The sequence below is a fragment of the Carettochelys insculpta genome, chromosome 11 (assembly GCF_033958435.1).
Source record: "Carettochelys insculpta isolate YL-2023 chromosome 11, ASM3395843v1, whole genome shotgun sequence".
In the NCBI taxonomy this organism is placed as follows: Eukaryota; Metazoa; Chordata; order Testudines; family Carettochelyidae; genus Carettochelys; species Carettochelys insculpta.
In genome coordinates, this window is record NC_134147.1 from 49,475,164 (window position 1) to 49,598,773 (window position 123,610).

The 123,610-nt window shown below is 53.9% G+C and overlaps 3 protein-coding genes across 6 annotated transcripts; 2 read left to right on the forward strand and 1 right to left on the reverse strand.

Annotated features, from left to right (window-relative positions):
- The first annotated feature begins 2,312 nt into the window (after nucleotides 1-2,312).
- On the forward strand, nucleotides 2,313-86,344 carry IHO1 (interactor of HORMAD1 1). The gene is made up of 8 exons (XM_075005949.1): nucleotides 2,313-2,369; nucleotides 27,180-27,247; nucleotides 40,281-40,455; nucleotides 45,909-46,066; nucleotides 61,012-61,060; nucleotides 73,402-73,489; nucleotides 80,742-80,845; nucleotides 83,686-86,344. Exons 2-8 carry the CDS (start codon nucleotides 27,192-27,194, stop codon nucleotides 84,973-84,975), a joined length of 1,920 nt encoding a protein of 639 aa, XP_074862050.1. The 5' UTR covers nucleotides 2,313-2,369; nucleotides 27,180-27,191; the 3' UTR covers nucleotides 84,976-86,344.
- A 2,592-nt stretch (nucleotides 86,345-88,936) lies between these two features.
- On the forward strand, nucleotides 88,937-95,046 carry PRRT3 (proline rich transmembrane protein 3). Its single transcript, XM_075005277.1, has 4 exons — nucleotides 88,937-88,981; nucleotides 90,323-91,726; nucleotides 91,877-91,993; nucleotides 93,066-95,046. The coding sequence occupies exons 2-4, from the start codon at nucleotides 90,337-90,339 to the stop codon at nucleotides 94,676-94,678; spliced, it is 3,120 nt and encodes a 1,039-aa protein (XP_074861378.1). The 5' UTR covers nucleotides 88,937-88,981; nucleotides 90,323-90,336; the 3' UTR covers nucleotides 94,679-95,046.
- A 1,774-nt stretch (nucleotides 95,047-96,820) lies between these two features.
- Nucleotides 96,821-111,664, reverse strand: CRELD1 (CRELD disulfide isomerase 1). Of its 4 annotated transcripts, none has more exons than XM_075005281.1 (10): nucleotides 111,463-111,664; nucleotides 105,218-105,300; nucleotides 104,151-104,261; nucleotides 103,012-103,103; nucleotides 102,547-102,713; nucleotides 101,845-101,932; nucleotides 101,149-101,232; nucleotides 100,554-100,649; nucleotides 100,331-100,474; nucleotides 96,821-97,041 (listed from the first exon to the last, which is right to left on the reverse strand). In XM_075005281.1, exons 1-10 carry the CDS (start codon nucleotides 111,586-111,588, stop codon nucleotides 96,821-96,823), a joined length of 1,212 nt encoding a protein of 403 aa, XP_074861382.1. In that variant the 5' UTR covers nucleotides 111,589-111,664. The 4 variants fall into 4 exon arrangements, with proteins under 4 accessions (XP_074861382.1, XP_074861379.1, XP_074861380.1 ...); XM_075005278.1 differs by having other exon boundaries at nucleotides 101,837-101,954; XM_075005279.1 differs by having other exon boundaries at nucleotides 101,837-101,932; nucleotides 102,537-102,713; nucleotides 111,463-111,662.
- Nucleotides 111,665-123,610: the final 11,946 nt, after the last annotated feature.

The window sequence follows — 123,610 nt, forward strand, 5'->3', positions numbered from 1 at the left end:
GGCTCAAGGCGTGAGCATGCTCATTTAAACTCCTGCCCTTAGCCAATTCCTAGGGCTCAGGGCGTGATTCCCTGGGAGTCTGCAGGGTCTGTGCCACTGACAGAGCCTTACACGGGCACATTGTTTCTCCCTGTTTATTGACAATTCCCAAGACGCAGACCACACACTAGGCACTCAGCATCGTGCTCACCAGTGCTGGTAAGGCCGGCAGCTTCCCCTGTGGGGACAGACAGTCACTCTGGATGCTGGTTGCTGCAGCTCAGGGCCTCGGGAGTTTTGGGGGTGAGTCTCCTTAAGGCATTCCTTCTTCCCTCTTTCGTGCTTGAGGTTCTTTTTCCTTCTTGGACCCCAGGTTAAGCAGTGAAACTTGAGTCCCGCTTAGCTCTACCTGGAATTTTAGTATAATTTTACTAACCAATCATAACCCATTGTAACAGAATTACCTAACCAATCATAACCCACCACCTTAACTGATTTACACAAAACAACAGTAGACAGCAGCTGGGAGCAATTACAAACCAGACAGAGATTATACAGAAAACAGCAGAGAAGTGAAGACAGTCATGGAATGGTAGTTCCACAGCCTCAGCTGTTGAGAAGTCATTGCTTGCCAGATGAAATGCTGGTAACTAAGTTTTCTTTAGCTATCATGAGATCCGTTTAAGAGCAGGTGGCACTAGGATGTGGTCGTCTTCGAGCAGCCTGGTGTGACACTGTTGTACTGAAACGTAGATGGAATGTGGGTGTGTGACCTGTAGCTTCACAGTCACTGGCTGCTGCTCTTTAGCGTGGCTGCAGACAAGCTCTAGGCCTCTCAATATGGCTAGAGAAACCGTACTGGTTATACTGTTACAGGGGCAGGATGTCTGGGCCGTTTCCTGGTCTCACCCCGGAGGTGATTCCCTCTGTTGCACAGCTGGGGACTGGTCTCTCCAGGATTCCCTTTCACACCTGGCCCGGCTGTCCGTGAACTCATCAGCCAGCTTCCCTGCGATATGTGGGTCCTCTGGCTTCCGGTCCTCGAGCTACATGTTCAGGTCGGGCAGGCACACTCCATAGAAGCGTTCCAGGACCATCAGCTTAAGCAGGTCCTCTGTGGTCTGGGCCCCGTCCGGAACACTCACTTGTGGAAGTATTGCATCAGGTGGGAGGCCAGGTGTAATCCATCTCCCCGCTGCTCCCCAGGGTGCAGACTCACTGGCCGAAGCTGCAGTACCCCGGGGCTCCCAAAAATCACTTTGTTCTGCCTCCAGCACCTCTGGCTCTTGTATGTCTCCTGCCTTCTTCTGTGCCCAGTCAGTCACTGTGGAAGCCCAGCCATGGCTGCAGCATATCCCACTGCTATCGCCAGCTGTCATGGGGTTCAGGGGTCCCCAAGCACTGCAACCTGTCCGCAGTCAGAAGTAACTCTCACTCGGCAGGTGCAACAGGGAGTTTGTTAGCCGACAGAGAGACAGCGCAGTGCAGAGCTGTCAGTACAGCCGGCAGAGACAGTCATTCCAACCTGTCCTGGGGAGAGGAGCCCGAGGGGTGTCCCATCTAGGGACCAGCCCCCTGCTCTCTCCCCCCTCACCCAGGCTCGCTGCCTTCCAACTCCTCACCACAACCTTCTAGTTGCCGCCTCTGCTTCAAACCCCGCCGGGCTCCTCCTCAGTCTTTGCTTGGCGTTACCTCCCAGGTTCGGTTACAGGCAGCAGGGAGCCGTCCGCAGCCTGCGAGAGCCGCTCACACGTACCCACCCCTCCACTACATCACATCCCAGCATGTTGACGTGCTGCGCGTCCCGCTCTCCACACCGAGGGAGGCGCATGTTGCTGAATTTGTGCTGTGCAAGGCAGGGTCGTTTTGGGGTTGCCCCCCGAAAGGGTGCGCACGGGAGCGCTGCAGGACTTTTCCCACCCCGGCCCAGCTTCGGTCTGCTTGCGAGTGCAGGCGCACGACCTGTAGGAGGCCAGGGAGCCGTAGCACACGGTGGGGAGGACTGCAGGCTGGTGGAGCGGGAGAGGCTGAGTGGAAGGCCAGGCCAGCACCCTTGGATGCTGCGGGGAGCAGCGGTCACACTGTGCGGGAGGAAAAAGTCCCGCAGCGGCGTGAGGGCCACAGTCCCCCGCGCCCCCCGCAGCGAGTGGGGGCTCCCGGCGGGCGCACCTGCTGCAGCAGCAGCTCCCGGGGCGCCTGCGAGGTGAGTGCCGGGCCGGGCCGGGCCGGGCCGCGGGAGCGGGAGCGGAACACACACGCCCCTGCCCGCGGCCCAGCAGCTCCTGTGGGGCTGCCGCTGGGGGCGGGGCGGGGCGGCGCGCGGCGGGGCCGTTGGCCGTTGGCCGTTGGCGCTGAGGGAGCCGCGCGCCGCCGAGCCGAGCCGAGCTGAGGTGACGGGAGGGGAGGGCGGCGGGCGCGGGGCGGAACTGGGGCTGCTGCGGCGCCCGCCCCCTGGGGAGCCCTTGTCTGCGGGGCCGCGCCCCTCCCCCCAGCAAGGCTGCTGCGCCCCCCAGGGTGCCGCGCCCCTCCCCCCAGCAAGGCTGCTGCGCCCCCCAGGGTGCCGCGCCCCTCCCCCCAGCAAGGCTGCTGCGCCCCCCAGGGTGCCGCGCCCCTCCCCCCAGCATGGGGGCTGCCAGCACACTACGGGGGGAAGTCCCGGGCAGGGCCGTGGCCCAGCCAGCGGCTGGTCACCTGGGGGGCGGGGGTTCCTCTGCACGCTCCCCACTCCTGCGCGGGGGCTGGTCACAGGGCTGTAGTGGGGCCTGCCAGCGACACTGGCGCTGCACCCAGAGGGCCGGCACTGCCTTCCTGTCGCAGCCGCAGGGGCTCAGGCACGCCCGGCACTGGGGGATTTGTGCACCATGGGCCAGGTCCCCAGGGTCACTTCTGTTCGCATTGTGCCAGCGTCTGAGCGTCGTGGATCAGGGCTGGATGCTGTGCACCCTCTGACCACAACATGGCCCCTAGCTTGTGTACTCCGCCCTCTGCACTCCTGGCAGCGACAAACCACACCTCAAGCCGCGGTCTGCCCGCAGGGCTCCCCATTGGGAGCACCCGGGGGCTGGAGCCTGGTGGTGGTGGGAGTGGTTTTTGGTTTGGGTTTGCACTTAATTCGCATTAATGCGAGTTACGCGGAAATCGAAACTGTGCTCCTTGAGGGTTTACTGCGTTGCCAGATGTCCCCTGAAAGGGAGTGTCCCATGCTTTCCCGTCTGAAATGCTTGACATCCAGACACCTGAAAGCACCAGCTTCAGTACTGTAGGTGTCAGAAGGACGGACACTGAAATAGCTCAGCTAGAAATTCGGAAATGGAAGTGCGCAAATGATGATGAATTACAGTTTTTTAATATTGCAAAGAAGCAATCGCTGTATTTATCGAAAATGACTGGGACCCACTCAGAACACTTCCTCTGCTCAGGAGAAATGCTTGTGTTTATGACAGTTTTGGGCTAACAACATTCCACTATTGCTTTGATTTATCAAATCGTAAACAAGGATGAAAGGGCTGCTTGATGTGATGGAGTGAGGGGAGTGCATGTGTGACTCAGGCTGGATGTCTGAGGCTAGCAGCAGCTCCCAGTGGCTAAGGATGACCCTGGGGCTACAACTGGCAGGTAACACCTCTGCCCTGAACAAAGAGGAGGGAGGAGCCGAGCTGGTTTTTGAATTGGGGGCGGCAGTTAGGAAGGTGGAGAAAGAGGAGCTGGAAGGCAGCCAGCCGGAGGAGGGAGAAAGCTACACCCCAGAGGGGCACCCCTCGGGGTCTTCTCCCCAGGACGGGTTGGAAGGACTGTCTCTGGCTGCTGTGCTGTCGCTTCTGTGAGAAACTGGGCATCTGTTGCCTAATAAACCTTCTGTTGTACCTGCTGAGTGAGAGTCAATCCTGCCAGCAGATGGGGTGCAGTGCAGGGGGACCCCCGAACCCCATCACACTGGTGTCAGCAGTGGGATGCACTGCACCCACGGATGAGCTCCCAGCAGTGGCTGTCTGAGCACAAGAGAAAGAAGGAGCCTCACAAGAGCCAGAGGGGGAGCAGAGCAATTCCTGCAGCTGCTGCTGGTGAGTGGATAACCCGGGAGACAGCAGGGAGATGGATTATACCCGACTCCTGAAGGCAGAGCTAGCGGGGCTGTGCAGAGAGAGGGGCCTGACCGTGGGGAAGGCGACCAAGGCCCAGCTGATTGCCCAGCTGGAAGAGAGTGACCGATCCGGGGGGGCAGAGCCTGTCCCGGCAGAAAGTGGCCGGTCAGCCTCGGGAAGCGTTTCGGATTCTCCGACAGGAGCAGGGGCTCGACGCCGTCAGACAGACGCGGTGCCCGCCAGGTCGCACTCAGCTAGCGGTGGTCCATCGCGGGCAGAGTCCCCCGCCGCAGAGCTGCGACGGCTGGAGCTCGAGGTGAAATTAAAGGAACTGGAGCACCAGGAACGGGAAAGAGAGCGTGAGCACGAGCGCCAGGAACGAGAAAGAGAGTGTGAGCACGAGTGCCAGCTACAAGACAGACAGCGGGAGGAAAGAGAGCGAGAGCGGGAGGAGAAAGAACGAGAACGGAAGGAGAGAGAGCGAGAGCGGGAGCATGCGCGGGCCATGGCAGAGGCGAGACGCCAAGAGGCCCCAGCTGCGGTAAGCGGGGAGAGGGCCAGATGGCTTGGGGTGGCCAGTCACTTGGAGACGCGTGTGCTGGCCCAGTGTCAGGACCCAGGGGACATGGACGAGTTCCTTACCGCCTTTGAGCGAGCCTGTGAGTTGCACGAGGTTCCCCCAGCTGAGTGGCTCCGGCACCTCACCCCCTTGCTGGGCCAGAAGGCCGCAGTGGTGCTCAGCCAGCTGGAGGGGCTGCAGCCTGGGGACTATGAACGGTTCAAACAGGCCCTGCTGCATAAGTTCGGGCTGACTCCGGAGATGTACAAGAAGAAGTTCCAGGAGGCGCAGAAGAGGCCAGAGGAAACCCATGTAGATACAACCGCCCGCCTGAAGCAATACTACCAGAAGTGGGCGTTCAGAATGGGAGTCCAGTCCGTAGAGGACCTGATCGAGCTGGCGGTCGTGGAGCGATTCTACGAGATGTGCTCACCTGACCTGAGGGTGTGGCTCGTGGACCGGAAGCCAGAGGATTCACACAATGCAGGGAAACTGGCAGATGACTTCACAAACAGCCGGGCCAGGTTTGAAAGTGAGCCCCACAAAGAAAGTGAGCCTCGGGGAGAGAGGGAGTCCTGGAGGGAGAGGGAGTCCCGGAGAGACCGAGAATCTCAGAAAGACCGGTCCCTGACTGTACGACAGAGGGGACCACCTCTTGGGCGAGCCCAGGAAAGAGGGGCCAGCCACCTACCCCCCAGAGAGCCAAACAGAGCCTGGGCAGAGCAGCCGGCCCGAGGGACACAACAAGACCCAGGCTGTTATCGCTGTGGGCGAAAGGGGCATAGAGCAGCCCAGTGCCCCAAGCTCCCAGACAGGTTGAGCAGGCTGGGGGGTCATGGAGTCAACTGGGTGGAGTCCCAGAAGCCGGAGAGGCTGGCGGCCAAGGCGGGTGGTGCTGACAATAGGCACTCGGATTGAGCTGAGTCCGCCCCACAGACCAGCTCCCCAGGGGGACCAAATGCTCAGAGGTCAGTTTACAGAGTGGGGGCGGCACTACCTCTGTGGAGCAAACGGCTCAAACACCTCGAGGTAGACGGGAAAAAGGTCACGGGGTTCTGGGACACAGGTGCTGATGTGACGCTGGCCCGACCCGGGGTGGTGGCACCGGGCTGCATGATACCCAATTCCCACCTGACGATAACAGGAATTGATGGGACCCCTTTTAAGGTGCCCATGGCGAGGGTGCACCTGAAATGGGGGAAGAAGGAAGGCCCCAAGGAGGTGGGCGTGCACAGACATTTGCCGGCGGATGTACTGATGGGGGCTGACCTGGAGAACTGGCAAGGTGAACGCCCTCGTGCCCTGGTCCTGACCCGTAGCCAAAGAAAACAAGGGGTGCGTTCCCCAGATTCAGGGGTACAAGCCCAGCCAAAGTCACAGGAGACACGGGCCAACCCTGAGAGAAAGGGGGCCCCCAAAAACCAGATCTCACAGGCCAGGGGTGCTGGAGCCAGACAGGGATGGGGAAGTAGCATCCGCCCCTGCCCCAGCCGAAGAATTTCAGGCAGAGCAGCAGAGAGACCCCTCCTTGCAGAAGCTGAGGGAACTGGCCAGTCTCAGCTCAGCTCCCCAGCTGTGGGAGGGCTGCAGGGAGAGATTCCTGTGGGAAAAGGGATTCCTGTACCGGGAATGGGCTCCCAGACGCAAAGCGGAGCCATGGAAGGTCCAGAGGCAACTGGTGGTTCCCCAAAAGTACCGGCGCAGGTTGCTGTACCTAGCCCATGATGTCCCGCTCGCAGGACACCAGGGGATCCACCGCACCAGGAGAAGGTTGTTACAAAACTTTTTTTGGCCAGGGATCTTTGCAGCTGTCCGTCTGTATTGCCTGTCCTGCGATCCCTGCCAGAGGGTGGGGAAGACCCGGGACAAGGGGAAAGCTGCCCTGAGGCCACTGCCCATCATAGAGGAGCCTTTCCAGAAAGTGGCTATGGACATAGTGGGCCCCTTCAGCAAGGCAACGCGTTCGGGGAAGAAATATATTTTGGTAGTGGTAGATTTTGCCACGCGATACCCAGAAGCAGTGGCCTTGACCTCTATCGACGCTGACACCGTGGCAGATGCACTGCTGTCCATTTTCAGCAGAGTGGGGTTCCCCAAGGAGGTCCTCACAGATCAGGGGTCCAACTTCATGTCAGCCCTATTGCAAAGCTTGTGGGTCAAGTGTGGGGTCCGGCACACCTGGGCCACAGCCTACCACCCGCAGACTAACGGGCTGGTGGAGAGGTTCAATGGGACTCTGAAGCAGATGCTGAGAACCTTCATGAATCAATACCCCCATGACTGGGACAAGTACTTACCCCACCTTCTGTTTGCATACAGGGAAGTGCCCCAGGAATCCACGGGGTTCTCCCCGCTTGAGCTGCTGTATGGAAGGAGGGTACGGGGACCCTTGGACTTGCTCAGAGAAGAGTGGGAGGGGACGGCCTCTCCTGAAGGGGTGTCAGTGGTACAGTATGTACTGTCCTTCCGGGAAAAACTCACCGAGCTCATGGGCCTGGCCAGGGAGAAGCTCTCCATGGCCCAAAGGAAGCAAAAGGTCTGGTATGACCGTAACGCCAGGGCCCGAGCCTATGCCACCGGGGACCAAGTGATGGTCCTTGTACCTGTGCGACGGAACAAGCTGCAAGCGGCCTGGGATGGGCCCTTCAAGGTCGTCAAACAGCTAAATGACGTGAATTATGTGGTGGAACTGTCAAACCGGGCCCACAGCCACCGGGTCTATCATGTGAACATGATGAAACCTTACTGGGACAGACAGAACTTGGTGCTGGCCGTGTGCAGGCACTGGGAGGGGCAGGGAGATGATCCCTTGGTGGATTTACTCACAAGGGCTGGAGCCAGCTCCTTGCTGGAGTCTATTCTCCTCTCAGACCAGCTGACCCCTGCCCAGCAGACGGAGATCAAGGAGGTGCTGCATTCGCATCAACAGCGGTTCTCTGACAGAGCTGGACGCACTGACCTGGCTGTCCACTGAATAGAGACAGGCACCCATGCCCCTATCAAGTGTGTGCCATTCAGAGCCACAGGGAAGATGGCTCAGGACATAGAGCAGGAGGTTGAAGACATGCTGGCTCTGGGGGTGATCCAACCCTCGTCCAGCCCCTGGGCCTCTCCCGTGGTGTTAGTCCCTAAAAAAGATGGGTCTGTTCGGTTTTGTGTGGACTATCGCAAGCTTAACGCCATCACTGTCTCGGACGCCTACCCCATGCCCAGGCCTGATGACCTTTTAGACAAGCTGGGGGGAGCCCGTTACCTCACCACCATAGACCTCACCAAGGGGTACTGGCAAGTGCCATTAGACCAAGATGCCCGGCTCAAGTCGGCTTTCATCACCCTTGTGGGGCTCTACGAGTTCCTGGTCCTGCCCTTTGGCCTCAAGGGGGCACCCGCTACCTTCCAGCGTCTGGTGGACCAGCTGCTGAAAGGGATGGAGAGCTTTGCCCTGGCTTACATGGACGACGTTTGCATCTTCAGCCAGACGTGGGAGGACCATGTGTCCCAGGTCAAGCGGGTGCTGGACCGACTCCAGAAGGCCGGGCTGACTATCAAGGCAGGGAAGTGCAAGGTGGGAATGGCTGAGGTGACCTACCTGGGCCACAAGGTGGGCAGCGGCTGCTTAAAGCCAGAGCCAGCTAAAGTGGAGGCTGTCAGAGATTGGCCCACACCCCAGACTAAGAAGCAGGTCCAGGCCTTCATTGGGATGGCGGGGTACTACCGGAGGTTTGTGCCCCACTTTAGCTCCATCGCAGTCCCCCTCATGGAGCTGTGTAAGAAGGGAAAGCCTGACAAGGTGGTCTGGACCGAGCAGTGCCAAGAGGCCCTCGGCGCACTGAAGGAGGCTCTGGTCAGGGCCCCAGTGCTGGCAAATCCAGACTTCAACAAACCCTTCCTGGTGTTCACCGATGCCTCAGACGTGGGGCTGGGGGCGGTGCTAATGCAGGTGAATGACAAAGGGGAGAAACACCCCATCATGTACCTGAGTAAGAAGCTGCTGCCCCGGGAGCAGAACTACGCGGCCATAGAGAAGGAATGTCTGGCCACGGTGTGGGCGCTGGGGAAGCTGCAGCCGTACCTGTTTGGACGGAGTTTCACCGTGTACACCGATCACTCACCCCTGACCTGGCTGCATCACATGAGAGGGGCCAACACCAAGCTCCTGCGGTGGAGTCTGCTCCTGCAGGACTACGACATGGAGGTGGTCCACGTCAAGGGGAACAACAACACCATAGCCGATGCCCTGTCACGCAGGGAGGGCCCCGAACTTCCCCAGGTCACTGGCTAAGTGACCCCGCTCAGTTCGGTCTGGAAGTGGGGAGAGATGTGATGGAGTGGGGGGAGTGCATGTGTGAGTCAGGCTGTATGTCTGAGGCTAGCAGCAGCTCCCAGTGGCTAAGGATGACCCTGGGGCTACAACTGGCAGGTAACACCTCTGCCCTGAACAAAGGGGAGGGAGGAGCTGAGCTGAGTTTTGAATCGGGGGCGGCAGTTAGGAAGGTGGGGAAAGAGGAGCTGGAAGGCAGCCAACCGGAGGAGGGGGAAAGCTACACCCCAGAGGGGCACCCCTTGGGGTCTTCTCCCCAGGACGGGTTGGAAGGACTGTCTCTGGCTGCTGTGCTGTCGCTTCTGGGAGAAACTGGACATCTGTTGCCTAATAAACCTTCTGTTGTACCTGCTGAGTGAGAGTCACTCCTGCCAGCGGACGGGGTGCAGTGCAGGGGGACCCCTGAACCCCATCACACTTGCCTTTCAGAATCTCTTTAGGAAGTTTGGGCAAAGGCTTTACCAACCTAGGTGTTTTTGGAATGTTTTCAAACACCTCATTATTTTGAAGTAAATAACTGTTTGATTATACTGACAGTGCTACCTTAAGGCTCTTAACTGAAGCATGACAAAGACAACGTGTCACACTGGTTTTGTACAGCGCAGGATATAAGAGGTTGTTAGGCACAGTAAAAATTAACAATATGAATGTAATTCATATTTTTTCATAGTTTTCAATGTAATTCATATTCATAGTTTTTTTTAACTACACAATACTTTCTGCTAGTGCAGTGGTTCTCAAACTGTGCGTTGGGACCCCAAAATTGGTCGTGCAGCATTACCAGGACTGACTGGCTGGCTGACTTTGGCTCGGACTCAAAGCTGAAGTCAAAGCCCAAACCCCATCTCCTGGGGTTGAAGTTAAAGCCCAAGGGCTTCAGCACTGGGCACCATGTTCCCTGCCTGACTTTGACTTTGACTGCCCAGCCAGGGATGGTGGGGCTCAGGGAGGTTTAGGCTTCAGGCTTCTCTTCTGGGGTCTTGCAATTTTTGTTGTTAGAGAGTATCACAGGCCAATGAAATTTGAGAATCCTGGTGTTTGTGTTTCTCTTTGTTAACTTTATTATACACATCTACAGTGTTTGTTTATTTATTTGTCTGTCTACCCATCCCTGATTCCTTGGATTCTCAGTCTGGCACTCGGTCCCATTATTATTCATGGTCCTAAGAGTGACATTTTAGACCCTTTCTATATGAAGGGGCTAAATTAATTCCTGTTGTAAGTATACTCTGGTTACAGTAATTGGATACAGCAGAGAGGCATTCAGCACTGTAAGCAGTTTTAGAGAACATACACAAGGTAAAGTGTCTTGTGGGCCCTCACTTGTACACAGACACACTGAACTGAAAGCTGTATGTTTGAATCCATTTGTTTGGTGAGGGAGGATTGATTTTTTAGCTTAAGATGGATCCAGGCATTGCAGATCTGGAGTGGATCCTGGTGAAGGGCCTTGGAGGTAAAAATCCAATGCGGAAGGATTTATGTGATGAAAAGTGTGCACATGTGAGTGAGAGAAAGAGAATGTATGAGTTCAGCTGACCCTGAAAGAGACCGTACAACACCAATATGGTCTGCGCTATGCACAAGAGCAAGTCACCTAGATTATTGTAAGTCATTACTTTAAAATCTATGAAGTGGTTTCCAGAATGCAATATTGACATCCAAAACAATTCAGAAAACATGAGTTTTTTAAACATATCTCTGAATGTGCTTTCTGATTTTGAATCTTGCAGGGTACGCATAGGTCACATTTCATAAGGTCCATCTAGCTCAGTATCCTGTCTGCCGACAGTAGCCAATGCCAGGTGCCCCAGAGGAGGTGAACCGAAGACAATGATCAAGTGATTTGTCTCCTGCCATCCATCTCCCACCTTCGACAAAAGGCTATTCACCATACCTTACCACTTGGCAGTAGCCATCTATGGACCTAACCCCCAAACATTTATCGAGCTCTTTTTTAAACTCTGTCAGAGTGCTGGCCTTCACAGCCTCCTCTGGCAAGGCGTTCCACAGGTTGACTGCGCGCTGTGTGAAGAAAAACTTTCTTTTATTAGTTTTGAACCTGCTACCCATTGATCTCATTTGGTGTCCTCTAGTTCTTATATTATGGGAACAAGTAAATAACTTTTCTGTATTTACTTTCTCCACACCATTCATGATTTTATATCCCTCTATCATATCACCCCTCAGTCTCCTCTTTTCTAGACTGAAAAGTCCCTGTCTCTCTAGCCTTTCCCCATATGGGACCCGTTCCAAACCCTTAGTCATTTTAGTTGCCGTTTTCTGAACCTTTTCTAACGCCAATATATCTTTTTTGAGGTGAGGAGACCACATCTGCAGTACTCAAGATGTGGGCGTACCATAGTTTTATATAGGGGAAGTAGATATTCTTCATCTTATTTTCTATCCCTTTTTTAATTATTCCTAACATCCTACTTGCTTTTACTGACTGCCGCTGCACACTGTGTGGATGTTTTCAGAGAACAATCCACTATAATTCCAAGATCCCTTTCCTGATCTGTTGTAGCTAAATTTGCCCCCATCATATTGTATGTATAATTGGGGTTATTTTTCCCAATGTGCGTTACCTTACACTTACACACATTAAATTTCATTTGCCATTTTGCTGCCCAATCACTCAGTTTGCTGAGATCTTTTTGAAGTTCTTCACAGTCTGCTTTGGTTTTGACTATCCTGAACAGTTTGGTGTCATCTGCAAACTTTGCCACCTCACTGCTTACCACTTTCTCTAGATCATTGATGAACAAGATTGGTCCCAGGACTGACCCTTGGGGAACGCCACTAGTTACCCCCTTCCATTGTGAAAATTTGCCATTTATTCCTACCCTTTGTTTCCTGTCTTTTAACCAGTTCCCAATCCCTGAAAGGATCTTTCCTCCTATCCCATGACCACCTAATTTACATAAGAGCCTTTGGTTAGGGACCTTGTCAAAGGCTTTCTGGAAATCTAAGTATACTATGTCTACTGGATTTCCCCTGTCCGCATGCTTGTTAACCCCCTCAAAGAACTCTAATAGATTAGTAAGACACAACTTCCCTTTACAGAAACCATGTTGACTTTTGCTCAACAAATCATGTTCTTCTACGTGTCTGACAATTTTGTTCTTTACTATTGTTTCTACTAATTTGCCCGGTACTGACGTTAGACTTACCGGTCTATAATTGCTAGGGTCTCCTTTAGAGCCCTTTTTAAATATTGGTGTTATATTAGCTGTCTTCCAATCATTGGGTACCGAAGCTGATTTAAAGGATAGGTTACAAACCACCGTTAATAGTTCCGCGATTTCACATTTGAGTTCTTTCAGAACCCTTGGGTGAATACCATCTGGTCCCGGAGAGTAGTGACTGTTTAGCTTATCAATTAGTTCCAAAGCCTCCTCTAATGACACTTCAATCTGGGACTGTTCCTCAGATTTGTCACCTATAAAGGACAGCTCAGATTTGGGAATCTCTCTAACATCCTCAGCCGTGAAGACTGAAGCAAAGAAATCACTTAGTTTTTCTGCAATGGCATTATCTTCCTTGATTGCTCCTTTTATGTCTCTATTGTCCAGGGGCCCCACTGCTTTTTTAGCAGGCTTCCTGCTTCTAATGTACTTAAAAAAACATTTTACTATTTTTTTTTTAATTTATGGCTAACTGTTCCTCAAAATCTTTTTTGGCTTTTCTTACTACATTTTTACATTTAATTTGGCAGTGGTTATGTTCCTTTCTATTTTCCTCACTAGGATTTGACTTCCACTTTTTAAAAGATGCCTTTTTATCTCTCACTGCCTCTTTTACGTGGTTGTTAAGCCATAGTGGCTCTTTTTTAGGTCTCTTACTGTGTTTTTTAATGTGGGGTATACATTTAAGTTGGGCCTCGAATATGGTGTCTTTGAAAAGTTTCCACGCAGCATGTTTGCTTTACAACCAGGAGACTAGGAATTTGGGATGTTGTTTGTGGGTTGTTTGGTATTTTCTTTTTAAGTTAGATCTCATACATTTAAACGACTCCAGGAGCTGGGCTTTAAAAAACCTCCAAAATATTGTGAAACTCACAATAGACTCATGAGATTTGACAACAATCAGAGATCTATAAACAAACAAGTAACCAAAGGCTTGGTATTTGGTCATATTTTAATAAACACACTTTTTCTTGAAAATGTGACACTTTAGATATAAGAACACATCTGTGCAGCCATTCAGTTGAAATGAATAACCTAAATCTGAGGTAATACAGCTATTTGTAGCTGTGTTTAACTCATGTGACTGTGCAGCTATTTGTTGATATGTGTAAGTATACAATTCCCATAGAATCTCCAATGAGTCTCATTTCTTGGTGAGTTTGCCCCTGGGCTCTTTATTGTAGTTTCTCTGCCTTACTAGTTTGTTCAATTTATTCCCCTAGGACAGCATATTCAGTGTTTTCATAAAGCCTATTGTGATGGGGGTGTGTACTTCTACCTGAGGCATGAATGGGTTCCTATAGATCTGAGGGGCCAATTAGTGAATTGTTATGCTGTATGGCTGCACCTGGTGGGTGGACCAGACTTAACTAAACATGACTCCCAGCTGGAGAAGGAGGTGGGTGGATACTATAAACAGAGATGCATGAGTGGCGTTAGCTGAATTACAGGGGAAGAGAAGATGGCTGATATAACGGAGAGTACTGAAACAGCTCTAGCAAATGGTAAAGGAGAGAGCCACACAATAAGAGGATGGATATGCCAGAGCTAGAAGAAACAGAACAGAAAGGTGGACAGGGTAAATGGGAGCTGTTATAAATTCGGTACTCAGAGATGTGAAGAGTGGGGAGATCAATCATCTGAAAGTGGCAGAGTGGGTTTTTAAAAGTGCTGGAGCTATAGAAAGAGCTAGAATGCTGTGAGGAGGAGTCCTGATAATTGAATGTAAAAGCAGGAACAAGTGTGGAAACAAGGGTTGAAATGCCAGGGGAAGCGAAAGAAAGCTGTCAACTGCTTAAGAAGCTGAGGGAGATAAGAGAAAGTATATGTGATGTGCCAATCAAAATGACTGAAGAGGAGATGAAGCAAAGTATAAGGGATAAGATACTATGTATTAAGCAGCTAATTAGCAAGACTAGTGGAGAGAGAGACATGAACTGGTGTGCTAGTTGCATTTAAAGGAGAACTGCTTCTAGGCTGTCCAGTTTGTCAACAACTCCTATCTCACCCTGAAAAAACAAGAAGTCCTGTGGCACCTAATAGACTAACATAATTTGGAGCATTCCTGGTGAGATACTACAAATATATGTAAAGGAAAAATTAAGATAATGATCAAAGTTGGTTCATCGGGGAAGAACTAGAACTGATCATATAATAAGAGTAAAGGGAGAAGCACAAAAACATGAAAAATAAAGTCCGATAGTAGCCTTCCTAAGTACCTAAGAGGAGGTTAGGAAAATATCTAACAGGGATGATATAGATGGTGCTTGGTCCTGTCTTGAGGGCAAAGGATTGGACTTGATGACCTCTCGAGTTCCCTTCTATTTCCAGTATTTTATGATTCTATTCTATGGTATTGTAAAATCTTATATGTTACGGAAAGAGAACCTATTATGTAAAGTAGAAATAAGTATAAAATGGAGAACATGTAGCTGGATTTCCTAAGTCAGGGGTGAGCAAACTTTTTACATTGGACCCCATTTTTCATCCCTGCAATTAACAGGGCCCCCCAACCTGCCTAGTGCAATCCAAGCTGATGGAAATTTTGGTATTGTTCATATGAAAAATCCCCCCTTTTGGCACATGTTAGCAAATAACTATGTAGAATGTAAAAATGTTATTAGTATATAAATGTGAATACACAGATATTAAAAAAGTCAGAGATTCAGCATTTTATGAGCTGTATGAGCCTGACACATAGCAGCTGATCATGCTGTGCCCCCCCCCCCATTGAAATTTCATGCCCACTCCAGGGGATCTGCCCCCCACATTGCTCACCCCATCATAAGTAAAAAAATTAAGCAAGTCAGAGTAGGAAAAGTCTACTTTAGCATACATACATTCAGCAATGGAATGCCACAGGGAAATGTCATCAGGTCTACATCATTCAGCCTAATGATAAACTATCTCACGAGAAGGATGAGTGCATGAATAGCCATTTCGTTGTTTACAGATGACTGCCCTGTGAGCCAAAACCAGAAAGCAGAAATTATCTCAGAAGCCAGTTAATGAAGCATAAGGGGAAAGTGCAGAATGGGGCAATGTGGATCTTTACATGTTTAGTATTTAAGGAATGAGGCTAGGTCTACACTGCCCCGGAAGATCAACCCACTCAGGGTTGATCTTCCATGGTTTTGTTTCGTGCATGCGTGAAACAGCGCTTTCTTGCAAGCAGTGAAGATTAAGGAAGGTCGATGGGATAAATGCTCACATCGGTCTTCTTCTGTGTAGACAGCCATTATAGTCAACCCCTGATAAGTTAGTTTTAGCTACACAATTGGCATAGCTAAAATTGCATATCAGCGGTTGACAGCTATGTCTAGTATAGACATAGCCTCATATTCACTAAACGAAAATATAAAAATGATTGTAAACAGTCAGTGTAGACAGCAAGTAGGCATAGTTAAGATACAAATTCCTGACTTTTGATAGCAAGGTAACAGGAAGGAATCATGCTTTCATCTTTGTAAATATTGAAGATAAGTGTAATCTACTTAAAATTATGGAACCTCTGACATTATTACCATCACTTTTTACAGAGCATTAATAAGGCTAGTCATAGAGTATAGATGCCAAGCATTTAATTCAGTATTTAATTCAGTACTTTTGTTAGGAAGAGGCAGGTGTTAATAATGGGTGATTCAATTATTAGAAACATAGATAGCTAGGTTTGCGATGACCGGGAGAACCGTATGGTGACTTGCCTGCCTGGTGTGAAGGTTGTGGATCTCTTGAAACATCTAGATAGACTAATGTGTAGTGCTGGGGAGAAGCCGGTGGTCGTGGTCCATGTTGGTACCAAGGACATAGGAAAGGGTAGGAGGGACATCCTGGAGGCCAAATTTAGGTTGCTAGTAAAGAGACTGAAGTCCAGGACTTCTAAGGTGGCATTCTCAGAAATGCTTCCTGTTCCACACGCAGGGCCAAGTAGGCAAGCAGAACTTCAGAGTCTGAATGCATGGATGAGATGATGGTGTAGGGAGGAGGGGCTTAGATTTATTAGGAACTGGGGACACTTTTGGGAGAGGGGGAGCCTATAGAGAAAGGATGGGTTCCACCCAAATCATAGGGGATCCAGACTGCTGGCACTAAACTTTAAAAAGGTCATAGAGCAGTTTTTAAACTAAGAGATGGGGGAAAGCCAATTGGTACAGAGGAGCACATGGATCGGACAGAAACTCCTCTTAGAAGAGAATTCATCGACATAGATACTCCAGGCTTTAGTAAAGAAAAGAGGAGGGGAGATATCAAACAACAGGCTAGATCAGCAAACAATCACATATAAAAGAATCTAATACACCTGAGATGGGAAGACAGATAAGCAGAGGCAAATCTTTAAAATGCTTCTATACAAATGCTAGAAGTCTGACTACTAAGATGGGTGAACTAGAGTACCTTGTACTAAAGGAGGAAATTGACATAATAGGCATCACAGAAACCTGGTGGAATGAAGACAATGTATGGGACACAATCATACCAGGATATAAAATATATTGGAAGGATAGAATGGGCCCTGTGGGTGGCAGAGTGGCACTGTATGTAAAAGATAATGCAGAATCAAATGAAATTAGAATTTTAAATGAATCAGAATGTTCCCTAGAATCACTATGGATAGTAATTCCAAGCTCTACTAACAATGCAGCAGTAGGGATATATTATCGACCGCCTGATCAGGACAGTGCCAGTGATGTTGGAATGCTAAGAGAGATCTGTGATGGGGTTCTGGGGTCCCCCAAGCTCTGCACCCCGGCCGCAGGCAGGAGAGTCTCTTACTTAGCAGGAGAACAGCGGGTTTATTAGCCGACAGGACACAGCATCGTACAGAGGAGTCAGTGCAGCAGGCAGAGACAGCCAGTCCAATCCATGTTGGGGAGAGGAGGGCCCGAGGGGCCCCCAGAGCCGGGGCCTTGCCCCCTCCTTTGTCTCTCTCTCCCAGCCCAGACTAACTGCTTCCCAACTCCCAGTTTTAATTCAAACCCCTCAGGCTCCACCTCCTCCTTTGTCTGCAGTACAAAGGTGTTACCTGGTCATCAAGGGTACCCTCAGCAGGAGCCCCACACCCTCTGTGAGCCACTTACATACACACAGGTATCCCCTACTCCATCACATTTCTCCCCCCTTCCAGACCGAACTGAGCGGGGTCACTCAACTGGTGACCTGGGGAAGTTCGGGGCTCTCCCCTTGTGACAGGGCATCGGCTGTACCCTTTGTTCTCCCCTTGATGTGCACCACCTCCACATCATAGTCCTGCTGGGGGAGGCTTTAAGTTAGGAGCTTGGTTTTGGCCCTTTTTATGTGACGCAGCCGGGCAAGTCCCTTTAGTTCCCCTGGGTTGGTTGGTCTCGCTGCTTCGGCCCCGGTTCGTTAGCCACGTTCTCAAGTTGGGCGGGCAGAGCCCATACAGATGCTGCAGCACCAACAGATTAAACAGGTCTTTTGTGGTCTGGGTCCTGCCTCATCTGACCACCAGCCCATACAGCTGCTCCAGCCAATGTTTGGAATTCAGTTACAGTTCAGTAACGAAAGGTACAAATGCTTCCACCCTTGGCATTTAGCCAGACCACCACAATGGCTGTGTGCCTTAGTTTCCCCTTCCATGCCACACAATAGGTTTGGAATGTTTCTTTTTATGTTAGAAGTTGCAAGACTAGTTACAGGGAACAATGGTGACATTTTAGAGTTACAGACTCCTTTAACATACAATTTGTGCTTTTACATTAATGTTATTATGTTACATGGCTTTTTCCAAACATTTAGTGCATGGTACAATTTTACAGCTTTTGGGAGCAGCACCCCTTGGTTACAGCAGTTAGCGTGAGTAACAGAACAAACCCATTGCAACTGTACATTTACGTTGCTCTTTGGTAGACCACAACCTTTGTGTAACCTTCTTGAGAATTTGGTATTTTGGGGATAAATGGCTGAGGCCTTTTTTAGCACCATTAAGTTTTAATTTTTTTTCTTGCCCCCTGGGGTGGAAATTTGATTTCTCTGGCTGTGCCTTCCCTTTTAACAAGAGCTGGGCCATTGATGATTTCAGGGAGATGGCCCCCTTCCTGCCAGTCTGGAAATTTGCAAACCAAACTGCTTTTTGAGAGTTGTTTTGTGAGTTCCAGACGCAGAATCCACATGAAGGAATTCCTGTTTATCCCTTACTGGCCCACCAGGCCCACAGCTCCTTCGTCCTTCCACCTCCAACTACTGCCTCCCCATGGAATCAGAAGTGGAGTCCAGTATGAGAATATAAGTGTTTTCACCATCTGGAGATGGGGAATTGCTGGCCCTTTCCTGCATCCTACAGAGACTGACTGTGCAGCTGTTTTACTTGGTTCTCACAGGGCTGCTCACATTCCCTGATAGCTTTGGACCCTTGCAGAGCACAGCCAGTGGTTTTACACTCAGGCAGGTCCTGGCCATCAGGAGCTGAAACAAACTTCTCCCCAGGCAAAGGGCTGCTCCGGCTTTCACAGACAAGCACCTTTCCTGTTCACTCTCCTTCACCTCACTCCCATTTTCTGCAGTCCCCACAGACGGGTCAGGAAAAGTTTCAGGGAAATTCTTTTCCTCAAGAGCTCCCCCAAACAATAACTCACCCCTGTCTGCCTCCACGGGGGCACTGCTCCCTTGAGCCACAACCAGCTCCTGGGGTTCACCTACACCCAGGATCACTTCTGGCCCATTAGGCAGATTCCCATGTAATCCCCCTCCAGGCAGACAGCCAGTACCACCGGACAGAAGGTTAGGGTTCCTTTTCTCCCTTCTGCTACCAGCTTCTTTATTTTCATCAGTCAGCGTAACTCCATTGCCCATCTGTTCTTGTGTCCTGGTGAGAGGATGACTTTGGTAGGACAGAGTCCTCTCACCCCCTCCCAGTAACACCTCAGCATCAGGCAAAGAACAAGTACCAGAATCGTCTGGTCTCTGGGATTCCCTGATGATACTAACTGGATTAGACCAACTTAAAGCATCATCCCCCCTGAGAGACACAGAGGTAGGCCCACTTCCCATCTGGGCTTCAGCTGCCCTCAGATCCAGCTTTGGGATCTTGACTCCATCTTGAGCCCCCACAGGCTCAGGCAAAGGATTCACTTCCCCAGAAGCAGAAGCTCTTTTCTTGCACCAAGGACCAGTGTCCTTAGCAGGGATACCACTGCCCCATCCCGGAGCCATTCCCTCTGCTCCAGCCCCCATGGCTGGATTCAGAGACACACCTGGAATGCTCTTTTTTGGTGGATCCTTCTCCAGCCACCCTAGGCTGGGGAATTTTCCTCAGACAATGGGCTAGTTTCCTCATTGGCACCTTTTCCAAATGCAGGCTTTGCTCTCTCCCCAGGCTGCTGCTGCTGTTCAACACAGACAGACAATGGGAGACACTCTCTGCTTTGTCCCAGCCCCCCGGCTGGTCTCCACACACACACAGAAGGTGGAGCAGCTTCTCTCACAGACAACTTGCCATTCCCAGTGGATCAGCTGCTTTCCTGCACAGACACACAGGCACCTTCCTCGGCCCAGGCCTGGAAAACTTTTCGCAGGTCTGTCTTGGCCACTAGTAGATGATGGGTTGGAATCGCTCCTTCCCTCCTTGAGCAGTGGCAGACCACTTGGTTCAGAGCTCCAGGCAGTCCAGGGTTCCCTGCCCCGATCCGGGCTCACCTCTGCAGGATTCTTCTTAACCCTCAGCTCTGCCACAGCACATCCACGCTGCCTTGTTCAGCTTCTTTAATCTCGATTTGGTCTCCAGGTGCTGCCACTTCACAGCGGAGTTGCTCAGTGTGGTCGCAGGCTCTCAGGCTGATGCCCTCTGCACCCCACGATTCCTCGAAGAATCCCTTCAGTGTGCCAGGCTTCTTGCGGGTCACAAGCTGCCCAGGGTTAGGCCGTAGGCCCCTCCGCCCTCTGGGACCGACTCCAACAGACTCCCAGCGGAACCCCTTCTTCAGTGTGACACCCGCTCTCAGGGACCATGAGCACACTGTCTTGGGAAGAACTTATTCAGCGTCAGCCTCCTCAGGGGTCACTTGTTCCTGGGGGTTGGGCTCTCGGCCCTTCCACCTTCTGGGACTGACTCCAACAGATTCCCAGGAGTAACCCCTCCTCGGGTGTGACACCCCCTCTCGAGGACCACGACCGCAGTTGCTTGGGTTCGGCCGCAGGCCCCTCCGCCTTGGGGAACTGCACCTTACTGCCCTTTAGCACACCTGGGTCTCGCAGGCCCCTCTTCTTCCAGGGCCCCGGTCACTTACTGCTGGATGCTTCATCCTCGGGGTGCAGAACATCCCACTCCTGACACCAGTGTGATGGGGTTCTGGGGTCCCCCAAGCTCTGCACCCTGTCCGCAGGCAGGAGAGTCTCTTACTTAGCAGGAGAACAGCGGGTTTATTAGCCGACAGGACACAGCATCGTACAGAGGAGTCAGTGCAGCAGGCAGAGACAGCCAGTCCAATCCATGTTGGGAAGAGGAGGCCCCGAGGGGCCCCCAGAGCCGGGGCCTTGCCCCCTCCTTTGTCTCTCTCTCCCAGCCCAGACTAACTGCTTCCCAACTCCCAGTTTTAATTCAAACCCCTCAGGCTCCACCTCCTCCTTTGTCTGCAGTACAAAGGTGTTACCTGGTCATCAAGGGTACCCTCAGCAGGAGCCCCACACCCTCTGTGAGCCACTTACATACACACAGGTATCCCCTACTCCATCACAAGATCAAAGAGGCTACCAAAATAAAACACTCAATAGTAATGGGGGATTCCAGTTATGCCCATATTGACTGGGTACAAGTCACATCAGGACGAGATGCAGAAATAAGATTTCTCGATGCCGTTAATGACTGCTTCGTGGAGCAGCTGGTATGGGAACCCACAAGGGGAGGGCCAGTTCTCGATTTAGTGCTGAGTGGAGCACAGGGTCTGGTTCATGAGGTCACTGTTACAGGACCACTTGGGAATAGTTATCATAATGTAATAACATTTAATATTCCTGTGGGGGGAAGAACATCTCAGCAGTCCAACACTCTGGCATTTAATTTCAAAAGCGGGAGTTAGGCAAAAATGAGGAGGTTAGTTAAACAGAAATTAAAAGCCAGAGTGACGAGAACAAAAACCCTGCAAGCTGCATGGAAGCTTCTCAAAGACACTATAATAGAGGTCCAATTTAAATGTATCTACCAAATTAGAAAACATACTAAGAGACCGAAAAAAGAGCCACCAGGGGTTAACACCCATGTAAAACAAGCAGTGAGGGATAAAAAGGCATCTTTCAAAAAGTGCAAGGCATCCTAGTGAGGTAAATAGAAAGGAACATAAACATTATCAAATTAAGTATAAAACTGTAATAAGGAAAGCCAAAAAAGATTTTTAGGAAATGCTAGCCAAAAGCTCAAAAAGTAATAACAAAATGTTTTTTAAATACATTAGAAGCAGGAAGCCTGCTAAAAAACCAGTGGGTCCCCTAGACGATACAAATGCAAAAGGAGCAATCAAGGATGATAACGCCATTGCAGAGACACTAAATGATTTCTTTGCTTCAGTCTTCACGGCTGAGGATGTTGGCGAGATTCCTAAACCTGCACTATTTTTTGTGGGAAATGAAACTGAGGAACTGTCCTGGACTGAAGTGTCATTAGAGGAGATTTTGGAACCAATAGATAATGTTATCAAATCACCAGGACCGGATGGCATTCATCCAAAGGTTCTGAAAGAGCTCAGATGGCAAATTGCAGAACTATTAACCCTAGTTTGTAACCTGTCCTTTGGATCAGCTTCTGTACCTAATGACTGGAAGATAGCTAATGTGACACCAATATTTAAAAAAGGCTCTAGAGGAGACCCTGGCAATTACAGACTGGTAAATTTAACGTCAGTTCTGGGCAAATTAGTTGAAACAATAGTAAAGAATAAAATTGTCAGGCACATAGAAGAACATAATTTGATGGGCAAAAGTCAACATGGTTTCTGCAGAGGGAAATCATGTCTCACTAATCTGTTAGAGTTCTTTGGAGGGGTTAACAAACATGCAGACCAGAGAGATCCAGTGGATATAGTATACTTAGATTTCCAGAAAGCCTTTGACAATGTACCTCATCAAAGGCTCTTATGTAAATTAAGTTGTCATGGGATAAGAGGGAAAGTCCTTTCATGGATTGAGAACTGGTTAAAAGACAGGAAACAAAGGGTAGGCATAAATGGTAAATTTTCCAAATGGAGAGGGTTAACTAGTGGTGTCCCCCAAGGGTCAGTCCTAGGACCAATCCTGTTCAAATTATTCATCAATGATCTGGAGAAGGGTGTGAGCAGTGAGGTGGCAAAGTTTGCAGATGACACTAAACTGGTCAAGATGGTCAAGACAAAGGCAGACTGTGAGGAACTTCAAAAAGATCTCAGCAAACTGAGTGATTGGGCAACAAAATGGCAAATGAAATTTCATGTGGGTAAGTGTAAGGTAACGCACATTGGAAAAAATAACCCCAGCTATACTTACAATATGATGGGGGCTAATTTAGCTATAACTAATCAGGGAAGAGATCTTGGAGTTATCGTGGATAGTTCCTTGAAAACATCCAGGCAGTGTGCAGAGGCAGTCAAAAAAGCAAATAGGATGTTAGGTATTATTAAAAAAGGGATAGAAAATAAGACAAGGAGTATCTTACTGCCCCTATGTAAATCTGTGGTACGCCCACATCTTGAGTACGGTGTACAGATGTGGTCTCCTCACCTAAAGAAATATATCCTGGCACTGGAGAAGGTTCAGAAAAGGGCAACTAAAATGATTAGGGGCTTGGAACAGTTCCCATATGAGGAGAGGCTAAAAAGATTGGGATTTTTCAGTTTAGAAGAGAGGAGACTGATGGGGGACATGATAGAGGTATATAAAATTATGACAGGTGTGGAGAGGGTGAATAAGGAGAAGTTATTTACTTGTGCCCATAATACAAGAACTAGAGAACACTAAATGAAATTAATGGGTAGCAGGTTTAAAACTAATAAAAGAAAGTTCTTCTTCACTCAGTGCATAGTCAACCTGTGGAACTCCTTGCCAGAGGAGACTGTGAAGGCCAGGACTATAACAGAATTTAAGAAAGAGCTAAATAGGTTCATGGAGGTTAGGTCCATAAAAGGCTATTAACTAAGTGTAGGAATGGTGTCCCTGGCCTCTGATTGTCAGAGGCTGGAGACGGATGGCAGGAGACAAATCACTTGATCATTGTCTTCGGTTCACCTCCTCTGGGGCACCTGGCACTGGCCACTGTCGGCAGACAGGATACTGGGCTGGATGGACCTTTGGTCTGACCCCATATGGCCGTTCTTATCAAATATCTGGTAGTAATGGGAGACTTTTATTACCCAGACAGGGATTGAAAACTCAATATGGCAAACACAAAATATCCCGTATGTTCTTGGAATGTACTGAAGACAGTACTTTGGTCCAGCAAGTGGGTGACCTGACCAGGAAGCAGGCATTTTTGACATCTCAGCCTTGTCTATTCCACACAAGAAATACATTTCCTGGATACCACAGTACAAATCACTGATGGCCACATTAACACTACTTTCTACTGGAAACCCACTAACTTCTACACTTACCTACATGCCTCCAGCTTCCATCCAGCACACACCACACGATCCACCGCTTACAGTTTAGTCCTTAAATACAGTGGCATCTGCTCTGATCCTACTGACGGAGACTGAAAGCTACAAGACCACTACCAAGCCTTCATAAAACTTAATTACCCACCAGGAGAAGTGAAAAAAAACCAACAAATTGATAGGGCAAGACATCTACCCAAAAACAGCTACTTCAAGATAGGCCCCAGAAGATCACTAAGGCTGTGTCCACACTTGCATTCCTCTTTCGAAAGAGGTATGCAAATGAGGTGCAGGTTTGCATATCTGGCGCCTCATTTGCATGCTCTTATTTCAAAATAGCTTCATTCGAAAGAAGAAAGCCAGTGTAGAGACTGCTCTTTCGAAAGTAAACCCCATCTTCAAAAGAATCCTTTTTCCCCTTTTTTTATTGGAAGATGGATTCTTTTGAAAATGGGGTTTACTTTTGAAAGAGCAGTGTGTACACTGGTGTTCTTCTTTTGAAACAAGCTATTTTGAAATAAGAATTTGCAAATATCCCTCAAAGGGATGTATTTTCAGAGACTATCAAGAAAGTAGCATATACCATCAGCTGTATCCTGCATCAATAGCTTTAACAGATGCATGTAACATACCCCTTTAACAATTTCTCTCTCACTCTAATATGGAGATGTGCATATCTCATAGAACTGGAAGGGACCTTCAGAGGTCATAGAGTCCAATTCTCTGCCCTCAGAGCAATACCTTTCACCATCCCTGACAGATTTTTTTTTTTAATCTACTTGCCCTGTATCCCTAAGTGGGCTCCCTCAAGGACTGAACTGATAACCCTGGCTTTAGCAGGCCAATTCTTTCTTTCTCTATTCATAAACCTTTGTATTTGAGATTCTAAACGATTGGGGCTGCTGGAGATTCAAAAAAAAAAAAAAAAAAGGAGGTGCTCTGAAAAGCAGAGCAAAGTGAGAATGTGTTCGCTAAATGGGTGAAATCACCACGTAGCATAATTGTGGCTAGTTTTGTGGCAACTCAAGAGCTCATGAAAGAAGAAAAGCCATTCATGAATGGCAAATATGTAAAAGAGTGCTCTGGCAAAGTATTAAAGCAGCTGTGTAGTGATTTCGAAAACAAAAGCGAAATTGTTCTGACTCTAGCATCCTTCAGAGAGAGAGAGAGAGACAGTTCAGGAGTGAAAGTCAGGAAGGCAGTGGTACAAACACACACATGTGAGGAAACAGAATTCGTAAAAAAGTGTGTGAATGTCCTTCGGTAAACATGTATCACGTGACAAATAAGTGTGTATTTGCTGTTCTTAAAATAGGGATTACAAACAGTAGGGTTTGACGTCCTTTATTGAGGACCATCTCATATTCACATGCATTGAGGCTCTTGAATTATTGAGTTTTTACCAAATTCCAAAAAAAAAAAAAATAAGGCTCTTCTTGCTATTTTGGTTGGTGACCCCGGTCTGAATGGAAGGAGGGAGGTTATTTTATCTGTGGTGTTCTAAATATGCTGAAGGGGGCAGAGAGAGCAGGCAGACGACAAGAGGAGGAGATGAATAAGCAACAAGACTGACGAGCATTTTATCCATGGGGATTGAAATAAATATGTTTGTAATGATGTCGCAGAGAGAGAGTTGACAGTATTTGGTGATATCATAGATGTGAGAGCTGGGAGTTCATGGGTAAGCAAGCCTGGACAGTCAGGAGGCTGGTGGTGGTTACCTACAGTGACAGATTTTAAAAAGGGGAGTTAAATAAATTAATGTAAGATAAATATCAACAAAATGATGGTTCATATTGGGTTTGGGATGGATTGGAAAATACAGTCACTTCAGCTTCTTTGTCTGGTGACAAACTTGAATGCTTAGCACAATGTGCTTGGTGTCTGCACAGAGCTCAGTACTGTATGGGAATAGCGTGATTCTTTTTGACATACAGTAAACCCTTGAGAAGCACTATTTTGATTTGTGCTTAACTCGCATTAACGCAGGTTAAGTGCAAATCGAAACCGCCCCACCTCCAGCCCCCAGCTCTCCCAGCTGGGGAAGTGTGGAGGCACACAGCTGCCACCAGGCTGCAAGCAGCTGTGTGCCCTCCCAGCTGGGAGAAGTCGGGAGACACATTGCAGCCCTCCCACACTTCCCCAAGCCAACTCCCCCCTCCACCAATTTACACAAAATTCAGTTTGCGCAACGGTTGCCCAGGATGCAGCCTCTGTGTAAATCGAGGGATTGCTGTACAGGAGTCACCTGCAGAGAGGCATGCTTTGAAATACTCTTACAGCTTAAGCTTCCAGGAACACCTAAGGGCTCCTTCGTTTGCATAGTGCTCCACATGTAACAAAACACACACAAGCAGAGTTTTCCAAAACCCCAGCTGAAGCTGCAGCTCTACCATCAGGATTCTGCTTTGAGCACATCTTTAACATATCCAGCAATCTGGCTGAGTTTGAAAGTTTTACAGCAAATGACTCTGCATTTTACTTCAGGGAATACGTATGTCTCCCCACAACTGCTAGCCCTGGCACTGACTTGCTTCAGCCCTGGAACTTCTTTCATTACAAATTAAGCACTATTCAATACATCTATTGCACGCAAGCAGAGTAAAGCCTAAACAAATAAAATAGGTACTTGGTACCCTTGGAGCACTGTTCCCTGTAAGCGTTCACTTGTGTGGCTGCTCAGGAGAAATTCAAATGCCACCCAGCTGATTAGCAGACTGCCTACCGCTAGATTTTGTGTTTCTATTGATGGTACACACGTGCGCATAAACATTTATTACACAGCTATGGAAAAGGATAGAGGGAACATTGCCATGGAGAGCCTGTTTTTACAAAGGTGAAAACAATTACGAGCCAGATCAGCTGGGAGAGAGAAAAATGTGAATGATAATCGAGTCTCTTTTAAGAATATTTTGCCAGATGCCCAACACACAGCCAAGGACGCATCTGATGGTTTAAAATGACTTAGAATGAAAGTCCAGCTATAATACTTTAATGCCTGGGTGTGCAAACTTTTTGTGTTGGGCCCCACTTTTCATCCCTGCAATTAGCAGGCCCCCCCAAACTGTCAAAAGTAATCCAAACCAATGGAAGTGTCAGTTATGTTCATATGAAAAAAAGTCAAACCTTGCGGCGTGGGTAAGAAAATAAATATGTAGTAGGTAGAATGTAAAATCATTTTTAAATGGTATATAAATGTGAATACACAGACATACAAACAGTCACATATTTCAACACTCTAAATGAGCTGGATGAGCCTGTGACCCAGCAGCCCCTCATGCTGTGCCTCCCTTATGAAATGTCACGCCCCTCCCCCCCTAGAAGGCCCACCCCCCACTATGCCAGCTTTAATGTCAGCTTCACAGAGATATAGTGCTTAAAATTTGTGTGCTCTAGACGCAGCAGATACTTGCATGTTAGGGGAACAAAGCTAATTCATGACAATCCTAATGTGTTCTCTTCCTTCATTTTTAACAGCTAAGAATAACAATGAATTTTAATGTCTGGAATATCAAAGAGATGTTTAATACTCCCACAGCCACAAGGTAAATGTTGTTGTTGTCATGTTTGTAAATGTTCAAGTAATCAGGGTAGCTTACTGGCAGTTTTTAGCTAATACATTGAGTAGCTACTCCCATTAACTTGCAGTAAAAGTCGTTTAAATTGCCCTGTGCGGAACTAAGTGAAATTGGAAACATTGCCTGTTGACATCTTAATTTTCCTAGCATTTTTATTCCAGAGGGGATTAGCAGGTCTCCAGTTGAGGAGCTGATATGATTGCTATTTGGTGTGGTGCCTCTGTATAATTTATCAGTGATTAAATTTGAGGATCTCTATGAAAAACCGTCTAAAATAGCTGCATCTACAATAGCACTGATCTCATGCTGTTTTAGTTTTACTTGAGAAAAATAAAAACACATAAAAAGATATTTTAGTGCCAGATAAAATTCTGGGAGGCTTTGTGTGTGTTAATCTCAGCGGAAACCAGAGATACGTCTGCACTGGGAGATTGGGTTGAATTTGTTAAAGTTGACTTTTTTTTAAGAACCCAATTTTGTAAAGTCAAGGGCGCATGCCCACACTGGCATGTGGAATCCGTGGGGTGCTCCCGATTAGGGTTGGCATCCTCGTCTTTGTTGGCAATGCCTATCACACAGTGTCTGCTGCCTCTTTGCATTGTGGGTTAAGCTCCCAGGATTTGACGGGACAAAGAAGTGCCAAAGGTGGTTCTGGGTGTGTGTCATAGGCCTCCCATAGTGGAGGAATGTGGTGATTCTGGCTGCACTTGATGCTTTGAACACAGTGGAATGTGTGTTCTGGTGCTATGAAACGAGCTCAGACTGGTGGGACTGCTTTTTTCTGCAGGTCTGGGGTGATGAGCAATGGCTATAAAACTACTGCATGTGTAAAGCCACTTTCATAGACCTTTGCGAGTTGCATTCCCCCACCCTGAAGTGCAGCAATACCAGAATGAGACCTGCTCTGACAGTTCAGAAGCAAGTGGCAATAGCTCTGTGGATGCTTGTGGAAGATAGCCATGGTGAATGGCTGCTCAGAACTAATGGGCAGGTGCTTTTCCTCAGCCCTCTAGCCTGGCATGAAATGGTTCCCCTTTCTCTCAAGTAAGTTATGGAGCACAGACCAGGCTACGACTAAGAGGGGAATGTTGTTTTGGACGATGTCTAGTCCAGTACCTTTCTGGTACTTGGTGAGTATCCACAGCACACTGCTGACAAAGTCAAAGCTGTCCGCCCTAATGGGGACCCATTCCGTCGACTTCATGAGGCAGTATTGACATGCACCCGTAACGTTACAAAATAGAATGCTAAAAAAAGGACCTGAACAAATTGAACCTAACCTCCTCATGTAGATTTACCCTCCATTTCTCATACGTTAAAAATAAGTGATCAGCAAAGTTACAGACAATAAAAGTGTTTAAATATATTAGAAACAAAAGGAAACCTAATAATGGTATTAATCCATTACTAGATGGAATTGGTAGAATTGTCAGTAAGGCATAAGTGTTCAATAAATCTGCTTTGTATTGGAGAAGGAGCCAGAGGATGATGATGTATCTTATGATGATAACTGTTCATTCCACTAGTATTTCAGGAGGATGTCACACAGCATCTACTAGAATTGGACATTTTAAAATCAGAAAGTCCAGATAACTTGAATCTGAAAGAGCTGGCTGAGGAGCTCTCGGTTCTGCTAATTCTAGTCCTGTCATTTTGCACAGGAATGGTGTCAAGCTGACAAAATGACTACTCTTCTTTCCTCACCTAGTCCTTCCCACTACTGTCTGTCCTGAGGCAACTGAGCCACAAAAACTGAACTAATCAGGTCCTTTTATATGCCATCCATCCATCCAGTTTGGGGTTTTCCAAACCTTCTCTTAACCTCCAATTCTAGTTGTAGGTGCCGAATTAGTGGGTGCTTCAGGAGCACTCACAGGGAAAAAAATTAGCACCTACCTGCAGCCAAGCTCCTCTCTCTCTCCCCCAGTACCTGCTGCCCACCTGAGGCTCTGACAGTTAACTCTTCCCCCTCCCTCCCAGCTCCCCTTCCTGCTTGCAGCAGATCATCTGTTCCATGGGGTGCTGGAAGTGCTGGAAGGGACGAAGAGGAGCGGGGATGGAGTATGCTTCATGGAGGGGGTGAAACTGGGTGTGAAGAGATGAGGGATCTGGGAAGGGTACTTGGGGATTGAGTGGGGACTGAGCACCCCTGGGGAAAGCGGTAAGCCAGTGCTTGTGACTGCAACACGCAAGTTTCTATATATTCTGCTAATCTCCTTTCCACATGGCCAAACCACCCAAGCCTGGATTCCCTCACCTTTTCTATAATTGATACTACTTTAACACTTCCCCTAATTCATTTGTTCCCAGCTTGTTCAGGGTTGTATCTCTAAGCATCAGTCTTAACGTGTTCGTTTCCCTTGGGCTCAAGATTGGCTCCTGTCTCTTCCTTGGTGCCCAGCATTCAAAGTCACCCAAAAGTGCAGGCCTAATTATCTGGTAGGTTTCACTCTTGAAGTTGATAGAATACCTGTTGCAAACCACACCACTCATTTCTCTCTGCTTTCCTGTTCTGCTTCTATTTTAGTCAGGTAATTCACCATTATCCTGCCCTATCCAACCCCGGTACTGAATGTTTGTACACTTGGTAGTGCCTGGCCCTTCAAACTTAGTGTCTTTGCCTTCCTGCAAGGTATGATTTGAATATACGGTTTTGTTTCTGATTATTTTCATGCCACTTCTTCCATTTATCTGTCTTCTTTCACCTCCTCTTTGCTGTATCCCATGAGCATTATGTCAGCTGCAAAAAGCATGTACCATGATGCATGCCACTCTCTGGATGTTTTCTGTAAGTGCATTGAACATATGAACCAAAAGGAGCTTAGTGCTGACCCTTGCCATATTCTGACTCTTACTAGAAACTGTTCTGTTTCTCTGCCTGGGCTTCTAACCCTGGTAACAACACTCTTAAATGTGTCTCAGGCAAATCTGATGTAGTCTTCAGTGATCCTTTTCATTCCTACATGTCTCCATCCGACCTTTCTCACAACAGGGCCATAAGCTTTCTCAACTTCAAATAGTGTGTTCAGGGTTTTCCTCTTCTTATGTACAAGCTATCTGAATGCAAAGATAGCATCCATTATTAGTTTGTCTGGCTCAAAAGCAAATTGCTACTGATTCTTTTTGTAGTCTCTTATAATAACTTTTTCATTGTGTGATTCATGAATTTAATGCCACTATAGTTACCACTGGGTTTTTTTTCCTGTGCCTCCTTTTTCCTTAAATATCGCTACTAATGTATTCTTTTTCCAGGTATACGGCATCTTCTCAGTCCTTATGAGGAAATTAAACAGTTGTGTCAATATATTCATGCCTACTTGCCTGGGGCACTTCTGTGCTTCCGCTAGTATGCCATCAAAGCCAAGACAAAAAAGCAGTCATATAGCACTTTAAAGACTGACAAAATCATTTATTTGGAGCTGAGCTTTTGTGGGACAGACCCACTTCTTCAGCTAAAATAAGAACTAGAATATGCAAAAAAATCTAGCCTGCACTGTGCGTATGCTTTGTATGGGAGATAAATTAAACAACAATTTAAAAAGTTCCTCCTATCACAAGAAAATACCAAGGAAACCCATCATTCCTCTTCTTAGTAAGTTCAGATCTGAAGAAGTGGGTCTGTCCCATGAAAGCTCACCACCTAATGAATTATTTTGTTAGTCTTTAAAGTGCTACTTGACTCCTTTTTTGTTTTGATAGACTACAGACTAACACAGCTATCTCTCTGTCACTAATCAAAGCTTTGTTATTTTTCACAATGTCCAATGCTTCTGCAACTTTTACAGCTGGTGCCACTAGATCCTGGTTTTGTTATGTTATACTGCATGGATCTCTTGGACTGCCTTCATTCATGAATCTTTCAAAGTAATTACCTTGTCTTTCCTTAATCTGGATCACATCGATTAACATATTTCCATTTTGGTCTTCCCAAAGGCATTAAGGATTAATGTCATTAGTTCTCTTATCAAGGGTCTTTGCCAGCCTATTTCTTTATTGTCCTTCATTTCAAGACAGGCATAAAAGCCTCCCATAGCTGTAGCCTAGGCATAAGTGGCCACTACCTCTAATTTTTTGGCTTTATTTGTAGTCCTGACTCCTGAAATTCTGCTGTTTGAGTGTTGCCTGCCAAAGTTTGAAACACTTTATTTTCCTTCAGAGCCTCTCCTACTTTCTTATTCCACCATTTTTTGATTGTTTACCAAGCAGGCTCCTTGCACGTTCTTGTATTTTGCTTGCAGTATGATTCTGTCATTGACTTGTAACGACTCTTAACCCTTCTAAAGAGTTTTCCTCCACCTTCTCTTGCGAACACGTAACTTCATAAAGCTTTTATCACTTGGTGTTTTGTATTGCTTTGGACTGTTTTCTTCCTCTGTACAATATGTATCCATAGTCAAGAACCAGCATTCTGTGTTGAACTGCATAGCTTTCTGTGGGGATGACCCTTCTGGTTTTTGTTGTTCTTCAGCTCAGCTTAGATTACTTCCTGATAAATCATCTGCACCCTTATGTTCCCCTCTTCTAGTTAGTTTTCTTTGTAGTGAAGAAGGTATGAACAGCTACCAGTCGTATTGGAGGTGCTGTAAGAGAGTCTCCCTTCCATGCTTCTGCAGCCATATGCACCCATGGCTGCCTGGGTGCCCTTTGAGCCATTTACCATCTCTCTTCATGTCCCCACCGAGACTGGCTCTGGCTGTAGGGGTGACTCTTTCTTATGTTCTGTACAACCAGTGGGGGGTTGGTTTTTTGTTAGAAAGGAGGAGTCCAGTACGCAGCCAGCTGTCTGTCTCCCCACACAGGGGTTCCCATGGCTGGGGCTGCTGGCAGGACTCTGCATCCTGGCCGGCTCTGCACTCCACAGCTGGTGAGATTCCCCTGGTCCTGTCCAGGTCCCTAGGGCTGGGGCTGGAATTGCTAGTGGGGTTCCCAGACAGGTCCTGGGGCTGGAGCTGCCAGTGGTGCACCCAGCCCTGGGCCGGATGGGTCCCCAGGAATGAGGATGCCCAGGTGCCCTCGGCCAGATCCCTGGGGCTGGAGCTTCTGGAGTTCCCATGCCCTGGCTGGGGTTCTCGTCGCTGGGGCTGCTGGCAGGGCTCCACACCCCTGCTGGCTCCCAGCTGCAGAGCTGGCGTGGTCCCCTGCCACCCAGCCGGGGCTGTAGAGGTATCAGTAAACCGTACCAGCATGTACCAGCACAAAAAAAGCCCTGTGTACAACAGTGCCCATTTCTCCCCTGTAATATGACAGGGTTTCTGGGCACAGCTAAGGAAACCAGTTCAGGGGAAAATTGCTTAAATCCAGGCCATTTACAGCCCCGCTGGGGATTTCATCCTCACTCAGGCAAATCAAATCAGCCACAAAAGCACCTCTGCCAACCAGAAGCCACACAAGCAAACCCACAGTTTTCCCAGCTGCTGTATCAGCCCAGACCAACACCCTCCTACTCAGGTGAGTGGTTCTTAAAACCCCTTTCACAAACACCACACAGATTCTTCTGGGCCCCAGAAGGTCCAGCCATGGTCCTAGGTCTATATATACTTGGATCTTACCCAAATCACCGTGTGTTCCACTCCTTCAGATCTATACATCTAAAGGTTTATTAACGACGAAAGAACAGGGTTAGAGAGAAGAATGGTTAAAGTGATACTTTACATACATCAAATACAGTTATTGATACAGGCCAGCGATGTTTTATGCTGCTTCTTGAAAGTCTCTGAAAGCCCATCCCGTAAGGGGTATGACTTCAAGTTACATAGTCTTGGTCACTGGAGAATTGGAGATCTGGAACATGGATCCTTGGAGCAGGAACCCAGAGCCGTGTCTACACGTGCACGCTACTTCGAAGTAGCGGCACTAACTTCAAAATAGCGCCCGTCACGGCTACACGTGTTGGGCGCTAGTTCGAAGTTAACTTCGACATTAGGCGGCGAGACATCGAAGTCGCTATCCTCATCAGGAGATGGGGATAGCGCCCTACTTCGACGTTCAGCGTCGAAGTAGGGACCGTGTAGTCATTGCGCGTCCCGCAACTTCGAAATTGCGGGGTCCTCCATGGCGGCCATCAGCTGAGGGGTTGAGAGACGCTCTCTCCAGCCCCTCAGCTCAATGGTGGCCGTGTGGAGCGGCCCCTTAAAGGTCCCCTCCCCCTCCCTTCCTGTGCAGGAAGCTGAAGGAACATGCAGGCAGCAGCTCAGACACGCGGCCAGCCTGCACGTCCCTCAGCAGCCACAGGACCCTCAATGGCCGCCTGGCAGCCCCCCCAGTGCCCCCAGGGGACCCCCCCCCAAGGGGAGCCAGGGCAGCCAGCCCAGCCAGGCGGGCAGCCAGGCTGGCAAGCGGCAGCGGGGCCCCTCCTGGATGGAGGCCAAGCTGCGGGACCTGCTGGGGCTCTGGAGCGAGGAGGAGGTGCTCCAGGTAATGGGGAGCAAGAGGCGGAACGCGGATGCGTTAGCTCAGCTGGCTGACGGCCTGGCTGCCCGGGGTCACCCTGCCCGCACTCCTGATCACGTCAGGAGTAAGGTGAAGGAGCTGCGGCAGGGTTACGCCCGGGCCCGGGATGCGGCCGGCCAATCTGGGGCCGCCCCCGTCACTTGCCCCTTTTACAGGGAGCTCAGGGACATCCTGGGCCCCCGGCACACCTCCTCCCCTCTGGCCACCCTTGATACTTCGGCCGACGAGCCCCAGCAGGCCCTTCAGCCGGAGTCCGTCCCGGAGGTAAGCCCCGCACCCCGGGGCCCCCCCCTCTGGAGCCCACCCCCGGGCCATCGCGGCAGGAGGAGGAGGGGGGCTCCTCCTCCGCAGAATCCGGGCTGCAGATCCTCCTCCTGCCATCCTGGAGCAGCAGCTGGGCCTCCGCCCCCCGGGGATCTCCGGACCGTGGGAGTGGACCAACAGGTATGTACCCCCCTCTGGTGTACACCCCTGGGCTTGAGGGGCGGGGGTAATAGATATGTGTCCAGGGCCCCCCACATGCTCACATGGCCATGGCCCCAAGGACAGCATGGCCATGTCCCTCACAGCAGTGCATCAGCCCCTGCCCCCCGCACCCACCCTGCACGACAGTGCCATGCCCCATCCCCGGGGCAGGGGGGAGCGGAATCTCGAGGGGCCCCCAGGAGGAGGGGGTGGGAGACCCCGCAGCAGCAGCAGCAACAGCAGCAGCAGCAGCAGCAGCATGTGATGGAGTTGCGGGAGTGCAAAAGGGAGACTCAGGCTAGATATGAGCAACAAGAGCCGAATAGCTCCCAGGGGCAAAGGATGATCCTGGGGCTACAGCTGGCAGGTGACGCCTCTGCCCTGAACAAAGAGGAGGGAGGAGCCGAGCTGGCTTTGAAATGGTGGGGGAGGGCGGGGGCTGCAGGTAGAGGCTAGGGGAAGGGAGAGCTGGAAGGCAGCCAGCCTGAGGAGGGGGAAAGCTGCATCCCAGAGGGGCACCCCTTGGGGTCTTCTCCCCAGGACGGGTTGGAAGGACTGTCTCTTCTGACAGCTGGTGCTGTCACTCCTGGGAGAAACTGGGCATCTGTGGCCTAAGAAACCTCTCCTGTCAGACCCTGCGGAGTGAAGTGAGAGTCGCTCCCACCAGGGGATGGGGTGCAGTGCAGGGGGAGCCCTGAACCCCATCCATCACAGCAGCATCTCCCGGGGACGGGGATGGGGAACCTGCAGCACAGGGCTGGGGGGACAAAGGCCACGGCTCAGGGCCCACACTAACGCCTGTCTCCATTCTTCTTCCCCCCCTCCTCTCCTGTGTCCCGCAGCTGCACCATCGGAAGGGCCGGAAGAGAGCGCCGGCGAGGCATCAGTGGTCCTGGAGACCCCTCCGGGGCCATCGGTCCAGGCAAGCCCCTCGGCCGAGGACCGACCGGCCCCACGGTGGGCTAGACGGCGGACCCTGCGCCACCACCAGCCGACGGCGACGGATCCCCAGCTGCTGGCCATCCACCGTCGGCAGCTGGAGGTGGCGGAGCAGCGCCTGCGGGTGGAGCAACGCCGCGTTGAACTGGAGGAGCGGGCGCTGGCCTGGCGCCAAGAGGCATGGGGGGCCTACATGGACACTTTCAACCGCCTGGTGGACTACCTGGCCCCCCATGTCGCGCCGGCCGCCGCAGTGCCCGCCCTGCCTGCTCCACCCGCCACACCACCAGCTGCTCCGCACGTTGCTGTCCTGTCCGCCGTCGCCCCGCCACCCACCACCGAGGGCTGGAGCGCCGAGGGACCCCTGAAGCCATCTGAGACTTGCCGGGCATATCATCCGGTCCGCCCCGCCCCCAGCCAGCCCTGGACAGGGCTGCGGCCGCGGCGGGCTCCTGGCCGCCCACGCCCAGTGCCGGACTTTAGGGGCAAGGGGCCCGGGACGTGGCCCCCCCCTTGTATACAGTTGTGACTTATTAATTTGTGCCCCCCGTTTGCCCTGTCCCCCCCATGTAAATAGTTCTCCCCTTTATCATCCCTGGTTTTCTTTTTATTAGTGAACAAACTTTTTTATTACTATTGTTTTATTTGTACACATTACTTTTGTTCCACACATGTTGTATATAGTTTGTTCTTGTTTTATTTATAGTTAAAAAAAAAAAAATTCTAAAAGAAAAAGCAGTTTAAGTTCAGCCACAAGTGCGTGCTGTCATTTGTCCAGGAAAAGTGTGTGGGGTGGTGGTGGTTGGGTGCTCCATGGTGTGGGCGTTGGGGCAGGGAGTGTTGTGGAGGAAGGGGTGGGCAGTGGGGGGCCTGGCAGAGTTCACCCCGCGGCCTCATCATCGAAGTGGGCCCACAGGGCCTCCCGGACCCGGGTCCCTTCGGGGTCCACCTGCCAACTGGGGGCAGCGGGTGGCTGCATGTCAGCCCTGCCGGCCTCCACAGCCCAGCCCTGGAAAAAGGCCTCCCCCTTGCTCTCCACCAAATTGTGCAGGGCGCAGCAGGCACCCACAATCTGGGGGATGTTGGTGGGGCCCGCATCCAGGCAGGTCAGGAGACATCTCCAGTGTCCTTTCAGGCGGCCAAATGAGCGCTCCACCACCTGGCGCACGTGGTTCAGGCGCTCGTCGAAGCGCTCCTGGCTAGCGGAGAGATGGCCCGTGTACGGGTGCATGAGCCAGGGCCGGAGGGGGTATGCTGCATCTGCGATGACGCAGAGGGGCATGGTGGTGTCCCCCACAGGGATCTCCCGCTGGGGGATGTAGGTCCCCGCCTCCAGCCGGCGGCACAGGCCCGAGTTCCGGAAAACCCGGGTGTCGTGGGTGCTGCCAGACCAGCCCACATAAATGTCCTGGAAATGGCCCCGGCTGTCTACCAAGGCCTGGAGGACCACAGAATGGTAGCCCTTGCGATTGATGTAGCGTCCTCCACTGTGATGCGGGGCGCGGATGGGGATGTGAGTCCCATCCAGAGCCCCGAAGCAATTGGGGAAGCCCAGGGTGGCAAAGGCCGCGATGGTGGCATCTGGGTCCCCCAGCCTCACGAGCCTCTGTAGGAGCACGGCGTTGATTGCACGCACAACCTGCAGAGAAAGCACATGGGAGAGCACCAATGAGGGGTGAGCAGGGTGTGCGTGGCCCTGCCCTCCCCTGCCCTCCCCCGCCCTTCTCTGCCCTGCCCTGCCCTCCTCTGCCCTGCCCTCCCCCGCCCTCCCTTCCCCTGCCCTCCTCTGCCCGGGCCCCCCTCCCCTGCCCTGCCCTCCCCCCGTGGGTTCTCTTACTTCCATGAGGACAGCCCCGACGGTGGCCTTGCCGACACCAAACTGCTGTCCCACGGATCGGTAGCTGTCTGAAGTGGCCAGCTTCCAGACAGCGATGCCAACCCGTTTCTCCAGGCTGTGGGCACGCCGCGTGTCAGTGTCCTGGTGCCTCAGTGCAGGGGTGAGCCACTGGCATAGCTCCATAAATGTCTGCCGGCTCATCCTGAAGTTCCTGAGCCAGCGGTCGTCGTCCCACTCCTCAAGCACCAGCCGCTCCCACCAGTCGGTGCTGGTGGGGTAGCTCCACAGGCGGCGGCGTGTGAGGCGGGGGGGGGCGGGGTGCTGCAGGGTTGGGGGTTGAGCCCTGCTGCCCTGGGGGCAGCTCCTCCTCCGGTGTAGCAAGGAGGTGCTCAGCTGCCTCCCACATGGCATGGATCAGGGCGAGCCCTGCTCCTGCCGGGAGGGCTGGGTGGACCTCTGGCTGCTGCTGCTGCTGCTGCTGGGGGTCCATGCCTGCGTCGCCCAGGGTCTGTGTGCCTATGGCTCCTCAGACCGCATGCCGTGCAGGCTGAGTGTGTCTGGGAGGGGCCCTTTAAGGGAGCGGCTAGCTGTTGCCCCAGAAGCGCTAGTCCGCCCTGTGACCCTGTCTGCAGCTGTGCCGGCATCCCTATTTTGATGTGTGCTACTTTGGCGTGTAGACGTTCCCTCGCAGCGCCTATTTCAATGTTGTGTTGCGCAATGTCGAAGTTGAACATCGACGTTGCCAGCCCTGGAGGACATGTAGACGTTATTCATCGAAATAGCCTATTTCGATGTTGCTACATCGAAATAAGCTATTTCGATGTAGGCTTCACGTGTAGACGTAGCCCAGGTGAATGCTGCTAGGCCCATTTTTTCATTTTCTCCTGTGGAGGGAAAAAGTCCTTTCTCCTTCCCACCAGGCACTGGAGAGTCAGGCTCACCGACTCGAGTAGCCTGCTGTGGCACTCTGCCATTGGTTGTTGAGCTTGGCAGCCCACCCCAGACCATATAGATAATATGTGAAACGGATATCTGGCCACCCCATTCCTTAGCCCAAAGTCACCTGACCCAGGGGGGCTATTGTAGCCTGTTGCCATTGGATCCATTCCAGGGGAGAAAGCCCACGTGCCTGAGATGTGTATTGGCTGCCTTTGTTTAGTGTCTCATCCTGGCTGGGGGTGGAGATCTCATCTCCTATTGTGAATCTTAGCACTAAAACATTTCTAATAGCGCTACAGGGCTCAGATCTAGAACTCTACCTGCAGACATGGCACAGACATACGAGTAGCATGCCCAGAATCAGGGCATCCACAGCTTTCAGTACACACCTCACACGCCCCCTGCCTCCTGCCCCCGGCGCAATCTTTGGTACCAATAGATCTAATGAGCACATAAAATGGCTTCCATAGCCAAGGTAAAATCCAGTCATGTCACATCTGCACTTCTCTCTTGTTCATGCCGTCCCACTTAAGAGCCTTAGACACAGATAACATTTGAAGGACCATTGTCATCAGAGTTCGTCTCTCACTTGTTTGTCTAATCCACAAACACTACTCCTTCCCACTTCACTTTGGGTAAAGCTAAACCATCTTCACTTCTCTTGTTCCAAGTGCCGTAGTATACTAGCGTGCAGCTTTTTCTTGCCTCTGCTCCCGGCCATTTGGATTCTTGAATGCACGCAGTCAGGATTTCCTCTTTATCGACGTCAAAACCAGTTCTGCACTGTCTGCAGTAACCATCCCCAGACAGTGGTCCCTGTGTTATGCATTCCTGCGCACCCTTGCATAACTCAAATTTTGCATCAGTTGGGGGGGTGGAGCTGGGAACCAGGCGCAGCTTCTCCCCAGCTCCCCTCAGTTGGGGGAGCCGGGTGGGCAGACAGATGCGGTGGTGTGTCTTCTCCCCAGCTGGGAATAAAATGCAGTGACATTCACATCTGTACAGAAAAATGCAGTGACACTCACAGGAGGATGCTCTACTTTGTTTCTGAAGAATGCCCTCGTTTTCATATAGGGTCATAAAGAACTCATGGGTTTCTTGGGAAAGTTTAAGTGTCAGCTTCTAACGCACTGTCTCTTTCGAGGAGGCTTGGGACCAGGTAGAGTGGTGTTTTGGTTGTATCTTCTGTACCTCTGCAATATATCATGCTATCTGCAGTAGTCTACTTGTCCCCGGCCTCCTCAGCTAACCCTGAGAGGTACAACAGGAGAAGGAAATGTCGATATGCTACTCATGGTGATTTTTCTTAGTGTTTCCACCAGAAATGTGACCAGTGTCAGTCACTCTCCTAGAAGCAGTCTGCAGGACAAACCTTCAAACCCTGTAAATCCCATAGTAGAACAAGAGACCTGTTCCATCTGTGTACAGGCCCTGTTCATTCATGCCAGTCTTGTGTTCTTAGCAGCTCCCTCCCACTCCCTGGCAAGGTGCTTCTGTTAAAGGCCATTGATAGTGTTTCCCTAACCAGGGGTTGCCTCAGGATTTCCCTTAAAGTAGAGACCTCCCACCCCACCCCATTGCAAGACCAAGAGAAAGAATGTGTGGAAAGGTCTATGTGTGTTGATACTAGATTGGCACCTTTATGGTATCAGTGGCCACAATTTGAGGCTGACTGAGGTTTTTTGGACGCCGTGTGGGACTATGGATTAGTGCTTTTGTTATGAGGGGAGTTGGGTAAAATCTCTGTAAAACTGGTAGGCACAACAGCCGTCTTCATTCAGGGCAAATGTAAACCATTACTATGTGTCAGCCTTGAGCAGAAAATAAGTGAGCTACTCAGACTGTGGTTTGTAAGCCCCTGACTGCCAGTAGCCATTGGTCTGTGTTTAATAACCAACAATGCAGGATTATGTGGTGGGTAGAGCAGGTGTCATCATGAGGCTATTTTCCGAAGTGGTCTGCAGAGTTAAAATGTTGGAAAGCTATGCAGTACAGTGCTATGCAGGGCAATCTCCATTTACCATAGGCTCTGCCTCCAGTTGTGTAATGCATTTATTCTTGTAACACCTCTTATGCAGCAGAGAATTACTGTTATTTCCATTTTACAGGTGATGCACAACCAAGGCACAGAAAGGCTAAATAACTTGCCCAGGGTTACAAAGGGAGCCTGTGGCAGGGCAGGAAATTGAACTTGGGTCTCCCAAGTCTCATGCTTGTGCCCTAAGCACGGGACATTCTGTTCTTCCTTTCTGTAACACAAAGTTTGAAGGTTAAGTGACTTACAGTATTATCTAAAATGGTTTGCTATTTCATTATTTAGTCATGATTTTTCCTTGAACTTCATTCCCTTTCTGCTCTGAATTATTCCAGGACTACTAAATCATGCAGTTGGGGCAGTGCTCCTAGTGATTACTCCAGCCTCAGTGACTCTCAGTTGCTCTTTGGTTCCCAGTTCTGTCCAGAGAACTCACAGTCAGCACCAGTGCCCCTGGAATTCAGTGCACAGTCAAGACAACCAAAAAGCTCCCAGCAGAACTCTCAGGATGTGAGTTTGACTCTTGGGGTTTCTTAGCTCGCATTGTACTGCCTGGGGGGAAGTATTAACAATTCACAATGAATCAAAAGACTATACGCTCTTTAGGGTATGGCTCAGATCATCCTAAATATTTGCAGAGTTTCTTCTTCCAGTGATGCACGTGTGCATTCCACTCTTGGTGTGAACATGTTGTCCTGCAGTGGTACCTCTTCAGGCAACTTGAGCACCCTTTACTGCCTTACACCAGTGGGACCAGCATAAAGGACTCTGCTGACCCCAAGCCTCCTTAGTTCTACCTTAGCATACCTGGAACTGCTCATGTTGTTTTGCAAGTGCTTTCAGTAGGCTGTCTACTCACATATCTTAGATAAATCATTTAGCATAGTAAGAACATAAAAATAGCCATATGGGTCAGAACAGGGTTTGTTTAGCCCAGTACCCTTTCTTCCTGGTCCCAGGTTATTCAAAGAGAATGAAGTGAACAGGGCAGTTATCAGATGATCCATTCTCTGTCACCCAGTCCAGCATGTGGCATCTGGAAGATGCTGAGACTCATTATTACAGCTTTCAGTGTTTCCATTTAACTACTCAGGTATTACCACCCCTGAGGGTTTCAGTTGAGTCCTACCACCAAGTGATGTTTTGGGCACTGGGCTTCAGGCCCTGATTTCCTGCAAAGCAGGAGGATGATGTGCATGAGTGACCCCCACTCAAGCCGCTTTAAAGTGCATTGGAGAAGCTCAAATGGGAAGCATTGCCAGTTAGCAGAGACTTTAAGCCTCACACAGAGAAAGATCATGAAACCAAGCTAACGTTTCTACTCATGACAAACATAAGAATGAATGGCCAGACTTGGTCCCATCATCTAGCCCAGTGTCCTGCCTTCCAGCAGGGACTAATCCCAGGTGCCAGGAGAGAAAGAAGAACAGGTCATCCTGTCACCTGTCCCCAGATTTTGGTAAAAGCAAGGCTTGAACCCCCAGCCTGTAATGTCATAGGGTAAGCAACAGCCACCCACTGCCCATAGCCACATCTGAGGCAGCTGTGCCTGACCCTGCATCAAACACCATGGGAACAGTAGGGAGTGTGTGTCCTACAGTGGCTGAGTCCCAACATGCTCACCGTGCAGAAAGCCTACGAAGAGGCAAAAGAGGCAGACTATCGAGAGGGGAAGGTCCCCAGTACCCAAGTCTGCTAAGCGTGGGTTCAGAGTAGAGTCTGAGCTAAGTCAAAACACTCCTCTGCTTTGGCAAGGCAGAAGCTAGCACCATTGCCAGTGGAACCTAGACAGGCACCAGTGAGGGTGGAGCACGAAGGAGCACCTTCCAGATCTGTGCACTGCTCCATGCTGACACTATCTTAGTACCCCCCGTGCTGGAGGCAGGCAGGTACCTGAGCTCTCCAACCTCTGAGGGTGCTGGAGTCTCTGGCAGTGAAGTCAGCCCTGTAAGTGCTGCCAGACAAACAGGAATTAGATGTGCCAGCTGCATGTACCTCTGCTGGCTGTCAAAGGGGAAACCTGCAATGCTCACCACTCTGTGTGCTTCTCTACCTTAGCACTGGCCATGGGCACTATTTGGAACTGCACCTCTATCGTGTTCCTTTGTCTCCAATCATCAGAGGCACTGCTACACTACAAAAGACCACTGCCCAGGAGTACCAATGAGTGTGTGGCCAGGAAGCCGCCATGAGCTTACACCTGTCCACTAGCGTTTTTGGTATCTCTAGGGCTTTCCCCTAGTTTCCATATCCTATTCCAGGCATTTCTATTTGAAGGGCCATCCCTCGGGGGGCACAGGGCCTGGGATGCTCCTCTATTGCCTCAGGCCTCATCCCTTCCCTACCTCTTCCTGCCCCTTCTCTGCAGGGTTAGCCCAACCCCTGCTGCTGGTGTGACACCAACAGGTGGAAGTGAATCTGGGACCTTGGCAATAAGGGAATTTCAAAGTCTGGGGTTTATTTTGAAGTGCCCACGTCTACGTGGCCAGTTTGCATTTCAAAAGCAGCACTTCCGAAGCACGACTGGCTGCCATTATGCTAATAAGGTGCTGAATATTCATATCAGTGCCTTATTAACCAGTTCTGATCTGTGTCATTAAATGCCCCTCCAAAAGGGAGGGACGTGTGTAGACACGGCCTTGGAGTTGTTAAAGATGGTTGCCTAAGCCTGGACAAACAGATAGAGGAAGTAAAACAATCCTCCTACTGCCTGATTGACATTTTGACACAACAGATCCTTTCACATTGACTACACCTCTCAATGAGGCCATTATGGCTCCATTAAGGCACTGTGGCAGATCCCTGGCCGCCACTTTCTAAAGAGCTGATTCCAAATCTTGTATGCTCTCTGAGGGTATGAATTCCTATCCTCACCAGACCCAGGCATCTGGTAGCATCTGCCACCAATTAGAGTGAAGGACAGGGGCATCAGCTGTAACCCCAAAATGAAAATACTCTAAACAAAACAAAAATCCCTGGGCCTGTTTGGTAAAATGTTTATTCCATTGGGGGTTGCAACTCAACATCGCTAACAGCTTGCCCTTTTGGGCAGATGTGACTTTAAGGTGTAGGACTCCATGCTAAAATTTAAAGACCTGCTGCCCGAAGATGCAGACAGCAGTTTTCCCCACTTGTGGATGAGTGAAAATTGGTGGTGAGGACATTGCAAGCTGCTCTCGGTACAGCTGTCTAAGCTGCCAGGTCAATGGTTTTGGCAGTGACCTTGTGTAGGAGCTCCTGAATGCACTTCTCTCAATTCTTGCAGAAGGTCCAACAGGACCTGCTCTATGGGAGATCAAATGCTCTTGGGAGCAAACTGATGCTAAGCTCCATGGTTTATGAGACTCAAGGGAAACCCTAATATCCCTCAGGCTGTACACCCCAGCCTCTTCCAGGAAGCACTTCAGACCTCAACAATCCCCCTGCTCTTCTGGTCCAGTTATCTGAGAGTACCATTTATAGGCAGAGGGCTCCTCTGCCTCTCCATCAATGACTTACAGGGCCATCCGGAGGTGGGACCTGGCACAACCGCCCACCAGTGCCACAGGTGTGGGACCTGGGGTAAATCCCCGCAGTGCCTCAGGCCCAGCACCTTGTTTTTGGGCACAGCTAGAGAAATTAATCCAAGGTATCTTTGCTTAAAACCAGGCTACTTATAGCACCAGGCTGGGATTTCCTTCTCACCAAGGCAAATCCAGTCAGCCACAAAAGTACCTCTGCCAACCCCACTGGCCAGCCAGAAGCCACACAAGCAAACCCACCAACTTCCCAGCTGCTGTACCAGCCCAGACTAACAACCCTCAAATTCAGGTGAGCAGTTCTTAAACCTACTTCACCAGCACCATGCAGATTCTTCCAAGCCCCAAAGGGTCCAGCCACAGTCCCTGGTCAATATACATTTGGATCTTACCCAAATCACCATGCTCACCAATCCTTCAGAGCTAAATAACTAAGGGTTTATTAACAGAGCAGAAAGAACAGGGTTAGAGAGAAAAATTGTTAAAGCAATACTTTGCATACATCAATTACAGCTATTGATGCAGACCAGTGATGTTATTTGCTGATTTTTGGCAGTCTCTTTCCGTGTCTACACAAGCCCCAAACTTCGAAATGGCCATGCAAATGGCCATTTCGAAGTTTACTAATGAAGTGCTGAAATACATATTCAGTCCCTTGTTAGCATGCGGGCAGCCGCGGCACTTCGAAATTGACGCGGCTCGCCGCCGCGCGGCTCGTCCCAACGGGGCTTCTGATCGAAAGGACCCCGGCTACTTCAAAGTCCCCTTATTCCTATGAGCAGATGGGAATAAGGGGACTTCGAAGTAGGTGGGGTCCTTTCAAAAAGGAGCCCCGTCGGGACGAGCTGTACGGCGGCGAGCCGTGTCAATTTTGAAGTGCCGCGGCCGCCTGCATGCTAATGAGGCGCTGAATATGTATTTCAATGCTTCATTAGTAAACTTCGAAATGGCCATTTGCATGGTCTTTTTGAAGTTTTTAGCTAGTGTAGACATAGCCTCTGAAAGTCTGTTACAGGTTAAATAGTCTTGTTTACTAAAGAACTGTAGATCTGGCCAGCTGTAGTCAGCATGCAGGAACATGAATTCTTGATACAGTAGAATCCCGAGATACGCACACTCAAGTTACACATATCTCAGTTTAATGTGGCTCAGGATGGTGGGGAGCTGGTGTCCAGCTCTGGGCTGCCCGCCACTCACGGGAGTTGGAAAGCTGACCAGCTCTGAAGCACTGATCAGTTTCCTGTCTCCTCTGAGCAGCTGGGAGCCAGGCTCTAGCTCCCCACCACTCACAGGAGCAGGGAAACTAACCAGCACTTCAATGCTGGTCAATTTCCTGTCTCCAGTGAGCAGTGGGGAGATGGGAGCCAGGCTCCAGCTGCCACAGGAATGGGGAAACTGACCAGTGCAGCAGTGCTGGTCAGTCTCCTGGCTCCTGTGAGTGATGGGCAGCCCAGAGCCTGGCTCATGGCTGCCCAACAATCACAGGAGTGCTGGTCAGTTTCCTGGCTCCCCTGAGTAACACGAAATTTGACTGACTCAGGATTGCAACCTCCATGTAAGTCCGGGGTCTACTGTACAGGGACAAAAGACTTCTCTCCCCAAGATGGACGCTGTCAGGTCCACCTCATGGCTGTCTCTTGTGTCCAGAGACAAAGCCCTTTCTCCTTCCCATGGGCCCTTGAGTGTCAAAGTCACCTGACCCAGGTGAGTGGCTGTGGCAAACTGCCATTGGTCGCTGTTTTGCCAGCACGCCCTGGTCATTGACATGGAGTGGATGTCTGGGCATCTGATTTCAGTTCCTTTGCTCAGCATAGGTCACCTGACCCGTGGGCTTCATTCCTTTGACAAGTCCCACATTTCTGGGATGTGGATTTGACTGGCTAAGCCTCTGGCTTCCATCCCATTGTTTAGCCCAGGATTCTGGTTGGGGGCTGCGTTCACACCTCCTGTGTGAAGGTTAGCACTAAGACATTTTCTAGTACAGCTACAGAGCTAAAATCTATAACTTTATCTACCAACATAATACAGACATATAAGTCGTATACGTAGATTCAGGGCATCCTCAGCTTTTATTAGACACCTCACATGGCCCCCCCAGCACAGTATTTGGGGCCAATAGATACACTGCGCACATAAAATGCATTCCATATCCAATATAAATATCCAGTCACGTGACACTGCTGCTTTAGCCTGATAGGAATATAGCCGACCTTCTTTCCCTTCTGCATGAAGTTGAAGTAGCTACTTCATGTGAACCAATAATCTCATGAAATTCTTAATCTGTCTGTCCAGTTCAACTTGTCGCACCCAGCTGTTATGATCTACAGGTTCTAAGATTGCCCCATGGTCTTCAGAGAACTTGGTGCATGAATGTTTGTCATAATTAACATTCTGAATATTTTTATAACTTAAATTTTGTCATATTTTTCCTTTTTCACACAACAGAGTGAGCCCAGTATTTTTACCAAGTACCAGACAAAACCACAGTTGTTTGGTGGTGATGAAAAGGAAAAAGGTCCATTTAATTTTGGTGTTGGACAGCTCAAGAATGTCTTGGAGCAGTTTGAAGTGAATAAGAAAAACGTAAAGGACAAACATGACAGGTATGCAAGAATCCATTGCAAACTGTGACTAGGAAGGCAACTGGCATTCTCATAGTACAAACAACAAGTAACATGACCAAGCTCCATACTCCTGCAGGAAAGTTGTCATTTCTGTTTGTAGATGTTCTCTCATTGGAGAAGTCACAGTATGAGAGAGTGTTATACTTACATAAGGAGGGTCTGAATTAATTCGTCCCTGATAGCTAGCTGGGGGGAGAGAGAGAGATCTCAGGAGCAAACTTATTTACATGAACAGCCCTACTCTGCCCACATGTCTAGCAGACAGGAGTTGTGTAACTCCAAATGATCAGCTTTAGCTGGTGTTGAGTTACAAGTCACTTTAGAATCACATTAGGGAGGGCGGGAGGGAGACTTTGCTTCACTCTGGACATGTGCCCACAATGCTACATGACATCTGGAGAAGCATCTCAGCTGGTGCTGGATGTGGTGCAAGGAATGCCAGAGCTGGAAGTCCCAGCGCCACAGGGGAAAACCACAGAGGCAGAATCATCACTCAGAGCCAGAACCACGTTGGAGAGGGCGCTGAAGGATGCCATTGGCTGCCAGTGCGTAGAAAAACTGACACAGAAGAGGGATCTCGGCAGGGCTTTCCAGGTCATGTGCAAATGGCACCCAGCAACCACTTCCTCCCTGGGGCAGTTTCACCTCAATTGCTGGTTGGAGGCTCATCCACTGGACCCAACTCAACTGCATGGAGCCATTTGCCACAGGAGTCAAGACAAGTGATGCGGGATATGCAGCTATGCCAGCAAGATGCTGCCCTACATCTTGTGTCACTGCAAGCCCCTCTCCGGGGCCTAGTAGCTGTCACACATCACCATCCAAGCTCACCTGATCATATCTCATAGAGCTGGAAGGGACCTTGAGAGGTCATCAACTCTAGTCCCCTGCCCTCGTGGCAGGATCAAGCACCATCCCTGACAGATTTTTTTTTCAAATCTATTTGCCCCCAACCTCTAAATGGCCTTCTCAAGGACTGAGGTCAGAGCCCTGGGTTTACAAGGCTAGGACTCAAACCACTGAGCTGTCCCTCCCTGCAACAGAGCCATCCCACCACCCTGGGAAGGTTGTTGTGAACTCCGCCATTCTTTGGATGGACGGCTAACTGCAACTGGATACCAGCATCACCAACAAGGACTGAAAGAAGGTCACCATTCATGGTGGACATTGCGGTACCCTCTGAGAAGAGGGCTCCAGACTTCAACGATGCCTGAGCTTGAAAGTTGGGAAAATACGAGCCCCTGGCTGGGCAATGAGTGAGTGCTGAGAGAATGTGGAATTGGTTGATGCTATTCTCAGATGGTGCAGCAACTCATAGTGTTCGATGAACATCAACAAATGGTCGAGGGACATCTACTTTGAACTCATCACTAGGTATCAGCAGTAGCAGGAGGGACAAGCTAGAATGCTGATGAGAAACATGGTCAGGAAAGTAACTCAATAGGCCAGTACCTACAAGAAGTTCAAGAGTGGGATGGAGTGGGGTGGAGGCCTCAGGGTGTGGGGCAGGAGTCACGGGAAGGGGTTGGCAGATGAGGGGGTGCAGGTGTCAGGGCAGGGGGATGTAGGATGGGGGTGGGCTCAGGACAGTGGGTTAGAGGATGTGGGGAAAGCATGGGTCTGGGAGTGCAGCCACCACAATTGCTCAGCTGCCCAAACACTGGGGTGACTGGGACTGCCCTTCTCGGCCACTTGAGGACAAGAGCTGTAGCCTGGATGTTCTGCGGCTCTGCTGCCCAGGGTGCTGGCAGCACCCAGAGTCCTAACCCTCCTACTGGTATGCCCAGCTTATTCTACCATTTGGTCATTGTTTATGTGCTATATTTATCCTTTTAAAACAAACTTTGTATTTGTGGATAATCTAAGCACTGTACCCAGATATGCAGACACTCTTCTCTTAACCTGCACACTATGTGCATTTTAAACATTAGCTTTAATTAATACTTTACATGTGGAGTGAAATATTTTCTTCGTTGTATGACTAAAGAGGAGCAGAACTATGCTGAGCTTGTCCTGATTGAGGGGTCACTGTCAGCTGAAATGAGCCTGTGACATAGGAGAGGTGGGGACAGGTGTCACAGTTAGGACTTGTGGACTCTCCCTAAAGTGTCCCTGGTCTGGCTTAACCTGTTTGAAGAAGTGGGTCTTTCCCACAAATGCTCATTCCTTAATAAATAAAAATGTTAGTCTTTAAGGTTCTACAGGACTGGTTGCTGTGTTTTGGGAAGATACAGACTAACAGGCTATCCCCTGAGAGCTAAATAGCCTTTATTAAGAGCTTTTTGTTACGTTGAAGTACTCATATGTGAGCTGGAATCATGTGTGGTGGAGGCAGTGTTTGTGCCCACCCTGCGAAGAGCTGAAAATCACTGAGACTGAAGTGCAGTGGTCACAGCAGAGAGACAGGTGGCAGCAGAAGATGACTGACAGTTGGCTAGAGAACCAGCAGCTGGCGAGGCAGTGAGCAGAACATAGAACCACAGAATCCTAGGGCTGGAAGGGACCTCAGGAGGTCATCTAGTTCAGCACCCTGCTTCAAGCAGGATCAGCCCCCACTAAGTCATCCCAGCCAGGACCTTGTCAAGCCAGGACTTAAAAACCTCTAGGGATGGAGAATCCACCACCTCTCTGGGCAACACATTCCAGTGCTTCACCAACCTCCTGGGGAAATAGTTTTTCCTAATATCCAACTTACTCCCCCTTCTGAAACTTCAGACCATTGCTCCTTGTTTTGCTGTCTGTCACCACTGAGAACAGTTTTTGTCCACCTTCTTTAGAGCTTCCCTTCAGGAAGTTGAAGGCTGCTATTAAATGACCCCTCAGTCTTCTCTTCTGTAAACTAAACAAGCCCAGATCCCTCAGCCTGTCCTCATATGTCTTGTGCTCCAGCCCCTTAATCATTTTTGTTGCCCTCTACTGAACCTGCTCCAGCAAATCCACATCCTTTTTATACTGGGAGGCCCAAAACTGAACACAATATTCCAGATGTGGCCTCACCAGTACCGAATAGAGGGGAACAGCCACTTCTCTAGATCTGCTCGAAATGCTCCTCCTAATGCACCCCAATAAGCCATTAGCCTTCTTGGCCACAAGGGTACACTGTTTACTCATATCCAACCTTTCATCCACCATAACCCCTAGGTCCCTTCCCGCTGTACTGCAGCTTAGCCAGTTGGTCCTCAGCCTGTAACAATGCTTGGGATTCTTATGCCCCAGGTGCAGCACTCTACGCTTCTCCTTGTTGAACCGCATCAGATTTCTTTTGGCCCAATCCTCCAATTTATCCAGGTCACTCTGGATCCTGTCCCTACCCTCCAATGTATCTACCTCTCCCCCTAGCTTCGTGCTGTTCGCAAACCTACTGAGGGTGCAATCCAGTCCCTCATCCAGGTCATTAATAAAGGTGATGAACAACATGGGCCCCGGAACTGGGCCTTGGGGCACTCTGCTTGAAACCAGCCACCATCCAGATATTGAGCCATGTCTCTGGTGAGGCAACACATGGCTGGTGGGTTGACCAGGCAGTGAAGAATCATGACCGGCTGGGCAGCCAGGCAGCAAGGCACTGCGGTTGCTGGGGCAGCCAGCCAAAGCAAGTGTTCAGGTAGCAGAGCAAGCAAGGTACCTTCTTCTCCAGGTGATAGAGAAACTCACCTGGATGCCCCACTGAACCCGGAGTCCTCACTGACCAGAGACAACCCCTGTGAGTGAGGGATGGTGAGGGAGCAGAGAGGGGCACAGAAAAGGAACTTTGGGTATAAAACTCAAGAACATGAGGCAGAAGACCCTGCCCCACACACTCAGGTGAGTGTCCTGCTCGGTTTAAGAGTTTATAAATCCTGCTTGCGACATTCTCACTAATCACTTTTGGGTGTCTTCTCTTCTTTCATTCAAAGTTTTTTTTCTGCACTCAGACTCTGAGCTGGTGAGTGGGGAAGTATGGCCTCTCCAAGGCGCCCAGGGTGATATGTACTTTTTCCAGGTTTTTGTTGGGGATTTCTTGAGAAGGAACCCCTGGATATAGAACACAGCCCTGGCTGCTGTCAACTCCAGCTGAGAGAAGGGCTACACTTACAATGTGGGTTCATGTAGCACTTCTGTCCATGAACCTGAAGAAACTGTACAGGTTTTATTGAATTTACCTTCATCTTTATGTTATCAGCAGATTCTGTTCTTTGCAGATTCCCCATGAGAACCGATATTTCGCCACATTCAAAGGGTAGTGTTGGGAGTGATCAAAGGGCTAACTACATCAGCATGTACAGAGATTGCCAGGGACATTTGCGTGGAACTGACCAGGAATGGAATTGCATATTTAAAAACATACATCTATATTGTTTTCACTTTGTTAGCATGATTATTAGATCTGTGCTCTCTGCTGAGGCCAAGTTTGTTTCCTCATAAGCTCTGTGATGTTACTGTATTTTTATAATAATTATAAAACCGTTTTGGTGATCACTGTACCAGATTTGCATCAAATCTTGCACCACGTGAGGTGCCTTCTGAAAGCTGGGCATGCCCTGAATCTGTTTATGCTACTTGTATATCTGTGCCATGCTTGTATTTACAGTTATAGGTATTGCCTTTATTCCTGCATTAGAAATGTTTTAAAGTGCTGCAATTGACAATGGGGAGTGAGATCATCTCTCTAGTAAGGTGACATCAGCTGAACAGAAGAACAGAAACCAGATACCCAGATGTGGGCTCCACATCTTATGGAAATTGACTGAGACATGCTGGCTAACCCAGCCACCAATGGCAGAATGCCCCAGCAGGCCACCTGATCGGGTGGTCCTCCATTGCCTCCGAGAAGAAGAAAGGGTTTTTCCACCCACATGGCAAGTCTATAAGAGGTCCCTGGTAGTGATCATGTTGTTCTTCATTCTTCATGACCTAAGCCTGTGTGGACTAGGGGCCCATCCCTCACAGGATGTATTGCAGAGGCTCTCAAGAATAGTAGTTTGTACCATCACTGGCCTGCATCAATAGCTTTAACTGACGTATGTAATGTATCACTTCAAAAGTTTTCTCTCTCACCCTGTTCTGTCTTTCTTTGTTAATAAGCCTTTAGGCTTTAGATTGTAAAGGGTTGTCCCAGTGTGCTGGTTTGGGTAAGAGCTGAGTGTATATTGACCAGGGAACGTAGCTGTGCCCTTTGGGGTCTGGAAGAATCTGTCTGGATTTGGAGAAATAGGTTCTCCTAACCTCTCGCCTGAGTGAGGAGTATTGCTGCTTTGGGCACTAGGAGCAGCTGGGCAGTCGGTGGGTTTGCTCACCCTGGCTCAGAACCCCTAGTAATATTACAAGCTCTTTGTCATATTCTAAAGATCCCCAGGCTCATACTAATCCTACCATGTTTTGTTGGGAAAAGTAATTACTCCAGTCTCCAGTATGAAGGATTCTCTCCTGGCTGAGAAATAATTTCTAGCTCTGTGTATTTCATTAAAAAATGTGAAAAATATGACAAATGAATCCAAAGTGAACTACATTTTGTGGAGAATCTTTGATAAAATCCAATTGTGTATGCCACTGCCTTTCTTCTGAGATATTTTTAGAGGTATCTGATAATACAGAGTTTGAAATTCTAGTTCCTATTTAGTGAGAATAAGAATAATATATAATAGAAAGGGATATACAAATATTTAATTTTACATATTTAGGCAAAGTCGTGAATTCTGTTCTGTTTATTCTGTGAATCAGTTTTGTGTTTTCATGATCACCAAAGAAAGCATTTTTTAAAAGATCCCATCTACGCAGAAGGATTACTCTTGGGTCTCACCACTCAGCTCAAGACATCCTTGGCTCAAAGTTTTGGGTCCTCTGAAACAGTAATAGTGGTGGCTAACGCATGGGCCTTCCCTTCATTAGCCGTTTGTACACTCCTAGCTGCCATTATCTCAGCCCCAGAACTTTCAAGTCACTCCCTTCTTGGCTAGTGTCAGCCACTGGATTTGAATGAGAGGATCTGTTCACATGTTCTTAAAGAATGGGTATAATTTGCAAAGTGTGAGTGGTCCCACAGTAGACCTGCAGTGAAGCTGTCCTTTTGAGGGGTAGGGGAGGGCCTGGGACAAATCAGCCTCCCCACAACTCTCCACCTCATCCACCCCATGTGCCCTTCCGCCTAGCTGTCCCTCGCCTCCTCACCTCCCTGCGTGCCCACCTGCCACACTTCTCCTTCCGTCAGTCCTCCTCACACTTGTCTCCTCATCCTGCTGCCTGCCTCTCCACTCCCTGCTAGTCTTCTCACTGTCCAGCTGCCCCTTGCACCTGTTTCCTCACCACCCTCCCACCTGGCACTTGCCTCCACACCCTGCTCACACGCTTGCCTGCCTCCTCACCTGAACACCAGGGTGAACACACATAAGTCAGGATGCAAGATAAGGACTAAATATCAGGAGACTCCCAAGTTTACTGATGTGTGAGGCCTCCCAAGTGCAGGACCTGGGGCAGTTGCCCCAATTCATAGTACCCAAAGGATGGCTCTGTCTGCAGCTTTGTTTAAACTTGGCAAACTTAGAGCCATGGTAACATTGTCATCTCATGGTTCTCAAGCCATGCTAGAACAGCAGTTCCCAGCCTTTTCGAGACAGCAACCCATTTTGACAATTCAGTAAGACTTTGTGGCCCAAGACCAATTAAATCTGTTGTGGGTGGAGAAAAAATTATTTTATAAATCTCAGTTCATGCCCTGCCCCCCACCTTCCCCAGGTTTAAACCCCTCAGAGCCCCAAAATGTCCCCCCCACCTCACATGAGTGCTGCTGCCTGCCGCTGCCCCTTTGCTGGGTCGTCACCACATCCTCAATGTGGCTCCCCTCAAGCCCTTCTACTTCCTTCTGCCACCAAATGGGACTCAATTTAATTGATTTAATTGCTGGATCCCTCGTGCCACCCATTAAACCAATTAAATTGAGTTCAATTTCAGCATGGCCAGGCAGAGAGTGGGAGCCAGAGGAGTGAGCTCAGCAATGGCAGGAGCGGCAAATGGCTCCTTAAAAAGCCACATGTGGCTCAGAGCCACCTAGCTGGGGACCCTTAGAAAATCTAATGGTGACCCATGTTTGAGTCCCGACCCATAGGCTGGGAATCCCTGCTCTAGAATATCCAGGGTAGTAAGAAGTGTACTGAAGCCCAGTCTTCCCTCAAGCAGTGAACTATCTCCCTGGACTGTACTGCATGCAATCAGATCTTCAGCCTCTCTCGGAAGTAGGAGAAGTTTGCTGTCAAAAGGAACCAATTCTGGAAACAATGCTTCTTCGAGTAGTCCCTGTGGGTGCTCCACATCAGGTGCTGGGCTTGTCCGGGCTCCACAGATGGAGAACTTTCTAGAGCTGTGATCAGCTGGACCACACACGTGCAGCTGCTGTCCCTCGCTGTTCGTGCCCTTTTGGTAACATGCACTGTCTGGTTCCCACCAATTTCTCTTCAACCGCCTCAATCTGCAGACATAATGTTTTCTTCTTCTCTCCTCATGGGGATCCTTTAGCATGAGACTATCTCAAGAGCCTTTGTACATAGTTATTTACTTATTTTAATCGTTCCTCCTTTCTCCTGTTAAAAAAAAGAAGAAAATTCAAGTGATCAGTTAAAATTTAGTATTTGCAGTAACATCATCTACCTTCTATAGCAAAGAGTGTTCATGCAATTATTCCTTGAAAGAAAAAAAGAAGCAGTTTACTATTAGCTTTCATTGTTGTTCCTACGTAAAGCACCAACATGTCTGGCTTTCCGGGGTTCAAGAAATGTGACGCATGCCGCAAGGCGATGCAGGTGTCAGGCGGGCATGCCTCTTGTATCAAATGCCTCAGTGAAGCCCACGTGCCCCAAAAATGTGTGCATTTTTCTAAGCTTACAACAAGAGCCTGCTGTGACCAAGAGATCTGGCTCCGAGTGCTGCTATTTGATAAAGCCCTCCAGCCTTTGTCATCAGAAGCTGCAGCTTCCACCATGGCTCACTCACATAAAAGGCAAGCATTGTCAACCTTAGAGACCTTGCCAAAGAAAGTCTGGGATCCAGAAGCTCAGATAAGCCCCCACAAGAAAGGCTCTGAGTCAGCTGCACTGAAACCAGCCTTACCCATGAAACCAGCAAAGAAACCTGCTGCGGTGCGGTCCCCAGAGATGTCAGTACCTAAGTCAGCATTGGCACCAGTGGTCTCAAAACACAAAGCACTGGTAAAGTTGCCTGTGCCGAGATGTTTGCTGGCGCCACAGGCTATGGCACTGGCTCAAGATTCCATATCAAGACCTGCACCCAGAGACATAATGCTCAGGAATAGGCCACCAAAAGTTACGACACTGAAATGCTGGGCACTGAGAGACTCAACACCAACAGACCCAGTACCATATGACTCAGTGCTGAGGACAGCATCAAGAGACATGGCACCAAAGACAATACCAAGGGAGCTAGTACTGAGGACGGCACCAAGGAAACTGGCACCAAGACAGTCTATACCAAATGAACTGATGCCGAGAGCTACTGCATCTCGTCACAGGGAACCATGTGAGGCTCCTGCAAAAGCTGAGCACCATAGCCCTTCCCCGTGTCCACAGTCCTTAACCTTTTCTCCAGCACCCTCACTATCCACACAACGGCACTCATTCACACTGCCTCAGGACTTGCCACATCTTTCTTCTCCTGGGAGGCTACTCGCGCCATTTCTAAGCCCAGTGAGATCTCGTATTGCATATTACCAACATCGCTTCTCAGCTTCTCCTTCACCAAGACCTTATTATGTGCGTTCTGAATCTCCTCACTCATCATACTTATCTTCAAGGGACTGGTATCAAGCACACCCATCCCCACCCAGATCATATTATTATCGATGACCTCATTGCTCCTATTCACCATATTATTCATCTTATCGACACAGATCACCTTTTAAGGGAGACACGCTGTGCCTCTATTTCTTCCAGGTATTCACCTATTCCTCTGCCATCATCTTCCATTCATCGCCATACCCTGCCCCAGCAGAACTCTGAGCTGGAGGAGGGAAAGGTATTGGGCAATGATGACCACCAAGTGGCTGTTTCTCCAACCGACCAGTTGTCCTTGCTGAATGAGGCTGTCATACCGGGAGATATGTCCTCCCCCCATGACACTAAGCAATCTGATGAATTATTCAAGCATGTCACCCTCAGTCAAAAGGTTAAAATAGCAGAGGTGGAGGAAAAGAGGCATCGTCTCCTCAAAAATATGCGACCGGTCCAAAGCTCCAAAATTGCTATCGCTATAGATGAGACTATATTGGAGGCTGCTGAGGACGTTTGGCAAACTCCAGCATCTGTGCCACCTTCCAGCAAGCGCATGGACGAGTGGCATTTTGTTCCTGCTAGAGGGATGGAGTTTTTATTCACTCATCCCCAGCCTAGCTTGCTTGTGGTTGACTCTGCTCACCACAGATCCAAAGCACCTCACTTTAAGACACCTTTACTGGACAAGGACTCAAAGAGGCTGGACCTTTTTGGCAGGAAAGTCTACTCTTCTGCCACTCTTTTATTACATGCTGCCAACTACTTAGCCCATTTACCTCGTCACGGCTTCGGCAATTGCTCTGAATTGGTGCCCTTAATGAATTATTTGCCAGAATCGAAATGACCTTTTTTAAGTACAGGAGGGATATGCGTCCGCTACAGCAGCTGTTCAGATTGTATTGGATGTAGCTATTACAGCCGCATGCGCCACCACTTCGGCTATAGTTATGAGCTGTGCCTCCTATTTGTAGTTGGCAGGAGTGCCAAAAGAGCTCCAGGCTAAGATGGAAGATCTTCCTTCTGATAGGTCCAAACTGTTTGCCAGAAGGACTGATTCTGTCCTACATTCAAGGGAAGACTCGTGCAAAACATTCATACTGTAGGAATGGACACACCTCCCTACTGACAACGCTGATTCTCTCCATACCATAGGCACTTGGATTATTCGTACCACAAACATTCTTTCCATCAGCAGCAGCATGTGTTCGACCAACCTCGCTCATGACGTCTGCCCAAGCACCAAAATAACAACAATTGGACTCAACCTCACCAGTCTGCCAGGTAGCAGGTTTGACAGTTTTGTCCAGGACACTGAACCAGCTCACCTCGCCCTCTTGGACTGTCATACCACCCACCGGTTTCACCATTGTCTGAGGCCCTTTTTCTATCAATGGGCCTCCATCACCACCAACAAGTGGGTTCTAGAAATCATTTGGCCAAGCTATCCTATTCCCTTCCTCTCCATCCCATCAACCTCCCTACCTACCCTGTCCTTCTTCAGGGGCCCCTCTTACAAGAGGTTGCTGTGCAAAGACGTCAACCACCTCCTTCTCACTGGAGCCATGAAAAGGTTTCCAGAAGAATTCAAGGGAAAGGAGTTTTACTCCCACTACTTTCTCATGCAGAAAAGAAAGGGCAGGTAGAAACCAATACTAGACCTTCAGGGCCTGAATCGATATTTACAGAAACGATGGTTCAAGATGATGATGCTAGCTTCCATCATACCAGCACTGGAGCACAACAACTGGTTTGCTGCCCTCGACCTTCAGGGCACTTCCATCTGACAGTCCATCCAGTGCACAGACAGTTTGTCCACTTCACAGTGGGCACGGGCACAGAACATTTTCAATATCGGGTGCTACCCTTTGGGCTGTCCACCGTGCTGAGCATATTTTCCAAAAATCTGGCGGAAGTCGCGGCCCATTTAAGTTGAGAAGGAGTCATCATTTTTCCCTACCTTGACAACTACCTTATCAAGAGCAAATCGCTAACAGAGACTTCCAAAATAGTTGCTGTCACAAAGAGTACATTCAGTCATCTCAGACTGTTAGTCAACCACCAGAAATCTACTTTCATCCCTACACAGAACCTGGAGTTCATAGGGGCCAGGCTCAACACAATCTCTGCCAGAGAGTACCTGCCCCTGCAAAGGTTTTAGGCAATCTGGGACTTAATACAAGTCATTACCACAAGCTGAACGGTTCAGATAGCCATGTGCTTAAAGCTAATGGGCCCTGTGATGGCTACCACGTATGTAGTGCAACATGCCAGACTTCACTTTTGCACTTTACAGCATTGGCTAAGCTCCATCTAACAATTAGACAAAGAGCATTTTACACAGGTCAGTTTCTCTTCCTCTAAAGGTCCATCAGTCCCTCACATGGTGGATGAAACAGCACAACCTGCTGGAGGAGGTACCTTTTCAACATCAACAAGCTACAGTGCATATCACTACGGACACTTCCCTTCTAGGCTGGGGCACCCATATGGGTACCAGATTGGTTCAAAGGCGCTGATCACCAACCGAGATGCTATTGCACATCAACCTATTAGAGCTCAGACCAGGCCTCAATGCCTGTTATTTCTGCGAGCACATTTCCAACACCACAGTCAAAACACTTAGCAACAACATCACAATGATGTATTATATCAATTGGCAGGGCAGAGCACACTCACAATCCCAATGTGGGGAAGCCATCTGACTGTGGAACTGGTGCATACAGAACAACACCATACATGTGGCATCTTATGTACTTGGACCAGCCACTGTTATAGCAGATTCCCTCTGCAGGCACTTTGCCCCAGACCACGAGTGGGAGCTTCATAATGGGAGTCTCTCTCTCCTCTTTCACCGATGGGGCACTCCCCAGGTAGACCTTTTCTCCCTCTAACTAAACAAGAAATGCCATTATTATTGCTCAAGGGGTGGAGTAGGGACCAAGGCACTGGGTGATGCTTTTCTCATCAAATGGAAGGGAGCCCTGTTCCATGCCTTCCCTCCCACAGTGCTCATATCCAAGGTCTTGCACAAGATTTGGACAGATGGGGCCACAGTCATATAAGTAGCACCTGCATGGGCTCACCAGCATTGTTTTCCATTGCTGCATTGTATGTGGCCACACCCTCCCTACACACTCCTAGAACTTTCTGACCTTCTATATCAGAACCAAGGATCCGAACTTCAACCTCAGATACAGACCCTCCACCTCACAGCATGGCTCCTAGTTGGCTCAATGCATCCAAACACTTTTGCTCCACACAAGTTAAAGAGGTCCTGATAAAAGGCTGTCAGCAAACTACCTGAGTCACTTACCTCTCCAAATGGTGCAGGTTTGCTTCATGGTGCTCCTCATGTGACCTAGAACCACAGTCTGCTCCTTTGCACTTAATTCTAGATTACATTTTACACCTAAAAGACTCAGGATTGGCTCTGGCGTTACTGAGGATGTACCTTGCTGCCATTACTGCCTTCACTCAGCCCATAGAAACAGTCTCATTATATGCACATCCTACCACTAAAAGATTCCTCAAAGGACTTGCTAATTTGCACCTCCATCATCATCCAGTGCCCCCCTTGGGATTTGGACCTAGTTCTTAACACTCTTATGGCACCACCATTTGAACTGTTAGCATCTGCACCTCTACCAGTCATGACAATGAAGCTGGCTTTTCTTCTTGCCATTACCTCAGCCCACAGAGTTAGTGATCTCTTGGCTCTTATTGTGGTACCCACTTACATGATCTTCTGTAAAGAAGGGGTGATTCTCAAACACCACCCTGCCTTCATCCCTGAAGTATGCTTGGACTTTTATCCAAATGAGCCCATGATTTTGTTGTCGTATTACCCTAAACCACACACCTCTGTTCCAGAGGCATCACTGCACACCCTGGATGTCCAGAGGGCATTGGCCTTTTATATTGACAGAACTAAATCATCCCTAAAAACTGATAGGCTTCTTGTAGCTCTCACTCATAGATCCAAGGATGAGCCCTTATCAGCCCAGCGAGTAGCAAAATTAATAACTTAATGTATAGTGCAATGCTACTCTTCCAAGGGAATACCGCTCCCAGTGCCACTGAGAGTACACTCCACAGGAGTCATAGCAGCATCAACAGCTTTTCTTCACAATGTCCCTTTACATGACATTTGCAGAGTGACCACCTGGTCATCTCACGACACATCCGTGAAACATTATGTGATACAGCATCAATGGACTGGGGCATCCTCTCTTGCACCCATGGTGCTGTCATCCTGTGACAGACCACGACTCTTGCCCTCTTTCCATCATTAGAAGGTTCTGCTACATAGTCACCTGATGTGGAGTACCCACGGGGACCACTCGAAGAAGAAAGTGAAGTTACTCCCCTTGGTGCAGTACCTGTCATTCTTCGAGATGTGTGTCCCCATGGATACTCCACAACCCACCCTCCTTCCTGCTCCGGAGTCTGTCTCTCTCACAGCTTTCAGACTCCAGGGTGATTTTGAGAAACTGGCAGGGGCTGGACCACGCATGTCACCAAACGCGTGCAAATGGCAAGGGGTGGCACACATGGCTGGGCTGACCACAGGTCTAGAAAGTGCTCCATCTGCAGTGCTGGGCACCTGATGTGGAGCACCCGTGATGACACACATCTTGAAGAAAGACAGTTACTGCACCAAGGGGAGTAACTTCACTTTTTGTCTTGTTTCTCTACGACATTTGTTAGGCAGAGAAATAAATAGGCAAACAAAAGGAAGGTCTGCAAAGATTCTGTCTTGTCTGTTTTGGGTTTAACATGACACTGTCAAGGCTGATCCTGTCTCTGAGATGTCACATGCAGAAAGTGGGGGCCTGCAAGAACTTTAATGTACCCTGCTACTAAAAGCATCTGTTTAAAAAAAACAACAAACCCCCCAAGGTCACAGATTCCCTGACCTTGGGTGATGTACTGCCACTAAGTATAAACCCCCTTGTGAGAAGCTAGGAAGACACACTTTGCATGTCTCCCTGTGAGATAACCCCAAGTGCTGAATCCTCTCTCAGGAGAGAGCTTGAAAACAAATGGCAGTTTCTTAATAGCGGTCCTTTTCTGTCACAGGCATGTGCCTTGGAACCTCCTGCCCTCTAGGACACAGGAATAAGATCATAGTCTGGAAAAGGGGGTATTATTAACAAAATCAAAAGATATATTTGTTTAGTGTACTTGGTTGCTAGGTGTTACGTAGCCACTCAAAAAGGTAGATTAAAGCACAGAGAATTGCTTTCCGGAGATTCAGTTCAAAAGTTACAGAGTGTATGGGGTACATCAGCCTGAGAAGCCCCACAAATCAAACCCAAAATTTAAAAAAAAAAACCCACCCAATTGCATCTGACTTAACACCCCTTTCTAAATTTCATACCTGGTTCTTGGCTCATTTCATCTTTGTATCTCTTCTCTGGCTACACAAAGGCCTGCCACAGGCACATCACTGCTTCAGTTCAAAAATCCCACTCTCTCTTCCCATTGGCTCACCTGGCTGTTTGCCAACACTTCCTGGAGATTTTCAGGTACCCCCTGTATCTGGGTTTAACCCTTTCCAGGCAATGTAGTTAACTGAATACCGAGATGTTGAGAAAAGGGGTAACAACCCTTCCCACCCATCACAGGCACCTATCAAGCTGTGATGGATAGGAGGGCTTGAGGGGTTACATGTGAAAAGAATACAGATTCCGAGTGGCTCGCACGTATCGCAAAGGTCATTCAGGTGAAAGGCCTTTGTTATCCTCTGCTACAGCTCTTCCTGACACTGGCCTTGTCTGCAGTGAAGTTTTTCTCAGATTTTCCTGCAATTACATTAGCACTGTTGCTTCTCTACATAGACCATATGCAGGCATTTAACCCTCCTCTTGTCCTGTTCTGAGCAGACAACAAATTGATAAAAGTGCTAATGGTCATCCTGGTTCCCATCATTGCTGGCACCTATAGCATTGTACCAAAGCCAAAGCAAGCGAGGGAGGTTTTTTAAAAATCTTTGTCATAGAGAAGGCCCCTGAGGTTTGTCTAATGAAAGTAAGCTGATTTTAAGGGTGAAGTACTGTATTATGCCTTGCAAATGTTTCATGCCTCGTGATTCCCCCTTACCTTTCTCATTTCTAATTGCTACAGTAATTCACATACTTTTTTATACTTTTTGTGTTTCCACTTTAGTGAAGTTTTAAGCACCTTTGTTTCCAGTATCAAAGAAAGCATTCAGGGGGTAAGTACATCTGAATTCCAAGTGCTACCTTTTCTCTAAAACTCAACTGAATTAAATTACAGTGTCCCTCAGGCATAAGCATAGCCCTGTGTCACTACAGGTTTCCAGTCAGTAAGGTGGAATTACCTCTTAGGTGTCTCTTAGATTTGGAACCTGAAGAGCACAAAAAGAATGAATACAGTGACCACAAACACAGTGACAAGTAAAAAAACCTTGGTTGTCTTGTAATTTCCACACACACACCTACCTGTGCAAGCTGAGAGCCCAACCAATAGGTAGTGCTGTTACTCAAAGCTATTATGAAGTCTAGTGGATGTTCCAATACATGGTCATGATAAAGGAATGATTCCTGCTGAGCTCTTCCCACCCCTCTCCCTCCCAGGGAATTGTGTGTTGCTCTGACCCTGCCTAACAGCTTCTACATATGCATTGAGATTCCAAGCTCCTTTTATCTATCTGTTTCCATACCCCATACATTTCAGGGAGCCGTACTTTGCAGAGGTTGCTCGCAGTTCCTCCTTTCCTATTTAAGTCTTATTATCATTTACCTAAATAGGTGCCAGCTTGCACCAGAGCACCAAGCCAATTCACTTATGTATTAGTATATATTTAAATGGTTGTTAATTGCATAAGAATGTATTTTCTGTTTAAACTTCATATTGGCTATTACATGCATTGTGTTAATGTATATGTATCCTGTTATAATGTAATAGCCAACATTTAGATCGTGTATACCCATGTAATGAAATGACCCATCAAATAAAGAAGCTTTATGTAATGCAAATGAAATACTTAGCACTAATTTATGCACATTTGATGGCAAATGGTCATTGTATATGAGTATCAGCGATCAAAGAGTAACTGCACGCCTCTCACACCACCAACCAAAGAAAGAAGCCATGCGGGTGGTCACCCTGTTAACTTGTTTTCTGTGAGAAGAAGCTATGATTGATTCAGGGACAGATCCTGCACCTCTGGGCTGTTTGGAGTCTTATAGGGAAGGGTACTTAATGCAAAGCAGAGATATGAAGAGACAATCTGGGAATTCCATAAGAACATAAGAATGGCCATACTGGGTCAGACCAAAGGTCCATCCAGCCCAGCATCCCATCTGCTGACAGTGGCCAATGCCAGGTGCCCCAGAGAAGGAGAACAGAAGACAACGATCAAGTGATTTATCTCCTGCCATCCATCTCCTGCCCTTGTTCAGAAGGCTAGGGCACCATACTTTATCCCTGGCTAATAGCCATTTATGGACCTAACCTGCAAAAATTTATCTTTTCCAAACTGAAAAGTCCCAGTCTCTCTAGCCTCTCCCCATATGGGACCCGTTCCAAGCCCCTAATCATCTTAGTCGCCCTTTTCTGAACCTTTTCTAATGCCAATATATCTTTTTTGAGGTGAGGAGACCACATCTGCACGCAGTACTCAAGATGTGGGCGTACCATAGTTTTATATAGGGGAAGTATGATATCTTTTCTCTTATTATCGATCCCTTTTTTAATAATTCCTAACATCCTATTTGCCTTACTAACTGCCGCTGCACACTGCGTGGATGTCTTCAGAGAACTATCCACTATAACTCCAAGATCCCTTTCCTGATCTGTCGTAGCTAAATTTGACCCCATCATGTAGTACGTGTAATTTGGGTTATTTTTTTCCAACATGCATTACCTTACACTTACCCACATTAAATTTCATTTGCCATTTTGCTGCCCAATCACTCAGTTTGCTGAGATCTTTTTGTAGTTCTTCACAATCTGTTTTGGTTTTGACTGTCCTGAACAACTTGGTGTCATCTGCAAACTTTGCCACCTCACTGCTTACCTCATTTTCTAGGTGATTGATGAACAAGTTGAACAGGATCGGTCCGAGGACTGACCCCTGGGGAACACCACTAGTTACCCTCCTCCATTGTGAAAATTTACCATTTATTCCCACCCTTTGTTTTCTGTCTTTTAACCAATTCCCGATCCATGAAAGGATCTTTCCTCCTATCCCATGACCACCTAATTTACATAAAAGCCTTTGGTGTGGGACCGTGTCAAAGGCTTTCTGGAAATCTAGGTATATTATGTCCACTGGGTGCCCCTTGTCCGCATGTTTATTAACCCCTTCAAAGAATTCTAATAGATTAGTTAGACACGACTTCCCTCTGCAGAAACCATGCTGACTTTTGCCCAACAATTCGTGCTCTTCTACGTGCCTTGCAATTTTATTCTTTACTAGTGTTTCTACTAATTTGCCTGGTACTGATGTTAAACTTATCGGTCTATAATTGCCAGGGTCTCCTCTAGAGCCTTTTTTAAATATTGGCATTATATTGGCCGTCTTCCAGTCATTTGGTACCAAAGTGGATTTAAAGGATAGGTTACAAACCACTGTTAATAACTCCGCAATTTCACATTTGAGTTCTTTCAGAACCCTTGGGTGAATGCCGTCTGGTCCTGGAGACTTGTTACTATTCAGCTTATCAATTAACTCCAAGACCTCCTCTAATGTTACTTCAATCTGAGTGAGTTCCTCAGATTTGTCACCTAAAAAGGCTGGCTCAGATTTAGGAACCTCTGTAACATCCTCAGCCGTGAAGACTGAAGCAAAGAAATCATTTAATCGCTCCGCAGTGGCACTGTCTTCCTTGATCGCTCCTTTTATATCTTTATCGTCCAAGGGCCCCACTGCTTTTTTAGCGGGCTTCCTGCTTCTAATGTATTTAAAAAACATTTTACTATCATTTTTTGAATTTTTGGCTAGCTGTTCCTCAAAATCTTTTTTGGCTTTTCTTACTACATTATGACATTTAATTTGGGAGTGTTTATGTTCCTTTCTATTTTCCTCACTAGGATTTGACTTCCACTTTTTAAAAGCTGCCCTTTTCTCTCTCACTGCCTTTTTAACATGGCTGTTTAGCCATGGTGGTTCTTTGTTAGGTCTCTTACTGTGCTTTTTTATTTGGGGTATACATTTAAGTTGGGCCTCTAGTATGGTGTCTTTAAACAGTTTCCATGCAGCTTCCAGGGATTTTAGTTTAATTACTCTACCTTTTAGTTTCTGTTTAACTAGCTTCCTCATTTTAGTGTAATTCCCCTTTTTGAAATTAAATGCCAGAGTGTTTGACCGCTGCGGTGTTCTTCCCAACACAGGAATATTAAAAGTTATTATATTGTGGTCACTATTTCCAAGCGGTCCAGTAACAGTTACCTCTTGGACCAGATCCTGCGTTCCAGTCAAGACTAGATCAAGAATTGACTCTCCCCTTGTGGGTTCCTGTACTAGCTGCTCCAAGAAGCAGTCATTTAAGGCATCAAGAAATTTAATCTCTGAATCCTGTCCTGCGGTGACATGCACCCAATCAATATGGGGATAATTGAAATCTCCTATTATTACTGTGTTTTTTATTTTGATAGCCTCTCTAATCTCCCTTAACATTTCAGCATCACTATCACTGTCCTGCTTAGGTGGTCGGTAATATATTCCTAATGCCATATTCATATTAGAGGAATGAATTGTTATCCATAATGATTCTATGGAACATTTTGATTCCTTTAGGATTTTTGCTTCATTTGATTCTATATTATCCTTCACATATAGTACCACTCCGCCACCCGCACGACCTGTTCTGTCTTTCCGATATAATTTATATCCCGGTATGATAGTGTCCCACTGATTGTCCTCATTCCACCATGTTTCTGAGATGCCTATTATGTCAACTTCCTCCTTTGATGTGAGGTACTCCAGTTCACCCATCTTATTAGACAGACTCCTAGCATTGGTGTAAAAGCACGTTAAAAAACTACCACTATTTATATGTCCGCCTTTCACAGACGCGTTGGATTTTTTTATATGCGATTGTTTCACATCTGATCTTGCCCATATATTATTTCCCACGTTCCCTATCTGACTAACTTCTAGGGAATCCCTATCTATGGAGCCTCGTGTAAGAGAAGTCTCCGTCCGATCCAGGTGCTCCCCCGCACCAATCGGCTTTCCCCCACCTCTTAGTTTAAAAACTGCTCTATGACCTTTTTAATGTTTAATGCCAGCAGTCTGGATCCACCTTGATTTAGGTGGAGCCCATCATTCCTGTATAAGCTCCCCCTACCCCAAAAGTGTCCCCAGTTCCTAATAAATCTAAACCCCTCTTGCCTACACCATCGTCTCATCCACGCATTGAGACTCTGAAGTTCTGCCTGCCTATCTGGCCCTGCGCGTGGAACTGGAAGCATTTCAGAGAATGCCACCATAGATGTTCTGGATTTCAGTCTCTTTCCTAGTAACCTAAATTTGGCCTCCAGAACATCTCTTCTGCCCTTCCCTATGTCATTGGTACCAACATGTACCACGACGACCGGCTCCTCCCCAGCACTGCCCATAAGTCTGTCTAGATGCCTCGAGAGATCCGCAACCTTCGCACCAGGCAGGCAAGTCACCATACGGTTCTCCCGGTCATCACAAATCCAACTATCTATATTTCTAATGATCGAATCCCCCACTACTAAAACCTGCTTCTTCCTAACAGCTGGTGCTCCCTCCCCCGGAGAAGTATCCTCGGCACGAGAGGATACAATAGCACCCTCTGGAAGGAGGGTCCCAGCTATGGGATGGTTTCCCTCTGCTCCCGTTGACTGCTCTCCTTCCCTGAGCCTTTCATCCTCTGTAACAGCATCAGGACTGTCAGATTGGAGGTGGGACAGCCCTATTATGTCCCGGAAAGTCTCATCAACAAACACCTCTGCCTTCCTTAGCTCCTCCAGTTCAGCCACCCTGGCCTCCAATGCACGCACTCGGTCTCTGAGGGCCAGGAGCTCCTTGCATCGAGCGCACACATACGCCACCCACCCACAGGGTAGGTAGTCATACATACTGCACTCGACACAATAAACAGGATAGCCCCCACTCTGCTGCTGGGCTTCTGCCTCCATTTCCTACTCTAATTATATATGAGGGGTTAATTAAATGTTTCAGATAGAGGTTGTTATAAAGGATTTAAGTTTAAGGGCAATAGAAGTCACTGGCTCCCTCCAAGCTCCCCCTCTAAACTGCCCTCTCAAAACTCCCTCCTGTTAGCACGCACCCTGTTCGCGAGCACCCGGTCGCAAAGCTCCCTGGTCGCTTACTAGCGGGCTTTAAGTGCTCGGCCTCCCTGATAGCTCCTCCCTCTGCCTACAGCTCAGCCAATCAGCACACGGTGTTTCAATTCAAACCTAATCAAGACTCACAGCTTCCAACTGCCTGCCTGAGCACACGGCCTTTCAAACAAACACTCAGCTCAGCGCTCCAAACTCCGAACATAAAAGATTTTTGGAAAGATTTTTGGAAAATGAAGTTTTATATCTGCTGGCATTTGGAATTACACTCTGTGATTCACCTGTACACGTTACCTACTTTAACTTCTTAATAGAACTCATTTCCTTTTCTTAGCTAACAAGCCTATAGTTAATTTACTATAGAATTGGCTACCAGCATGCTGGTGTGGGATCTAGAATGCAAGTTGGCCTGAGTGAGTGACTGGTCTTTGGGACTGGGAGTAAGCTGGAATATTTCTGATTTTTGGCATGAGAGACCATTGATCTCTAAGTCCAATGTGAGTTGCAAGGCAGACTGGAGAGTATAAGGACACTGTCTGTGGGTACAAAAATTAGGGCAAATTTATTGAGGTTGACATTTACCATCTGATTTTATACAGTCGAAGGTGCATGTCCTCACTAAGCACATTCGGGTGGCAGTGCGTCCCCACTACCATGCCTACCATTGACTTACAGTGATGCACGTGTGGTTAGACATCCCACAGTTCCTGCTACCCATCTGAATTCTGGGATAGGCTCCCAGTGCCTGATGGGAAAAAAACATTGTTGCAGGTTGTTCTTGGTACCTGTCATCAGACTCCCAGCATTCAATTACCTCATTCCTCCATCCCTCCTAGAAAGCAGCTACAGACAACCCTTTGCACCCTTTTTTCCCCTGATTATCTATGCAGATGCCATAGCATAACAAGCATGGAGCCTGCTCTCTTGCACGCTGGTATGGCAAGCATTGCAAAACCCTTGTGCTGTATCCTGTGGGTTGTCCAGAGCCTCGCCAGGAGCTGCCTGCGTGAGGAAGAAAGTGAAGAAGCCACGCACACAGATGCACAGGAACTCACAGAAGGGAGTGCTTGGCATGTGCTGACAGCAGTTGGGAGTGTTGACACAGTGACATGCTGATTCTGGTCCTGGGAAACAACCACAGACCGCTGGGACCACATAGTTATGTGGCTATGGACAATGACCAGTGGGCTGCAAAACTTTTGCAAGCATAAGAGCACTTTCTTGGAACTTTGAGAATTCCTTTCCCCAACTCTGAAGGGAAAAATACCAACATGAGACCCACTCTGACAGCTGAGAAGTGAGTGGCGATAGTTCGTTGGAAGTTTGCCAGACTACTACTGGTCATTCGGAAATCAGCTTAGAGTGAGTAGATCTACAGTGGGAGCTGCTGTGATCTAAGTAGCCATGGCAATCGATACTCTTCTGCTAGGAAGGATAGTGATTCTGGGAAATGTGCAGTCATAGCGGATGGCTTTGCTACGATGGAGTTCCCTGTTTGTAATGGGGCAATATACAGAATGCGTATCCCCATCTTGGGCACCAGAACACCTTGCCAAAGAGTAAAAAGAACTGGATAAATTCATGAAGGTTAGGTCCATGGATGGCTGTTGGCCAGGACAGGTAGGAATGGTGTCCCTAGACTCTGTTTGTCAGAGGCTGGAAATGGATGACAGGAGAAGGATCACTCGATGATTCCCTGTTCTGTCCACTCCCTCTGGGGCATCTGGCCTTGGCCACTGTCAGAAGACAGGTTTCTGAGCTAGAAGGACCGTTGACCTAACCCAGTTTGGCCAGTCTTATGTTCTTACAAAGGCTGCTTCATTGGCATCAACTTGGAGTGGTCGAGGAAGATGCATGACATGGCATCTTTAGGGATTCCAGTCTCTTCAGAAAGCTGCGAGACAGAAAATTATCTTTGCTTACATTGAAATGCCAATAGTTGTCATTGGAGACCCAGCTTACCTCTTGCTCCCTTGGCTCATTAAGCTGTACACATGTGACGTGACTAAATTTTTATATTGGATATGGAAGCCATAATATCTCTTGGCACCATTTATTGTGCCTGGGGAGGTGTGTGAGGTGTCTAATGAAAGCTGAGGATGCCCTGAATCTATGTACATTACTTGTATGTCTGTGCCATGTTTGTAGGTAGAGTTGTAGCTGTATTAGAAAGGTTTTAGTGCTAAGATTCACAAGGATGAATGGACTGTAAACAAATGTTCAGACAGCCAGTACGCATTTCAGGAATGTGGGACTTGTCTCCTGGAATGCATCCAATGGCAATGGGCCACAATAGCCCAAATGGGTCAAGTAATTTTGGGCTAAGCACTGGGATGGAAATCAGATGCCCAGATAGCCATTCCACATCTTATGTATATGGTCTGGAGCATGCTGGCAAGATCAACAGCCAATGGGAGAGTGCCACAGTGCACTACCTGGGTCAGGAGATCCGGACTCTCCAGGCCTGATGTGAAAGAGAAAGGGCTTTTCCCTGCTCAGGAGAACACTATGAAATGGACCTGGCAGCATCCATCTTGGCTCCAGATCTTGGTGCCTGTTCCTGTTCCAAGGTTCCATGTTCAGCATGCAGGCTCCAGCTTGCCAGATCTTCAGTTCTCCAGTAACTAAGACCTTGTAACCTGGAATCTTACCTCTTATGGGATGGACTTTCAGAGACTTTCAACCATCAGCATAGAATATCGCTGGCCTGCATCCATAGCTGTAATTGATATATGTAAAGTATCCCTTTAACAGTTTTAATCTCTAACCTTGTTCTTTCTTTCTTTGTTAATAAACCTTTGGATTTTTAAGTCTGAAGGATTGGCACTCATGGTGATTTAGGTAAGATCCAAGTATATATTGACCTGGGACTATGACTAGACTCTTTAGGGCCTGTAAGAATCTGTGTGGTACTGGTGAAATAGGTTTTAAGAATCTCTCACCTTAGCTGGGGATTGTTGATCTGGGCTGTTTAGGAGCAGCTGGGAAATCTGTGGATTTGCTTGTGTGGCATCTGACTGGCCAGTGGGGCTGGCAGAGTTACTTTTGTGGTTGGTTTGATTTGCCTTAGTGAGAAGGAAATCCCTGCCTGGAGCTGTAAGTGGCCAGATTTTAAGCAAAGACACCCTGGATTAATTTCCTTAGCTGTGCCCAGAAACCCCGTCATATTGCAACACAGGCAGCCTGGACCGCAGTAAGGAGCAGTTCAGCTACAGACTGAGCAAGTGCAGAATGGTGGTAGAATGTGCCTTTGGCCATTTAAAAGGCCCATGGTTCAGTTTACTGACTAGTTTAGGCCTCAGTGGAAGCAGTGTTCCTATTGTTATTGCTGCTTGCTGTGTGCTACATGATATCTGTGAAGGCAGGGGGTGAAGTTTCCAGCAGGGAGTAGGGTTGAGGCAGGTTGCCTGGCTGTCAGTGGTGAGCAGCCAGACACAAGGGCAATAAGAAGAGCACATTGAGGCACACTGCATATCAGAGAGGCTTTGAAAACCTGTTTCATGAACGACTAGATAGTTATATGTGTTGCTCATTTCCAGGCTGCTCCCAGTGTACGTGCACTGCATGTGATACAACTCCCCTCCTGCTGCAACTGCAGTTGGCACAGTGGATAAAGATTATCCTGAAAACATGCATCTTTATGTAGGCTATTTAGTGAACACATGAGCCATCCCTTGGAGTTGAGTGAAAGGCTTCCCAGGCCTTCACATCCCCCTCCTCCCCAACATTCTAAGATGTCTGGGAGAGGAGGATATGGAAAATGGTGAAGCGACCAGTTGCTGTGTCAATGGGTGCAGAGGAGCTCTGTGTTCCAACTGCTTTTCCTGCTTATCTTCCAGCTCTGCTTCTTCATGAACCTCAACATCCCACCTGTGGGTATGCTCTCATTCCCTGTATACTATCCTGTCCTCCTGTTTGGTGTGGTGACCTCTCGCAGTGATTTGTGCCCTATCAATACAAGTGGATTTTTTCACCTTCTAACCTGCAAAAATGTAACTGCTGGAGTGGAGGAAGGTACCTCCATGACTTCAGTCGTGGATCTCCAATACGTGGATGACAACTTGGCTTTTTCCTCTTTCTCCTGGAGCCCATCAGACCATCTTAAGTGCCCTCACCAAAGCATATGAGAATCTCAGCCTCTTATTGAATATCAAAAAGACTAATGTGCTCCACCAGCCCTTGCTGACAGGACAATCTCATGTATCTTCTGTAGAAGTCAACAGAGAATTGGTGGAAAAAGTGGAGCATCTCCCATACCTTGGAAGTCAACTTTCCACTAAAGTCAACATTGACACAGAAATCCAATATCATCTGAGCTGTGCATGCTCTCCTTTTGCCTGCCTGAGCCAAAGGGTCTTCAAAAACTAGGACATCTATGCCAGGACAAAGCTCCTTGTGTACCATTCAGTGGTTGTTCCAGCGCTACTCTATGCATGAGAAACTTGGACAACATACAAGCATCATTTGAAGGCTCTTGAATAATATCATCAATGCTGCCTCAGGAAAATCCTAAATATCTCTGAGGAGGATGGGCACATGAACACTAGCGTCCTGGAAGAGTCGAACATGACCAGAATTGAAGTCATTACCATTCATCAACAACTTCATTGGACTAGTCACATGGTTTGGATGCCTGATCAGCACCTCCCAAAACATATTCTGTTTTCCAAGTTGAAGGAAGGACAGCAGAGAGTTGGGGGCCAGTGGAAGCAATATCAAGACATGCTGAAGGCACACATGAAAAAGTGCAGCATCAGTGCTGACATTTGGGAGGACCTTGCCCAAGACCATCCCCAGTGGAGAATGGTAATCCATGAAGGGATGGTACAATTTGAGAGGTCTCGCTGCAGTGCAAATGAGGAGAGGCAGAGAAGAAGAAACGAGCATCAAAAATTGCCCCATGCCCCTCCAACAGCTACCAACACCTGCCCCTTCTGTGATAAGACCTGCAGCTTCAGAATTAGGCTGGACAGCCATCAACAGACTCACAAAATTGAGGGTGACATGAAGATGTCCTGCTCGTTATCGAGTGATTGCCAAAAGAAGAGACCACAGATAGGCCTCCAGCTGCAGTGCAGGAAAACCAAGGGTAGACTTTACAGAAGATAGACTGTAAAAATCTTTTACAGTGAATGAAGCACTTTATAGCACAATGCACATGTATTGGGGCAAGGCCAAATTTTCCATTTTAAAATCAGCACCTACCAGCAAAGTATAACACTTGGCAGGGTGCTGGGTAGCAGAACTTGGTTTGCAGGAAGGAATGGTAAGCAACTCATTAGGAGGGGTCTTTTGTTTCTGCTTTGAAAACATGAGAAAGGTTGCTTGCAAATTATAGCCCTTGTTGTTCACATGAATAGTTAACAGAGAGGGAGCCATGTTAGTCTATATACTAGCAAAACAAAAAAGCAGTCCAGTAGCACTTTAAAGACTAACCAAATAATTTCATGGGTGGTGAGCTTTTGTGGGACAGACCCACTTCTTCAGACACCTCCTAATGAGTTGCTTACCATTCTGGTCTGAAGAAGTGGGTCTGTCCCACAAAAGCTCACCACCCATGAAATTATTTGGTTAGTCTTTAAAGTGCTACTGGCCTGCTTTTTTGTTCTGTTGCTCACGTTTGCCTTTGGAAGAGGTGGCAGTAGCTTAGGGTGGAGAGGCATAGATGTGCACAAGTAGTGTGGAGTCACTCCCGTTCCCACATAGCATCAACCCTTAGGAGTGGTGGCTGCGGGTTTGAGGTGGAGGGACTTGTATGTGCACAGTCAGCACAGGATTGCCCTCCTCCAGCACAGCATGGCTGTTTTCCAGCGTGATCCCTCCAAGCCCATCACAAACATCTGAAGCTGAATCAGGTGACTTTGCGGGTAACAAATGGGATGGAAATCAGATGCCCAGACATCCATTCTACATATTATGTATATGGACTGGGGTGTGCTATAAAATGGGCCTAGCAGCGTCCAGTTTGGTCTTTTGTCCTCGTTCTTGTTCCTGTTCCGAGGATCCATGTTCCAGCACGCTGGCCCCAGCTCGCCAGATCTCCAATTCTCCAGTAACTAAGACCCTGTAACCTGAAATCTTGCCCCTTATGGGATGGGCTTTCAGAGACTTCCAAGAATCAACAAAGAACATTGCTGGCCTGTGTCAGTAGCTATAATCTATGCATATAAAGTATCACTTTAACAATTTTTCTCTCTAACCCTGCTGTTTCTCTCTTTGTTAATAACCCTTTTAGTATTTAGGTCTGAAGGATTTGGCAAACGTTGTTTTGGGAAAGATCCAAGTATATATTGACCAGCATAGTGGCTGGACCCTTTGTGGTCTGGAAGAGGGGAATTGTTGGTCTGGGCTGGTATAGCAGCTGGGAAGTCTGTGGGTTTGCTTGTGTGGCTTCTGGCTGGCCAGTGGGGCTGGCAGAGGTGCTTTCGAGGCTGGTTGGTTTGCCTTAGTGAGAAGGAAATCACTGCCAGGGGCTGTAAGCAGCCCAGTTTTAAGCAAAGATACCCTCATTAGATTTCCTTAGCTCTGCCCAGAAACCCCATCATATTACAGCCAGACAGTATTCTGGCAAATTTTCCAGCCTTGTGCTCACACAGTATGAGCATATTTTCTTTTTCACTGTCTGTTATTCTTAGAAGGCTGTGAATGCAGCCCTGGCCAGGACATTGGGCTAAACAATGAGGTGGAAACCAGGTGCTCAGGTGTCAAATCCGCATCCCAGAGGCTTGGAACTTGTCAATGAAATGCAGCCCACTGGTCAGGTGACCTGGGCTGAGCAAAGGAATGGAAATGAGATGCCCAGGCACCATCCCACAGGCCATGTGAATGACTGGGGTGTGCTAGCAAAACCGGTGACCAATGGCAGTCTGCCACAACAGCTCACCTAGGTCAGGTGGGGCAGATCCTCAGGGGCCTGATTGAAAGAAGAAAGGGCTTTGTCCTTGGACACAAGAGAGAACCATGAGGTGCTCCATGCACCAGCGTGCTGACTCCAGCTGGTCAGGTCTACATTTCTCCAGCAAATGAAACTACATAACCTGGAACGAACTTTTATTTATAAAAAATATTGCAGTGCATTCATTCTGTTTTCAATTGAGAACAGTGTTTGCCTTGCTGAATTGCAATATTTTAAACTACAAGTGAATACTCTTTTTGATGCCATTCCATTCAGTTTTCACAGGTTATAGCAAATGTAATGATGCAATTGAATAGATGACTGACCATGAATTTTATTATTTGTCTTGGTTTTTGCAGTTGCAGACGTGCTTGAACAAGTTTGAAGAAACTTTGGATTCAAGAAACAACTCCATTTTAGATGCCTTGGAAGCCATGTCCAAGACCTGTAAGTGCTTCTTAGAGTTCTGTTAATAGCAGAGGAGATTGTCAAACTACTAAATGTTAACGTGTTTTCTCTAAGCTGAGAAATGAGACTCGTAATGTTCCCTCACACCCTGTAGGCTCACAGGTTTGTCAGTCTACACCAGCGGTTCCCAGTCTTTTCCGGACGGGGACCCATTTTGATGACTGAAGAAGACTCGGTGACCCACAGCAATTCAAAAATGGGGGTGGGGTGGGGGTGGGGTGGCAGAGCTGTAACTAGCTAACTTTGCACCTGAGGCAAGAATACAAAATTGTGCCCCCTCCTGTTTATGTATTCACAATAGTTATTCCATAGAAAAGGGGAAGTACATTGATAAAATAATAACATTACAGTTACTGTAGTCAGTCAACTGCTCCCATTGGCTTAAACCCCACACTCAGGGGCTGGAGGAGGCTAGGGGACTCACATTGAGGGGCTAGGAGTCACTCGGGCTGAAGGGGACTAGGGAAATTACACTCGGGCTAGGAGTCACTCATGGGCTATAGGGGGCTAGGGGAGGCACAGGGACCCCCACAGCTGGAAGCCATATGGGGCGCAGAGCTACAGCTGACAGCACCAGCCACAGGAACCCCAGCCGGTAAGAGGGGAAGCCCCATCCCCATGGCTGGGAGCCTGCTGGGGCAGAGTCCTGACCCTCAGAGCCAGCTGTGGGAACCCTGGCTGGGGCCAGGGGGAAGACCCAGACCCCCCTGTGGCTAGTAGATGGCTGCAGCCAGCAGGGGACCCCCTGATATCCATGGCTGGAAGCTGGCTGGAGCACAGCCCCAGCTGGCAGTGCTGTCTGGAGGGGCCCCACGTCCTGCAGATGCTGGAAGCCAAGGAGCTGATCAGCTCTGCCCTCCCACCCTGGGACTCAGGCTCCCGCTCCCGCTCCCCTCTTACCTGGGCCGGGCCGGGCACTGCTCCTCAGATATGCAGTTCTCTGCCCTGCAGCTGAAATGGTTCTCGGTGTAACTGATTGGCTGAACTGCCTGACAGCTGCTGTTCCAATTCAGAACTTGAGACCCACTTCAGCAGCGTGAATGGCTTCTTAGTAGCCACCTGTGGAGCCACCCAGCCCAGCCAACGACCCTTTTGAAACGTATTTGCTACCCATGTTTGGGTCTCAACCCATAGGAAACCCTGGTCTACAGTCATCTTTCACTGTTGGAACCTTCATTCCCATACCAATGTATGCCATCCCTGCTCACTATTTATTGCTGTATCAAGCAGAGTTCTGAAATGTGGGTTTTTAAAGGGACAGCCACTATGTGACCTTGATTACTGTTATTAGAATATGTGGAGTACAATGACTTTTGTGGTTGGGTTTCAAGTCTTCACAATTTTCTCAAACTTCATCTGCCAGAGTTAAAATTTTCAGGTCCAGTCTGTGCTTCAGATTGTTTTTTAGGTTTGAGGGGGAAATTGTAGTCATTTTTGAAAATGAAAATGTACTTTCACCATTATAAGAAAAATGTTTCTAAGCTCATTTGTCTCTATCTAGCCCTGCAGCACTTGGGAATAGAAAGTCTTTAAAAGGAAGAGTGGTTTTTAAATGTTCAAGAGAAAATTCAGTCCAATTTGACTGAGTTATGAGCCTTTGAAAAATCATACTTTGTGATCACACGGTAGTTTATATTTTTAACATATAACCCACCAGTTTCCAAAGAGGTCTAGGTTCCACAGTGTGTGCTCAGATGGCTAGTTTTGTTACATACTAAATAGTTAAAGTGCAGTTAAGATTTTGTCTTGAGTGTAGCATGGCTTTGTAGGAGCTTTGCTTTGCTTCGCTTCATTTACTATGCACCAAAAAGTGTGTGACACCCTGCCTTATTTTTATGAATGTCTAAGGGGAATGAGAAGGAGTCTAACTCATTCCTGACACAGGTTTTACATTGCTTTGGTGACATAAAGGAGCCTTGAAGGAGTCTAATGTAATAAGAATCAGCTCAGGAAGCTTGCCACTCTTGCAAACCTCTCTTGCCCAGCGCTCAGGGTTTCTTTTGGCTCCTGCCAATGCACTGCACCTGTTAAAGGTGTGCTCTGGAGGAGCCTTTGCATCACACACAGTACCTCTTGCACAGAAATCATTTTCATGGTCTCTGGTTTTTGTTTTGTTTTGGTTTTGGTTTTTGGTAGTCCCAGAGTAATGCAAAGCAGCAGAATACACTACCCCTATTTTACCCGGGTTCTAGAAAGAGTTGGTTTATAGTTATAGTTATAGTTATATTATGAAGGTGTATGTAACATGGTATGCTCATTCCATACAGAACGGAGAAACACAGCCCCCATCCCAGAGGCAAAGATGGAGTAAGAGAAAGGGACATGTTATGCAAAAAACTAATCAGGGTGAAGACTGGCACAGTCATCTCAGTTCCTTCTTGTTTAACATACGAATTCACAATTTTCTCGAACTTCACCTGCCCCAGCTCTCGTTGATTTGTAATTCTTAACTGGCACCTTCCACAAATGCAAAATTTCTTTAACATGTTGTCATGAAATGGGTTGAGCCCTGGTATGGGTTGAGTTAAAACATTGTTCAAACTGATGTGTGTATGAGCTCTTAATTTAAGATAGCTCTGAGAGACAGTTAAGGGGCCACATGTTAAGTCAGTGGTTCTCAACCTATTAACCATGTTGGACATACTCAATACTATCTGTGTAGCCCTGAGGATGTCACATGGGCTGCAGCTGTGCGCTGAATGGGCCACAAAAGGCCGACAGGCTGCAGGTTGAGAGTCACTGCCTTAATGTGGTGCCCTCACAGCCTACACTAGGAGGAGAGGCAGGGGTAGGATCCAGAGTGACCTAGACAAACTGGAAGATTGGGTCGAAAGAAATCTGACAAGGTTCAACAAGGCCAAGTGCAGAGTTCTACATTTAGAGCAAAAGAATTCCAAGGACTGCTGCAGGCTGGGGACTGACTGGCTAAGTGGGAGTTCTGCACTTGGGGATTGTAGTGGATGAGAAATTGGAGGTGAGTCAACAGTGTGCCCTGGTTGCCAAGAGGGCTACCACCATAGTGAAGTGCATTAGTAGGAGCACTGCCAGCAGATCCAGGGATTATTCCCCTTTATTCAGCACATCTGGAGTGTCGTGTCCAGTTTGGGGGCCCCACTGCAGAAAGGATGTGAATGAATTGGAAGAAGTCCAGCAGAAGGCAATGAAAATGATTAGCAGGCTGGAGCCCATGACTGCTGAGGAAAGGCAGAGGCAGAGGGACCTGGGCTTATTTAGTCTGCAGAAGAGAAGAATGAAGGTGGATTTGATAGCAGCCTTCAATGACCCGAAGGGGGATTCCAAAGAGGATGGAGTCAGGCTATTTCTATGGTGCCCCCAGAAAGGGGAGGGATTTATCCAGAGACGAGGCAAATGCTTGAGGCGTGGTTTAGAGCTAGCTGTCAGTCTGGTCAGGATGCAATTAAGAATGGGATAAAGAGGGAAAGAAGAAATTGGCAGAGGACGAGACTTATGTGCCTGGAATGTCCATTGTGACAGAGCCAGGCCAGTGGGACTGCAGAGTAGTAGAGGACAGTTATACTGGCCATGGAGCAGTTGTCCATAACACAGGCTAGTCCAGACTAACGTGGTCACCTGACTCCATTTAACCTGCAGAGGGCCAGTTGAGGCCATTGTGCTAATGTAGTCACTGGATTGCAATTAACCTTTAGAGATTCAGTTGGGGCCGTTAGGTTAATGTGACATTTGGCTCCAATTAAGGCCCCATCTGTACTGTGTAAAAGTTACAAGAAGTCCTGTGGCACCTTAGAGACTAACAGCTATTTTGGAGCATGAGCTTTCATGGGCAAAGCCCCGCTTCGTTAAATGCAAAACATCTGTTAGTGTATAAGGTGCCCCAGGACTTCTGGTTGTGTTTGAAGATACAGACTGACTCGGCTGCCCCTGATACCTGTTCGGAAGTTCTGTCTCGAGTCAGAAGAAGTGCTGCTGAAGGACTGCAAAGTAAAATACCAACTAGCCAAAGAAGGGAGCCCAAGGTAAGGATGAAGGAAGCAGTGAGGGAGACAGAGGGGAGCCTTGGGGAAATGTACCAGCTCCAGCAGTGAAGGGAAAGCTGCCAAGAGCTGCTGCCATCAGGGCCGCTGTGCTGCAACTTGGCGTAAGAGGGTGTGCCTGAGTTCTCGCCCAATCCTCCTCATCCACTAAGGCGATGAGAGGTGAGACAGGCCTCTGTTGAGGCAGGAGGCTAAACTGCCCTTATGAAAGCCAAAGGGCAACAGAGACTGTGGGAGTCCTCCCGCCAAGCCCCTTGCTAGCCTATGATGGAAGCAGCTCAGTAGGCTGTAGCCCTGGCCCAGAGAGAGGCTATGCTCTGCTGATACAGAGCTAGTGTGTGCCTAGCTGTGTTTGGGGTGGCTGGGCACAAGTGCTAGAAGCTCTCTAGAAGTGCGGGGGGGGAATCAATGCCCAGACTGTGGCCCCGATCTGGCCCAAGGCTCCACCCCGCACTCTGCCCCGAAGCACTGCTCCTGCTCAGCCTTGTCCGCCAGGGCACTGTCCCCACTCTGCCCTTTCCTGCCGTCCACCATGTCCCCAAAACCCTGCAGGCCTGTCACTTGCTCATCTCCACCCACCCCCACCTCCCCCTGCCCCCTACTCACACGGCGGGATGGGCAGAGGGAAGGAGAGGCTTTGGGGGAAGAAGCGGAGCAGCCGCTGGGAAGAGGTAGAAAGAGGGCAGAGACTGGGGGGGGCAGAGACAGGGCAGGAAGGAGCTGCAGCACAGAAGACGAGACCACGAGGGAGCAGGGTCTCGGGGTGGCATGCGGGCAGAGCCATGGGCCGAGCACCACTGCCCCCTCTCTTCTCGGGAGCGCTGCTGCAGTGCATCTGGCACTCCTAACCCCCTTGGCAGGCTGAGTCTCCCCAAGAGCCTTACGGCCACACCCACACGTGTTTCACCAGAGGTGTTTGGCGTCAAACCCTCCTGAGTATGGACCCAGACGAGCTGCTGTGTCTGCTTCTGTGGCAAAGCCCCTGTGGGGCTGCTTTGAGAACAAGAGTCACTTCTGCAGCCTCTTGCAGTGCTTACTAGCCCCCCTCTGCTCCTGAGCACACGGTGCTTGGTGCAGCTCCCTGTCCCTGGGGAAACTGCTCCTGAAAGGAGGGGGGAGATGGGGAGTTCCCAGGGGTGTGATTCTCCTCCCAGACCTTCCTGTAGTTCAGTCTTGAACTGCTTAATCCGCTCCCTGCTCTGGGCAGCTGTCCGCTGAATCCCCACTGCTGCCAGCTTCTTTGCTCTCTGCTGGTGCACACCATCATTCCCGGGACTCTTGCTAATGTCAGATTGCTTGCTCATGTTGCACCAGTGACCAGCCACAGTCTGGCCAAGAGAAAGGGTTTCTTCGTGGCGCTGGCCATTACAAAGTCAGGAGAAGGTTTGCTCTGCTGGCAGCTTCTGCCTCTAGTACTTACTGAGCCGTGCTGGGACAGGCAGGACAAAAGGGGCTGTTCCAAGGAACTGTAAGATAATGCTGGTGGGCTCTCAGGACCTGGGCCTGAGCTGTGTCCTGGCTGAACAAGAGTGGCATTTGAACCTGAGCTCCAGTGGGACTTAGGCTCAGCCCTCTATACCTGCAGGGCTCAGGTCTAGTTAGTTAGAACTGTGTGTACATGGAGGGGAGCTTGGACTTGAACCTGTGGGTGAGCCTGGAGCAGTGAAGGCAAATTACACACACTGGAAACGTAGCCAGCAGAGAGGAAGGCAGGAGTGTGCTTTTGTAGTGGGGGTGTCAGTCCTTTTCAGTGGCAGGACAAGCAGAAGAAGAAGGACAGTGGTTCAAAATGGGTAGTAGGTTCAAAACTAATAAAAGAAAATTTTTCTTCACACAGCGCACAGTCAACCTATGGAACTCCTTGCCGGAGGAGGCTGTGAAGGCCAGCACTCTATCAAAAAAGAGCTTGATAAATTTTTGGAGGTTAGGTCCATAAATGGCTATTAGCCAAGGGTAAAGTATGGTGCCCCTAGCCTTCAGTCAAAGGCTGGAGACAGATGGCAGGAGACAAATCGCTTGATCATTGTCTTCGGTTCACCTCCTCTGGGGCACCTGGCACTGGCCACTGTCGGCAGACAGGATACTGGGCTGGATGGACCTTTGGTCTGATGCAGTATAGCTGTTCTTATGTTCACTGTGCTCATTTGATACTTGTCTGGTCTATAGAAAACCTGTAGGATTTGTGTTGTGATTAGCTATGTCTGAGTGGATTTAACTGGTGCGATGCCAGAAAGAAGGGACAGTGGGCCCCCCTGCTTTATACAGCGTAATCAAGGTATCTCTGCGAGCACCCCTGGATGCTCTAGGAACAGGCATTTGGAAGGCATGGCCCTGGGATGGGCTGCTGGCCCCAGACTGCAGAACTAAAGGTCTAGAAACAGCACCCCTGGCAGGAAGAGCGCGGTTCTGACTCAGCGCTGGAGGGCAGCAATGCATTCCTGGGGTTTGTGGGGAGGCTTGCAACAGTATTCCCGGGAGAGCAGAAAAGAGAAGGTGGCCAGGGAAAGAAGGGGAGCGGCAGAGAGAACGAGGCTCTCTTTGGAGCCCTGCTAGAGATAGACGGGAAGTGACCTGAAGGAAGTCTCCCTCTCTTCTCCTCAGCACTTCTCCTTCACATCGGGGCCCTGGGGGAAGGGCTGCTTTGTCGCTGGGAGATGGCATGAGCTCCTCTTTCACTCTTGGACCAGCAGCCCTTCTGGTTGCCAGGCTTTTCCCACTCGGGCACTGGGTCAGAATTCCAGCGCCCTTTGAGTGGCATTCCCAGGCCATGGGCTCAGCATGCCTGGTAAGACTTCAGCAGGCTTTGAGGCCTGGCATGCGATAATACAGCTCTTCAGGCGCTGCTACACCGTGCATGCTCAGAGCGCATGTGCATCGGCATCAGGGCTCACACCTGTAAGTGCGGGGTGCTTGCACTGCCTAGTACTGGAGTGCGCTTACTTCAGTGGGGCAGAATGGAGTTTGCTGTAAGGTCGATAGGGTTTTCCAGCCACACGTTGACGTTGCTTTGGCATGTTGTAGGCATTAGCAGCAGTGGGGATTATGTTAAGACTAATTATTGTCATGTAGGGGAGGCTGCTTTATTCCCTAGTTTGGTGACCTGGCTTTCAGCTGGCCAGTCCTCTGATTGCCAAAACCCCAGGAGAAGAATCCAGCACTGTTTTATGCATATTTACAAATTACAGAGTAAATGGGTTTTTATTGATTTCCCTCTTCAGTGCAAGAGATGGCCCAGTCCCAGCACAGCTCAGTGCTGGCTGCTCTGACAGACAGAAGCCAAATGGAGCAGGTGTTACTGGAGATGGAGAGGAGGCTTGTAGCTGTAAGTTCAGAAAGTCATCTCTTGTGCTGGATTTCTCCTGTTTTTTCAAAGCCATTGACTGAGCATTGGCTTGTGGCTCCCTGTGACCAGTTATAAAGGGAAAGTTACTATTCCACCACAGGGAAACATTAAAACACTGCGTCTAAGCTAACTCTGCCAGCTAGTAAGGGTGCCTTGGGCTGCCACTCAGAGTTCCCAGCCTAAAGGCTGATGTGATAGGATGGGATTTCTGGGCACAGCCACAGAAATCAATCCACGGTATCTCTGATTAAAATCTGGGCTACTCACAGCCCCAGGCTGGGATTTCCTTCTCACTAAGGCAAATCCAACCAGCCGCCACAGCACTTCTGCCAGCCCCATGGCCAGCCGGAAGCCACATAAGCAAACCCACAGACTGCCCAGCTGCTGCCCCAGCCCAGATCAACAACCTCAAACTTAAGGTGAGAGGCTCTTAAGCCTGTTTCACCCAACACTGCACAGATCCTTCCAGACCCCAAAGGACCCAGCCCCAGACGCTGGTCAATATAGACTTGGCTCTTACCCCAAGAACACGCCCACCGATTCGTTAGCTCTAATCCCTAAAGGGTTATTAATCCAAAAGGAAGACCAGGGTGAGAGAGAAGGATGGTTCCAACAGCACTTTACACGCATCAGTCACAACTACTGACGCAGCCAGTGGTGTTATTTGCTGGTTCCTGAGAGTCTCTGAACGTTCATTTCTGGTCACATAGATTCAGCCATTGGCGTGTTTGTAGACCCGGCTGCGGGGCCCACGTGCTGGACATGGACCCATGGAGACCAAAAGACAAAAGAGCCAAGATGGCCACTGCCAAGTCCACAGCATTGTTTACTCTTGTGTTGCCTCTTCGGCTCTAGTCAGGGACAAAGCCCTTCTTCTTCCCGTAGTGCCTGGCCGGGCCGGGCCGCCCCTACCTGACGCAGGGGGGCTGGTGAGGCAGGCTGCCAGGGGCCGAATCCCAGGGGACAGTTTCAGAGTTCTGAAATGGACCTACCAAACCAAAACAGCAGTCCACTAGCACTTCAAAGACTAACCGAATAATTTATTAGGTGATGAGCTTTCATGGGACAGACCCACTTCCTCAGACCATAGTCAGAGCAGAAGAGACTCTGTCCCATGAACCCTCACCACCTAATAAACTATGTAGTCAGCCTTTAAAGTGCCACTGGACTGCTTTCTGTTTTGCTAGAGTATAGACTCGCACGGCTCTCTCTGTTACTGTTCTGAACTGGGCCTGTTCCTTTGCTCCAGCCCAGGTCACTTGACCACTGGGCGGAATCCCTTGACAGGTCCCAAGCACCTGGAATGTGGATTCAGTGACTGAGCACCTGGTTTCCACCCTATGGTTCAGCCCAGTGTCCCAGCTGGGGCTGAGCTCACACCTTCCGTTGTGAGGCTCTGCACTGAAACATTGTCTAACGCCGCTACAGAGCTAAAGTCTGATACCTGATACAGACATGCGAGTAGCACATATCGATTCAGGGCATCATCAGCTTTCAATAGACCCCTCGCACCTCCCTCCTGGCACGATATTTGGGGCCAATAGTCACATTGGGCATTAAAATGGCTTCCAGATCCAATATGAAAGTCCAGCCCTGTGACAGCTGATCAGGAGCTTTTGTTTGCCAGCCTAGCGGGTGCCACTCAGAGGAGAAAGCACATCACCCTGCTGGATGCTCCATTCGTCGGTGCTGGGGGGAAGCCGTGCTCGGGAAGGGCCTGCTACCTGGCAGGCTGGAGATTGCTGGTGCAGTGCGTCCCTGATAAAGAGGGATGGGTGTGCTCCTCCTGGAAAACAAAAACAAAAAACAAAGCAGCACAGATGTAGCACTTCACAGACTGACAAAATGATTTATTCGGTGGGGAGCTTTCGTGGGTGTGATGGGATTCGGGGTCCCCCAAGCTCTGCACCCCATCTGCAGGCAGGAGTGACTCTCGCTCAGCAGGAGAACAGCAGCTTTATGAGCTGACAGCATTGTACAGAGGAGTCACTGCAGCCGGCAGAGACAGCCAGTCAAATCCATGTTGGGGATAGGAGGCCCCGAGGGGCCCCCAGAGCCGGGGCCTGGCCCCCTCCTTTGTCTCTGTCTCTCCTAGCCCAGACTAACTGCTTCCAACTCCCAGTTCCAATTCAAACCCCTCAGGCTCCACCTCCTCCTTTGTCTGCAGTACAAAGGTGTTACCTGGTCATCAAGGTTACCCTCAGCAGGAGACCCCCAACCTCTGTGAGCCCCCCCCCCACACACACAGAGGTATCCCCCACTCCATCACAGTGGGACAGGCCCACATCTTCAGATCCAGGATCTGTCCCATTAAAGCTCATCACCGAATAAATCATTTTGTCAATCTTTGAAGTGGTACATTTCTGCTGCTTTGTTGTGTTGGAGTACAGACTAACATGGCTACCTCTTTGTTCCTATTCTCCTGGAAAGTTAGTGTTGCGTGCTGTCAGCTCAGGCAGGGCCTCAGTGAGAGAAGAAGGGATTTATAGGGAGCAAAATATGATGTCATAAAGGTACAGGACGGAAATTTCCAAGTTTAAGCTGCTAGAGGGAGCTGGTTTCCCAGGAGGCCTGGCAGTGTGTGTTTGTGGCAAGCGGTAAGCCACAGGAAGAAGTGGTATGTTGCCTTTGTGAGGCCAGGGTGACACCACAATGAACAGGAAATTCACCCTCCCAAAGAGAGGCTACCATCGGTGCTACACAGAAATAAGCAGACTGCTGATGCTTGGGTTGGCTAAGATTTGATATTAAAGGGGTATGGTTTGAATGTTACTGATAGAGTTTAACAGTCTGCCTGATTTTTCTACTACTTTCCCCAGAAAGATGTGGAGCTTTTAGATGTGAAATCCAATTTACAGTTACTGAAGGAGAGTCTGGAAGTACTAACATCTCAGCAGAATAAGCAGCATCAGAAGCTATGTGAGCAGCTAAATCACCTCCCGGTCCCCAGCATCTTAGCTGAGCTGCAGACATTCACTTCCACTTCCAGGTTTCCCAGCTGTGTAAAGGATAACACATCCCAGACCTCTCCAGACAGATTACAGGACCGCCGTGTTCTCAGTCCAGAGGGAACGCACTGTCAGAGGGTTTGTAGAACAAGTTTGCTTCAAACTCAGCTGCACACCAGGACGTTGGCAAACAGCCCTGGAGAGTCCCATACGAAGAATCACACAGCTACAAGTGACCCACACGGGAGTGACTTAAACACAGCTGCTGGAAGGGGAGCCACTCGCACAACTAGAGCTTTGCGAGGCAAGGCAAACATGACTACACAAGAGGTGAAGTCTGCTGTAGTAAAACAACTGCCTGCTGGCAGCCCACCAGATGCCTGCTGCTCCAATGCTGAGGTTTCTGGGACCAGTCCTGAGACAGACCGGCTGCTTATTCAAAACATGCCTCCTGCCACACCATTGAGGAAAGCAATCAGAAAAGACTTTAACGGAGTCAAACCTGTGACACCTTTACAACAAAACCAGACCCATCTTTGCCACTGTCCTGTACAAAACAATATGGCTAGACAAAGGCACAGAGACCTTGCTACAGCCAGCATGATGCATAGCCCAGTTCTCGGAAACAGACTGAAAAAAGAAAAGTCAAAAAAACCCCACAGGAGTAAATTAACAGTGAGGAAAAGAATGTACGTTCCTAAGAAAAACGGAGACCTTTCCAAGGGTCCTAACAGTGGTCTGAAGAGAAAAATGAGCAGCAGGTGGCTGGAGTCGGCGGGTTCCAGACAAAATTACTCTCCCCAAGATAAAGTTATACTTTGTTTGGAGGACTCTGACTCAGGGTCTTCAGCTGCCCATCGACACAGGAAGAAAGCAGACTCCTTGCCCATGCTCCATGCCCAGGACAATGTGAGACAGCCTGCAGCCAAGAGAAAAGGAGTATTGGGAAGGGAGAGGCGAGTGGACATCTGCAATACCAAACAGACTCTCTGTTTCTGGGATTGCTCTCCTTGGGAGAGTGGCCTAAGGAGTGAAGACCAGAGGAGCTGGTTCAATGGCCCATGCACCGTGGTTTCTAAGAAATTGTGTCTTTCTGTTACCCCAGCCCAGCGTAAGAACACGTTTTGCTCCTTACTTTTGGACAGTGATTATTCTGACTGATGTTTTCAGGCAATGGTCCCAGTGCAGAACACCAGCGTGGCTAACTCAGTCCAGTCCCTGTCTGGAGGGAGAAGTCTCTCTCATACTCCTGGCAGCCCCCTCTGGCAATAGACAAGGTGCATCCAGACCTAAACTGCATTGAAGGGCCATTGGCAAGCTCTGTGCAGTGTAATGATAATATGCTGCTGTGTTCTGTCCAGAAACAAGGTCTGTGCCAAGGCCTCCCATTCACCTGGGAAAGACAAGCTGCTCTTTATTCTATGTCTGCATACGTTTGTGTGTCCTGGCTCTTAGCAGACATGCCATGGTTCTCTGATTGTTGTCATCTGTGCTCAGCAGAAGCACCTGTGAGGCTAGCCTACATTCCCACTAGTGGGGGCACTGCAGAGAGCCCCTATCTGCTCTTAAGCTACCTAGATGCTGAATGATTTTAAAGAGCTATGCAGTGTCTGGGGCCTGGGGCCTTATTTCCAGGGTTTCATTCTTTCTCTTTAGAGTGGTTCAGGTGGTTAAGGCCCAAACCCTGATCGCTCTGAGATGAATGGGAGTGCTTCTGATTCTTCACCCAGTTAAGATTACTTCACTGTCTTTTGCCCTGTTGTGGGCAAAGGTACCCTTTGTGTGGAAAACAGCCCTCCGATCTTGCTGTGTTCACTAGTTAGAACATTTCTTCTCCTTTCTGACTTATTTCTCTAGCCACTCTATTCAATTTTAGTCTCACTTGTGCTCATCTGCATCTGTGAGCTAATCAAGAACTTCATCTTATGTGTTTCTAGTGTAATAGGTTCTCACGGAACAGCCTAGAAAGGACACTCATAAATAAGATGCCAAAAAAACCCCATTGTTTCTTCCAGTTTTCTTTTAAAAGACTTGAGTATTTTGGATTAACAGTGCTATCCAATGCACAGATTGTAGGGCCAGAAGGCACTGCTGGGGTCACCAGTTCTGACCCCCAGCATAACACAGGCCATAGAATTACAGCAGGGAACTCTGCACCAAGTCCTTAGCTTGATGGGACTACAGCAGCTTTTTCAGAAGGACATCCTGGCTCAAGTTTAAGTTGTGATTAAGTATTTGTATTACATTTGATTTCATATTCAGGGTTGCTCTGACAAATGAGACACTTCAGTCTGGTGTCGTGAATATAAATAGCCTCGTTTGGTCATTTCAAAATAAAAAGACCCCAGTTAACGCTTACTTGATTATCATGTCCATTTCTTCACAAGGGTCTAATTTCTGGGTAATGATTTCAGGGGAGAAGTCCATATGCTTGTACTTCTGTGAGTTAACCAATGCATTTTCGCTAGGTTGTCTCTTAGAGACTACGGGCTCAGGGTAATTCAGTTTGATGCAGCTTGTCTGATATCTAATGAAGATGGATAACGTCACTGTTCACAATTCTGTGTTAATGCTTTTTGGTAAACTGCTGGCTGACTTGTCCAACCAGGGTGGCAGCAGCCTCTGAGGAGCTGACGTGTCTCAGAAGGTGACAGCAGCAGAAAGATTAAGCCAGTCTCCTAGGTCAGTGCAGCAGGGGTGGCAAGGTGTACCTCACGGGCATAGATACCTGGCCGGTGAGCTCACAACGCCTGGAAGACTCTCATTTACACGGCTATGAAGAGCCACCTCCGTAGCCAGGATTTGGCGCACATCAGATGTGCGAGCACGGGGGCATGCTGGAGGGGCAGAGCGTGCTTACCCACAGACATGGTTGCCACCAAGCAGTCACCCAAACGTGATGGCAGTCAATAGCATGGTTAAATTTCACTGCTGCAGCGCCCCTGGGGACACCAGTGTTACCACAGCAGCTGTCCTCCTTCAGTTGTCCTGGCCATGTAATCCCACAAGGCTTCTGCACTCTGCATGCTTTGACCCCTCAAGCACTGACTCTGTCACTGTCAAGCTTCAAACAAAGACCTTCCTCCTGCAGGGGGCAGCTGCAGAGGTGGTGCTCTGGGGCCCTCAGCTTGGCCAGGCACCCCAGCTTCCGGTGACAAGGGCCCGAAGAGAACAACAAAAATATAATTAGAATAACGTAAATTGAGTGACTTCTTTTCTGCCTCAGATTCCCTTGAGAGCACAAAGGGATTGTCATGGCTGTCCCTGGGGGCTGCAGCATCTCCACGCGCCCGAGGCTGAAGAACAGACACAGATGCAGGTCCTTAGCGAACAGCCAGGCTCCCAGCACTTCCTCGTTCCGTGAGCACTGTCCACCCTGTGTGCTGAGTGCGGCAGGGCTGGGGGAGAAATCGTTGGCGGTCTCCTCATTGCAAGTGGTATCACATGCACAAGGCAGCCCAGCTCTGTCTCTGCCTACCTCGTGGGCGACTGGCTCTGCTCCCTTACCATACTTGGCGGGTGTTCTTTTTCTTCTGGTGCGTAAGGTGGTGCTATAATGCAACAGGTGCCCGAGACTGTTCTCAAACTGGGCCTCCCCACAGGGCTGCTGCCCATCCAGCAGCCCCTGAAGAGGTGAGAGCACAGCTGGCAGGGCCTGGCAGCAGCTGGAACAGGCAGTGAGCCTGGGGCACTCGCTGAGCCATTTTATAGCCCGCATGGCTACTCAGGCAGAGGGTGTCAGCGGCTCTCCTAGAGAGCTTAGCATTACTCAGCACTTGATAGCTGCAAAGGGCAGCTCCCGCTGAGCTCTGCTGCAGGGCCGCCTTGAAGGTGTGTGCTCGACCTGCGCAGCCCTGCAGCTGCGCCCCAGCTCACTCCGAGCTCGCACCAGTGTGTCTCCAAGGTAGAGTCCCCAGCGGCCTGGTCACTGTGTCCCTGCTGGGCAAAGCTGGGCCTCATGGAGAGACGGGCAGAGTGACAAGGCTCCTGCCCCGTGAGCCTGCATAGCGGAGCAGGCGCAGGCAAGGATGCAGGGGGAAGGAGAGGAGACAGGCAGGGTTCTGAGTCCAAGCCAAGAGAGGCTCTTCTCCTGCCCCTTTGCTAGCCGCAAAGCCCCTGGCAAGCTCATCAGCCACCTCAGGCAGGTTATACACTGCGTTCACCCTGCACCCGTACAGGCTGCTGCAGCTCAGTAGTCACCCCCAGCGCGCAGGTGCTGCCTCTGGTGGTGCTGGGGTGTGGAGCAGGGCCAGGGACAAGAGGGGACCCCACCAGTCAGCTCCTTCAGCCAGACCCGTCCGCCCTCCAATGCAGCAGGCGGCAGGGAGTCAGGGGACAGAGCGAGCAGTGACATGATGGGAAGAGGTGGGGGGGGGGCAGGGATTTGGCAGCAGGGCCCAGGGTTGGGTACGACCAGTCAGTGGCTGCACACAGACACCCCAGTGTCACTCTGCCCGGGGGGGGGGGCAGACAGGATCTGCCCCCGGGCAGCTCTGCTGCTCTGCCTCCGTCGCTCCTGCCAGGGGAGGTGGGATGCGCGCCGGACAGGCTGCGGTTCAGGGCCCTGGCTCTCGGTGCCCTTGGCCTGGAAACGGCTCCCATGTCACTGCCTGCTGCTGAGGGCTGCCTGCCCGGGTCTTCGCCGCCCTACAGCCAAGGAGTTATGCAGCCTTGTGGCTCTCTCCAGTGGGGCCTGGCTTGGTCACTCAGGCTTCTCTGGGCACCCAGCGACCAAAGGGCTGGTACCCGCTGTTCCTGCCCGCGGGGGGGGGCAGACGGGCCGTGCCGGGGGGACCTGCCCCTGGTATGCAGCGGGGGGCCTGGCCCGGACCGCGGGGGGGGGAACCTGCCCCTGGGGTGCAGCGGGGGCCTGGCCCGGACCGCGGGGGGGGACCTGCCCCTGGGGTGCAGCGGGGGCCTGGCCCGGACCGCGGGGGGGGACCTGCCCCTGGGGTGCAGCGGGGGCCTGGCCCGGACCGCGGGGGGGGACTTGCCCCTGGGGTGCAGCGGGGGCCCACCCGGGTCTGTTCTGGTCCCGACTGCGTCTCTCCCCCCCGCGCGGGGGTCCGCTCCTGCTGAGCCCACGTGGCTCGTGACTAGCGCAGGGCACGTGAGCGGAGCGGGCCGAGCCGGGCCGAGCCAGCAGCGGGGACCGCGCCGGGCCCAGGTGAGGGGCGGGGGGAGCCCGGTCCGGTCCGCGCTGCGCTCCTGGGGCGGGGGACATGGGGGCTGCGGCCCGTAGGTCCCGGTGAGGTCTCCGAGCATCGCGGCCCCCGGCGTCTCTCCGGCCCGGGCACAGCTCAGCGCTCGGCCTCCCCCCCACGCGTGAGGCAGAGGGTCCCCAGCGCCCGGCCTCCCCCCCACGCGTGGGGCAGAGGGTCCCCAGCGCCCGGCCTGCCCCCCCCCCCGCGTGGGGCAGAGGGTCCCCAGCGCCCGGCCTGCCCCCCCCGCGTGGGGCAGAGGGTCCCCAGCGCCCGGCCTGCCCCCCCCGCGTGGGGCAGAGGGTCCCCGGCGGAAGCGGTGGCCCCGGAAGGCTCATGACGATGTTCTCCGGCTCCCCTCCAGCCCAGACGGGCCCCGGGCTCGTAACCTGTCCGCGCTGGGCGGGCTCCTCCAGCTGCCCGCGGGCGATGCTCGCTGGGCTCTCCCCAGCCGGGCACATCTTTCCCAGCGGGCTGCCCGCAGCGCTGAGCCTGGAGCCCCGCAGAGCCGGGCAGCCCCCTCCTGGCTCTGCCAGCCCCGAGCCTGGCCCAGCCTGGCCGTGCAGCTCGGTGCCTCGCCAGTGCCAGGCCAGTGCCCTGCTGCTGGGGCTTGGCTTCTGGCCCCGCTGTGGGGTGCCCAGGGCGCCCCGCTGGCACAGAGCCAGCCCGCCCTGCCGCTTCACTGTGGCTTGCTGTGGGCCCTGCCTGGCTGGCAGCGGTGCCGACCCTCAGACGGGCAGCAGAGGGGGCATGGGCTGCTGGCTCTGGCCTCCCGGGCTAGCTCTGGGGCTGGGGGTGCTCGGAGGGGTGACGTGTGGGGCAGAGGGGGAACCCACACAAGGGCAGGGCCAGAGGCAGTGGTGCCTGGTAGCTCAGCCATGGTGCTGGGCCCCACAGCCAGGGCTCCGGCCCCACCCTGTGCCCCCCTGTCCTGAGACACCCCCGAAGGACGAGGCCAGGCGAGCAGGGAACTGCCCAGCCAGCAATCCCTCGGGAGCAGGGCTTGGGACGTGGCTGTGCCAGGGCACCGCAAGTTTACAGGGCCCCGACCCCTTGGCCCCGTCGTGTGTCAGCTGCAGGGCCTGACTCTGCCCCCTCCCTGCCCGCTCTCTCTGGCCCTGCTGCTGCTGCTCTGCTGCTGGCTGGACACAGAGTGGGGCTGCCCAGCCCTGGGCGTCCTCCCCCCATCCCCAGAGTGGGGCTGCCTGGGCCCTGGGTGTCCTCACCCCACCCCATTCCCACAATGGGGCTGCCCGGGCCCTGGGTGCCCTCCAGCCCAGCTCCCTCTCCCTTCCCTTCCCTTGCAGGGTGAAGAGCTCCCATGGCGGCTGCGGTGCAGCTCCTCGCCTGGACGCTGCTCCTGGTGCTGGCGCGGCTCCCAGCCTCGGCGCGGGCGCAGCCGTCCCACAGCGGGGGCCAGGCCAGGCTGCTGGCTGCAGGAGCGTCCCCGAGAGCGGGCTGGGTGCCAGAGCTGGCTGGGCGGCTTTCTCTGGGCGGGCCTTTCAGAGAGGCTCTCCGGCCTCGCCAGGCTCTGCCCGCTCTCGGCTCCGTGGCCCTGGCTGCCTCTGGGCACGGCCTGCTGTTCGGCAGGGCTGGGGGGCCAGAGGAGCGGTGGCGAGGCTCCAGGAGGGCCCCCTCTGAACACACCCTGGCCCCAGCAGGAAGCTCCGCTCACTTGCCCCTGCCCCTGGGGGCTGACGACCTTCTCCAGACGCCGGAGGGGCCCCAGGCTGCAGGACCAGCTGCCACTAGGAGGCCCGGGGGCCCTGGCCCAGCTGCTGCCACGTTCCTGGGACTTGCTGGGCGAGGTCGGGGGAGCTGCCCCTTCTCCTCCAGGCCTGGCTCCGGGGGGTGCAGCACCGCCAGCAGTGGGGGTCACAACCCACTGCCCTCTGGTTGGCCTCTGAGAGCCACAGGCAGCTCGGGGGCCATGGGGAGCAGGGAGCTGCACTCGGAGCCCCCCAGCCTGGCCAGGGCAGGGGGCGGGCTGGGCAGGGCTGGGCAGGACAAGCCTGGCACAGCCAGGACACCGTGCCCGAGGCCCACCGTCGCCTGGACGACCCAGCCAGGCTGGAGAGCGCAAGCCAGCAGAGCCGAGTGGCAGTGGGCAGCCGCCAAGGAGCCTGGCAGGGCAGGTCACGGGGGACAACTGGGGGATGTGCCCCAGAAGGGCACCCAGGGAGCAGGCCAGGCTGCCCCCACCCTGGGCCCCTCCCTCCCATGGGGCAGGGGCCTAACCTCTCCCACATGGAGCGATGCCCTGGGGCTGCCCCCGCACCCCACTGACTGGCGCAGCCGGCCCTGGCCAGAGGGGCCCTGGCTCCCTGCAGCCAGTCCAGCACCCACACCTGCTGGAGCCGGGGGTTCGGGGGCCAGGGGGTGGCCTGGCCCTGCTCCTGCTCCTGCTCCTGCTCCTGCTCCGCTGAGCGCTGGCCAACCAGAGCTCCCAGCAGGCCTGGTTCTGGCGCGGGCTGTCCCTGTACAGGGGAGCCCCACCTGGGGAGCCTCTGAGGGGGCCGTGCTGGAAGCCAGGGCCCTGGCCTGGACAGAGGGGCTCTTGGCTCATCAGAGAAGCGCTCGGCGGGTGCTGCCTGAAACCTCGACCCAGCCACCGCAGGCCCCTGGGACGGCTGCTCCTGGCACTGAGCAGGGCTCAGCACTCCCTCCCACCACGCCCAGAGCGTCGCTCGCCGCAGCGCCTCATCGCCCAGGTACGTGGCGGGAGCCCCCCTGGCCCTACCCCCCCCCCCCGGAGCGCAGGGCACGCCCACCAACCTCCCGTCACCCCAGGCTGGGGACTTGCCCGCACCCCTGGGTGTGGCTGTGGCCACCTGAGGGCCTGGCCCTTGGCTGTCTTTCAGGGGCTGCAGCAGATGAGCTGGGGTCCCTGCAGCAGGTCCAAGGAGCTGTGGCCCCAAGGACCCCTGTGAACGCTACGTCCTCAGCCAGGCCGACAGCACTGGGCACCGGGCATGCAGGTGAGGGGCAGCTGGCACCAGCCCCAGCTGGGCAGTGGGTACCTTGGGCCTGCCCAGCCCCATGGGCCAGAGCCCTCAGCCGCCCTCCGGGGCTGCTGGCACCCAATGGCTCAGGGCTCCCCGCGGGCACTGACAGGTGCCGGGGGCACTGGTGCCCACAGAGGAGCCAGGCTGGACGCTGGGGGTGGGGGCAGGGAGCAGCGGTGTTGGGCTGGGGCTCACTGGCAGTGTCCGTCAGGGCATGTGCTAGACCCAGGGCTGGCTGGCCTGGAGCTGCACCCTGGGGAGGGGCCTGGCGCCTGCCGGCGCTTGGCTCTGCTGCAGTGCGCCTAGAGGCCTGGCGGGCGGGTGCCCCCCCCACCGCGAGGGCAGCGCTCTGCCCAGAGCCCTCAGGCAGCTGCAGACGGCAGGGCAGGGTGGAGCTGGCCCAGTGCGCCTGGGGCTGAGCAGGGGCGGGGGGGGGGGGGGGGAACAGAGCTGCTCCCCCCTCCCCCCCGCTCCGATAGCCACTGGGGCACGTACCCCCCCCCCCCCCAACGTGCCACCTCTGTCTGCTGGGGCCCCTGCTAGGCCACCTCTGGCCTTCTGCCAGCTCGGCCGTTGCCCACCTCACCTGCTCCCCAGGTGTGCCACAGCCCCTGCCCCTCAGCCCCGCCCCATCCGACCTGTTCCCCGCCCCCCCCATTCCCACCTGCAGCTCCTATCTGCCCAGCCCTGCCCCATCCGGCCCCCATCAGGCCAGTGCCCCCCACTCCCGCCCACAGCCCCAGCCCCGGCAGCATCCTTCCCCCTTCGTGCCTGTGCTGGCGGTGAATGCAGTGGGATGAGCGTGGAGTGGGGGAGGGTGCAGGGCCTGGCCCAGAGTCACGTGCAATGGCTCCGCAGTGGGGGCTGACCCCCCCTCCCCAGCCTGGCACGCGGGTGTGCCCTGCGGCTGCCCCGGCCCGTGCCAGGTGGGGCCCAGCTGCTTTGCCGGAGGAGCGCGGCACCGGCTGCAGGGAGCCGTGGCAGCAGCAGGGTTTGCGCCTGCACGTGCTCTGCCTGCGTGACGGATGCCCCTTGCTCTTTGCAGCTGCAGACGCAGCCAGGACCCGGCCCCCGGCCCCTCCGCGGCGAGGCCTTGTCAGAGTCACCACCCAGCGCGCTCTGCAGCGCCCCTCCGAGCCTGGGCCCAGCCTCCCGGCCTCCGGCCTGCCCTGCCCCCATGCCGGCGACGCCTGCAGCCCCTTGCAGCCCAACCGCACCCTGCTGCGCTGGGCAGACCTGCAGCGCACGCTCAGCCTGGCCTGGCCCATGCACGTCTACGGCACCAGCGCCCTTTTCCTGCTGCTCAGCCTGCTGTGCGCCAGCAGCCTGCTGGGCTCGCCCGGCCGGGGCCTGCCCCACACCCAGGGCGCCTGGGCCCTGCTGCTGGGCGTTGGCCTGCTGCGGGCCTCCTTCCTGCTGGCCGACCCCTACGGCACCAGGGCCCGGCTGCCCGGCCCTGCCCTGCGGCTGCTGTACAACGCCCCCTTCCCGCTGCTGCTCAGCGCCTTCGCCCTGCTGCTGCCGCCCCCGGCCCTGCGGCGCCTGCCCCTGCTGGCAGCGCTGGCCTCGCTCCACAGCGCCCTGCTGCTGGCCACAGACCTGCTTGTGGCCCCGCTGAGCCCCCGGCTGGGCATGGGGCTGCACCTGCTCTCCTGTGCCTGTGGCGCCGCCCTCCTGCTGGCCCCCCTGCTGGCGTCTTGGCAGCTGCGGCGGGCCCAGCATGGGGCGCCCAGGCTTGGCCCCAATGCAGGGGTGCTGGTGGGATGCAGCGTCCCAGGGTTGCTGTGCTGCGGGCTGCAGGCCTATGGGGCCCTGTGGCTGGGGGGGGCGCTGGGCCCCCCTGGGGAGTTCTCCTGGCCCTGGTGGTTTGTGCAGCTCTGGTTCCGCATTGGCGAGCTGCTGCTGGCCTTTGCCCTGTGCTTCGTGGCCTCGCGGCCTGTCTGCCAGCCCCATGGCACTGCCAGCCACAGCTGCTGGGCCAAGCTGCGCCGCTATCTCTGCGCCCAGCCCCATGGCACGTACGCCTGGGCCCCTGGTGGAGCAGAGCGGCCGGCTGGCCGCAGCCACCAGCACCTGCAGGCGCCAAAGGACAGCAGCGAGCCAGAGGCCCCATCTGCCAGGGACTCGCCCAGCGCCAGCCCCACACGCCCCCCGGCCTGCGCCTGCTCCCAGGCCTCGGCGCCATCCCTGAGCGAGCTGGAGTTCCGCCCGCCCTCGCCCATCAACCTGAGCCGCAGCATCGACGCAGCCCTCTGCCGGGAGCACCTGCTGCGCGACAGCCTCTTCAGTCACTGCAGCCTGGCACGCCAGGACTCCTGCTCCTCCCTGGGCCAGGGCACCGCCCTCCCCCCCGGGGCCCGGCTGCGCCGCTGCGGCTCGCTCGGGGAGCTGCCGCCCGCCGAGGGCACCATCTCGGGCAGCTCCCTCGGTAGCTTCTCCAGGGGCTCCCTGACGCTCAGCTGGAACCCCTGGCGCCACGGCCACGCCTCGCTGGAGAGCCTGCCCCTGGAGGAGCTGCCCGGGCAGGCCCCACTGCTGCCCCCCCAGGGCCCTGCAGTCCCGGCTGGAGACTGCACAGGCGATGCCCGGAGGCGCTTCCTGGCGCTCAGCAAGCAGGCGGATTCCCGGAGCCTGTCGAGTGACACCATCGAGCTGTGAGGGACGGGGCAGCGCTGCTCCAGGGCGGCCGGCAGGCACCCTTTGGGCTCGGCCCTGCCCGTGCTGCCGGAGCTGTGCCAGTCCAGACTGGACAGGGCTTTGCTGGGGGGCAGGACCTGCACCAGCCTGGAGCAGGCAGGACTTGGGGGCGGGGATCACAGGCTCTGCCAGCCCAGAGCAGGCAGGACTTTGCTTGGGGTGGTGGGGGGGAATCACAGGCTCTGCCAGCCCAGAGCAGGCAGGACTTTCCCAAGACCTGGCTGCAGGTGCACCACCACCACCAGTGGGGCAGAAGCCGGGGCTATGCCGAGGACCGGGGTGGGGGATGCTTACCCAGCCAAGCCCCAGGAGGTGAAGCCCCAGGGCATCAGGGCTGGTGTGGTTGTGCCAAAGGACTCCAATAAACGTGCTCTCACCGTGCCCCGCAGCTGGCACCTGTCTTACGCCACTGGGGCCCTGCCCTGGGGTGCTGCTCTGCCCATTGCAGGGGTCCCCCTTCCTGCTGGGCTGCCACCTGCACATCGGGGTGGGGGCAGCAGCTGATCAGTGCTGCACATCCCCCCCACCACTAGCAGGTGGGGTGTTGCTGGGGCAATGCCCCCCCCTCCCCAGCCACAGCCCAGGCAGACAGTGCAGGGTGAACGCTTTATTGTGCAGCTCCGTACAGGGCACAGCGGGACCCAGAGCCCCCAGTCCAGCACCCCGGGGACACCCCCCCCGCCCCATCCTCTGCCCAGGCCCATCCACAGGAGGGCAGACCCCCACCCTGCGGGGCACACAGGCCGGCCCAGGCCACCCTCCAGTGGCAGGCCCATGGCAAAGGGGCCACTCGGCCAGGGCTGCGCTGGTCAGGCCATTCAGCGCGCTGGCTTACGCCCCCGAGCAAGGTGGGAGCTGGGGGGCGTTTCACACCTCTCCCAGCCCCACCCAGCAGCAGCACCCTGCCCCAGCCTGCACCCCACTGCCAAGGACCAGGCAGGGCCCCCCAGCACAACCCAGGGCTGAGCTCCAGCTCCCAACCCAGCTGCCCCGGCACCCCCCTTCCCTCTCCCGCCCCAGGGCAGGGGAGCACGGCAAGGCCTGTTCACCCATCTCAGCCTGCACCTGTCTGCAGCAGGGCACCCATCCAGCAGTTGGGCCCGACCTGCCGCCAGGCACCTGTGAGCACCAGCCCCTGCCTGCGCTGGGTGCCAGAGGCTCTGCCAGGCCCTGCGTAAGAACCTGCCCCCGCAGCTCGAGGGGTTTGAGCCAAGGCCCTGGCTGGCGGTGCAGGCTCAGGCTGCAGGGATGGGCTTCAAGCCCAGCTCTGCCTGGCTGCGTCCTGGGGAGCCTGGTGCCCCACTGCAGGCATGGGGGGTCCACCCCTCCCCCGGGTGTCCTGCCCAGTGCTGGCAGCCTCAGACCCCAGCCTGGCCTGGCCTGCACTGCTGCCAGGCTGCCCACTCCGGCTCCCTCCAGGCACAGCGCTGGCCCAGCTTCCTCAGGGCTGCCCACCGCCCCTCCACTCCCACGGCTCAGGCTGCAGCCCTGCACGCCCAGAGGATCACAGCACCGGGCTGCAGCCCTGCACGCCCAGTGCTTGCGGCCGCCACCCCAGCCTACTGCTCACATCCTGCACCACAGGAGCCAACCCCCCCGCCCAGCTCCTGCGCCCCAGACCCCAGGAAAGCAATGGGACCAGGACCCCACTCCCACCCAGCGCTGCAGCCCCCCTTCGCCGGGGGGGAGGCTGGCTGCTGACCAGGGACCCTGGCACCCGGCTGTACAGGGCCATTCTGTAGCCTGCAGAGCCAGGTGGTCTCTGCCCCCGTAGCGCTACAGGCAGGGACACCGGCCACTCACCCCCCGCCCCCCCAGCAGTGCACAGCAGAGGGGGCAGGGGCAGGGCACAGCCATGGCATTGGGGGGTGAGTTCTGCAAGCCCTGGCACAAGTGGGGGCCTGGGGAGAGTAGACCCTGGCCTGCCCTGCACCAGCCAGCCCTGTGGGGCGAGCAAGATCCGGAGGTCCCCTACTCACTCCCCTTCAGTGCTGGCCTCCCTAGCACCAAGGGCTGCCCCTCAACCACCCCTGCTCCCCATCACAGGAATGGGCCCCAGGCTGGAGCTGGAGGGCCGAGCCACACCAGCCTTCCCGCCTGGAACTATCTGCCCTTCATAAAGCCGTCGAGCAGCCGGTCGCTGCGCTCGGAGAGCCAGTAGCCGGCCATGGCCGCCACGGCACCGATGAAGATGGCAGTGAAGACCATGTCCCCCTTGGCAGCCAGCGTGGCCAGCGCACAGATCACCACGCCAAAGAACATCTGCTGCAGCACCACCACCTCGTCCTCCGTCACCTCGGCGAAGAAACCCTTGGCCGGGGCATCTGCAGGACAGGCAGGGGGTAAGGCCCAGCCCGGACCCACCAGAGCTCCCCCAGCCCAGTGCCCCGGACTGCGCCTGCAGAGCAGGGAACCACCCCGCGCTCCCTCCCTGGCACTCGTTCCCAGCCTGTGGCAGGGTGGCCAGGCCTCTGCCAGCGAGGGGCCTGCCTCCCTTCTGAACCCCCGTAGGCTTGGCCTTCACAAGCTGAGGAGCCCCCCCAGGCTGCCCCTGACCCGCACAAAACTCACCCTGCTCCTTCTATAGCCCCAGCCTCTGACTTTCACGGGGCGAGCCCCCTTCTCGTGCTCGGAGGAGCGACCGTTCCTTGGCTATTCACTGCCCCTGCCCTGCGCAACACTCACCCTGCTCCTTCTATAGCCCCAGCCTCTGACTTTCACGGGGCGAGCCCCCTTCTCGCGCTCGGAGGAGCGACCGTTCCTTGGCTATTCACTGCCCCTGCCCCAGGCAGAGTGCTACGGCCCTCGCTCATACCCCCACCCCCTGCCAGGCCCCTGCAGGGCTCCAGCTGTGGGCGCACCAGGGACCTGTGCACAGAGCTTTTTCCTGTTTTAGGCTCCAGCCCTTTCTTAACCATTCCCAACACTGGGTTGCTTGGTTGGCTGCCGCAGAGAACTACGTCCAATGCCTCCCAGAGCCCTGTGGGGGAACAGCTCACACAGATCCCCATCTTACACAGCCAGGTGGGAGTGGGTTTTCCAAGGTGCCTTTGCACTTCCCAACTGGGCATTCAGCTGCCATTGTGCTGCCCAGGCACCTGGTTTGTAAGACCTGTTTGAAACTCATCTCCAGCTGCTCAGGATTTAACTCTCTCAAGCCCTTTAGTATCAGCCTCCCTACGTAACCCTTTCTGCAGCTCATCTGTAACTAGGTTGGTGTGATGGGGTTCAGGGGTCCCCCTGCACTGCACCCCGTCCGCTGGCAGGAGAGACTCTCACTCAGCAGGTACAACAGGAGGTTTATTAGGCGACAGATGCCCAGTTTCTCACAGAAGCGACAGCACAGCAGCCAGAGACAGTCCTTCCAACCCGTCCTGGGGAGAAGACCCCGAGGGGGGCCCCTCTGGGGTGTAGCTTTCCCCCTCCTCCAGCTGGCTGCCTTCCAGCTCCTCTTTCCCCAGCTTCCTAACTGCCGCCCCCGATTCAAAAAAAAAAAACCACAGCTCCTCCCTCCTCTTTGTTCAGGGCAGAGGTGTTACCTGCCAGTTGTAGCCCCAGGGTCATCCTTAGCCACAGGGAGCTGCTGCTAGCCTCAGACATCCAGCCTGACTCACACATGCACTCCCCCCACTCCATCACAGTTGGATAGGACGGGTCCCAGCATAGGCCCATGGGAGCCACCACTCTCTCCCCTCTGAAAACTGATCACTTCTTCCTCCCTTTTGTTTCCTGTCTTTTCACCAGTTCTCAGGCATGAGACGCTCTTCCCCCGGAGCCCGCGATGCTGTATTTCCTGACGAGCTTCTGGGGAGGGACTGTGTCAAAGGTTTTCTGCAGATCTAGGTGGCTACATCCACTAGCTCCCCCTTGTCCACAGGCTGGACCACTCCCCCCAGGAACCCTTGCCAATTAGTAAGGCAAGATTTCTCTTTCCAGAAACCGTGAGACTCTTCCGCCACAACCATGTTCATCTATTTTGGGGTGCAAAAAGTGGGGGGATGGCCCTCCTCAGGGGGCATGAAACTTCATAAGGGCGGCACAGAACAAGCAGCTGCCGGGTCTTCCCTTGCATTACCAATGCTGAAATAGGTCACTTTTCATGGCTGTGTATTCACATTTAGACACCCATTAATGAAGGTTTTACATTGTACAGACTTACTTTCTCACATGCGCCAAAAGGGCTTTTTCCTCCTCCTATTAACGTAACCACAGTCTCCATTGGTGCGGATGACGTTAGACAGGTCGGAGGTACAAGGATGAAAAGCGGGGCCCAACAAACAAAGTTTGCTCACCTGCTGTGTTGTCTGCCAATTCTGTTCATCACTATCATTTCAACCAGTTTGCTCAGTCGTTAGACTTAGCAGCCTCTAATTGCCAGGATCACCTCTAGAGCCCTTTCTAAAAGGTGGCATCACATTAGCTATCTCCCAGTCATCTGGAAACAAAGGTGATTTAAACGAAGGCTACAAACCCCAATTTGTAGTTCTGCAGTTTCGTAAGAGTTCCTTCAGAACTCTTGGGAGAGAGTAAATAGCCACCCCGTCCTGGTAACTGGTTATCAGGTTATTCCTAAAATTCCTCTCACGACACCTCTATCTGGGACAATCCCTCAGATGTGTCACCTAAAAAGAATGTCTCGTGTTTGGGACTGTCCCTCACCTCCTCAGCCATAAAGACCGACACAAAGAATTCATTCCGTTTCTCCGCAGCAGTCTTGCCGTCCTTGACTGCTTTGTTACCCTCTCGATTGCCCAGTGGCCGCACTGGTTGTGCAGGTGTTCTGCTTCTGATGGCCATTAAGAAACATTTGCTATTAATTTCTGAGTCTTTGACTAGCTGTTCTTCAAGTACTTTTTTGGCCTTGCTAATTCTATCGTCACGCTGTGTTTGACAGTAACAGAGAGGAAGCCGTGCTAGTCTATCCACTAGCAAAACAAAAAGCAGTCAAGTAGCACTTTAAAGACTAGCAAAATGGTTTATTAGGTGAGCTTTTGTGGGACAGACCCACTTCTTCAGACCATAGCCAGCCCAGAACATTGAGTCTGTTCTGGGCTGGCTGTGGTCTGAAGAAGTGGGTCTGTCCCACGAAAGCTCACCTAATAAACCATTTTGCTAGTCTTTAAAGTGCTACTTGACTGCTTTTTGCTGTGTTTGACAGTTTATGCTGCTTTGTTTTCCTCACTGGGACTTAACTTCCACTTTTTCAAACAATGACTTTCTCCCGCTCTGTGCTTCCTTTTCACTGCCAGCTAGCCCTGGTGGTGCTGGGCTTGTTCTTTGGTTGGTTGGTTTTAATTTGGGGCACACATTTAAAGCTGACCCTCTCCTATGTTAGCTGTAAAAGTTTCTGTGCACTTCACTGGCGTCACTGGGCCTTTTATGTCTTTTTAACTCAGCCCCCACTTGTTACGCAGTGCCCCTTGCTGAAGTTAAACACAACCTGCCTACTGCTGGGCAGAGCTCCCTCTGTCTTCCCACCACACAAGCAGAATGAATCTGATGTTCACCATTATGGAGGTGATGTGCGACACTGTCCCCCACTTCCACCCAGAGCTTTCCAGGCCCGTGGATGGGGAGCAGCCGGCCTCGGCTCGGAGCCCTGCAGTATCTTACCGGCGGGTTTGTCCTCCACGCACTCGCCATCCCTGCGGACATGGTGCTCCGCACAGACGCAGCGGTAGCTTCCATCCGTGTTCTCGCAGACCTCATGGGGCCCCATGCAGACAGGCTCCAGCGCATTGGCGCACTCATCCACATCTGTGGGGATGGAGCAGATCAGAGCCGGGGCCCTGAGGGTCGCACGGCACGGCACGGCACGGCACGGCACGGCACTCACCCAGGCATTTGGCTCCGTCCCGCTGGTAGCCTTTGTTGCACTTCTTGCAGCGGGCAGGCCCAGCACCCATGCAGCCCACACAGGCCTTGGCACAGTCTGGGGGCAGAAAAAGGCTGAGGGTGCAGCCTGCAGCACGTGGCCGGCAGGGCCCAGGACAACCCAGCCGGCCGTGGGCAGCCAGAGCCCCTCCTGCCTGCTCGGCCGCAGCAGAGCGAGCGCAAGCCATGTGCCGCAGCCGGCTGCGGAGACCCAGCGAGTGGGGTGCCCACGGCTGTGGCGAGAGCATCTGCTGCGCGCTCACACCCTCAATGCACAGAAGAAGGGTCACCCGCAGACGGCTGGTGAATGGGGAATGCTGGCCACAGCCCAACTGCCTGGTGCCAGGGGCTGCCCAGTGCCACGGGGCAAGGAAGGGGTAAGAGCGAGCAGCACTGAGCTGCCATCATGCCCACTGCCATAGCATGGCGTGTCAGCCCTGGGGCACCGCGCGCAGACCCACACGCTGGGCTCCGGGACCCCCACCGCAGAGCAGCGCAGCGCAGCTCAGACACAGCCACGCACCCACCCCCGTGCACAGGCCCCCCCCGGCCCCGACCTCGGCACTCGTAGGAGCCCTCCGTATTGACGCAGAACTGGTTGGCCCCGCACTGCGCCATCTCCGTGCCGCACTCGTCTATGTCTGCAGAGGGGAAGACTTCAGGGTGTCAGAGCACAGCCCAACGCCCAGCCCCGAACCCGCCCGCCCTCCTTCCGCTCGGCCTCTGCGCCCAGGGCCCAGCCCCGAACCCGCCCGCCCTCCTCCCCCTCGGCCTCTGCGCCCAGGGCCCAGCCCCGAACCCGCCCGCCCTCCTCCCCCTCGGCCTCTGCGCCCAGGGCCCAGCCCCGAACCCGCCCGCCCTCCTCCCCCTCGGCCTCAGCGCCCAGGGCCCAGCCCCGAACCCGCCCGCCCTCCTCCCCCTCGGCCTCTGCGCCCAGGGCCCAGCCCCGAACCCGCCCGCCCTCCTCCCCCTCGGCCTCAGCGCCCAGGGCCCAGCCCCGAACCCGCCCGCCGTCCTCCCTCACAGCCTCTCCGCCCTCTGCCCAGCCCTGGCCCTGTCTCCAGCAGCCCTTTGCAGCCCCTCTCCTATTCATACCCCATGAGAAGGGCCCAGGGTGCCCTGCCAGGGCCCAATGGAGCACAAGGCCCATGCACAGGTGAGGACACGGACCAGGGCTGCTGCTGCCCTCTCCCTCCCCAGCCAGGGTGTGTCCCGCCTGCCCCCCAATAGGAGCTACGTTCTCACCAATGCACCTGTGCTCATGGAGCACCCAGCCTCGCTTGCACCGCAGGCAGCTGGAGTCCTCTGGCCCCAGGCAACGCCCGCAGGCCCGGTAGCACTCTGCCAAGACAGGCGGCACAGGCTGAGAGTGCACGGTACCGCCCTGGCCTGGCCGACACCTCCCACCTGCTCCGGGGACAGCCCAGCACCAGCTCTTCACAGGAGACTGGCCAGGCCAGGCCCACCCAGCCCAGGGCCCGTTTGCAGGTGCCAGGCACCCCCGGAGCAGGGACCTGCCCAGCGAGCCCTGCGCCAGCTGCTGGCAGAGGCACCGAGCCCCACGCACTTCGCAAGTTCCCGTTCCACCCTCTTATGGGCTTGGCCAGCACAAGGGGCGCAGGTGGGACCTGCTCAGGCTGGCTGGGAAACGCTTCCTTGGGGTCGCTGTAAACCCGCCACCCATTGCTCTTGTGTCGGGCGCACGGACCCCTTCCAGGCAGCGCTCCAGGGCGCTCGCCGTCCCGCAGCCGAGCAGAACGGGCCCAGCCTTGCCAATCTCTCCTGGGGCGGCCCTCCTGCCCCGGCCAGGCGCCCGCGCTGGCACGCTGCGCTTGGGATGGGGTGCGCGAGGCCCCTGGTGCCATCCTAGCCTGCCCGCCCAGCCCGCCTGGCCCCCGGTGCCACGCCAGCCCCAGCCCTGCCCCAGCCCCGCTGCACTACGTACCAGCACATACCAGGTGGCTCTCGTTCCTGGCTGCCTCGTAGTAGCCGTCGGCGCACTCGGCGCAGAAGGGGCCGCCGTAGCCCGGGCTGCACACGCAGAGGCCAGTGCCCACCCGCGTCCCCTCACCATCGCACTGCCCATTGCCGCTGCACGGCTGCTGGTGCCCGCCCGCACAGGCTGCAGGGAGACAGGCTGCTGGGATGATTGGCAGGCTGGGCACGGTGCCCACCCCTGCCCCCTCCCCCCCGCAGCGGCACCCACCCCCTGCTGCCCCCTCCCCCCCACAGCAGCACCTGCCCCTCTGCCCCTCCTCCCCCACCCACGGGCCATCCCTCAAAGCCCCGTTCCTGGCCACAGTGGCCTGTCCCAACCCCTCCACGGCACCTGCTCCCCCATCCCTTCCATGGTGCCCAGCCCAGCCCATGGCCCCCGCCTGCCCACGGAGAGGTCGGGGGCTGGGCAGCTGGTGACTCACGCAGGCACTCAGGGCCATAGGTGCCAGGTGGGCAGCAGAGCTCCAGCGTGTCGACGCAGAGCCACTGGACGAAGTCAGGGTGCTGCTGCTGTCTGAGAGATCGAGAACGTTTCTGTACCGCTTTCTTCTACAGAGAGACCCGGCAGTGTCACCGCCTCCCCCTAGGGCCGCCATAGTCCCGCCTTCCTCCAGGCCAGCTCCGGGCTCTGCACCAAGCCCTTCAGCAGAAACTCTCTCACCAGACTCCCGACGGATCTCTGCCCTTTGACTTCACCGGTGGAAGGCAGCACCTCCCAGCAGGTGCCCCCCCCCGGGCAGGGCAGGACCCGGGCCAGGGCACTAAGACCTGGCCCGTGGGGAGGCCCAGACGCACTCGGGAGTCAAAGCAAGCGCCTTCTTCGGCGAGCGGAGCCAAACCCCCCCGAGGCGGAGGGGCAGCGTGGGGGCAGCCCCTGCCAGGCGCCAGGCCTGACCCAGCCCAGAGCGCGGAGGGCGTTGCATCCGCGTGGGATGACTCGCGGGTGTCGATCTGTGTGAGGAGGGACCTTAGCTCTACAGTGGTGTCTGGCACGAGGATCCTGTAACACTAAGGTCTCTCACACGGGGATCCCAGGTCTCACATGGCGGCAGCAGCGCCCAGCTCCGCCCACCCCCACCGACCCCCCGGGTCAGGACGTTGGCTGGGGGCGCGGCGAGGCGAGGCGGTGGGGGCAGGTGGGTGTGCGAGGGAGTGTGCCGGGCGTGCAGTGGGGGCAGGTGGGTGTGCGAGGGAGTGTGCCGGGCGTGCAGTGGGCGACTCACACCAGTAACTGGGCATTTTGCCCTTCCCCCACCAAAGCCCCCCGGGCAGTTCTTCTAAGTGCAACAGGGACGGAGCAGGAGACACCGCAACCCCCAAGGGGAAGCCAGTGCTGGGCAGGCCCTGCACAAACACCGCGCCCTTTGCCCCCACGGCTGGCTGTGCCCCTTGCTCAGGCACCTCCACTGGCAGGGACGCGACACCTGGGCAGGAGCAACGCCCACTCCCTGCTGCCTGGACGCAGCAGCACGCAGGTCTGCACGGGGGAGCCCACGTCATGACCCAGTGGGCAGCCTGGGCCGGCCCAGAGCAGAGCCCCTGCCCCTTGCCAGCCACTCACCCCCGGAACCACCAGCTCTCCACGTGCTCCTCACTCTGCTCCAGCAGCTGGTGACACGCGAAGTCGGACTTGCCACACACACTTTCCAGCACCTCCAGCAGGCGCGTCTCACTGCAGAGGAACAGGAGTCAGCCCGAGGCAGCCACCGGCCCCCCAGGCCTGTCCCCTGCCCCACAGCCGCAGCATTCTCCTTGGGGGTCGCAGGAGGACGGCACATCTCAGCACCCTGGGGCCTACACGAGGGCCGAAGGGCTGTGACTCTTCCTAAGATCGCAGGGGCAGGTGGGACTCCCTCCCGCTGCCTGCGCCAGCCCAGCCGCCAGGAGCCTCCTGTGGCACCGCGGGGAGGATGGACAGAGGAAGCGAACAGCAGAATAACCCCTCTCTGACGCGGCCCCCAGCCGAGATGCTCGCCTCACTCGCACCCCTTGGGGTGCCAAGGCTCCCCTCGCACCCAGCCCTGGGGCTTGGCGTGTGGGAGGGCGGGCAGGCACTGCCAAGGACCACAGGTAGGATGCAGCAGCGTGCTCGGGGATGGGAGGGTCTGGGCAGGGGCAGTGTTCCCTGTACACCGAGTGCCTGCACAGCTGACCAGGATGGGCTCTGGGGCCGCCCGGCTGATGGGCAAAGTGCCCACAGGCGGCAGCAGGTGCTGCTGGAGGTGGTGCACGTCCGCCTGCCACTCGGTGTGCGCAACAACGTTTATTCCACACAAGGAAGAAAAACGTGGGCGGGAGAGTTGGGTGGGAGGCGGCTGGGTGGCCAGGGGGAGCTGGAGACTGGCCGAAGCGGGCTGGAAGGTGGGGCATGGCCAGGCGCAGGAGGTCTGGCTGGGAGACAGGAGGAAGTGGGAGCACACGGGACCAGGGAGGAAAGGGGCGGGGCGGGGCTCAGCGGCGGGGCTCCCTGTGGCCCTGCACTGGCTGGCACTGCCCCACAGCTCCCATTGGCCACGATGCCGTGGGGGGTTGGAGGCCGAGGTCCCCCCCACGCTCCCCGCACACAGCAGGGCCGAGGTCCCCCCACCCCCCTGGGTCCGAGCTCATGCACCGGCGCCCGCTGCTCACCTGTGCGCGTACTTGGCCAGCTTCTCCTCCTCCCAGGCCGCATTCCCGCCGCCAAAGCTCTCCCGCCGTGTCCGCTCCAGGCCCTGCCGGGGGGGCAGGCACAGCATGGGGCCTGCAGCAGCGGCAGCCCCCCCAAAGCCCCACGCCAGCCCCCCCAAACCTCCCTGGCCCCCGGCACCAATCCCCCCGGCACTAATCCCCCCCACGCCACCTCCCCCCAACGCCCCACGCCAGCCCCCCCAAACCTCCCTGGCCCCCGGCGCCAATCCCCCCGGCACTAATCCCCCCCACACCACCTCCCCCCAACGCCCCACGCCAGCCCCCCCAAACCTCCCTGGCCCCCGGCACCAATCCCCCCGGCACTAATCCCTCCCACACCACCTCCCCCCAACGCCCCACGCCAGCCCCCCCAAACCTCCCTGGCCCCCGGCACCAATCCATCCCCCCAGCACCAATCCCCCCCACACCACCTCCCCCCAACGCCCCGCGCCAGCCCCCCCAAACCTCCCTGGCCCCCGGCGCCAATCCATCCCCCCGGCACTAATCCCCCCCACACCACCTCCCCCCAACGCCCCGCGCCAGCCCCCCCCAAACCTCCCTGGCCCCCGGCGCCAATCCCCCCAGCACTAATCCCTCCCACACCACCTCCCCCCAATGCCCCGCGCCAGCCCCCCCCAAACCTCCCTGGCCCCCGGCACCAATCCATCCCCCCAGCACTAATCCCCCCCACACCACCTCCCCCCAATGCCCCGCGCCAGCCCCCCCCAAACCTCCCTGGCCCCCGGCGCCAATCCCCCAGCACCAATCTCCCCCACACCACCTCCCCCCAACGCCCCCCGCCAGCCCCCCCAAACCTCCCTGGCCCCCGGCTCCAATCCATCCCCCCAGCACCAATTCCCCCACACCACCTCCCCCCAACGCCAATCCATCCCCCCAGCACTAATCCCCTCCACACCACCTCCCCCCAACGCCCCAACCCACGCCAGCCCCCCCAAACCTCCCTGGCCCCCGGCACCAATCCCCCCAGCACCAATCCCCCGCACACCACCTCCCCCCAACGCCCCGCGCCAGCCCCCCCAAACCTCCCTGGCCCCCGGCTCCAATCCATCCCCCCGACACTAATCCCCCCCACACCACCTCCCCCCAACACCCCGCGCCAGCCCCCCCAAACCTCCCTGGCCCCCGGCGCCAATCCATCCCCCCGGCACTAATCCCCCCCACACCACCTCCCCCCAACGCCCCGCGCCAGCCCCCCCAAACCTCCCTGGCCCCCAGCACCAATCCCCCCCACACCACCTCCCCCCAACGCCCTGGACCAGCCCCCCCAAACCTCCCTGGCCCCCGGCACCAATCCATCCCCCCGGCACTAATCCCCCCCACACCACCTCCCCCCAACGCCCCGCGCCAGCCCCCCCAAACCTCCCTGGCCCCCAGCACCAATCCCCCCCACACCACCTCCCCCCAACGCCCCGCGCCAGCCCCCCCAAACCTCCCTGGCCTCCAGCACCAATCCCCCCCACACCACCTCCCCCCAACGCCCCGCGCCAGCCCCCCCAAACCTCCCTGGCCCCCGGCGCCAATCCATCCCCCCAGCACCAATCCCCCCCACACCTCCTCCCCCCAACGCCCCGCGCCAGCCCCCCCAAACCTCCCTGGCCCCCGGCGCCAATCCATCCCCCCGGCACTAATCCCCCCCACACCACCTCCCCCCAATGCCCCGCGCCAGCCCCCCCAAACCTCCCTGGCCCCCAGCACCAATCCCCCCCACACCACCTCCCCCCAACGCCCCGCGCCAGCCCCCCAAACCTCCCTGGCCCCCGGCGCCAATCCATCCCCCCGGCACTAATCCCCCCCACACCACCTCCCCCCAACGCCCCGCGCCAGCCCCCCCAAACCTCCCTGGCCCCCGGCACCAATCCCCCCAGCACTAATCCCTCCCACACCACCTCCCCCCAATGCCCCGCGCCAGCCCCCCCCAAACCTCCCTGGCCCCCGGCACCAATCCATCCCCCCAGCACTAATCCCCCCCACACCACCTCCCCCCAATGCCCCGCGCCAGCCCCCCCCAAACCTCCCTGGCCCCCGGCGCCAATCCCCCAGCACCAATCTCCCCCACACCACCTCCCCCCAACGCCCCCCGCCAGCGCCCCCAAACCTCCCTGGCCCCCGGCTCCAATCCATCCCCCCAGCACCAATTCCCCCACACCACCTCCCCCCAACGCCAATCCATCCCCCCAGCACTAATCCCCTCCACACCACCTCCCCCCAACGCCCCAACCCACGCCAGCCCCCCCAAACCTCCCTGGCCCCCGGCACCAATCCCCCCAGCACCAATCCCCCGCACACCACCTCCCCCCAACGCCCCGCGCCAGCCCCCCCAAACCTCCCTGGCCCCCGGCTCCAATCCATCCCCCCGACACTAATCCCCCCCACACCACCTCCCCCCAACACCCCGCGCCAGCCCCCCCAAACCTCCCTGGCCCCCGGCGCCAATCCATCCCCCCGGCACTAATCCCCCCCACACCACCTCCCCCCAACGCCCCGCGCCAGCCCCCCCAAACCTCCCTGGCCCCCAGCACCAATCCCCCCCACACCACCTCCCCCCAACACCCCGCACCAGCCCCCCCAAACCTCCCTGGCCCCCGGCACCAATCCCCCCCACACCACCTCCCCCCAACGCCCCGCGCCAGCCCCCCCAAACCTCCCTGGCCCCCGGCACCAATCCATCCCCCCGGCACTAATCCCCCCCACACCACCTCCCCCCAACGCCCCGCGCCAGCCCCCCCAAACCTCCCTGGCCCCCAGCACCAATCCCCCCCACACCACCTCCCCCCAACGCCCCGCGCCAGCCCCCCCAAACCTCCCTGGCCCCCGGCACCAATCCATCCCCCCAACACTAATCCCCCCCACACCACCTCCCCCCAACGCCCCGCGCCAGCCCCCCCAAACCTCCCTGGCCCCCGGTGCCAATCCATCCCCCCGGCACTAATCCCCCCCACACCACCTCCCCCCAACGCCCCGCGCCAGCCCCCCCAAACCTCCCTGGCCCCCGGCACCAATCCCCCCAGCACTAATCCCTCCCACACCACCTCCCCCCAATGCCCCGCGCCAGCCCCCCCCAAACCTCCCTGGCCCCCGGCACCAATCCATCCCCCCAGCACTAATCCCCCCCACACCACCTCCCCCCAATGCCCCGCGCCAGCCCCCCCCAAACCTCCCTGGCCCCCGGCGCCAATCCCCCAGCACCAATCTCCCCCACACCACCTCCCCCCAACGCCCCCCGCCAGCCCCCCCAAACCTCCCTGGCCCCCGGCTCCAATCCATCCCCCCAGCACCAATTCCCCCACACCACCTCCCCCCAACGCCAATCCATCCCCCCAGCACTAATCCCCTCCACACCACCTCCCCCCAACGCCCCAACCCACGCCAGCCCCCCCAAACCTCCCTGGCCCCCGGCACCAATCCCCCCAGCACCAATCCCCCGCACACCACCTCCCCCCAACGCCCCGCGCCAGCCCCCCCAAACCTCCCTGGCCCCCGGCGCCAATCCATCCCCCCAGCACCAATCCCCCCCACACCACCTCCCCCCAACGCCCCGCGCCAGCCCCCCCAAACCTCCCTGGCCCCCGGCGCCAATCCATCCCCCCGGCACTAATCCCCCCCACACCACCTCCCCCCAACGCCCCGCGCCAGCCCCCCCAAACCTCCCTGGCCCCCGGCGCCAATCCATCCCCCCAGCACCAATCCCCCCCACACCACCTCCACCCAACGCCCCGCGCCAGCCCCCCCAAACCTCCCTGGCCCCCGGCACCAATCCATCCCCCCAACACTAATCCCCCCCACACCACCTCCCCCCAACGCCCCGCGCCAGCCCCCCCAAACCTCCCTGGCCCCCAGCACCAATCCCCCCCACACCACCTCCCCCCAACGCCCCGCGCCAGCCCCCCCAAACCTCCCTGGCCCCCGGCACCAATCCATCCCCCCAGCACCAATCCCCCCCACACCACCTCCCCCCAACGCCCCGCGCCAGCCCCCCCAAACCTCCCTGGCCCCCGGCGCCAATCCATCCCCCCGGCACTAATCCCCCCCACACCACCTCCCCCCAACGCCCCGCGCCAGCCCCCCCAAACCTCCCTGGCCCCCAGCACCAATCCCCCCCACACCACCTCCCCCCAACGCCCCGCGCCAGCCCCCCCAAACCTCCCTGGCCCCCGGCACCAATCCATCCCCCCAGCACCAATCCCCCCCACACCACCTCCCCCCAACGCCCCGCGCCAGCCCCCCCAAACCTCCCTGGCCCCCGGCGCCAATCCATCCCCCCAGCACCAATCCCCCCCACACCTCCTCCCCCCAACGCCCCGCGCCAGCCCCCCCCAAACCTCCCTGGCCCCCGGCGCCAATCCATCCCCCCAGCACCAATCCCCCCCACACCACCTCCCCCCAACGCCCCGCGCCAGCCCCCCCAAACCTCCCTGGCCCCCGGCGCCAATCCATCCCCCCAGCACCAATCCCCCCCACACCACCTCCCCCCAACGCCCCGCGCCAGCCCCCCCAAACCTCCCTGGCCCCCGGCGCCAATCCATCCCCCCAGCACCAATCCCCCCCACACCACCTCCCCCCAACGCCCCGCGCCAGCCCCCCCAAACCTCCCTGGCCCCCGGCACCAATCCCCCCAGCACTAATCCCTCCCACACCACCTCCCCCCAATGCCCCGCGCCAGCCCCCCCCAAACCTCCCTGGCCCCTGGCACCAATCCATCCCCCCAGCACTAATCCCCCCCACACCACCTCCCCCCAATGCCCCGCGCCAGCCCCCCCCAAACCTCCCTGGCCCCCGGCTCCAATCCATCCCCCCAGCACCAATTCCCCCACACCACCTCCCCCCAACGCCAATCCATCCCCCCAGCACTAATCCCCTCCACACCACCTCCCCCCAACGCCCCAACCCACGCCAGCCCCCCCAAACCTCCCTGGCCCCCGGCACCAATCCCCCCAGCACCAATCCCCCGCACACCACCTCCCCCCAACGCCCCGTGCCAGCCCCCCCAAACCTCCCTGGCCCCTGGCTCCAATCCATCCCCCCGACACTAATCCCCCCCACACCACCTCCCCCCAACACCCCGCGCCAGCCCCCCCAAACCTCCCTGGCCCCCGGCGCCAATCCATCCCCCCGGCACTAATCCCCCCCACACCACCTCCCCCCAACGCCCCGCGCCAGCCCCCCCAAACCTCCCTGGCCCCCAGCACCAATCCCCCCCACACCACCTCCCCCCAACGCCCCGCACCAGCCCCCCCAAACCTCCCTGGCCCCCGGCACCAATCCCCCCCACACCACCTCCCCCCAACGCCCCGCGCCAGCCCCCCCAAACCTCCCTGGCCCCCGGCACCAATCCATCCCCCCGGCACTAATCCCCCCCACACCACCTCCCCCCAACGCCCCGCGCCAGCCCCCCCAAACCTCCCTGGCCCCCAGCACCAATCCCCCCCACACCACCTCCCCCCAACACCCCACGCCAGCCCCCCCAAACCTCCCTGGCCCCCGGCACCAATCCATCCCCCCAACACTAATCCCCCCCACACCACCTCCCCCCAACGCCCCGCGCCAGCCCCCCCAAACCTCCCTGGCCCCCAGCACCAATCCATCCCCCCGGCACTAATCCCCCCCACACCACCTCCCCCCAACGCCCCGCGCCAGCCCCCCCAAACCTCCCTGGCCCCCGGCACCAATCCATCCCCCCAGCACCAATCCCCCCCACACCACCTCCCCCCAACGCCCCGCGCCAGCCCCCCCAAACCTCCCTGGCCCCGGCGCCAATCCATCCCCCCGGCACTAATCCCCCCCACACCACCTCCCCCCAACGCCCCGCGCCAGCCCCCCCAAACCTCCCTGGCCCCCGGCACCAATCCATCCCCCCGGCACTAATCCCCCCCACACCACCTCCCCCCAACGCCCCGCGCCAGCCCCCCCAAACCTCCCTGGCCCCCAGCACCAATCCCCCCCACACCACCTCCCCCCAACACCCCGCGCCAGCCCCCCCAAACCTCCCTGGCCCCCGGCACCAATCCATCCCCCCAACACTAATCCCCCCCACACCACCTCCCCCCAACGCCCCGCGCCAGCCCCCCCAAACCTCCCTGGCCCCCAGCACCAATCCATCCCCCCGGCACTAATCCCCCCCACACCACCTCCCCCCAACGCCCCGCGCCAGCCCCCCCAAACCTCCCTGGCCCCGGCACGCCGCGCACCTGGCGGAAGCTGCTGGCGAGGCCCCGGCAGGTGCTGCAGGGCTCGGGCCGGGCGGGACCCAGCAGCAGCAGCAGCAGCAGCGGCGGGAGCGGGAGCGGGAGCGGGAGCGGGAGGGGCAGCGCCATGGGGGGGGCGGGGTCCCGCGGGAGCGGAGCGGAGCGGAGCGGAGCGGGACGGGACGGGACGGCCCCTCCCCGCGCGCAGCGGCCCAGGCTGCAGCCGGCCGCTCCCCGCCGCCCTCACGCTTCGCCAATGGCGGCAGCCCTGCGCGGTGACGTCACCCAGCAACTCGCAGCCAATCAGCGCGCTCTGCGCAGGCTGCACCTGTTAACGGGGGTGCAGAGCCCCCCCGCGGGACAGAAAGGGCCGCCATTGGCTCCTGCGGCCAGGCCCCGCCCCTCACTCCGCCTCCTGCCGGCCGAGCCCCCATTCACACCCCCCATGGCACAGCCCCGCCCCCTGCTGGGCACAGCCCCACCCCTCGCCCCGCCCTCACTCCGCCTCCTGCCGGCCGAGCCCCCGTTCACACCCCCCATGGCACAGCCCCGCCCCCTGCCGGGCACAGCCCCGCCCCTCGCCCCGCCCCTCACTCCGCCTCCTGCCGGCCGAGCCCCCGTTCACACCCCCCCATGGCACAGCCCCGCCCCCTGCCGGGCACAGCCCCGCCCCTCGCCCCGCCCCTCACTCCACCTCCTGCCGGCCGAGCCCCCGTTCACACCCCCCATGGCACAGCCCCGCCCCCTGCCGGGCACAGCCCCGCCCCTCGCCCCGCCCCTCACTCCGCCTCCTGCCGGCCGAGCCCCCGTTCACACCCCCCATGGCACAGCCCCGCCCCCTGCCGGGCACAGCCCCGCCCCTCGCCCCGCCCCTCACTCCGCCTCCTGCCGGCCGAGCCCCCGTTCACACCCCCCATGGCACAGCCCCGCCCCCCGCCGGGCACAGCCCCGCCCCTCGCCCCGCCCCTCACTCCGCCTCCTGCCGGCCGAGCCCCCGTTCACACCCCCCATGGCACAGCCCCGCCCCCTGCCGGGCACAGCCCCACCTCTCGCCCCGCCCCTCACTCCGCCTCCTGCCGGCCGAGCCCCCGTTCACACCCCCCATGGCACAGCCCCGCCCCCTGCCGGGCTGTGTTGGAGCCGGGGTGCGTGTGCGGGACGCAGGCTGGATGTGGGAGACAAGCAGAGCAGCTCCCGCGGCTAAGGGTGACCCCGGGGCTCCAACCTGAACCGAGATCCGAAGAGTCTTTCCGATCCGCCCGTGACTAATCCCACCATCTGCAGGAGGGGGTTGCTGAGGGCAAAGCCAACACCCTGCTCCCTGGGCTCTTCTCCGGCGTCACCCCGCCGGGAAAAGGTGTCGTCCTTTTCCTTTAGAGACCCCGAATCTGCGAGTCGCGTCTCTTGCAGTGCAGCGATATCAGCTCGGAGCCTCTTCAGTTCCTCGTTGATGACAGCGGTCTTGCGGGTGTCACTGATGGCCTGAAGATCTTCAGTCAAGCCGGTCAGCATGGTCCGCACATTCCAGCAAGCAAGCTTGAATTGCCAGTCCCGTCCACCTGATCAGCGCTTATGCCCCAACCCTGTACGCCACACCAGAAGTAAAAGACAAGTTCTGCGACATGCTTAGTGCTGCTGTAGCACAAATACCTGCTCGTGAACAACTGTACATCTTGGGTGACTTCAATGCAAGAGTTGGAGCTGACTGGGCCTCATGGCCTTCCTGCATAGGACCCTTCGGTGTGGGAAAAATGAATGACAATGGACAGCGTCTCCTTGAACTGTGCACGTACCACAATCTGTGCATCACAAACACCTTCTTCCAAACGAAGCCACAGCACAGAGTGCCATGGAGACACCCACGCTCGAAGCACTGGCATCAACTAGATGTGGTCATCACTAGGCATAATAACCTCAAAAACATCCTTCTGACGCGCAGCTATCATAGTGCTGACTGTGATACAGATCACTCGCTAGTTTGCTCCAAGCTCAAGCTGAGACCCAAGAAGCTGTACCGCTCTAAACCTGCTGGAAGGCCCCGCATTGACGCCAGAAAGACGGCAAACTCGGAGAAAGCTGAAAAGTTCAGAGAGACCCTCCAGGAAAATCTGCGCAGCAGCCCTGGGGGCGCCGATGCGACATCCAAATGGCAACATCTGAGGGATACAGTTTACAACATGGCCTTGTCGGTGTTTGGAAGAAGAGCTAGAAACACGAACGACTGGTTTGAAGCTAACTCCGATGAGATGATTCCAGTCATTGAAAAGAAGCACACTGCACTCCTGGAGTACAAATGCTCACCGAGCCAGAGTACCCAGCAAGCGCTTAGAGAGGCCAGAAGAACAGTACAGCAGACAGCCAGGCGCTGTGCCAACTACCACTGGCTCCAGCTATGCAGCAGCATCCAGACCAGTGCTGACTCTGGTAATCTCAGAGGAATGTACGAGGGTATGAGGAAGGCATTAGGACCCACCCAGAACAAGATGGCACCTCCGAAATCCAAATCTGGCGAAGTATCGCTGACAAAGCCAAACAGATGGAGCACTGGGTTGAGCACTACTCCAAGTTGTACTCACGCGAGAACGTTGTGGTTGACGCAGCCCTCGATGCCGTCGAGCTCCTACCAGTAATGGACGAACTGGATCAAGAACCGACTGTGGATGAACTGAAGAAAGCCATCGACAGCATTGCAGCAGGAAAGGCCCCTGGTCAGGATGGTACCACCAGAGGTAATCAAATGTGCCGCGGACACACTCCTGGAACCCCTACATGAGCTACTGTGCCTGTGCTGGAAAGAGGGTGAGGTTCCACAGGATATGCGCGATGCTAACATCATAACCTTGTATAAGAACAAAGGAGACAGAAGTGACTGCAACAGCTACCGTGGAATCTCCCTCCTAAGCGTCACTGGTAAACTGTTCGCTCACATCATCCTTGGCAGACTCCAGAAGATTGCTGAGAGGGTGTACCATGAATTGCAGTGCGGATTCCGCGCAGAGAGGTCTACCGTTGACATGGTCTTCTCTCTGAGGCAGCTGCAGGAGAAATGCAGGGAGCAGAGGAAGCCACTCTACATAGCCTTCACCGACCTAACCAAGGCCTTTGACTTGGTCAGCAGGGATGGTCTGTTCAAACTGCTCCACAAGATAGACTGTCCTCCACGGTTACTGAAGATGATCCAGTCGTTCCACGAAGACATGAGAGGAACCATCCAATATTACGGCACATTATCGGATGTTTTCAGCATCAGGAGCGGCGTCAAACAAGGATGCGTCCTTGCGCCGACATTGTTCGGGATCTTCTTCGCACTCCTCCTGAAGCATGCCTCTGGATCTTCAACAGAGGGCATCTTGCTGCACACAAGATCTGATGGGAAACTGTTTAGCTTTGCAAGGCTGAAAGCTAAGTCTAAAGTGCGGGAAGTCCTCATCAGAGACATGCTGTTCGCAGACGATCCTGCTGTAGTGTCTCACACAGAAGACCAGCTTCAAAAATTGCTGGATCGGTTCTCCAAAGCGTGCAAGGACTTTGGGCTCACCATCAGCCTAAAGAAGACAAATGTACTCGGTCAGGGTGTTGCTGAATCCCCATCAATCAGCATTGACAACTATACATTAGAGGTCGTCCACGAGTTCATTTACCTCAGGTCCACCATCACTGACACCCTGTCGTTGGACACTGAGCTAAACAGGAGGATCGGAAAAGCAGCCACAACTCTGTCCAGACTCAGCAAGAGAGTGTGGAACAACAACAAGCTGTACACTCACACCAAAATGGAAGTCTACATAGCCTGCATCCTCAGCACCCTCCTTTATGGCAGCGAGACTTGGACCCTGTATGCCCGCCAGGAAAAGAGGCTGAACGTCTTCCACTTGCACTGCCTCAGGCGCATCCTTGGAACATCGTGGAAGGACAGAGTGACCAACACCGCTGTCCTCGAGCAAGCTGGAATCCCAACCATGCACACCCTTCTCAGGCAGCGTCGGCTCCGCTGGCTTGGCCACGTCCACAGGATGAATGATGGAAGGATCCCAAAAGACATCCTGTATGGTGAGCTAGCCTCTGGCAAAAGACCTCCCAGACGCCCCCAGTTGCACTACAAAGATGTCTGCAAGAGAGACCTCAGAGAGGTAGACATCGAGCTGGACAACTGGGAAGATCTAGCAGACGACCGCAGCAGATGGAGGCAGGGGTTACACAAGGGCCTTCAGAAGGGTGAGATGAAGATCAGACAGCTAGCAGAGGAGAAGCGAGCGCACAGAAAGCACAATAAGGACTCGCCAGACACCCACTACATCTGCAGGAGATGCAGCAAGGACTGTCACTCTCGTGTGGGTCTTCATAGTCACAGTAGACGCTGTAAATGCAGTCCTCAATTGAAACTTTAAAGGGTGTGATCCATAGTCTATGCAGACTGAAGAATGCCTACCACTGGGGCTATAACCTAGGCTGGCAGATAACACCTCTGCCCTGAACAAAGAGGAGGGAGGAGCCAAGTGTGATGGGGTTCCGGGGTCCCCCTGCACTGCACCCCGTCCGCTGGCAGGAGTGCCTCTCACTCAGCAGGTACAACAGGAGGTTTATTAGGCAACAGATGCCCAGTTTCTCACAGAAGTGACAGTACAGCAGCCAGAGACAGCCCTTCCAACCTGTCCTGGGGAGAAGACCCCGACGGGTGCCCCTCTGGGGTGTAGCTCCCGCCCTCCTCCGGCTGGCTGCCTTCCAGCTCCTCTTCCCCGAGCCTCTAACTGCCACCCCCGATTCAAAAAAAAACTCAGCTCAGCTCCTCCCTCCTCTTTGTTCAGGGCAGAGGTGTTACCTGCCAGTTGTAGCCCCAGGGTCATCCTTAGCCACTGGGAGCTGTTCCGCTTGTCTCTCACATCCAGCCTGAGTCTCGCATTTGCACTCCCCCCACTCCATCACACCAAGCTGGGTTTGAATCGGAGGGGGCAGTGTGATGGGGTTGAGGGGTCCCCCTGCACCGCACCCCGTCCGCTGGCAGGAGAGACTCTCACTCAGCAGGTACAACAGCAGGTTTATTAGGCAACAGATGTCCAGTTTCTCACAGAAGCAACAGCATAGCAGCCAGAGACCGTCCTTCCAACCTGTCCTGGGGAGAAGACCCCGAGGGGGGCCCCTCTGGGGTGTAGCTTCCCCCTCCTCAGGCTGGCTGCCTTCCAGCTCTCCCTTTTCCTAGCCTCTAACTGCCGCCCCCGATTCAAACCCCTCTCAGCTCCTCCCTGCTCTTTGTTCAGGCAGAGGTGTCACCTGCCAGTTGTAGCCCCAGGGTCATCCTTAGCCACTGGGAGCTGCTGCTAGCCTCAGACATCCAGCCTGACTCACACATGCACTCCCCCCACTCCATCACATCTCTCCCCCCTTCCAGACCGCACTGAGCGGGGTCACTTAGCCAGTGACCTGGGGAAGTTCGGGGCCCTCCCTGCGTGACAGGGCATCGGCTATGGTGTTGTTGTTCCCCTTCACATGGACCACCTCCACGTCGTAGTCCTGCAGGAGCAGACTCCACCGCAGGAGCTTGGCGTTGGCCCCTTTCGTGTGATGCAGCCAGTTCAGGGGTGAGTGATCGGTGTACACGGTGAAACGCCGTCCAAACAGGTACGGCTGCAGCTTCCCCAGCGCCCACACCATGGCCAGACATTCCTTCTCTATAGCCGCGTAGTTCTGCTCCCGGGGCAGCAGCTTCTTACTCAGGTACACGATGGGGTGTTTCTCCCCTTTGTCAGTCACCTGCATTAGCACCGCCCCCAGCCCCACGTCTGAGGCATCGGTGAACACCAGGAAGGGCTTGTTGAAGTCTGGATTTGCCAGCACTGGGGCCCTGACCAGAGCCTCCTTCAGCGCGCAGAGGGCCTCTTCGCACTGCTCGGTCCAGACCACCTTGTCAGGCTTTCCCTTCTTACACAGCTCCGTGAGGGGGGCTGCGATGGAGCTAAAGTGGGGCACAAACCTCCGGTAGTACCCCGCCATCCCAGTGAAGGCCTGGACCTGTTTCTTAGTCTGGGGTGTTGGCCAATCTCTGACAGCCTCCACTTTAGCTGGCTCTGGCTTTAAGCAGCCGCTGCCCACCTTGTGGCCCAGGTAGGTCACCTCAGCCATTCCCACCTTGCACTTCCCTGCCTTGATAGTCAGCCCAGCCTTCTGGAGTCGGTCCAGCACCTGCTCGAGTTGGGACACATGGTCCTCCCACGTCTGGCTGAAGATGCAAATGTCGTCCATGTAAGCCAGGGCAAAGCTCTCCATCCCTTTCAGTAGCTGGTCCACCAGACGCTGGAAGGTAGCGGGTGCCCCCTTGAGGCCAGAGGGCAGGACCAGGAACTCGTAGAGCCCCACAGGAGTGATGAAAGCCGACTTCAGCCGGGCATCTTGGTCTAATGGCACTTGCCAGTACCCCTTGGTGAGGTCTATGGTGGTGAGGTAACGGGCTCCCCCCAGCTTGTCTAAAAGGTCATCAGGCCTGGGCATGGGGTAGGCGTCCGATACAGTGATAGCGTTAAGCTTGCGATAGTCCACACAAAACCGAACAGACCCATCTTTTTTAGGGACTAACACCACGGGAGAGGCCCAGGGGCTGGACGAGGGTTGGATCACCCCCAGAGCCAGCATGTCTTCAACCTCCCGCTCTATGTCCTGAGCCGTCCTCCCTGTGGCTCTGAATGGCACACACTTGATAGGGGCGTGGGTGCCTGTCTCTATTCGGTGGACAGCCAGGTTAGTGCATCCGGGTCTGTCCGAGAACAGCTGTTGATGCGAATGCAGCACCTCCTTGATCTCCGTCTGCTGGGCAGGGGTCAGCTGGTCTGAGAGGGGAATAGACTCCAGCAAGGAGTCGGCTCCAGTCCTTGTGAGTAAATCCACCAAGGGATCATCCCCCTGCCCCTCCCAGTGTCTGCACACGGCCAGCACCAAGTTCTGTCTGTCCCAGTAAGGTTTCATCATGTTCACATGATAGACCCGGTGGCTGTGGGCCTGGTTTGACAGTTCCACCACATAATTCACGTCATTTAGCTGTTTGACAACCTTCAAGGGCCCATCCCAGGCCGCTTGCAGCTTGTTCCGCCGCACAGGTACAAGGACCATCACTTGGTCCCCGGTGGCATAGGCTCGGGCCCTGGCGTTACGGTCATACCAGACCTTTTGCTTCCTTTGGGCCATGGAGAGGTTCTCCCTGGCCAGGCCCATGAGCTCGGTGAGTTTTTCCCGGAAGGTCAGTACATACTGTACCACTGACTCCCCTTCAGGAGAGGCCGTCCCCTCCCACTCTTCTCTGAGCAAGTCCAAGGGTCCCCGTACCCTCCTTCCGTACAGCAGCTCAAACGGGGAGAACCCCATGGATTCCTGGGGCACCTCCCTGTATGCAAACAGCAGGTGGGGTAAGTACTTGTCCCAGTCATGGGGGTATTGATTCATGAAGGTTCTCAGCATCTGCTTCAGAGTCCCATTGAACCTCTCCACTAGCCCATTGGTCTGCGGGTGGTAGGCTGTGGCGCAGGTGTGCCGGACCCCACACTTGTCCCACAAGCTTTGCAGTAGGGCCGACATGAAGTTGGACCCCTGATCTGTGAGGACCTCCCTGGGGAACCCCACTCTGCTGAAAATGGACAGCAGTGCATCTGCCACGGTGTCAGCATCGATAGAGGTCAAGGCCACTGCTTCTGGGTATCGCGTGGCAAAATCTACCACTACCAAAATATATTTCTTCCCCGAACGCGTTGCCTTGCTGAAGGGTCCCACTATATCTATAGCCACTTTCTGGAAAGGCTCCTCTATGATGGGCAGTGGCCTCAGGGGAGCTTTCCCCTTGTCCCGGGTCTTCCCCACCCTCTGGCAGGGATCGCAGGACAGGCAATACAGACGGACAGCTGCAAAGATCCCTGGCCAGAAAAAGTTCTGTAACAACCTTCTCCTGGTGCGGTGGATCCCCTGGTGTCCTGCGAGCGGGACATCATGGGTTAGGTACAGCAGCCTGCGCCGGTATTTTTGGGGAACCACCAGTTGCCTCTGGACCTTCCATGGCTCCGCTTTGCATCTGGGAGCCCATTCCCGGTACAGGAATCCCTTTTCCCACAGGAATCTCTCCCTGCAGCCCTGCCCCAGCTGTGGAGCTGGGCTGAGACTGGCCAGTTCCCTCAGCTTCTGCAAGGAGGGGTCTCTCTGCTGCTCTGCCTGGAATTCTTCGGCTCGGGCAGGGGCGGATGCTACTTCCCCATCCCTGCCTGGCTCCAGCATCCCTGGCCTGTGAGATCTGGTTTTTGGGGGCCCCCTTTCTCTCAGGGTTGGCTCCTGTGGCTCCTGTGACTTTGGCTGGGCCTGTACCCCTGAATCTGGGGAGCGCACCCCTCGTTTTCTTTGGCTACGGGTCAGGACCAGGGCACGAGGGCGTTCACCTTGCCAGTTCTCCAGGTCAGCCCCCATCAGTACATCCGCCGGCAAATGGCTGTGCACGCCCACTTCCTTGGGGCCTTCCTTCTTCCCCCATTTCAGGTGCACCCTCGCCATGGGCACCTTGAAAGGGGTCCCATCAATTCCTGTTATCGTCAGGTGGGAATTGGGTATCATGCAGCCCGGTGCCACCACCCCGGGTCGGGCCAGCGTCACGTCAGTGCCTGTGTCCCAGAACCCCGTGACCTTTTTCCCGTCTACCTCGAGGTGTTTGAGACACTTGCTCCACAGAGGTAGTGCTGCCCCCACTCTGTAAACTGACCTCTGAGCATTTGGTCCCCGAGGAGCTGGTCTGTGGGGCGGACTCGGCCCAATCCGAGTGCCCATTGTCAGCACCACCCGCCTTGGCCGCCAGCCCCTTGGCTTCTGGGACCCCACCCAGTTGACTCCATGACCCCCTGGCCTGCTCAACCTGTCCGGGAGCCTGGGGCACTGGGCTGCTCTATGCCCCTTTCGCCCACAGCGATAACAGCCTGGGTCTTGTTGTGTCCCTCGGGCCGGCTGCTCTGTCCGGGCTCTGTTTGGCTCTCTGGGGAGTGGGTGGCTGGCCCCTCTTTCCTGGGCTTGCCCAAGAGGTGGTCCCCTCTGTCGTACAGTTAGGGACCGGTCTCTCTGAGATTCTCGGTTTCTCCAGGACTCCCTCTCCCTCCGGGACTCCCTCTCTCTCCGAGACTCCCTCTCTTTGTGGGGCTCACTTTCAAACCTGGCTCGGCTGTTTGTGAAGTCATCTGCCAGTTTCCCTGTATCGTGTGAGTCCCCAGGCCTCCGGTCCACGAGCCACACCCTCAGGTCAGGTGCGCACATCTCGTAGAATCGCTCCACGACCGCCAGCTCGATCAGGTCCTCTACGGACTGGACTCCCATTCCGAACGCCCACTTCTGGTAGTATTGCTTCAGGCGGGCGGTTGTATCTACATGGGTTTCCTCTGGCCTCTTCTGCGCCTCCTGGAACTTCTTCTTGTACATCTCCGGAGTCAGCCCGAAATTATGCAGCAGGGCCTGTTTGAACCGTTCATAGTCCCCAGGCTGCAGCCCCACCAGCTGGCTGAGCACCGCTGCGGCCTTCTGGCCCAGCAAGGGGGTGAGGTGCCGGAGCCACTCATCTGGGGGAACCTCGTGCAACTCACAGGCTCGCTCAAAGGCAGTAAGGAACTCGTCCATGTCCCCTGGGTCCTGACACTGGGCCAGCACACGCGTCTCCAAGTGACTGGCCACCCCGATCCATCTGGCCCTCTCCCCACTTACCGCAGCTGGGGCCTCTTGGCGTCTCGCCTCTGCCATGGTTCGCTCATGCTCCCGCTCTCTTTCCTCCCGCTCTCGCTCTCTCTCCTCACGCTCTCGCTCTCTTTCCTCCCGCTGTCTCTCTTGTAGCTGGCGCTCATGCTCACGCTCTCTTTCTCGTTCCTGGCGCTCACGCTCTCTTTCCCGTTCCTGGTGCTCCAGTTCCTTTAATTTCACCTCGAGTTCCAGCCGTCGCAGCTCTGCGGCGGGGGACTCTGCCCGCGATGGACCACCGCTAGCTGAGCGCGACCTGGCGGGCACCGCGTCTGTCTGACGGCGTCGAGCCCCTGCTCCTGTCAGAGAATCCGAAACGCTTCCCGAAGCTGACCGGCCACTTTCTGCCGGGACAGGCTCTGCCCCCCCGGATCGGTCATTCGCTTCCAGCTGTGCAATCAGCTGGGTCTTGGTTGCCTTCCCCACAGTCAGGCCCCTCTCTCTGCACAGCCCCACTAGCTCTGCCTTCAGGAGTCGGGTATAATCCATCTCCCCGCTATCTCCCAGGGTATCCACTCACCAGCAGCAGCTGCAGGAATGGCTCTGTTCCTCCTCTGGCTCTTGTGAGACTCCTTCCTTCTCTGGTGCTCAGTCAGCCACTGATGGGAGCTCATCCGTGGGTGCAGTGCATCCCACTGCTGACACCAGTGTGATGGGGTTCAGGGGTCCCGCTGCACCGCACCCCGTCCGCTGGCAGGAGAGACTCTCACTTAGCAGGTACAACAGCAGGTTTATTAGGCAACAGATGTCCAGTTTCTCACAGAAGCAACAGCATAGCAGCCAGAGACAGTCCTTCCAACCTGTCCTGGGGAGAAGACCCCGAGGGGTGCCCCTCTGGGGTGTAGCTTTCCCCCTCCTCAGGCTGGCTGCCTTCCAGCTTTCCCTTTTCGTAGCCTCTAACTGCCACCCCCGATTCAAACCCCTCTCAGCTCCTCCCTGCTCTTTGTTCAGGCAGAGGTGTCACCTGCCAGTTGTAGCCCCAGGGTCATCCTTAGCCACTGGGAGCTGCTGCTTGCCTCAGACATCCAGCCTGACTCACACATGCCCTCCCCCCACTCCATTACAGGCAGTAAGAGGCTAGGGGGAGAGGGAGCTGGAAGGCAGCCAGCCTGGCAAGGGGGGAAGCTACACCCCAGAGGGGCACCCCTTGGGCTCCTCTCCCCAGGGCGGGTTGGAAGGACTGTCTGACTGCTGTACTGACGCTTCTGTGAGAAACTGGGTATCTGTTGCCTAATAAACATCCTGTTATACCTGCTGAGTGAGAGTCACTCCTGCCAGCGGACGGGGTGCAGTGCATGGGGACCCCTGACCCCCATCACACTGGTGTCAGAAGTGGGATGCACTGCACCCACGGATGAGCTCCAGTGGTGGCTGACTGAGTGCAGGAGAAGGAAGAAGCCTCACAAGAGCCAGAGGTGGAACAGAGCAATTCCTGCAGCTGCTGCTGGTGAGTGGATACCCCGGGAGACAGCGGGGAGATGGATTATGCCCAACTCCTAAAGGCAGAGCTAGCGGGGCTGTGCAGAGAGAGGATGTGATGGGGATCTTTGCAGCTGTCCGTCTATATTGCCTGTCCTGCGATCCCTGCCAGAGGGTGGGGAAGACCCGGGAAAAGGGGAAAGCTGCCCTGAGGCCACTGCCCATTATAGAGGAGCCTTTCCAGAAAGTGGCTATAGACATAGTGGGCCCCTTCAGCAAGGCAACGCGTTCGGGGAAGAAATATATTTTGGTGGTGGTAGATTTTGCCACGCGATACCCAGAAGCAGTGGCCTTGACCTCTGTCGACGCTGACACCGTGGCGGATGCACTGCTGTCCATTTTCAGGAGAGTGGGGTTCCCCAAAGAGGTCCTCACAGATCAGGGGTCCAACTTCATGTCGGCCCTGCTGCAAAGCTTGTGGGACAAGTGCGGGGTCCGGCACACCTGGGCCACAGCCTACCACCCGCAGACCAATGGGCTGGTGGAGAGGTTCAATGGGACTCTGAAGCAGATGCTGAGAACCTTCATGAATCAATACCCCCATGACTGGGACAAGTACTTACCCCACCTGCTGTTTGCATACAGGGAGGTGCCCCAGGAATCCACGGGGTTCTCCCCGTTTGAGCTGCTGTACGGAAGGAGGGTACGGGGACCCTTGGACTTGCTTAGAGAAGAGTGGGAGGGGACGGCCTCTCCTGAAGGGGAGTCAGTGGTACAGTATGTACTGACCTTCCGGGAAAAACTCACCGAGCTCATGGGCCTGGCCAGGGAGAACCTCTCCATGGCCCAAAGGAAGCAAAAGGTCTGGTATGACCGTAACACCCGAGCCTATGCCACCGGCGACCAAGTGATGGTCCTTGTACCTGTGCGGCGGAACAAGCTGCAAGCGGCCTGGGATGGCCCCTTCAAGGTCATCAAACAGCTGAATGAGGTGAAC

What these genes read in the sequence shown, in the direction of transcription:
- IHO1 (XM_075005949.1), top strand. Translation starts at nt 27,192, where the DNA reads ATGAATTTTAATGTCTGGAATATCAAAGAGATGTTTAATACTCCCACA. An exon ending in AATACTCCCACAGCCACAAG is followed by an intron (nt 27,248 to 40,280) that starts GTAAATGTTGTT and finishes GAATTATTCCAG; the next exon opens with GACTACTAAATCATGCAGTT. An exon ending in TGGAGAGGAGGCTTGTAGCT is followed by an intron (nt 80,846 to 83,685) that starts GTAAGTTCAGAA and finishes TACTTTCCCCAG; the next exon opens with AAAGATGTGGAGCTTTTAGA.
- PRRT3 (XM_075005277.1), top strand. Translation starts at nt 90,337, where the DNA reads ATGGCGGCTGCGGTGCAGCTCCTCGCCTGGACGCTGCTCCTGGTGCTG. An exon ending in CGCAGCGCCTCATCGCCCAG is followed by an intron (nt 91,727 to 91,876) that starts GTACGTGGCGGG and finishes GCTGTCTTTCAG; the next exon opens with GGGCTGCAGCAGATGAGCTG. An exon ending in ACTGGGCACCGGGCATGCAG is followed by an intron (nt 91,994 to 93,065) that starts GTGAGGGGCAGC and finishes TGCTCTTTGCAG; the next exon opens with CTGCAGACGCAGCCAGGACC.
- CRELD1 (XM_075005278.1), bottom strand. Translation starts at nt 111,588, where the DNA reads ATGGCGCTGCCCCTCCCGCTCCCGCTCCCGCTCCCGCTCCCGCCGCTG. An exon ending in CTATGGCCCTGAGTGCCTGC is followed by an intron (nt 102,714 to 103,011) that starts GTGAGTCACCAG and finishes GTCTCCCTGCAG; the next exon opens with CCTGTGCGGGCGGGCACCAG. An exon ending in CCATGAGCACAGGTGCATTG is followed by an intron (nt 101,233 to 101,836) that starts GTGAGAACGTAG and finishes TCCCCTCTGCAG; the next exon opens with ACATAGACGAGTGCGGCACG.